This window comes from Felis catus, chromosome B2, assembly GCF_018350175.1.
Source record: "Felis catus isolate Fca126 chromosome B2, F.catus_Fca126_mat1.0, whole genome shotgun sequence".
In the NCBI taxonomy this organism is placed as follows: domain Eukaryota; kingdom Metazoa; phylum Chordata; class Mammalia; order Carnivora; family Felidae; genus Felis; species Felis catus.
This window is the reverse complement of record NC_058372.1, coordinates 3,291,110-3,413,005: the sequence shown is the minus strand read 5'-3', so window position 1 is coordinate 3,413,005 and position 121,896 is coordinate 3,291,110. Positions and strand designations below refer to the sequence as shown.

At 47.3% G+C, this 121,896-nt stretch overlaps 4 protein-coding genes, 1 long non-coding RNA gene, 10 other non-coding genes and 1 pseudogene across 16 annotated transcripts; 8 read left to right on the top strand and 8 right to left on the bottom strand.

The window, feature by feature from the left end:
- Positions 1-8,165: 8,165 nt before the first annotated feature.
- LOC123385660 lies at positions 8,166-15,161 on the bottom strand. Of its 2 annotated transcripts, XR_006598603.1 has the most exons (3): positions 14,583-15,146; positions 11,611-11,677; positions 8,166-8,420 (listed from the first exon to the last, which is right to left on the bottom strand). It is a non-coding gene; the product is annotated as an uncharacterized LOC123385660 (long non-coding RNA). The 2 variants fall into 2 exon arrangements; XR_006598602.1 differs by lacking the exon at positions 11,611-11,677 and having other exon boundaries at positions 14,583-15,161.
- Positions 15,162-17,704: 2,543 nt separating this feature from the next.
- TRNAI-AAU lies at positions 17,705-17,778 on the top strand. The gene has a single exon. It is a non-coding gene; the product is annotated as a tRNA-Ile (tRNA).
- Positions 17,779-22,706: 4,928 nt separating this feature from the next.
- On the bottom strand, positions 22,707-22,779 carry TRNAV-AAC. Its single transcript has one exon. It is a non-coding gene; the product is annotated as a tRNA-Val (tRNA).
- A 3,519-nt stretch (positions 22,780-26,298) lies between these two features.
- On the bottom strand, positions 26,299-26,371 carry TRNAM-CAU. Its single transcript has one exon. It is a non-coding gene; the product is annotated as a tRNA-Met (tRNA).
- Positions 26,372-29,260: 2,889 nt separating this feature from the next.
- Positions 29,261-29,333, bottom strand: TRNAA-AGC. The gene has a single exon. It is a non-coding gene; the product is annotated as a tRNA-Ala (tRNA).
- A 386-nt stretch (positions 29,334-29,719) lies between these two features.
- TRNAV-CAC lies at positions 29,720-29,792 on the bottom strand. Its single transcript has one exon. It is a non-coding gene; the product is annotated as a tRNA-Val (tRNA).
- A 4,348-nt stretch (positions 29,793-34,140) lies between these two features.
- TRNAR-ACG lies at positions 34,141-34,213 on the bottom strand. Its single transcript has one exon. It is a non-coding gene; the product is annotated as a tRNA-Arg (tRNA).
- Positions 34,214-43,406: 9,193 nt separating this feature from the next.
- Positions 43,407-43,500, top strand: TRNAI-UAU. Its single transcript has 2 exons — positions 43,407-43,444; positions 43,465-43,500. It is a non-coding gene; the product is annotated as a tRNA-Ile (tRNA).
- Positions 43,501-51,487: 7,987 nt separating this feature from the next.
- Positions 51,488-52,459, bottom strand: FELCATV1R16 (vomeronasal 1 receptor felCatV1R16). The gene is given in 1 exon segment (NM_001167488.1): positions 51,488-52,459. A coding segment is annotated over 1 exon segment (972 nt).
- A 10,902-nt stretch (positions 52,460-63,361) lies between these two features.
- TRNAS-GCU lies at positions 63,362-63,443 on the top strand. The gene has a single exon. It is a non-coding gene; the product is annotated as a tRNA-Ser (tRNA).
- Positions 63,444-66,328: 2,885 nt separating this feature from the next.
- Positions 66,329-109,446, bottom strand: LOC105260539 (putative vomeronasal receptor-like protein 4). Its single transcript, XM_045058490.1, is given in 3 exon segments — positions 66,329-67,634; positions 67,636-72,060; positions 108,655-109,446. Coding segments are annotated over 2 exon segments (936 nt in total). The 5' UTR covers positions 68,521-72,060; positions 108,655-109,446; the 3' UTR covers positions 66,329-67,583.
- Positions 82,969-83,941, top strand: FELCATV1R14 (vomeronasal 1 receptor felCatV1R14). The gene is given in 2 exon segments (NM_001167486.1): positions 82,969-83,885; positions 83,887-83,941. Coding segments are annotated over 2 exon segments (972 nt in total).
- Positions 92,388-93,230, top strand: FELCATV1R-PS70 (vomeronasal 1 receptor felCatV1R-ps70 pseudogene; annotated as a pseudogene).
- Positions 92,388-93,302, top strand: FELCATV1R15 (vomeronasal 1 receptor felCatV1R15). Its single transcript, NM_001167487.1, is given in 1 exon segment — positions 92,388-93,302. A coding segment is annotated over 1 exon segment (915 nt).
- On the top strand, positions 108,497-108,568 carry TRNAP-CGG. Its single transcript has one exon. It is a non-coding gene; the product is annotated as a tRNA-Pro (tRNA).
- Positions 109,447-113,673: 4,227 nt separating the features above from the next.
- On the top strand, positions 113,674-113,755 carry TRNAS-GCU. Its single transcript has one exon. It is a non-coding gene; the product is annotated as a tRNA-Ser (tRNA).
- Positions 113,756-121,896: the final 8,141 nt, after the last annotated feature.

Below are 121,896 nucleotides of genomic sequence, written 5' to 3'. Positions count from 1 at the left end.
TTTAAATTTATTTATTTGAGAGAGAGCAAGCAAGCAGGGGAGGGGCAAAGAGAGAGGGAGAGAGAGAATCTCGGTGCTAGCACCGAGCCCGATGTGGAGCCCAGTCCCACGAACCGCGAGATCATGCCCTGGGCCGAGATCAAGAGTCCAACACTTAGGATTCTGTGTCTCCCTCTCTCTCTGCTCCTCCCCCGCTCGCACTCTGTCTCTCTCTCAAAAATAAATAAATATTAAAAAAAAAAAAAAGAGTCTGACACTTAACCGACTGAGCCCCCCAGGCGCCCCTTACTCTTAAATTTTATATAGTTTTTGAATCGGTAACAAAGGAACACAGTTCAATATTCGAGAGGTTTTCCAAAGGGCGCTCGCGTTCCCAGTGTTCAAGTCCCTGCCCCAAATGCAATTAAAGTTAGCAAATGCTCATGTGTATTTCCTAAGATACCTAAGGAATGTACAAGAAAGTATCTGTGAACCTAGGTGTATTTTTACGTATCTGGTTCTTGCTGTTCATGCTGTGAAAAGCTGCTTTTATCAGTGGACCTTGGATCTCTTTAGTTTTCCTCTTGTGCTCTTTCCCCCCCTTTTCAAGTCCACCAGAGATTCGGTTGTAAGCAGTTACTGTATTTTATTTAACTGTTCTCCTGTTGATGAGTCTTTAGGGTGTTTCCAGTCCCTTGACGTTACAAAGTTGCAGTTACTTTCTTATGCGCATGTCCTGGCACAGGTAAGAGTGTCTGTAGCATGAAATCCTAGACGTGCAGCCGCTGAGTTAATTTTGATAGATTTGGCCACATTGCCTTCCATGAGTGCGGTACGAGATCGGGAGGGAATCAAGAGGGAAGCGAACTGACCCTTCGCGGCCAGTGAGGAAAAATATACCAGGTTTCCTAGACACTGACGTTCACTTACAGGAAAGACCATTCTCCGGGAAGGTGTCACCTGTTCAAATGGCCCGCCGTGTTTACAGGCACATTTTGGAGCAGGGAAAAGGTAGAGCTCCTTGCTGGTGGGTAGAAGAAAGCCAAGTTTCAGAAACATGTAGGTGTCTGGGTTACGGCAAGAAAGGTAAAAGATATTCTGCCCCCACCCCTGCTCCCCCTGCCCCTGGAGACCCTCCACTCCCACTGCTCCTGTGCCTGGAAGAGCCCTGGCCTCTCTGTCTTCTTTCCAGGAAACATCCCCCTTTTCCCTTTCACAGCCTTCCCTGAGCCTTCCCACGCACAGAAGCCCGGTAAGGCCAGGAACTCAGCACGCCTCCTCCAACCCGTGGGCCATCCAGTCCCAGACAGCATCTCAGGCCCGACCCACGGTCTAGTCCTGGGGGAAGAGTGGCCCCGGGGGCCCTGCACAGCTCTGTCTGAGGTGAACCCAGATCTGCCTGCAGAGGGTGGGGGCTATGGAGCCGGGGCTGCATGGGGGAGAGGTTCTCTTGGTTCTCAGCCAAGAGTAGACAGAGCCCTGGCTACTGACAGAGCGAAATAGTTCCAAACACTTGCACCTCAAAATGAAAGGGAAGGATAAATAGAATTGAATACACATGAATAAAGAATAAAGTAAAACTGACTTGCTGTGTTCTTCATGGCCACAAACACACTCTGCCCCGTGGCCTTGACATCAAGTCCTCTGAGCCGGCGCCGTGTGATCAGAGGCCTCTGGCTTCCTTTTCTGTCCCTTTCCCCTTAGAAGCTGAACTTTGGGCAGTCATAACTTGAACTTGCACTTTGTCCTAATCAGAAAATGTAAAAAAGAAACCATCTGTTTCCTGTTCTTCCCCTTCCTTTCCTCTTCTTCTCAAGAGCGCTCCTGTAATTACATTGTATTGGATAAGGAGCCAAATGGCTAACTTAGAAATGGGCGTTTTAGGCACAGGCAAGGTCCTGGGGGAACGAAATCACCTGGAATGAAGGGGGACTAACAAGCAGTTAACTTGCATAGAGGGGAGAGTGGGCCCACCATTCAGAGGATGAGGGGCTCTGGATACCTTCTTATAGGCGGAAGTAACTGTGACATGACCAAATCTGCGTTTTTCAAAAGACAGCTGTGGTGCTTCTGCAAAAGATGGCTTGGAAAGAAGTGAAAGTTAAGCTCGAAGGTCAGAAGGCGCATTAAGGCATCACCTTGGTGGACCCGGCAGGGCACTGGCAGCCAATGAGACTCATTTCTCCCTTGAGCAGACATTTCATGAGGGCTTACCTCAGCTGTTAGCCTCTGGGGCTCCACATTAGCTATGTGTCTTGGGGATTCAGTCACAGCCAAGACAGACCTAAGTCATACATTCTTGTATGGGGAGACAAAGACACAAAATCATAAACTAGGTAGTTTCAGAGACGATGGAAGTAAGCACTGATGGTTCAGGGGAAAGTGCTCTGAGGGATGATCTTGAGGTGAGCCTAAATAATGTGAAGAGTCAAGAAGGCCAAGACTCCCAAGTCTTCAAGCAGAAGGAAGAGTAATGCCAATGACCCCGAGGCAACATTCCCTGGGTTACTCAAAGGGAAGATTAAGAGGAGCTAATGTTTCTAATTTAGACGGAGAGGTAGAATTGACAGAATTTGGTGGAAAACTGAACGCAGATGATGATAAGGAAGGAGAGGTCCTTAGCTCTCTGGCTTGGGCAATTGTGTGGATGGTCGTGCTTTCTCCCAAGACTGGATATTCTTCACTAAAGCAGACTTGGGGAGAGAAATGATTAGGTTCTTGCCAGGTCCTGTGAGTTCTGAAATACTCATGGGATGTGCGAGTAGAGATACCAGTAAGGGATTATGGATGAAAATTGGAACTCAGGAGAGATGGCCCTCCAGAATAGAGAAAGTGCTTGTAATTGAAGCAAAGAGAAATAAACCACATGGGGCTGTACAACTCAATACTGGAGCCACCAGTGACGTGTGGTTATCAAGTATTTGAAATGTGCTATGAAATGAGATGCACCAGAAGCGTAACATCTACATCAGGTTTCAAAAACTTAGTATGAGGCAAAGAGTGCAAAATATCTCATTAATAATTTTTATACTGGGGTGCCTGGGTGGCTCAGTCGGTTGATCGCGGACTTCCGCTCAGGTCATGATCTTGGGGTTGACAGGTTCGAGCCCCGCGTCGGGCTCTGGGCTGACAGCTCAGAGCCTGGAACCTGTTTCCGATTCTGTGTCTCCCTCTCTCTCTGCCCCTCCCCTGCTCATGCTCTGTCTCTGTCTCACAAATAAATATAAAACATTGAAGAAAATTTTAAAAAATAATTTTTATATTGATTAGTTGTTGAACTGATAATATTTGGGATTTTCACTTGTTTCTGTTTGTGTGTGTTTTCTTAAGTTTATTTTTTGAGAGAGAGCGAGTGAGCAGGGGAGGAGCAGAGAGAGAGAGAGAGAGAGAGAGAGAGAGAGATTCTCAAGCAGGCTCTGCACCGGGCTCGAACTCACTATGAGATCACGACCTGAGCCAAATTAAGAGTTGGACGTTTAACCCACTGAGCTACCCAGGCGCCCCTGTTTCTGTTTGCTTTTGAATGTGACTACTAGAACATTTAAAATTATATGTACGATGCCTATTTCTGTCGGATAGCACAGGTATAAGGTAATAATAGTTCTGAACCTCCTGGTGAGAAGGGGATCACGTTTGTAGAAATTTTTACATATAAGGTAAGAACGGTCACAGATCCAACCGTCCCCCACCCAGGCAAATTAGCTCGAGATAAGAAGCGGCCCAAGGACAGAACCTCAAAGAATATTCACAGAGAAAGAGAGAGAAAAGGTGAGGACACGAAGACCACTGGAGAGTTCCAGGAGAGCTAGCTGGCGCGATCCAAATCCCAGGAAGAGATGGGGCGGGGTGGAGAGAATTTCAAAAACTGTAGCCCTCGGGAAGAAAAAATGTAGAAATTCCTATTGGATTTTACAACTTTAAGGAGATCGCAGCGGCCTGAATAAAAGCAGTGTACATGAGATGCCACACGCGAGTAGCCTGTCGTCGGCTGTGGGCTGAAGGAAGGTTGGGATCCACGCACATTTCTCCTTCCGGAACTTGGCAGTAGAGACCAGGACGAAAATGTGCCAATTTCTTGAGAGTGGAATCGGGGAACTTTACGCCAAGGAGAACTTTACGCCTGCGCGTACATTTTTTTCAGACTTCCGTCGCAAATACCATCTCCCTTCACAGGTCACTAAGAAACCAAGTAAAATCCACACTTTCTTTAAGGTTTTAAGTCTCTTTTCAGCTATAGAAGGTCCCTTGCTTTTCTTTTTAAATGATTATTAATTAGCTAATATACTTTATTTTTTAGAGCACTTTTAGATTAAAAAACAATTTTTGAGTGGAAAGTATATTGTTTCCGATAGACAACGTTATCCTTGCTCCTCCATAGTTTCCCCTATATATATATATATATATTTTTTAATTTTTTACAATGTTTATTCAGTGTTTGAGAGAGAGACACACACTGAATCCAAAGCAGGCTCCAGGCTCCGAGCTGTCAGCATAGAGCCCCATGCGAGGCTTGAACCCAAGAACTGTGGGATCATGACCTGAGCCAAAGTCTGACGCTTACCTGACCCAGCCACCCAGGCACCCCATCCCCTGTTAGCAACATTTGCCATTAGTCTGGGACGTGTGTTACAATGGGTGAATCAATATTACGATTAGTGACTGAAGTCCATAGTTAACATTCGGGTTATACGTTCTATGGGTCTTGACAAACGTATAACAACATGTATCCACTACGCCAGAGTCATACAGAGTAGTGGTTCGTGCCAATGGACTTGGTAAAGGAGCTGGGTCTTTCATCCGACGTCATTTCCCACCTTGTGGGTTTATGCAATTGCCTCTTTGTGGTGTCCCTTGACATGCTTCTTGACTTGCTCTATTTCCTGCCAACTGGTAGTTAGAGGCAGAGGTTCCCTTAGCTTCAGGTTCAAATACCTTAACAGTAAAATTTGGTAGGTATTGTGTGCCTCACCTTGAGGTACCTAATGTCCAAATTTCCCATTTTTAGCCATCAATATTAACGCTGATATAGGAGCTCAAATGTCCTATACTGTCATATACACACCTGATATATATAATCATATGTTGACACATAAAACTGATACACAAAATAATTTTAGACAATATCATTAAACGAGTAAACATAAGCACAAACACAGTATTAATTCTCAAGTGTGCATCTTAGAGAAAAATAGAAAGCATACTTTCAGACTCCTTAGAAGCTAACAAAAATGAGAATTTTGAATGACTTATTCCTTGGGTTCTGCAGAAACTGCTCTGGGGGGGGGGGGGGTGGGGACGTCCCGAGAGCAAAAGTGGAGAATGCAGGCGTCGATCCCGCTACCTCTCGCATGCTAAGCGAGCGCTCTACCACTTGAGCTAATTCCCCCTGGCGCCTGCAACGTTCAGCCTGTTTTATGACCTTGAGGCGAATTCCATTCCAGTCCCACTTTCTAGTTTCCAGGCGGTTCGGACTCTCGGGAAGCTGCACCGCCGGGGCGGAGCCGGAAGGGGGCTTCTAGAACACAGCCTGGGGCCCGGGCAGGGGGGGGGGGGGAGGGGGGGAGGTGGCGGGGGGGGGGGGGAGGGGGGGAGGTGGCGGGGGGGGAGGGGGGAGGTGGCGGGGGGGGGGGAGGGGGGGAGGTGGCGGGAGGGACGGGAGCAAAGGCCCGCGGGAAGCAACCCCCCCAACCCCCACCCCCCTTCCCCTGCGCCCTGCGGTCGGAGCGGGGAGCACGGGGGTCCCTCTCTAGCACGCCTGCTCCGAGCGCTTGGAAGCGCTCCTGCACCCCACCCCACACCCGGGCGACAAACCCTAGCATCTTTCCACTTATTGTTCCTTCAAATAATTCATCTTTCATCTGTTACCTGAGCTATTCGTGGCTTCTCCATTAGGGGGTGAGACCTGCTGTTACCTGTTTCTCCTGGAGTCTGGAGCGCTTGCTTTTCTACTGACTTTTAGACCATTGAGTCTAGAACTCTTTTTTTCAAAGAAGTGGCTGGCCTGGGGGACTCATTTATGGTGATTTATTTTACGGTGGTCCATGTCGTGGTGCCGGTTTACAAACTATCAACACGATTGAAGCGTAATTTATACGCAGTAAAATGCAGACATCTTAAGTGTGTAGTTCAATGAATTTTGACAAGGTATGCGAGCATGTAACCATCACCGCAATTAAAATATAGAACAGTTTCGCAATCCCTATCAAAATAACACCAGGATTCTTCACAGAGCTAGAACAAACAATCCTAAAATTTGTATGAAACCACAAAAGACCCCAAATAGCCAAAGCAATCCTGAAAAAGAAAACCAAACCTGGAGGCATCACAATCACGGATTTCAAGCTATACTACAAAGCTGTAATCATCAAGACAGTATGACACTGGCACAAAAACAGACACAGATCAACGGAACAGAACAGAGAACCCAGAAATGGACCCACAAACATATGGCCAACTAATCTCTGACAAAGCAGGAAAGAATATCCAATGGAATAAAGACAGTCTCTTCTGCAAGTGGTGCTGGGAAAACTGGACAGCGACATGCAGAAGAATGAACCTGGACCACTTTCTTACACCAGACACAAAAATAACCTCAAAATGGATGAAAGACCTCAATGTAAGACAGGAAGCCATCAAAATCCTCAGGGAGGAAGCAGGCAAAAACCTCTTTGACCTTGGCCGCAGCAACTTCTTTCTCAACACGTCTCCGGAGGCAAGGGAAACAAAAGCAAAAATGAACTACTGGCACCTCATCAAAATAAAAAGCTTCTGCACAGCGAAGGAAACAATCAGCAAAACTAAAAGGCAACCAATGGAATAGAAGAAGATATTTGCATATGACATATCTGGTAAAGGGTTAGCATCCAAAATCTATAAAGAACTTACCAACTCAATACCCCAAACCTAAATAACCCAGTGAAGAAATGAGATGACATGAATAGACACTTTTCCAAAGAAGACATCCGGGTGGCCAACCAACACATGGAAAAATGCTCCACATCACTTATCATCAGGGAAATACAAATCAAAATCACAATAAAATGCCACCTCACACCTGTCAGAATGGCTAACGTTAACAACTCAGGCATCAACAGATGTTGGCGAGGATGCAGAGGAAGGGGAACCCTTTTGCATTGTTGGTGGGAATGCAAGCTGGTGCGGCCACTCTGGAAAACAGTATGGAGGTTCCTCAAAAAAAAAAAAAAAAAAAATAGAACTACCCTACGGCCCCGGAATTGCATTACTAGGTATTTACCCAAGGGATACAGGTGTGCTGTTTCAAAGGGGCACATGCACCCCAATGTTTGTAGCAGTGCTACTGACAATAACCAAAGTATGGAAAGAGCCCAAATGTCCATCGATGGATGAATGGATAAAGATGTAGTATATATATACAATGGAGTATTACTTGGAAATAAAAAGAATAAAACCTTGCCATTTGCAACTACGTGGATGGAGCTGGAGGGTATTATGCTAAGTGAAATTAGTCAGAGAAAGACAAATATCATATTATTTCACTCATATGTGGAATTTCAGAAACAAAACAGATGAACCTAAGGGAAGGAAAGCAAAAATGATATAAAAACAGAGAGGGTGGGGCGCCTGGGTGGCGCAGTCGGTTGAGCGTCCGACTTCAGCCAGGTCACGATCTCGCGGTCCGTGAGTTCGAGCCCCGCGTCAGGCTCTGGGCTGATGGCTCAGAGCCTGGAGCCTGTTTCCGATTCTGTGTCTCCCTCTCTCTCTGCCCCTCCCCCGTTCATGCTCTGTCTCTCTCTGTCCCAAAAATAAATAAAAACGTTGAAAAAAAAAAAAAACAGAGAGGGAGACAAACCGTAAGAGACTTAAATACAGAGAACAAACTGAGGGTTGCTGGTGGGCTGTTGGGTGGAGGGATGGGCTAAATGGGTGAGGGGCATTAAGGAAGGCACCTGTGGGATGAGCACTGGGTGTTATATGTAAGTGATGAATCACTAAATTCTATTCCTGAAATTATGATGACACTGTATGTTAACTAACTTGGAAAGAACAAAAGAATGATAGAGAAAGAAGGAAGGAAGGAAGGAAGGAAGGAAGGAAGAAAAAATTAAAAATTAAAAATAAAAAGAAAGGAGGAAAACAAAAAGCTATAGAGCAGTTTCATTCTATGGGTTTTCTAGGGCCACCATAACAAAATGCCAAAAACTGGATTGCTTAAAACAAACATTTATGGTCTTAGCTCTAGAGTCTAGAAGTCTGAAGTCAAGGTCTCCGTCAGGCGGTGCTCTCTCTCATGGCTCTCGGCAGAATCCTTCCTTGCCTCTCCAAGCTTCTGGTATTTGCCAGCAATCCTAGGAGTTGTCTCCCCAGTAGACGCCCCACTCCAGCCACTGGACCGTCTTCCGCTGATGTGCCTTCACATGGCCTCCCTCCTGGCATGTGTCTCTCCATGTCCAAATCTCCCCCTTTGGTAGGGACACGAGTCAGATCAGATTAGGGCTCACCTCAAGACCTCATTTTAACTCGATTACTTCTGGAACAACCCTATTTCCGAGTCAGGTCACATTTCCACACACTGAGGGGTAGGACTTCAACCCATGTCTTTTGGGGGAACTACAATTCAGCTCCAAATATCCATCATCTCAGAGTTCCCTCAGGACCCTTTGCCATGAACTTCCCACACACGCCTCCACTATAGCTGCGTGAGACCACTGGACTGATTTCTGTCAATGTGGATGAATTTTGTTCTGGAATTTCATACATTTTTTTCACCCCGCGTGTTTTGGAGGGTTCACCCGTATTATTGCACGTATCGGATGTACATTCTTTACCGCCGACTACTCTTCCGTTGTGTGAATATGCCTGAAACATTATTCTTCACTTACCCGTGACAGACACTTGATGGACTAGTATGAATGAAAATTCATATAAAATGTTTTGGCAGGCATATGGTTTTATTTCACTTAAATATTTAGGAGGAGAATTGCCTGGTTATATCTTAAGCGTATGTTTCACTTCATTGTCAACTGTCAAATATTTTTCCAAATTGGGAGCTCAAATTTTCACTGCAACCACCAGTGTGTGAGAGTTTCAATTTCCCCACATCCGGGCAATGTTTGATGTTGTCAGTCGTCTTTATATGTACAGGTTTTAATTTTCCTTTGGATTTACTTTTCATTTCCCCGAAGATCAATGTTGCTGAACACCGTTCAATGTGACTGTTGCTCATGTATGCGTCTCATTTTATGAAATTCGTGCTTGAATTTTTGTGCCCTTATGCTTACTGGGTGTCTGTCCTTATATCACTGAGTGGGAAGTGTATGTTTTATATTTTCAATACAAGTCCGATGTTATAGTTTGTGTATATAAGTTCACATATAAAAGTAACTTAAATATTTTTCTCAAGTCTTTGTCTTGACTTTGCATTTTCTGAATATTGTGTTTTAGAAAGCAAACATCTAAGAGGTGCCTGGCTGGCTCAGTCAGGGAAGTATGTGACTCTTGTTCTCAGGGTTGTGAGTTTGAGCCCCATGTTGGGCATAGAGATTTCTTTTTAAAAAAAAATCTTAAAAAAAAGAAAGCAAACATTTAACAATTTTATGAAATCCAATTTATTTTTTTTAATGGCTCATGCTCTTTGGGTCCCTGATTAGAATGCTTTTTCTACATTAATTACATGCAGAGTTTTTTTCTTGTTTACTTCTACACATTTGATAGTTTGTGTTAAATTTTGTGTACTGTATATGAATGATTTTGATTTTGTTTTTTGTATTAAGTGCAAGATAAGAATGGAGATTCATATTTTCCATACGTTTATCCAGTTGCTAAGGACCATGTTTGAAAAACCTTTCCTTTCTCCCATTAAATGACATTTTACGTCTGTCATAAATCAAGATGCGTAGGTCTGTTTCTGGACATTCTCTCCTTTCCCATTAATCTATGTAAGTATGGCAGTACTCCAGTATTTTGATTACTATAGCTTTATAATATAAAATCTTGAAATCATGTGGTATAATTCCTGTACATTTGTTTTTCTTTTCCTAATTATTTTGGCTATTCTATGTTCTTCAGAATCAGCTTGTCAGTTTCTACAAAAACTCCTGCTATTGAGTTACTGATTAGTATTTAATTTTTTTTAATGTTTACTCATTTTTGAAAGACAGAGAGAGACAGAGCACAAGCAGGGGTGGGGTTGGAGAGAAAGGGGGACACAGAATCTGAAGCAGGCTTCAAGCTCTGAGCGGTCAGCACCAGAGCCCAACGCAGGGCTCCATCTCACGAACTGAGAGATCATGACCTGAGCTGAAGTCAGACGCTCAGCCAACTGAGCCACCCAGGCGCCCCTACTGGTTGGTATTTTATTGAATTTCTAGATCAACTCAGAAAAAACTGACATCTTAGTAATACTGAATTTTCCAATTTTTGTAAATTTCTATGGTCAGGTCTTGTGCATCTTGTTAAATGTATCCCTAAGTATTTTACTGATTGTAATTGAAAATGCTCACTTAATGTTGCAATTCTTTGTTGCCAGTATATATATAAATACAATTAATGTTTCTATATTATTGTTGTAATCTGTGACCTAAATTTACTTATAGATATAATGCTAACTTTTGTAGATTTATGAGGATTTTCTGTGTAGCTGATTATGTTGTGTGCAAATCAATATGGTTTTATGTCTTCTTTTAAAATATGTGTTATTCACTCATTCATTCATTCATTCATTCACTCATTCATTCCAGTTTTGTTTTGTTTGGTTTTGTTTGGTTTGCAGTGGTTGGGGCTTCCAGTAAAATGTAGAATGGACGTGGTGTGAACAGACATTTTTGCACCTATTTCTTGTTTACTGAGTTAAAAAGTCATATGGATGGTATATTTGGTCAAATATTTTTTCTGTATCAAATGAGATTATTATCTATATATTTTTGCCCTGTTAATATGTTACATTTGATTGACTTTTCAATACTGAAGAAAACTTTCATTCGTGAGACAATGTCTCCTGATTCATGGTGTATTATCCTTTTTATAGATTGCTGGATTTAATTCATTAATATTTTAAAAACAATTTTTGCCTCTATGTTAATGAGGGATATTGGCCTATAGGTTTCTCGTAAGGATTTTCTCTGCTTTTGGTGCCCAGGTTATGCTGTGCTTATAAAACAAAACAGAAAGCATTCCCTGATTTTCTCTCTGGAATATGTTCAGATTGGATTGACTGATATTCTTTTTTTTTCTAAAAGTACTTAATTAAATATACCAGTGAATGAAAACATACCAAAAATATTAAATAGCTTAATATTTTTAAAAATACTCAGTGGCTTTGTGGAAAGTTTTAAATGTATGAGTTGAATATCTTTAATAGTTACAGGGCTTTTCAATATTTCTATTTCCTCTTGTGTATGTTTAAGTGAACTGTGTTTTAAGTAAACTGTATTTTTATTTATTTTTTTTGTTTGCTTGTTCTTGTTGAGGTTTAGCTGACATATTGTATTAGTTTCAGGCGTTCAACATAGTGGTTTGACATTTGTATATGTTGTGAAATGATCAGCACAATAAGTCTAGTTAGCATGCATAAATTGTGTTTTAAAGGGATTTTCCCATTTTGCCTAACCCTATAGTTTCTGGCAAAAAGTTTTTCATAATATTCCCAGTTACCTTAATATTACGCATAGATCCTTTCATCATTCTTTCTAATCTCAGTAGTGTCTCCAGTGATGTCCTCCTTTTAAAATATATATATATATATATATATATATATATATATATATATATATTTTAATTTTTTTAAATATTTATTTATTTTTGAGAGAGAGAGTGTGTGTCTGAGTCGGGGAGGGGCAGAGAGAGACAGGGAGACACAGAATCTGAAGCAGGCTCCAGGCTCTGAGCTGTCAGCACAGAGTTCAATGTGGGGCTCGAACTCACAAACTGTGAGATCATGACCTGAGCCAAAGTGGGATGCTTAACCAACTGAGCCACCCAGTCGCTCCAAGTGATGTCCTCTTCTGTTAACGAAAAATTTCATCCTCTCTTTTTTTATTGGCCTATGTATTTATTGACATTTTCAAAGAACCAGGTTTTGTTTCATTAATTTTCTTTATCATTATTTTCAATGATAGCCAAACTATGGAGAGAGCCCAAATATCCATCGACTGACAAACAGATAAAGAAAATGTGATATATATATATATGTATGTATATATATATATATATATGTATATATATGCATATGCATTTATATGTACACACACACACACACACACACAATGGAATATATCTCAGCCATCAAAAAGAATGAAATCTTGCCATTTGCAATGACGTGGTTGGAGCTAGAATGTATTATGCTAAGTGAAATAAGTCAATCAGAGAAAAACATCATATGATCGCACTCGTATGTGGAATTTAAGAAACAAAACAGACGAACACACTGGGGGCGGGGGAGAAGAGAGGGAAACAAACCACAAGAGATTCTTAGGAATAGAGAGAACCATCTGAGGGTTCATGGAGGGAGATGGGGTGGGGGATGGGCTGGATGGGTGATGGGTACTAAGGAGGGCACCTGTTGGGATGAGCACTGGGTGTTGTATGTAAGTGATGAATCACTGAATCCTGCTCCTGAAACCAATATTGCACTGTATGTTAATTAACTGAAATTTAAATTAAAACAAAGAGATAAATAGAATTTAAAAAGTTTTCTTTATTGCTTATTTTATATTTTATCAATTTCTGCTTTTTGTGCTTTCCTTCTTTGGATTTAATGTACTCTTCTTTGTCTAGCTTCTCAAGGTGAAATCTTTTATTATTGGTTTCAAACCTTTTTTCTTTTTTAATATAAGAACTTCCAACTCTAAATTTTCTTTTGTCATTACTTTTACTGCACTCCAAATTTTTTCCTAAAGTTGCATTTTTACTAACATTCAATTTCAAATGTTTTTTTTTTTTAACTTGCCTTGACATTGCTTCTTTGACCAATATTATTTAGATGTATGTTGTTTAATTTCAGACATATGGGGACTTTCCAGATACCTGTTTGTTATTCTAATTTACTTTTGTTGAGACTGTGCTCTCTAGAATATCATTCATTTTACACCATAAAGACAGCATGTTATCTATTTATCTATCTATCTATCTAATTTTCTTGTTTCCCTTCCCCATCTTAGTTGAGATCACCTGACTACATTATTAAGAAGTAACAGCTTCTTAACCCACCTAAGTCTCTGCAAGATTTCCCCCTTCAATGTTTTCTTCATAGGACCCAACTCCAAGGTGCTCTTTCAACTGCAAAGCTAGTTTTAAAACTCACTCCTTAGAAGTGTTGAATGACTGACTGCCTACGGTTACCACCATAAAGTTAGTATTCTTTTGCCTTTATTATCTCAGCATTGAATATATCTCCAGCATCATTTTCCTACTAGAATTCACACGTAACTACTTCTAGCTCTTCAAAACAAGGGAAAACCAGTTGCTGACTCGACTCCAGGACTTGGCATTATTTCTACGTGCCTGAACCAGTCCCACCATCCCCACCAGTCCCTACACACTCTCCTTCATCCCTCGATGCATTCAGTGCCGGGGGAGGGGGGGGGGAGGTTTTTCTCAGGAGTCCCCGCACTCAGTCAGTAGCTCCACTGTCTCATAATTGTGGTTTGCCTCAGTTTCTTCCTTATTAGGTTGCCACGTTCGTAGAGGGCAGGAATTCATACCCTCGTTCTGATCTGCATGCGTGGCATCATTTGCTGTTGATTTTGATCTACGCTGGCTACGAGACCCTTATTAGACGTGTGATTTGCAAGTGCTGCCTCCCATTCTGTGCCCTTTTGACTCTCTTGTGCCCTGTGAGGTACAGAGGTTTTGACTTTGATGGAGTCCAGCTTTTCCTCATTTTTGTTTCTTTTCTCTCTGGGGCTTGTGAGGTACACTCTGAGGACATCAGACCGAGACCAAGCGGAGAGGGGCTTGAATGTAGGAGCTGTTTTAGAGATATCTAGACAGTTGAATGTCATAATCGTTTGGAGGTAATCAGACAGGGGTGTTCATTTATGTTAATTAATCACATAATGGTGGAGCGAGAATGCCTGTTCATTTATAAATGTGCGAGGCAGCGATCAGAATCAACATTGTCTAGAAACCCCCCCCCCCCCCCCCCCCCCCCCCCCCAGGAAACCCAGCTTGTGGGATCAGCTCAACAACAAAGAGCCCCAGGCAGTCGCAGGAGTGTCAACTCAGGGTCAGAAGAGAAGATGTGAAGGGTTTGGAGGATGGAGTTATTAATCCTAAGGCAGTTTTAGGGCGAAAGTTGATAAGATCCTTCTAGGCCGGGATGGGGTGGATTTTTAAAAAAATATAATTTATTGCCAAATTGGCTAACATACAGTGTGTAAAGTGCGCTCTCGGTTTTGGGGGTAGATTCCCGTGGTTCATCGCTTCCATACAACACCAAGTGCTCATCCCAACAAGTGCCCTCCTCAATGCCCATCCCCCCACTTCCCCCTCTCCCCTCCCCCGCCCCCCATCAACCCTCAGATTGTTCTCTGTATTTAAGAGTGCGACTTTGTAAAGCAGGTGAATCACTGGTTCAATCAGCAGGACTGGGTCGTGGGAGGACCCCGAGGCGCTCGCGTACTTACCCAGGTTCACCTTTGGTCTGGTCCTTGAGTGGTGGGCCTGAACAAGTCAGAGTGAAGACCGTTGGAGCCTAGTCTGTGTCGCTGGGCTTGGGGTGGAGACTTTTCCTGTGCAGTGAGTCCTTGGCTTGTGCGGGTTCTGAGTGTTTGTCCTCCCCCCTCAGGAGAAGGGCCGCGCGGTCACGGTGAAAATCCGCATTGAATCTCCCAAAGAGTCTCCGGTACAAACAGGGAGGCGGGGAGAGCGGGGCGTCGGGGCGCGGAGCCGCGGGCCCCGCTCTGGTGGAGCCCAAAACTGCTGTCGCTGCCCCCTGGCCGTGCCCGGCGCCCCAGACTCTCTCCCGTCTCCCTCCGCGGGCCTAGGGCTGCGGGGCTGGGGGGGGGTGGGGGGTACAGAGTCTCTCTCACCGCCTCCCTACCGACCTGAGAGTGGGGCGTCCTCTGTCCAGGAGTTTCCGCGGGCGCCCCAGGCTGGAGGTGTCTTTTTCTCTTTCCTTCTTTCCTTCCCTCCTCCTTCCCTCCCTCCTTTCTTCCCTCTTTAACTCTCTCCTACCCTCCTTCCCTCCCTCCCTTCATTCCTTCCTGTCCTTCCCTTCCCTCCTTCCCCTCCTTCTTTCCCTCCTTACCCTTCCTTTTCCTTCCTTCCTTCCTTCCTTCCTTCCTTCCTTCCTTCCTTCCTTCCTTCCTCCTACCTTCCCTCCTTCCTTCTCCCTCCCTCCCTCCTTTCTCAGAACTCTCATTACTGTTACTACAGAAGCGTGGCTGACTCACAAGTTCCTATTAGTTTCAGGTGCACAACACGGTGATTCAACAACTCTGCATCACTCAGTGCTCCGCCCGATGGGTGTGGTCACCATACGACGTCGTCACAAGATCAATCACTATATTCCCCATGCTGTACTTTTCATCTCCCTGACCTATTTATTTTATAACTGGAAGTTCGTACCTCGTCATCCCCCTTTATGAATTTCGTCACCACCCACCCCATCCCTCTGCCAACCGCTTGTTTATTCTCTGGCTTTATGAGTCTGCTTCTATTGTTTGTTTGTTCTTTTGGTTTTTTTAGATTCCAGGTAGAAGTGAAGTCATATGGTATGACTCCCTCTCTTGAGTAATGCCCTCAAAGTCCGTACACGTGGACACAAATGGCAAGGTCTCATTCTTTTATTTTATGGCTGAGGAGTATTCCCTTGGGTACATATACACCACGCCTTCTCTATCCACTCAGCTATGGATAGACAAGGGGGGGGGGGGGCTTCCACAGCCGGGCTATTGTAGATAATGCTGCAGAAAACATAGGGGTGCGCATAACTTTTCAAATTGGTGTCCTCGTTTTCTGTGGGTAATAACCCAGTAGTGGAATTCCTGGAGCATATGGTATTTCTACTCTTTTTTTAAAAGAAGCTCCATACCGCTTTCCGCAGTGGCTGCACCAGTCGGCACTCTCGTCCACAGCGCACCGAGGTTCCCTTTCCTCACATCCCCGCCAGGCCAGCGTGTCTTGGGTTTGCTTTTCTGACAACTCAAAAATATTTGTTTCAATTTTTTTTTTTTTCAGGGTCCAAGGGGTCTGACCCGCGCGGGAGGGGGAGATGGGGGAGGGGCGGGGTGACTCCTGGGACAGGTGACCAAGTTCAAAGCTTGGAGGCCAGGAGAAGGAAGGGCTCTTCTCTGCGTCCTGTTCTTTCACGGGCCAAATTCTCAGGGAAACGTGGTGATAAGGACATGCAGCAAAATGCTGGGTTCTCTGGAGATTCTCGAACAGTCGTGGGATTCCGTCGCATGGGAGAACACACTTACCCGGCATCGCCCTCGCCCGTTTCCGCAGTGTTTACCTTTGCCCTCTTTCCCTTCCCCGGTTTGGGATTTGGCCTTTGGACCGGACAAAAGCAACAAAGAGGGTATGCGTGTCCTCAACCCATTTCCTCCCTGTTTTCTTTCCTCCTCTACCCGAGGCTAGGCCCACAGTCTATCCAGGAAGTGGAGGAAGAGGGGGGCAGAGGAGGGAGAGGGAGGGGTACGAGGAGGGAGAGGAGGAAGGGGGGAGGAGGGGGGGAGGGCAGGGAGAGGGTGAGGAAGGGCGGGCCCCACTGTCCAAGGGGGAACATTCGGCCGTGCAGAGCGCGGACGCGGGCAGCAACAGGTGCGCAGGGCGCGAACGCGGGGCTGGTGGAAGGGCTTCAGGAAGCGGCGCGGAAAGACAGGCCAGCCTGTGGGAAGTGAACTGGCGAGGCGTGAGGGCCAAGTCCAACAGCCTGACGAAGACTCGGGCCCCTGGCACAAAGGTCCAGGCCCGAAGCCCCGCACCTGCCGTGAAAGCGAGGCGGCCGGTGGAGACGCCGTTATTTATTCGGTGATTCGCGGCAGGGCCACCGTGCCCGTCCGCGCCGTCCTGCGCCGCGGTCCGGGCCCTGGGCTGCTCGGCCCACCCCGTTACCCGGCCTCCCAGAAGCTTCCGGAACGGAATCCCAGTGAATTCCTGCGCCAGGAGCGGCCAGCCGGGCGGGGGGGACGTCAGGATCGTCTTCGGGTCAACCGCGTCCCACGCAGAGGTCCGCGGAGCTCCCTCGGTCGGAAGGAACCTCAAAGCTGAGTCTTTCTGGGCACAGGTGTCAATGAGCGTTACGTGTTTCAAGAAATGCGGTCACGAAGCACTGCCATGGGACGTGTTTATCCAAAGTGACCTTTGCAAAGAGAAACGTGGGAGTGCTTTCCCGAATTAGGTAAAAAGGGGGGACGAGCTCAAGTTCTGCCTTTAGAAGAAAATGGGTGGAGAGCACAGTGGGCACTGCGTTCGAAGCCGCGAGGCGCAGGCGGAGAGCGGGGGGTGATTGCCACCTCGCGGGAGCTCCGCGAGCAAACACGAGACCCTTCACCCCCGAGGACGCAGGAAGGGGGCTGAGGTTGCCTTTCACATAAGGTGGTGGCGAGACACCCGAGCAGGTGACTTTTGAACTTGCCTCGTGCAGCCCCGTATTGTAATTGAAATTTCGGGCCTTGAATAAACCGAGGATCGCGACGTCTTCCAAGCTCCAAGGTGAATCTGAAAAGGAAACTTCCTTTGAAAGCGATTGGATCTTCATCTTTACTGTCTAGTTGAGTGTAGGAAACCCATCCCCGCAGCTGGCCGGTTAGCTCAGTTGGTTAGAGCGTGGTGCTAATAACGCCAAGGTCGCGGGTTCGATCCCCGTACGGGCCACGTGTGGTTTTTGTCCCCACTCCCCTAAAAATCCGTGAACGGATAAGAAGGTGAAGTTCAGCCTCCTCCGCTCATCAATGTTGAACAGGGGGTAGGGCAGACGGATGTCCAAAGATTCCCCAACGGTGACCTTCTCTCCTCATGCTCTGCTTACTTGGGCCGGGCTGTCCTTGGCCTGAGCAGGTAAGTAAAGTCTTTCAGAGCAACCCAGGCCCTGCCCTCTGCCCCCTTCTTTATTCGTATTTCCTCTTTTTCTGTCACTTGACTCCAGGGGTACTGGACTTGACATGCCTCCAACAGACCGCCCAAACGTTCAGTGCTCTTTGCTCGTCCAGCTACTTGTCAGACCCAAAGCCATCTTCTGGGGGGCACCTGGCCCCCGTTGCCTCTCGCAGAGATCCAGGAAAACATCTGTTTTGTGACGTTTACCAAGTTGGGAATCTCTGTTGTTCAGCCGTCCTCCCCATTAGACTGTAAGGGGAAGGATGCATCGGGGGCAGGGTGCTTATTGCCTTGTGCTAAGTACTTTTAAAAGTCTGCATTAATGATTGAAGAACGAAAGAAATGTGTGCAGGCCGCAGGAAAGAGTGTGACCGGGGCTTCAAATGCACCTTACAGGCCTGTGAGATCCGTGCTGTCTCAACACAGTGCCTGGGGGGCGAGTGAGGGGGTGGCCTACAGCACATGGCAACTGGTCCCATTTCTCTGAGTGTATCCCTGAGGCTCATTCAGAATGGTTCTATGTGTCCCCGGATCAAGGTGGAGGTACCAGGATCAGGATAGAGCGTGTCCAGTAGATCCAAAGTCAGGGAAAGTCTAGAAGGTTGGACCGGGCTGAGGCCGGGAGATGGGGGAGAGGACTCTGACCACCTCAGACCCCAAGAGAGGGAAGGAGAAATATGGACAAGAAGTGACCCCTTCCAGTCTCACCAGAGCAGTCTTCCTGACATTTACGATAACTGACTCTAAAATATCAGTCTCGTTAATATCACGCTTCCACTCTTGATTTCTTAGTTTTGATAGGATCTTGCTTTCCTCTCAACTCTTTGCCCTTCTGTCTGTCAGAGCAGGCAGTTAGTTAGCTGTAAGAGGAAGCCTGGAGGCCAGCACGGAGGAGGCGGTGCCCAGCTGTGGGGAGGGTCAGAGGCCTGATTGGAGCCACTGCTCCCCGAGAAGCCCTAGCACACCAGATGGGCCCAAGAGGACCGGGCCGTGACAGCAAGCCCCTGAGCAAGAGAGGAGGAAAAGTGGGAACCCAGCCCCAAGTGATGAACATTCCGTCCCCTGGTTCACGACCGTCAGTAAAAGATGGAAGCCCGACCCCAGGGCGCGCAGCTCTCTCTCTGTCCCTCACCCCCTCTCCTATCTCCAGATTGTGCTTTCCACTTTAAGAAACTTTCTTGCATGTGTGGCTTGACCCACGTGCTGCGTGTCTGTCCTCGAATTCCTTCTCAAGACGAGACCAGAAACCTTCGGCCACTCCTATGGGTCTGACTCCTCTGGGTCAAGGCCCCAGGGCCCAGGGTCTCCCAGTTCGCCGGGGAACATGTCTGTGTCGTGAGTTTGCTCTATAAGGCCAGTTAGATCGTGGATGGCGTTCATCCCTTCGCTAGGTCTGTCGATTTGTTACCTTCTCGGCCCATCAATGCATGAGAGAGGAGTGTTGACGTCTGCCACTATAATCGTGGGGTTTTCTATTTTTCTTTTCAGATTTATTGGCTTTTGTTTATGAGTTTTGAAGCTCCGTGGCCAGGGGCATACACATTTAGGGGATACACGGTTATTCCTTTGGTGAGTTGACACCTTATAACTCTGTAACACTTCTCTTTATACCTGGAAGCGTGGCTTTGCTTTGAAATCTATCAATACTGATATATCCGCTTCAGCTTTTTTTGGACTGATGCTTGTACTGTGTACCTTTCCCCTTTCTTTACTTTCAGTCTTGTGTATGACTCTTAATCTTGCACGTAACTTCTTTTTTTTCTTTTTCAAAATTTTATTTAAATCCTAGTTGCTGCATACACCTTTTAATCTCAGATATAAGGATATTGGAAGTGAGTTTCCTACCGCGAGAAATCTATTTTAATACATCCTGACCGTCTCTGACTCTGAATTGATATGTTTAGATTACTTGCGTTTAGTTTTCTGGTATTTCGATGGGTTTGCCTATCAGTTTACTACTTAATTGATTAATGGCTTATTCCCTTTGTTTTTCATTCTTCTTTTTGTTTCTCTTGCTAGATACTTTTGGCTTATTTAAATGTTGTCAGTAAGCGGTCCAGCAATTACCAGACGCATGCAGAACTTTTCACGGGATACTTCGAATCATGAACTTACCATTCGAGTTAAATAAAGAAACCTCATGACACTGTAATTTCTTTACCGTAACCTCCTTATGTTATCTGTATGGTACACAGAGATACAGTGAAAACTCCATCAGACAATGTTGTCATTTTCACTTTCGATCATCAACCCTACTTGAAAGAACTCAAGAGGGAATAACAGTGTGTCACATTCACCTGGATATTGCCTCTCTCTGCTATGGTTCATTCATTCTTTGTATCTAAGTTTCCTTCCGGTATCCCTTTTCTTGTCTCCCAATTTTACGAGTTCTTCTCTGGCACTTCTGCTAGCAGTGGGTTCTCTTAGTTTCACCTTTAAGTGAGCATGTATTTCTTTCACCTTTATGTCCAGAGGATAATTTTTGCTCTCCTGAGCCTTCTGGGGTTAACAGGTCTTTCTTTCAGCATTTAATAGATGTTATGTCGTTTCCTTCCGGTCCTTGTGGTTTCTGATGAGAAATACATCTCATCATCCAGATTGTAGTTTCCTTTTGGTTTTTGTCTTGATGCTGTCAGGATTTTTTTTCCCTTTCGTTTCCAGCAGGCTAATTGTGACGTGTCTGTGTGTGGATTTACCCACGTTATCCTGCTTGAGGTTTGCTGAACTTCTTGAATCTGATTTATGTCTTTTGCCAAGTTTGGGGGAATCTTCAGCCATTAACAATTCAATTATTTCCTTTTTTCAATGACCTCCTTCTCCTCTTCTTCTGCAATGATGTAAATATAATTTCTTTGTGATTTTCCTATTTGCCCCTGAGGCTCTGTCCAGCTTTTAACGTTTATTTATTTTTGGGACAGAGAGAGACAGAGCATGAACGGGGGAGGGGCAGAGAGAGAGGGAGACACAGAATCGGAAACAGGCTCCAGGCTCCGAGCCATCAGCCCAGAGCCTGACGCGGGGCTCGAACCCACGGACCGCGAGATCGTGACTGTCCAGCTTTTAAAATGCACTTTTCTCTCTGCCATTTAGATTGGGTACTTAATATTGTTCTGCCTTCATACTGACCGAAAGTTTCTCCGCCATCTCCTTCTGCTATTGAGACAATCCAGTGTTTTCATTCATAATTTTGGTTCATACCCTTTTCAGTTCTGAAGTTTCAACTTGGATTTACATCTTCAGATTATTTGCTAAGATTTTCCAACATTCCGTTCATTTCAAAGAACTCTTTGCCCTGGTTCTTGGAGCATTTAATCATTACTGCTGTAAAGGACTTGTCAGATGATTCCAAAACGTGTGTCACCTCAATATTGGTATCTGTTGATTCTCTCCTCCAAGTGATTGAAGATTTTCTTGGTTCTTTATATGCTGAATCATTTTGGATGAGAACCTGGCCACTTAAATATTATGTTATAAGGCTTTGTGTCTCACTCAAATCTTACAGAGAAGCTTTGTTTTTGTGGGTATTTTGCCTTGTGTTCAAGTTCCAAGTACCAACCAGCCCTCGACATGCTATGGTTTCAAGGTCCCTTCCGTTTTCACAGCCTTTATAATACTCTTTGGAGATCTCTGGAGTGTGTGTACCCCAGTGGCCAGTGTGGACCGGGGCAGCGGGCTACCGCTCAGTGCGGTTCTCAAAGTCTATGCCGTGTCGTTTAGGGTCAGAGCCACTTGTCCACAGCTCGCCTGGTGCATTCAAGAGTTCATAAACAACTTGATGTGTTTGCTTTCCACGTGTCTTCCCCAGTATTTTCTGGTCACTTGGGGTTCACCATCTCAATCCACTGAGAAGGAAGTTGGATCCTTCCTCACTCTGCTCTGCCCTGCGCTTGTCAGGAGGGCCAGGCTGCAGGAGAAATGGAGAAAAAGAGCAACTGGATGTGTCCCTTGGGATCACAGCTCCTCTGTAGAAACAAAACAAGTCATAAATTGATTGGAGATCTCCTTACCCCGCACAGGTAGAGCCAAAGAAGGCTGGTCTTGAACTTGCTCAGAGGCAAGGTACGAAAAAGCATCCAAATTAGTGGGTTCAAAGTGGCTAATATTTTCTCAGTGAATTCAATGGGTTGGAAGGTGTGGAGTTGTGAGCTCAAGCATTGGGTCAAAACAGCAGAGTCTGGAGAATGTGGGCGTCGATCCCACTACCTCTCACATGCTAAGCGAGCGCTCTACCGCCTGAGCTAATTCCCCACCTCACCCACTCTCTCCTCCAGTCTTTGACCTTACCGGTCCTCCCCTCAGTCAGTGCTCACTGTCCTGGGCGGCCCCCAGCACAGAAAATGTCAGAGCCTTTAGTATGAAATCAGGAGCCACTAAGGGCGTGTCTTCTCCGAGATGACCCAGGGCCAGAGAGCGACGGGTACCTTTTCCTCTGCCAGGGGAAGGAGGAGAAAGCAGCCACGGGAAAACTCCAGAGTCCCCAAACTTGCACGTTTCAGATTCTCCGGGACTAGAAGACACATCTCAGGGAAAGGGCTCATCCAGAATACATCGGCTAAAATGGCCCAGCTATCTCAGGATGGTTCTCTGTGTCCTAAAGACAAAAACAAAAACCCAACAAGAAAAGGGAGATGATCACTCGTTCCTCTCAGGTGGGGCTGCCTAGAATAGAAGCCGGTGATTTCTCCGGGAAGGCAAAAGAAACCAGCTGTTTCCGCCCGGTTTCGAACCGGGGACCTCTCGCGTGTTAGGCGAGCGTGATAACCACTACACTACGGAAACCCACGCCCTGAGGGCGTTCGGAGATTGATGTTCGAGTCTTACTACGTAAAGCAAGTCGTGTGGCAGTTACAGATCCACGACCAGGAGAAGAGCCGGAAAAAAAAAAAAACAAAAAAAACAAAGTAATACAAAACAGAAAATCCCAAACAGGCAGAGCTATAGGAACTAAGAGGAGAGATCGTATCAGCATGAAGAGATAAAAAATGGACGTTGAGGAGTCCCGAGGAGGCGTCAACAGGGAGAAAGAACAGGCACGTATGTAGGAATTCCTGTGTTAAGAAATATACCTGTTCAGTTAGGGTGGGGTGCGTGTGCGTGTGTGTGTGCGTGTGTGTGTGTGTGTGTGAAATAGACACGGAGGGAGGCAGTGGTTAGGAAACCTGCATAGGGAGGCTCTATGTTGGGGAGATAGTGTGGAGCTCCAGAACCTTTCAGAAAACTCCAGGCAGATGGTTTACGTAACCAAAGTAACATTGTAGGAACGGTTTTTAATGTGGAATGCCAGCGAGGTTGGCAATGGGGACACCGAAACTGACGAGAACGGAAAGACACTGGGGAGATGTCGAAGGGTCGGGGTTTGTCCTGTTAACTCTCGCGCCTCCGAGTACCTTGAGTCTGTATCCTCAGGGCCCAGGGCGCTGCCCGCATAGAATAAACACATCCTCCGTAAACATCATAGAATGGGTGAAGGGATACACGAGTGGGAAGAGAGAGAAGGATTCTGCAGAGGTTGGGGAGGACGGATGTACAGCAGTCGTCGAGACACCGGGTGTAGACATCGGAGGGAGAAGAAGGAATCACGGGCACGGAGAAGGCTTGAGCCCAAGCGGCGGATACGGAAGGGATTTTTAATTAATGTCTCGTGAATGGAAGCCCAGATCCACTCATGTCCATAGTGGACAGATCCACTCATCTGTCATCTGAATAAGAGCATGAAGGGGTCCTGGCGGACGGGTCATGAATCTCCCTAAGGAAGATCGTACTTCTACTCTCTTTTCATGGCCTTTCTCTGAGAATCCCCCTAGTTTCCCCATCTTCTTGCCCCTGACAGCCTGGACCTTTGTGTTCCCCTCCAGACACATGGGGCACAGACACCGCAGACCCACGGGTTCCCTTTGCACCCTGTGTCTCTAGGTGCCCCTCGCCGGCCTTCTTTGCTTCCCGAGGCGAAGCGGGGAGGCCTTCTTCTCACCAGGACCTCTCTGTCCAGAAAATAGGGCAGGAGGCCCACCTTCTCGCTAGCCTGAAGCTGGGAATCTTGAGTCGGAAACGCCCAGCACAGCCCGGTGCGGATGACGGTCGCCCTCTCCCCAGCTCTTTCTCAGGTTTTTCTTCTTTGTCTACAGCCCGGTGACAGAGAGTGTGGGTCAAAGGCTAAGCCTGAGCTGCCTTGGGCGTGAAATCAGAAAAGCACCAGAAATGCATACATTGCCATTTTTTTTTTTTTTTTACAAAAGGCCCGACGTTTCCTGGGATTGAGTTCAGGAGAGAAGCCCTAGGGACCGCAGGAGCCTATTAAGAAAGAAGGAAGAATGGTTGCTGGAGACAGGGGTCCTTCCCGTGACTCTCACTGCAAAGAAGGGCATTCTGACACCTGACCCAATTCTCATGCTCGAAGCCTCTTTTTGACCTGTGGTCCTTCTGGGCACGTGCCCCAGCCCATTGTGTGGATCTCACCGGGTGCGTGGGGTTACGTCACTACCCATTGAAGACGACCCGACCGAGGGCAGAGCGTCTCAAATATGACTTCAGCAAAAGCACCGAAACTGCTGTTTCTGTCGGGGAGTGTGGGGGAAAGGGAGACCTACCGCTGGTCGCCATGACAGTGATCTAGCTCCGAAACGCTTCCACTGTCTTGAACGGCAGCCAGAAGGCAAATGAAAGGTCCCAGCGGGTGGGGTGCCCCGTTGAAATGACAGGGCTGTCCCAGAAGTTGTGTACCTCCCTGTAAAAGCAGGGCTGCGATTGTCACCCGATTTGGAGATATGGCCACCCAGGAGGAGAACGTGGGGGACCCCTGGGCCTCACATCTGCACCTCCAGCCCCTCCCAGCGTGGCCCCGGTCACTGGGTCAGCCTTGATCCCTCTCCCTAACTCCCAGAGAAAGATAGGATTGGCATAAGGAGACGCTAGGATCCCGGGACAAGGATAAGGGAGGGCGAGGGGGAGGAGGAAGAATTTGTAAGAGGACATGGAAACTGGCTTTTACTCAGCATTTAATTTCAGAGAAGTCAAGAAATGGTCAGGAAAGATCAACACTGATGCTCCAGGCTTCAGAATCTCTTTTCATCCTAATTATCTGTCAGGGATGTTCGAGACGTGGAGTCAGAAATCACGGGAAAAGGCTTTTCTCCATCGTGAAAGAAACCACGTGTTTCTTCTCTCCCTTCCTCGCCTGAACTCAGTAGGTAACAACTCCGACGCACGTGCCCGGCAAAGCGCGGAATGAAATCGAGAATGTTTCTCTCCACCACGGACATTTGAGTCAGGTCCGCTGCTTCACCATCCCGACGTCCCGAGCTCATCTGGGCACCGGGACCCTGCTACCTGCGCACCTTACGTCCCGCAGCCCGGCTTCCTGCTTTGCCCAGAGAACAATCCATTTCTCAAGCCCTCACGGGCTCTTCCCTTCCCCAGGAGCTACGTTTGCCACGTAGAAGAAAGGCTGTTCTGTCCAAGACGAGAACCCTGGTGGTGAATTCTAACCTCAACCTGCAAATAGCTCTCCTACCACCCCCCCCCCCAGTCGCCTTGATGGCTAAAAATTACACTAGTGACAGTGTTAGAAGAACTAAGGCACAAGGATCTCAACAAGCAAGAAGGAAGGAGAGACTGAAAAGTACCTTCAAGGTGCTAACTCTTCTGACTCTTTCCTGGAAAGCTGAACGAACCACCTCCACGCTCCCGCCCCCCTTTACTGTCGACCGATCCCCCCACAGTAAACGTTGTCACTGGGTCATCCTTCATTTTTCCTATTTGCTTCTTGTCTGCTCCTCTCACCCCCCCCCCCCCCCCCTGCACAGGGATGCAGCTCCGGGAGGGAGGGAGTTTCTGCATTGTTACACTCTTTAATTACTGCCCCCAGAACTGCCCATTGATCAGCTAGATGTGCTCTAGAAATATTTATTGAAGGATTAAAAGAGTCAAAAAGGATTTTACACTTCTCTCACCCCTTAATTGCGCTTGGGGGACCTTCAGAGCGGGGAGTTGGAAGAGAAATTTCCCCTGCTTCTTGCATAGGACAGAGAAGAAGACCAACAACACAGTATAGCTTGTAGTTTCTGGCACAATCTGAGTTTCTCCAGCGTTCATTTTCCTGAAACCACTGGGAAGCCCAACGAACTACAAAACTGATTTCACTGTCCTCAGCAAGTACTGAGTCAGTCTTGAAAAAAACAATCCTTATCAGGAGCCACTTGATAATTTTACTTTGTGTTCTTTCTTTCTTTTTTAAAAAAATCAAAGTAATCTTAGGTTCTGGCCAACCGTGAAGAAAAAAAGAAAAGAAAAAACTCAGCTTGCCCTCTCTGAGGCTCGAACTCAGGACCTTCAGATTATGAGACTGACGCGCTGCCGGCTGCGCTAAGAGGGCAGCTTGCAGGGGCTGCTCACATTTAAAGTAAAATATCACATATTTTCCAAGCACCGCTGCTTTATTGGTTTTCAGCTTTCAAGAAATACAATCGATGCTACTTGAATATCACTCCATATAAGCCAATGCCGCACCCGAAGGAATTTACGCCCAAGATCCGTGAAGTCCAGGCTTTTCTGGGAATCTGCCCAAGGCTAGGTCCATCGGGGCTGCAGGACTGGGGACAGTAATGCCTGGCTTTTGCTGCTCCGGGGTTCCAGTGATGTGGTTGTTCCTGCCCTCGGAGATCTCAGGCGATCTTACGCCTTCCAAGGTCTCCTTTGTTGGAAACCAACATACGAGGTGCTTATTTAAGAGGGGTTCACAGCCTGGAGGACTAAATGAATGAATATAAGTGAGTAAATAATCCTCACATTTGTCTACAGCCCGTACTTCTCTGTCTTCCTCTGTTTTACCTCCCCTGACATCTACCTGACTGGAGGCATCCTCCCTGGAAAAGCACAAACCAAATGTAGTAAAAGCCTTGCCCTTTGCTTTGCTTTGTGACGCACCAGTAATTATAGAGAGATTTGCGGAGCTTATCTCACAGAGTCCAGTAGGATTCGGGCAACACAACTATTTATCAAAATCTGCACTTCCCAGATACAATGGAGGTTCAGATAAATTCAGTATTGCTCCTAATTTCCCAGAGCTGCTCAGTGGCAAAACCCGAATTGAGAAGCAGATTTGTTAGACTCCACCTTGGAAGCTCTTTCTCTGCCCCAACTCAAGACGCCTCTGTTGTCCGCAGTAGCCCGTCTAGCCCTCTGCGTGCCGTCCTTTGGGCTTAGACTTCCAAGTCAGTTTTCACTCATTCTCCTCCTTCAACTCCCACATCCGGGGACTTGATAATTACCGAACTTTGTTCTTGTGCAATTCTTTTGCATCTATCACTTCTCTTCCATTAATTCAGGACTTATTTGCTGGGGAGATGCTCTTGGCTGGGCATGGTACTCCGCTCAGGAGCTCCAGAAGGAATCTGGCGACCCCAGCCCACAAGAGATGGGAAGGAAATTATCCAATTCCCAGTTTCACCACTTTCTCCCCGCCCCCGGGCATTTACAGATAGATAATCTGTAAACTCCTAAAGTATCAATTTTAGTAACATCACTCTTCTGCACACTGACCGTTCTTGGTTTTCTAGTTTTGGTACGATCTTCGTCTTCTCCCAATCTTTGCTTCTTCTTCTTCCTTACCTACGTTGTAACTTTGCTCTATAAGGTCAATCGGTGGATGCTGGTGTTCAGTTCTTCAACGTATTTGCTGATTTGTTACCTGCTAGATGTATCAACTGATAGAGACAAGTGTTAACACCTGCAGCCAGAAGTGTGGAGTTTTTGGTTTAATTTTCTTTTTAGGTTTATTAACTTTTGTTTGAGTTTGGGAGATCTGTGGCCAGATGCATACACCTTTAGAAGTTCCATCTCTTGGGTGAACAGACACCAAATAATTACACCACCTCTCTCTTTATATGTGGAAAGTTTCTTTGCTTTGAAATCTACTTTGTCGGATATAAACATCTCCAATTCACTTTTTTTTTTCCTTAGTGGCTTAATTTTCCCCATTCTTTTACTCTACCGAAGCCATTATATTTGAGGTGAGTTTCTTATAATCAGCACATGTTTGGGCCATGGTTTATTTTTCATACATTCTGACCATCTCTAGTATGTAACTGCTGTGTTTAGACCAGTTACGTTTAATGTTATTAAGGATATGTTTGTGTATAGGTCTATGATTTTTACTTTGTTCATTCTGTGCTTCATTCTCCTTTTTTTTTCTGTCTTCTTACTTCCTTTTGACTTTTAGAAACACACTATTAATTTGTCTTTTGTGTTTGTGTGTGTGTGTGTTTTACTATACCTATTTGTATAGGTATGTAGCCATTATCTAGGTTATTAATAATAGCAATTCGCACATGTATTACCCTATACATACTTAACATTTTGCAGTCTATTTTAGAATCAATGTCATACCATTCAAGTCAAACCTAGAAACCTTATCATCTTTTAGATCCCTTAACTCTAACCCATTTGTGTCGTGAATATAGTATATTTAGATGAAATGAAAATTAATCAGTGTTATAATTTTTGCTTTCGGTTATCAGGAGCTTGCTTTAAAAATTATAAAAAGGACTTTGAAGAGCTCCAGAGAATATCAGTCTCTCATACTTGCTTTTCTGCTGAGAAATTATTCCTTCACCTATTTTTTAGTAGGTCCTGTGTCTAATATGGAGCTTGAACTCACGATCCTGAGATCAAGGGCCAGATGCTCTACCGACTGGGCCACTCCGGCACCCCTTCCTTCCCCGCCGATGCTCCAAATTCCCTGTCAATTCTCTTCAGTCCAGTTTTTTTTTTTTAAGCTATTCTGATACCAGTGGATTTTCTCGGTCCTCTTTCAAGTGAGAAATGTATTTATCTCACCTTCATGTCTGAAGGATATTTTTGTTATAGATAAAATTTCAGCTTAACAATTATTTTCTTTTAGCATTTAGAAAAACATCCTTCCCTGCCTTCCTAGCTTCTATGGTTTCGGATAAGAATTCCACAAACATGCAGATTGTGGTTTCGTTTTCCCCTGGCAGCTTTCACGTGCTTTTCTTTCACCTTCAGCGGTTTGACTGTGATGAGCTCGGGTGTGATTTTCTTTGGATTTATCCCTCTTGGGTTTACTGGACTCTCTGAATCTGGTTTACGCGCGTTGCACGTCCCTGAGCCGTGTTGCACTTAGGGCCGGGCTGCAAGGGACAACGGAGAAAAGCAGCAACTGGATGCGCCTCGTCCTTCGGGGTCACAGATTTTACAACCTAACAGTCTACGTGCTGGGGGTTTGTGGGGCCGAGGCCAAAAGTGGAGAATGTGGGTATCGATCCCACCACCTCTCGCATGCTAAGCGAGCGCTCTACCACCTGAGCTAATTCCCCAGACACGTGCTGCGGGTCCCTCCAGATTTTCTTTAATAAGGAGATGCGTGGTCTCCATTATTCCCCGTCCTTGGGGACCCAGAGTACCGGGCGGGTCAAGTTCATGGACGCGGAACGTGGATTCAGCTGAGCGCGCATCTTCTCGAGACCCGCCAGGCCCGGGGCGCGGCGGTCACCGGTCCCTCCGCGGGGGGCGGAGGGGGACAGAGTCGCCAAAAGATCTGGTGCCGCCAGAGCCTCCCGTCGCGCGCTCTCCGGGACAGAGGCGCGCCCTTTCGGGTCGGGAGGGAGTCCCCCGGGACGGGAACCCCACACCCCCGCGCCGAGGCGGCCTCCGGAGGGGGCGGCGGGATGGCCCCGGGTCGCGGAGGCAAAAAGGCGCACGCTGTTCCCGCCCGGTCTCGAACCGGGGACCTCTCGCGTGTGAGGCGAGCGTGATGACCGCTACACCACGGAAACCTCGCGTGGGGGCGCCTCTCCTCTGTTCTGGGATGCGCCTTCGCCCGGGTAAACGTGCGCCGCCTGGCGGTCCCGGTCGGTACTGCAGACGAACAGCCAGAGCCCGAATGTGCCCCACGGAAGGGCGGAGAAGCACGACCGCCGCGGAGCGTAGGCACCAAACTGCTCCTGGGGGGATGCGGGCGCGGAGGGTACCGGGGGGAGGTGGGGGAGGGGGAGGGAATGGGGGAGGGGAGCGCGGGCGCGACCGTAGGAACGCCCTGGGGGGAGGGCGAGGCCTGTTTAATTACTGGAGTGAACGACGAAGTGCCTCGGGGCGGCCGGGCGGGGACAGCGGGGTCCCCGCAGCCGCACTGCGCCCGAGACGGGGCTGGGGGGACGCGAGCCCGCCCTCTCCCCCCTCCCGCGCCGTCCTCCCCCTGCCGGCGGCGGCGACCTCCACGCCCCGGGGCAACCGCGGGGCTTCTGACCTGCGCGGCAAGTTCAAACGGAGGTAATAACGGACTTTGGATTTTTTGTTTCTTCTTTCTCGGCGCAGACGGGACGGGGAGGGGAAGAAGCCCGACAGGCCGCGATCCGCGGGACGGAAGGCGGTCGCAGGCAGGCCGCGAGGGGCGTCCGAGCCCGGGGATGCGCCGACGGCCACTCCCGGTTCTCCGGGCCCGAAGAAGCGGATTTCGGGGGTGGCGGGAAGGGGCCCCTGCTCCCCGCGATTGAGATTTGTCTGAAGGCTTATTTAGCCCGGGAAGGAAAGGGAGAAGGATGACGCCCGATGTCAGATGGAGGCAAGTGTGGAGCGGAGGCCTCTGCACCGGGCGGCCCTGAGATCAGAGTGACGGAAACGAAGGCTGTGACCCAGAGTTGTCAGAGAAAACGCCCGCAGGCACGTCGGGAACAGGCGGTGCGTGGCGGCAGGCGGTTAAAGGTGCCTGGGCCTCACCTCTACCGTCGTGCTCCCACGTTTTCATGACACCCAGGGCGAATTCCTGGGGATCGCCTGCTAGGTCACAACCAGAACCAATGAGAACCTTTTCCAAGGCCACCTCTGTGCCCCAAGACAGCTATCTGTCAAGGGACCCAGTCAGCGGCAGGTTGACCCAGTCACACGGTAAATGCCCAGCAGAAAATGCTGTAGGGTAATTGCTTCCCCAGCAGGTGTCAGATCTAGTGAGAGTTCCAGCAAGGGTGAGTTCGGGAAGGTCATGACTCCTAGGGGGCTGGCCCGTGGGACGTCCCTGCATCTCATCCCACGCTGACGGCCTTTCCTCTTCCTCACCTTGAGCCGAAGCCTTAGACACACCAAGAGCCCAGCATGAGGTTCTGGCAACAAGGGCCAGAGAGGTCCCCACCCCAGCTGTCAGCCTCTCAATTCTTCTGTGTCCAGACTTGACTCTTTTGCATCACGGAGGCCATTACTCAAATGTCACGGCCTTAGAGAGCCCTTCCCCGACCTCTCTAACTGCATCAGTGCCCCACCTGTCTCTCTCTTCATCTTTTTTTTTTTTTTAAATTCTGTACCGGAAAGTATGTGAAATTGCTGTTACATTTCCCATACTTCCTCTAGGGTAAAGGCTTCTTGAAAAGTTGACGGTCTGGATCCTGGCGGTGTCTAGGACGATGCTGGTCCCAGCTATCACCTGTTCAGAGATTGGTGACATGGAGGGGACAGTTTCCCTCTGTCTTGTACTCTTTCACAGGGTCAATTCAAGGAGGAACCATTCTTAAACTGAGGCCACATGCTCGCTGGGGGGCCCTCTGGTTTCCTGGAACGGACAAGATAATTGCGCACAGCCGAAAGGAGGCAAGAACGCGTCACCCGTGGCGTTTTTGAATACTCGTTTCTGCTGGGCAATCACACAGCACCCCTTTTGGAGCTCTTAGTGGCTTAAGGACGAGGCAGTTGCCACGATTAATTTGTAAGAAATGGTCTGTGCACCTCCACTCAAGGCGGTGCTCACAAGTGTTTTGAGGATGAGAAGCCGTTCATCTGCTTTAACCCAAGAGAATCTGCCAAGTCCCTGAAGAATGAAACAACAGGGTTTGAAGGCAAATCAGGAAGGACTTACTTTTGCTCGAGCGTGCACGGGAAAAAATTCCAGGAGTGAAGGTGTTCGACGGGCCAGCCCTCCTCACGAATGGCTTTGGATGTCAGGATAAAGCATTTGGACACTGTCTGTAGCTAAGTTTGCTGGTAAATGAATTTAGTCTGGGCTGTATCTGAATTTGCATTTCAGTAACATTCCAACAGGGGGCAGCACTAAGCTGAGCGCGAAGGCCGGGAGGCCGGGAGGTCAGGGCATTATCCTGAGGGTCTAGCCAGAAGTACTCTCCAGTAACTCTGTTGGAGTTGGACACCTTTACTCATCCGGCAAATCTTCATTTGAGGGCCTACTGCATGCTGTTGGCCGGGGGGGGGGGGTGGTCAGAGTGCGTCCCTAGATGCTAGATGGCATTGACCCCAAGGCCCTTGGGTGTGAAACTCTTTCGAATCTGATCTCATATGGAATTCTATGGAGAGGTCCCAAGGAACCACTGCCCTGTGCGTGGAGAAAAGGCATTCCGTAATGCAGACATGGGAGGAGGAATTGGGCCTCGGTTTTGAGGTCCGAGGCAAGGAATTGGTCCAGCAGGGTGATCGGTGGGACTTTCCTCTCCCCGTCGGAAGACCCCAACGTGGGGGTTCAACGTGACTTTATTTTCCCGTGTGCAAGATGTCAATCGACATCGCTGTTTTAAGAACAAAATGAATCCAGTCAACAGAGACGTTAGGAAGACGTGTTACCCCCACGGTCCCCTTCACAAAGAGCAGGTTTGGGACTGCAATCAGAGGCTGAAGCCAATTTCAGGAGAATGAAAATGCTTCCATTTGGGACACAAAGGTGGGGTGCACCCCGGGAACGGGGCAGGAATCCAGCAGCAAAGGGGCCGGAGGTACCTGTTTGCCATTGGCCAACCTGACGGTCTGGGAGAGGAAGAAGTTTTGTTTTCGGCGGGTCTGGGAGGGTCACCCGGGTACCGCGTCACAGCAGGAAGTGGGTCTAGACACAGGCCAGGCTGGGGGGGGGGGGACAGGGTGGGTTGAGTTGTAAGTGGGGTCATGGCGGGAGGCAGAGGACATGGGAACTTTCCCACTGCAGGGTCCCCTACCTGGAGAGGTCTGATTCAGGTTCGTTTTCTTCAAGTCCTTCAAGTCCTATTTTCTTCGATTCACACGAGCCGCTCACGTCGGTTCCTCGATGGTGATCTGGGTCATCTGGAGAGCGATGACCTCGTGAGGGATTTCCAGCGCAGAGCGAAGCGGACGTACAGAGGGAGGTCTGGGACCGCGGGGTTTGCGGGTGCAAATCCCTACACACTTGCCCTTGGGAGACACATCAGTGCTGTTAATAGTGGTTGTCACTGGAGCGGCGACCAGTGCTGGTGGCACCTGAGTTTGGACTCCAGGAACGTTTCTCCGCTCCCAAAAGTTTAAAGACAAAGTTTGGGCCGCCAGGATGGAAGGAGCCGCTCAGCCCAGGCCCTTCTGTTCTCTTTTCTGTCGCCCGAATTCTCTCCGCTGCCCCCTGCGCTCCTCCAGCGTTGGTCTCGAAGTAGGATAGAACGTCCGTCCCTTTACTGGCCGGGATCCTCTCTCTGCCATTCTGTCGGCGTGTGAGTCGGTGACCACCCCCCCCCCCCCCCGCAGTGGGGACGAGCCCCGCAGCAGCAGCGGCCACAGGGACCTGTCACTTTGGAGGCCCGGGGCTGGAGGGGCGCGATGCGCAGGGCGCGCACTGCTCCACGTGGGGCGGCTGCTCTGCACCTGCGGGGGCGGGGGGAGCCCCGCTGCGTCTGGGCCCCCATGCCGCCCAGCTGAGCCCAGCCCCGTACCCTGCCACTGGGTAGCCCCAAGGTCTAGGTCTTCCCTGTCACCGTGAGAAGGGCTCATCGTCTCCCAGCTGCTTCTCTCTCGGGGTGGGGGGTGGGGGGTGGATGATTCCCGTGGGTTCTGTCCTCGCCCTCCAGCTTCTCTCCTCCGTCCGGGATGAAGTCGCTGTGGATTGTTGCGGTGTGGATTCCGACGGCCCCGCACGGGAGGAAGCGGAGCAGGATTGTCAGAGGATTCGGAGCGGTAACAAAGGGGCGAGCGTCCCCAAACCGGAGATGGTTTCATGCAAAATGGGCCGGTGTCGAAGATGTCATTAGTCCATTTGTGCCTGACTCTGGCCTGCTTCGGACGTCTTCCCTCCGTCCTCAGGGGTGTGGGGACGGAACCAGAGTTCTAATGCAACTCCTCATAATAAATAAAACAGCCCCTGCAGGTGGTAAGCCCCACCGCCCCCTCTGCCCCCAAAAGGACGGGGGCCGCCGAGCCAGCCAGGAGTCGAACCTGGAATCTTCTGATCCGTAGTCAGACGCGTTATCCATTGCGCCACTGGCCCCGCCGGCGGAGGTGGCCGTTCAAGCATCAGTAATTAGTCTTCCCCAGGTGCTCGCATTCCTCCGTCCCCCGGGTTTCTGGGTGTCGCTCGCGTGCACTCGGCCCCTTTCCGGATTCGCGGTCTACCTCGAGGACTCATTAGTTCGGTGTCCGGCCGGCTCAGGGCACTGACCTCGTGGCCGAGCCCCTGCCAACCCCAAATGATGGAGGTGTTGCGGCCTAGCTGTTGGAGAGCTGCCGGAAGCCGGGGGTCGGGGACCAGCGTGACCGCAGGCGGTGGGAAACACCGCCAACCGGGTCAGACTCCTTCTTAGCCAGTTTGGGCTTTGTGCCTTCCCGCTGTCGTCGGCGCAGAGCGCCCGGGGCTCCCCTAGATGGCGCTGTGTTGCCCACGGGCCGTTTGCCCGGGGGTGGGGGGGGGGGTGTCGCTCACTGAATTGCGTGTCCCTTGAGGGCAGCACCCTCAGGGTCAGCAATAACTGAGTTCCCGGTGAACGTCTGTGCCTGAAGAATTGAGGGAGAGCAAGGCCTGCGCGCAGGCGTGTGAATCCACGCTCTCCTAACCCGGAGGTTTGGGTGGAAGCCCCGAGGAGTTCTGGGCACAGCGCTGCGGGTCTGGTTTCCTGAGTTCGGCTGTGAGGCTGCCGGGGCTGGGCAGGCCCAGCAGGTCTAAAGCTAGTGACGCACAGCAGGGCTGGGCTGGAGCCAGTGGCCGAGAAGCTTCCTAAGCGAAGAGAGTGTCTAGCCTGATGGGACGGAAGAGAAAGCTGAGCGAACCAAAGGCACGTGGGCCTGGCAGTTTTCGTAGTACCTGTGTGGTTGCCTTGGCGTTTGTCCCGATGCCGGCGACCAGGAGGGTTTAGAACTGAATGCTGACACACAGCGTCCGTGACATCGACCTCTAAAGATGCCGCCCCAGTAAAAGGAAACCTTCGGCAATGGATCCACAGCCGGTGAAACCACAACATTCAACGGCCCAGACGAAGTGGATTCTTTGCCACACGCAACAAGCCCAGAGGGCGAGGAAGCCCAGCGCGTGGTTAATTCAGCGGCTCCACGATGTCCTCGGGACCCAGACTTTTAAAAACTCGTTGCACCCCGTCCCGTCTCAACAGATGGGTCTCACGCTCCAGCCGGTTTCCCTGCAGTTCCTCAAACTCTCACGAGCTTTAAAGTCCAGAAGGAAAACAAAACAAAACAAAACAAAACAAGACAAAAACCCAGACAGGCCTCTTTCCTCTGTCTCTTGTGGAGGACGACGTCTCCTGTCTGCTCCCGGTAGATTTCCGGCTAGATGTGCATAACTGGCGGGAATTATTCCCCGGAGCAGGCCCACTGTGATTGATTAGGTCAATCCTTATTCTTCCTCTGGAGCCGGGAGTGGGGGTCTATCTCCTCCAAAGCCGAGGAGGTGGAGGGGATTTTGTCATGTGAAGGAAAACATGTTTCTGTTGGAAAGGAGGCGTGGGGGCCGTGGGATTGGCGGTGGGGTACCCACGCGGGAGTCAGCTCCGTCCCTGGGTTTGACATAAAATGAAATCAATACCCTTTAAGGCATTTTTGAGAGCTGAGAGCTCTATTCCTTACGTTCACCTACATCAGATCACGGCCCCATTTCCGGATCTAACCCTCAGAGAAGTAACGTGACCTGCAGTTTGTATTCGATGCAGGTACAGTAGCCGGACATTCATTGCACCTGACGTGTTGACCTAGGTATCGGAAGCATGTACTTTGGGCTGTTAATGATGCCGCGCGTCACGGATCTTCACGACCCCGGAGTGAGACGATACCGCAGTGTCTAGGTCTAGAGTGTCCGCGGCCAACGTGTGCCACACAGAGCACGGCGCAGGGACTCAGCCGTCTGCTCCCCCGGGACGGAGCGGGGGCCTTCAACTCTTAACTCTCTCAGTAATTTATGCCACCAAGTTTGCAAAACACACAACCCTCACTGGTTCCCACACGTAGTTTTGCGGCATCTTCAACGGCTGTCGGCATTTTTAATTTATTTCGTCCTCGTGAGCGGCTCCTTTCGGGCATGGCCGCAGTTTAACATTTTCCGACGTGAGGCGGACCCTCTCTTCTCGTCGCCGTCCAGGAGAAGGCGCTGCTAGGGAAAGGGAGAGCGGGCGGGGACAGAGACCCAGCTTCACACCCGGACCCTGCCTTTTATCAGCTATGCGATGGCCAAGTCACGTAAGTTTTCAGCCTCCGCATGTCCTATCTGCGGTGTGAGGGCGACCGTCACTTTGCAGGTTTGTTGGGAGATTAAATAACGTGGGGCAGGGAAGGTCCTGGCGGATCTCGGCTGTAAGACGTGGTCTCCATTGACAGCCACGTCCAGTCCCCACCCCCTCCCCCCGCCGCCGGCCCCCAACTTCATGTCAAAAACTCAAACTCAAAATAACTCAATAACTCAGAACTCAATAACTGCATCGGTATTTACCAAGCAACGTATGAAACACTCAGGATTCGCAGATGAAGCTGAATCCCCATTTTCTCGAGGAGCGAACATCCAGCCAGAGAGAGACAAATATAAACTCATCAGCACAGTAAGACAGGAGACCGGTCATCCCAGAAGCAAAGAAGAAAATGTGTTGTCACCGGCATGGAGACGAGGCACCGAACTCCGGAGGGGAAGTCGGCGGGAGCTCTGCCTGACCGGGTCACAGCCGACTTCGTCTTGAAGGAGAGACACATCTGACCTTGTGAAGAAGGAAGGAAGGGGCCAGGGGGTTCCGGGCGCGCACGCCTGGACGTTCCAGAAGGTGCCTGGCACAGCTGAGGGAAGTTTCACCAGGTGGAACTGTGGTTTGAGTCGGCTGGAGAACGCGAGCCTAGCAGCAGGAAGAGAGCTAGAAAGGCCACTGGCAGGGCGCCGGAGGCTGCAGATACACTGGCAATGTTTTTTTCCAGATTTGCTGGTTCATTTCTTACACGTTTTAATATTCTTTTTGTTGTTTCCATGTATGACATGCACACGATAAAAAAAAAAAAAATTAAGGGGCGCCCGGGAGGCTCAGCCGGTTAAACGTCCAATGTCAGACTCTTGGTTTCCGGCTCAGGGGCTCAGGTCGTGGTCTCACGGTTTGCGGGATCGAGCCCCGCATCGGGCTCTGGGCTGAAAGTGCGGAGCCTGCTTGGGATTCTCTCTCTCTCCCTCTCTCTGCCCCTCCCCGGCACGAGTGCGTGCGTGCACTCTCTCTCTCAAAATAAATAAATAAACATCAAAAAATAAAAAAATAAAAAATTAAGGGCACCTGGGTGGCTCCGTTGGTTAAGTGTCTGACTTCAGCTCAGGTCATGACCCTGCTGTTCATGGGTTCAAGCCCCGCGTCGAGCTCTGTGCTGACAGCTGAAAGCCCGGAGCCTGCTTCGGATTCTAGCTGTCCTCCCCCCCCCCCCCCCCGCCCAAATCTCTTGCGTAGCCTGGATTCTACCAAAGCTTTCTTTGAGTCTAGGAGCTACTCATGCGTGTTTCCAATGATTTTCATCGTTTAAGGTAGTTTAGATCTGGCTTCGTTCCCGGCACCAGAAAGAGTCCTGAATAATACAACAGTGAAGAGGTTCCACTCGTGAAATTTCCAGAGGGCAGAGAAGTTTTTGCCAACACTTGGGCCTCACAGATGGGGAACAGCTTTGTGACCTTCAGGAGACGACTTCCGGGAGACGGGGAACGGCGTGTGCGGGTGGCTGGGCCTCAGGAATCTTCAGGGTGAGGAGAAGGTTTTCATTTCAAGAGCCAAAACACACTCATCCCTCCCGGGACCCCCACCTGGGTCTTCCCTCTGGGGAAAACTTAAACTCCTGGAATCCTAGCCCGTATCTGAACACGGGTTGGTCACAGGCCAACTCCTTCTGGTCTCACGCGGTGATGAAACACGAGTGTGTGTCGCCGGGAAGCCTTGAGTTACACGTTGGACGCGATGTGTCTCTTCCAGTTAGCCTTCTTGCCGCCACCGAGGTCAGGCCAGCCCAGTTTCCCCAGTTTCCTCTACGACCGTTGCCGGGCCTCATCGGCCACTGGTGTTTGCTTGGGTTCCACTTGGATTGGCTTCCGCAAAACGCACCGGAGCCAACAAGTGGCGGAAGCTGCAGAAACAGGGAATCCCCGAGGAAACAACGACGGTTTTGAAGCTGGAACGCTACGCTACTTGATACCTGTCAGGGAGTTTAACGATGCGCCATTTTGCAAAGCGGGTTTGACCAATGGGAGCGTGGTGCAGGGAGCGGACTTCTCTGTCCATCCCGTCTCCCCCCCCACCTGCCCCTCGTCCTGCTAGAATCCATCTTCCAAATCCTCTCTCATCTCCAAGACATGGTTCTTACCGAAGATTCAGGAGAGTAGATTCTGTGGCTTCTATGAAGGCAAAACTCTGACTTTATAGAGTAGGAGCAGCCGCGGTGGGCGGGGACATGCCACTGCGCCCAATCCAGGCCCACAACCACTCGCGGCACCCAATCCAGGCCCAGAACCACTGCGCCCAATCCCAGCCCACAACCACTGCGCCCAATCCCAGCCCACAACTACTGCGCCCAATCCAGGCCCACAACCACTCGCGGCACCCAATCCCGGTCCACAACCACTGTGCCCAATCCAGGCTCACAACCACTCACGGCACCCAATCCAGGCCCAGAACCACTGCTCCAATCCCCGCCCAGAACCAGCCGCATTGAGGGGAAGGGCTGAGCCCCACAGGTGATTGCTCTGCATTCAGGATCTACCCCCAGGACTTGCAGAGCCCCGAGAATGTTCACCAGATAAGAAAAACAGGGTGGCCCTGAGCGAAAGGATCGAGGAGAGGGAGAGAAAGGTGATGTTCGCTTCCTCGTGTGAGCTCCTTGGTTTCCGGATGTATAGACTGGGCAGCAATAACCCAAGGAACACACGGGTCCCTGTGCGGAAAGAAAGGCAACGACGACCTGTGCGGCCAGCTTAGTTTATGGCCTGAGGGCTCAGTCCCTTAGGGGCTCCGTCACCCTGCCTCCCCGACCCTGTTTCCTCCGGCTCATTTGCATTGGATTCGCTTTCTCCTCAGTCGTCCCCGACCCGCTTCCGAGGGGCTCTGCCCAGAGGACCACCACCCCGGCCCGGTACCAGGTGCATCAGGGGGTCCTCGCCCTCCTATCCCCTACCTCGGAGGAAGAAGGTGACTGTGAAGAGAAAGCAGTGTTTCTGGTGCCAGGAAGGGGCTGAGGGATAAAGCTCAGGAAGGACAGAAGAAGGGCGACGATCACGAAAAAACGACCAAATGTGAAGTGGTCTGAATTGGGAAGGGAGAGGGGAGAAAGGCCAGCAGCTCCCTCTAGGGTCCCCTTCCTTCCTGGGTCTGAGTCCCTAGAATGCTAAAGAGGCAGGGCACAGACTTCAAGGTGGGAGCCAAGGGCAACTGGTGGGAAGCGGAGGGAGCCGCAAAAAGATCTAGAATAGCGATTCTAGAATGGTGATCCCAGAATGGTGATTCCAGCTGGGCTGGTGTCCCCCCCAGAGGCCTGACGCCCCACCGGGCCCCCATGGGGTGGAAAGAGGGGCCGACAATTCCTGGGAAGGAGGGGATCGGTGTGGGGCCCTCCCTTTCGAGCGCAGAACTTACTCGATCTTGATGAAGGAATCCGGCCCGTGACGTCACCGCGGCAGATGGCCAAGAGGGCGCTGAACGGGACGGGGGCAGTGCCCGGGACCTCTACCCTCACCCTGGTGGAGAGGTTGAAGGCCCACCACAGCAGGGCCGAGCCCGCGAAGGTGCCCACCAGGATGAGGACGCGGGTACGGCCTATCCCACCCTTCACACAAAAGGGTGCCGACTGGAAAAACGTGAGGGGAAGGCACACGAGTTCGATTTTCTCACTTCCTTTGGGGTTTCTCCCCATCCTTAAACCACCATCCAAGTCCCATCTCCTCTCGGCTTGCGGAGTTCTGCCTCCTCCCTCCCGGCCCTGTCCCCTCCTGTCTCTGTGCCCTGGCCGGCGGAGAGCCTTCCCCTCGCTGGAACCCTGCACGGGCCCTCGCAGCCTTGCGTTGTTACTACGCTTTTTCTGGGTGTCCCTGGGCTGGAAGTCCCTGGAGGACAAGAGCCCCGACTGAACCTCCCATCACACTCGGCCCCGTGCTTTACATGCGAGAAGATCTCAGCCAATACCTGTTGACAGAAAGAGGGGGGGGGGGGAAATAGCAGACGCCAAATCCGTTCCTCGGTGACGTCGAGAGAAGTCAAGTTGTTTTCTGATGCTCAGCTTTCCCTGGCAACGGTCGTCGCCTCTTGTCCCCTGTCTTCCTGCTGACGGTCCGGCTTACCTTTTCTCTTATTTCTTCTTTTCATCGTTCTGTTTCAGCTTTAATCCTATGACAGCCTAACCTCTTCAAGAGTAGAAGCTCGCGGTCCTCGCCTGTGTCCCCCTTGGTAGGGACACTCGGTGACATCCTAAGTATGTGAACTCTACCTTCCTCCCTGCTGTCTCTGTTTAAAAAAACAAAAAACAAAAAACGTAGCAGGGGCCCCCCGGTTGGCTCAGTCGGTTAAGCATCCGACTCTGACTCCGGTCACGATCTCACAGTTTGTGAATTTGAGCCCCGCATCCACAGAGCCCGCTTCAGATCCTCTGTCCCCCTCTCTCTGCCCCTCCCCTGCCCATGCTTTCTCTCCCCCAAATAATTAAAACATTAAAAAAACCACAAACCTATATCATTTCCCAGGGCGCCTCGTTGGCTCCGTTGTGGAGCATGTGGCTCTTGATCTTGCGGTTGTGAGTTCGAGCCCCATCTTGAGTATAGAGGTTATTTAAAAAAAAAAAATCATTTCCCACACCTCTCCACCCAGCCATGTCTTTGTTTTCCTTGGCACTCGTGTACCTCAAAAGTTATGGCTTGTGTCCTTCGTTCTAACTTCTAATACTGACTAGGCAGGAACACTGCATTCCTGTACAAGACTGAAGGTTCCTGTACAAGACTGAAGGGGACTCGAGAGAGATTACAGGATAATCAGGGAGATACCTGGGGAGATAAAAGTGGAAAACAGTTTTGTGTTAAGGGTGCACTGGTCAGACTGCCCACTTCCATCCTTCATCAGAATACTTTTAGCCCACGTGACACCTTTGGCCCCTGCCCCTACTGACTAGCACGCTGCTTGGCCAACGGTGGACACTCGGCAAGTTTGTTGATGAAGGAATTAATGAGTAAGTGAATATAAAGAATAAGGAGAGGACGACGCAGAGGGCTGCTAAGAACCTTTCTGGAAGCTTTCAAAATGCAGATTCTGGGAAGGCCAGGACTATCTTGTCCATTCTATTCATTTCAGTGTTCTGAGCCCTAACATACTGTCTGTCATGAGGCAGGTGCCACATAAATATTTTTGGAACGAATGAATGATCCAGGAACACAAGACTCCTCCTCGGGGTGGAGGGATTTGTCACGTTCACTCAGCTGACCTTTCCTGTTAGGTATACACTATACCAAAATGTTTAAAAATTCAGTTGGAATTTTGTCGAGTGTGCAATACATTTCTAGCTCAGAACTATAGGTTTTTGTATGAGTCCGTTGTGCAATTAAGAGGATAGTCTGCTTGTGCCAGTGGCCGGGGAAAGAAGGGATATTTGTGGCGGGAAATCAGATGTAATTCGACAAGGTAAAGATCGCTTTTGACAACCACGTGCACTTGGAGACCCAACCCTGAGACTTAGGGACAGTAGACATGGCAAAGGAGTGTCTTTAAGTTTCAAGGTTGGCAGGAGCTCCATTGGAAAGGGCAACATATTTTCTTGGCTCAGTGGCCCCAGGGAGTGTGATTCTTGAGTGCAGTTCAGTACGATGAGGTGGGGTCCACACACAGGTTCCAAACCTTTCCCAACCAGAGATCTATACCTGAGCTGATCTAATCTGTAGAAAACAGAATGACCATTTTCTCCAAGGGTGGCACCCAAATAGTTCCATTCTAGATGCCTTAGGAGAGGTTAATTCATGACCTCCAGTGGACACCTTAGTGCACGAGGCTGACTTAGGTTAGTCTGAGAAAAGATGGACCAAGGCTCAGTCTCCTACACATTTCCCACGTGAGAAAAGTTTAGGATTTTCTCAGGGTCTATGTAGCTCTAAAAAATAATCCTTTGAGTTAGTAGCTTCAGTACACTAGACTTTTCCTCGGGTGCCCAGATGCCCTTTATCCGTCTTGTGGAAGACAGTGGGACATTACTTAGTGCTCTTAAGTTCCGTGGTAATCTTTTATCTGAGTTGGAAGACACCTTTAGGGGCAAGTGGTATTTATAAGCTTCCAGAAGACTTCAGGGGCTCTTTTGCCTCTTTAAACACATAGTACCTTTCACATAGGACTCAACATTTTTCTATCTTACAGTACAGTTTTTGTTTGTTTTGACATATCATATACGCATGTACATGACAAGTGGTAATTTAAAAAAAAAGAAGAAGAAAGTGTCAGGGATAGAAACGGCCAGCTAACTCTACATAATCTGTCTCCCACGTCACCCACCCCCAAGAAAGACCCCGCACTCCGGGTAAACGTAAAGACACACACACACACACACACACACACACACACACACAACCTGGAGCTAGCCCCTCCCTCCAACCACTCATCTCACAACTCTCCTAGCTCTGAGGTCTTTAACGCAGTTAGATATTTTGAAAACCTAGTTGAACGTGGCATTGGGACACCGGGAACTTGGGGGAGCCGATCTCGGACCTGTTCCGGCTGTTTGTCCCGGGCAGTTCCCATGTCCTGTCCCGGGGAGGGATGCCGGGGGTGGGAGGAGCCGCGGGCTCCGGCGACAGGTCGCGGGTCACTCGGCTGCAGCGGGCAGCCCCGCACGCGCCCTCTGGCGGCCGCGAGCATCCTCGGGTGTTGGGACACCGCGGGGGGGGGGGGAAGGTGGGGAGGAGAGGCGGGGAGCGGCCTCCGTGCGCCTCCCCCCCCCCCGCCACCGGCCAGCCCTGCGCGTGGAGCGCGGTCCTGGGGGGCCCGTCGGGGTCTCCCGAGCGCGTGCACCTGTGTGTCCCTGGAAGCAGCCGCCGCCGTTTCCGCGAGCAGAGCGCCCTCCGCGCCTTCGGGCCCCGGGCGGGGTGGCAGAGGAACCGGCTTCGCCTGGGCGCGCGGGGACAGCGGGGGACGCGCGGGCTGCGCTCGCTTCCCGCCGGCGGACGCCCCTGCGTAGGCCGTGTAGCTAGCGACCGGAAGTGGGGAGCAGGTGCTCCAGTGGCGCAATCGGTTAGCGCGCGGTACTTATACAGCAGTATGTGTGCGGGTGATGCCGAGGTTGTGAGTTCGATCCTCACCTGGAGCATCGTTTTCCGCCCAGAGGCGGCCTCCCTCCGGAGAGACCCTTTCCTGCCTCCCTAGGCCCTTGGGGACCGCATCCCACCATCTTCGATGTGTTTGAATTTGTTCGATAGCAAGTATCCTCCCGGTTCTCCTTCGCGCTTTTGAAACAGAATAATGTGAGAAAGCGTTTGCAGACCGAGTCTGTTGTGCTGCGGTGACTTAGCTTCTCTCTTTAGCCCCACCCTGCCCTTCCTGCACCCCCCCTTCCCACTTTGCTCTAAAGACGATGGCTCATGGGGAGCCCCGGGCACATACTTAGAAAGTGCTGAGCAACTTGCCTGCTGTGACGAGCCCTGAACTCCATTAGAGGGAACTCAGAAGTGACATTTCCTGTCCGATGAAAATTCCAGCTTCGGGGAACAATGAGATGCTGATTTCTGATTTCTGAAGACAGCATCACCTCTAGTATCCCCCCGCCCCCACTTTACCCTGATGAACCGACAACCATGGCAGGTTGAGCAGCTCTGGTCACCTGAGAAGCAGAACCTGGCATCCCCATATTATCCAGCTGTCTGGGCCTGGAACGGGACGAGCGACGATGACATCCAGAAACCAGAAATCTGCAGACCAACAGTGCAGGAATAAGCAGAGTGCTGTGCATGAGGTTGGTAGGAAGTAGGTAGTGATTTTGACTTAGAAATATGCGGCTTCCCCCCCGCCCCACCCCCATGAAACAAGAAGCCCACCTGGTCATGGATCTCATCACACCTCCTCACTCTGCCCCAAAGGGTAAATTGAACTAGGTAATTTGGAGTACTTTTCCCAGCTGTAAAGATTATCCCCAACCTGAGCGCATGTATGTCCCACCCACAACAGGATGCAGAAAGTAGTACATGGAATGAAGCGGAGCCCAGAGAACTCTCCCTTGAGGTCTGGATTCCTAAACGTGTCCTGCATGCGTCTGGACATTGTACAGTCACAGAGTGGTCTTCCTGGGGAAGCGTAGGGAAGTCCCATCCAGGACAGCACCAGATAATAATAAAAATGGACACTTTCACACTTCATAGCTTTTGCTCAGCCACCGGAGTACCTTGGAGACTGTCAAAGTCTAATCTTCAAGTATCAATGGAGATTAAATGGCAGAGATTTATTTAGGTTGTTCATGAGGAAATGGACAGTATAGTAAACTAGTTCAAGTGACAGGAGAAGAGACTGGTAAATGCATTATCAGTGGGGAAAAAAAAAAAGAATGCTCAAATAATATTGCAAACTTGAGTGAAAAACTAGCGAATGTCCCACAGAACAGCAAAAAGTATAATCTTTGGGGTTATTTTCCAAAAGACAGAAACTAGTTGCATTTCTGCTGGACAAGAATCATTTGAAATTAATCAGTCTTCTGCAGGATAACTTTTAACTTTACGGAGTCTAAGCCCTGGAGTAGCAATATCCGAGAAAATCGGTTGCCCCTTAGGTGGGCATGTTGAACATGCTCTAATATAATTTTGAAAGGATATTCTGTAATCTTTTCGCCTTATTTTCAAGATGTGGATCATTTTTCTTCCCAGGTCTAGCATCCTAATTCAATTCTTTGGTCTCTGCCTCCATCCAGTCGGCCGCCTGATGGTCAAGACGTCTCATGGTGCAAAAAGTTGCTTTTTATTAAAGCACAGGGACAGGACCCGTGGGCAGAAAGAGCTGTGCAGGGGTTGTGAGGAGTGACTGATTGTATACTTTTTAGTTAGTGGGGGTGAGGGATAAGTAAGTCTCCAAGGACTTGGTGTGTGTTGAAAGTGAGATTTACAGGATCTTGGAGGGGTGGCAGTTGTCAAGATAGGGTTACCCTTTATTGTCTAGTAAAGCATGAGTCATGAGAAGCTGTAGGCATGTCATGCTCTGCGTGTCTCCAATGCGCATCAGTGGGCCACGTGTTGTCAGATAATTCATTTTTGGTTACTTTCTGCCGGCCTTTGCTTTCCTCATCAGATCTTATTGAACATCTGCCCAATAAGTATGTTTTGAAAAGTGAGTTGTGTCCTCAGTGGTAAGCGGTTATTTCCATAAAGAACTGTTGTGATGCTATCGAAACCACTCTGGTGATACTCAACCTGGAATGTTTTGCTAGATGTTGGTAGGCAGCTACAGAAGAAAGGAGAGAGTGGTTAGCTACTCTCCCCAACGCGCTAAGCTGTCATGATAGCAGATCTGCGACGAAATTCTGCACGTATATGATCATTTATTGGAAAGCAAGCAGGAAAGAGTCATCAGATCTGTTCTGTAAGTTCAGCGAAGTTCCTGTGTTTTTGTTGTTGTTTTCTTGCTAACTCAGGTATAATTGACATATAACAGTGAGTTCATTTCAGATGTGCAACATAATGATTCAATAGTTGTGTATATTGCAAAATGACCACCCCAATAAGTCTAGTGAACATCCATTACCATACATAGGTGTAGTGTTTTTCCTTTGATAAGTACTTTGATGATTCCCTCTCTCAGCAACTTCCATATATGCAATGAAGAATTAACTATAGTCGCTATTCTGTACATTACATCCCCATGACTCATTTATTTTATAGCTGGAAATTTGTACCTTTGAACTTCCTTAACCCATTTTGCCCACCCCCACCTGCCACCTCTGTCAACCACCAACCTGATCCCCAGCCCCCCCGCCAAAACTACTTTTCATGAAAAGTTAGCCTGAGGCATATGCAATAATTTTTCAGACGCAGAATTCAGCCAAACTTCTATCAGACTCAGGAAAACCAGAACAGACTACAGGGCTCCTTTAACTCTTATTATCTTTGGACGCTATCTCTTAAATATCTAATTCGCAGTTCTTGGGCACAACTAATTTACCTACTAAGACCACATTTGATATCCTAATTAATTAACAAGGGCAAATTTCACTAAGGAAAACCAATTTTTAATATGTTAATCAGCAGAGCCTCTGGCGTTTGTCACAGATAAGACAAGTATTTTTAGTGGCCACTTCTGTACCGTAGGTTTCTGTTTATGATGCCAGCTCGCCATCCTCCGGAGTGTGATATCTGGGCAGTGGCCTGACTCTAGAATCATTTAAAATCATTAAAAACATTTTTTTCTTTAGCTTATTTATTTATTTTGAGAGAGAGAGAGAGAGAGAGAGAGAGAGCAGGATCGTAGGAAGGGGAGGGGCAGTGAGAGAGAGGGGGAGAGGGAATCCCAAGCAGGCTTCGAGCTCTCGGTGTAGAGCCCGTCCAGGAGCTCGATCCCACAAACCGTGAGATCGTGACCTGAGCTGAAATCAAGAGTCAGAATATCAAAACTCTGGAAATAATCTCAGAGTTTCTTCCAGGTCAAAAGATTCATTTAGAATTTGATTTGGGGAAGTTTGAGAAAAGTATCAAAAAAGATTTTAAAGCACTTGATCAAATAGGATCATAGGTCACTGTGAAGCAATACTTTGTTATCTATTGAATCCAAGTGTCAGCAAAAGATTTTAAAGGGAAATACAGGGGCTTACACAGTTGTTAGCAAAAATCAGCTCTTCTAATATTGAGAAGGCTCTATTTTCCTAAGTAATCAAAGACCTGATAAACACAGGAAAATATTTTGGCAAAACATAGAATTTTCTAGGCAGATAACTTTAAATCATAAAAAAAAAAACCTTTTATGATCTCTTACCAAGAGCAGACCAATAGTTCAATAAACTTTGTCTTTTTAACAGACGAAAGAAATTTAAGTTCTAGTTTTACATCAGTGCACGGTTACTATGAAAGCTTAAGAAAAAAAAAAAAACAACCCTTTAACAAATTCATTCAATCTTATCCAGCTTGATCACATGCAAAATTCCTTTCCCAAGATTCCTTTTTCATAAACCTTCTACAACATTCTATGTCCGTTTTAGTTCATTTAGTTCATTTAGTTCATTCTTTCCCATTCAGAAATAACCGGCTTTACTTTAGGACAAAAGTACACTCATTTCTCTCAACAAAAATGCACCTTCATTCCTCCTTCCTATTCTTACCCAAAACAAAAAACTCGAAAGCAAACCAAAAAACCCCAAACAAACAAACCCCACAAAACGCAAACACCCACATCATATTTTCCTTGCATGTACAATGTTGAACTATTTCTAGTAGCTTTCATTACATATATTGTTAGAATGCTTAACTTTTAGAAACCTTCATTTCTAGTGAAAACCAAACAGTAAGGAATTGTGAACCATTACACCAGCATTCTTTAGATTGGGAAATTTATGAATACATTTCATAATTTCTAAAAGCCTATGCCTTTTAAATTTTTCCAACGTAGCACCAACATATCCAAATATCTTTTAGTTTCTCTGTAATAAGAAGCCATAGGTAGATGAATCTATGTTCAATAAGTAATGCTTCAGTATTTTATCTTATTTGGAAATGATCTAGATGTTTAATGACTATCATCTCATTTAACTTAGTGAAAATCTAAGGTTTTAAGTTACCAAAAAGATTTTTTTAATAGACATAAATAGTGCTGAAAAACTTACTTATGTACTTTCCCCTTACATCTACTTAATTCATTTGCTCTTAATTATGTTTAGGTTTAGTTATGAACATTTCACAAGACATTAAACAGCTAACCATCATGTTTAAGTTCTTTTTCTTGCCGACAGATTCTGTAACGGAGAAAACATGAGCTTATTTGATTTGTAGTAAACCCAGATAGAATAAAAGTATTCTATTTAATGCTGGCAACTCTAAAAAGTCTCTTCTAGTTAAATCCACAAACTTCAGACAGCTTTTATTTATTATAGATTGATCCTAGATCATGTGAACTGAAAAAACATCTAGGTTAAGTTTCTATTATATTTCTGATGATTTCGATAAGTGCTTTTCTTAATCCTCTCTTACAAATTAATTTTGCTAGTACTATCTGGAGGTAGAAAACACCACATACGTACAGATGAAGGATGTACAGATAGATGCGGAGACCTTATTGTTCTAAAGTTTTAAGCCATGAGGCGTGTATAACGATGCAAAACTCACTAGTTCATAAGCGAATGGCTGGATCCAAACTCTTTCGGCAGATGGAATAAATTGAGGTTAACCGCTCAGATGGCGATGACACTTTTTCGACTAATACTTGTGGAGAGGACACCAAGGATTTGTATTCGTCCTTGACAAGTCACCTCATGGTGGCTGTGGGTAGATTTTTGACAAGGGGGCTCCCACAGCCATTTGTATTTTTAAAAGGCCTGCCGCCTGGCCCTGTTTTCCTTCAGTCTTGGGAATTGGGGATGATGTAGATAAGATTTCTTGAAGAGGTTATAAGCCTTTTGAGATAAATAAGGAAGGTTTGGGCCGGTAGGCACGAACGGGTAGAGAACTTGAACTGCCTCTAGAACGGTTTCTCATTTTACAAGAGTTGTAAGGTAAGGGCGATTGCTCTCAATTTGTCAAAGAACCGGGTCGTAACTTAAATGACATCACAGATCCGTGTCTCCAGCCTCATGACCCACCATTTGCTTCTTTCTGGGTACATAGTTCTAATTTTAATGTGGGGTGAGGGAGGCTTTCAAGAATTCCTGTCGGGCTCTGAACATCAGCTTCCAATCTGGCCAACGTTTCGGCCACAGATCTACTTAAAAGAAAATCCTTTTAAATATGCTGTCAGTCTTCAGCTTGAACAAACAGTAAATATTTCTGGCAGTATTGAATAACCCCCTCTGAATGTAAGTGGGGGCCCCAAAGAGGTTGCACGGGATGCTACCTTCCCGAGATCCAGACCCACTCCCAAAGGCAGCCAAAGAAAGAGCCAACAAGTCTCAAGCAGAGAGGCGGGAAGCCACAACTCCTCAGAACATAAAATAAGAATGAGGAAGGCAATAACCAATGGGTTTGGATTTGGAAGGAGGGACAATGTGAAATTTTATTTTCCTTTTTCAACTGGGCACTATAGACAGAGATTCAGAAAAGCTGTTTCTGGTAAGAACTTTTTTTTTAACCATTTTTTTTTTACCTTCATTTACCATTTTTTAACCATTTTTTAACCTTCATTTACTTTTTTTTTTTTTTTTTTTTTACCATTTACCAGTCAAACACTGGCTTCCAGGATCCCCTCTGCAGACGCTGTTATCTACCGGAGATTCAGCTTGATTGTTGAAGCGAATAACGTCTTTACCAGAAAATCCCTCAGTTTTGTGAGTTCTGGGAGGGGCCCAAGTGGGACCGTGGAAAGCAGATGGGGGGGTGTCTATAAGGTGATTAATTTGGCCGACTTTGGTTCATGGTCCTGTCAGTGCAGTTCAGACAGCAGATTAGTAGAGTGAGAACTCAAGGAGGGTGAAGGGAGCAGGAAGAGTTATGTCAATCTTTTGAATCAGGTATCTCTTGTATCTTTTTCATTTTTTTAAAAAAATTTTTACTGAGAATACACTGAGGGTTGATGGGGGTGGGAGGGAGGGGAGGGTAGGTGAGGGGCATGAAGGAGGGCACCTGTTAGGATGAGCACTGGGTGTTGTGTGGAAACCAATTTGACAATAAATTTAATATTAAAAAAACAATAAATTTTTTTAACATTTATTTATTTTTGAGGGAGAGAGACAGAGCACAAGCAGGGGAGGGGCAGAGAGAGAGGGAGACACAGAATCCGAAGGAGGCTCCAGGCCTGACACAGAGCTTGAACCCATGAACAAGATCATGACCTGAGCCGAAGTCGGCTGCTTAACCCACTGAGCCACCCAGGGACCCCATGTCTCTTTGGTTTTTTATCAGCTTTTTGGCAATGAAGCTGTTTCCTGGATTTTGAAGGCTTTGCTTGTAAGTACCCTTCTTAAGTGATCTTATCCAGTTGGAACATTCCTCAGAGTGGTTTCTGCGATTCCACATTATTCAAAAGTTCACCCATTTCCCCAGAAAGGCACTAGAGTCGGGCCCCGGGACCAGGTAGACGGAACCGATCTGACCTCTGGATTCGCTAAGATGTCGTGGTGATGAGGACCCTGCCTTGTGATAGCCGTTGCAAAACAACAGCAGTCAATGTGTTTTCTCCCCTTTTGAACAGGGCGGGGGGCTGAAGGAAGCTCCAGAAAACAGAAACAAAAGAGTACTCATCGGGAAAAGTGCCGCCTTTATGAAAACCAAGAGGACGAGGCTCTTAAGTGGATTCCACCTGAAGCCCGGAGAGCTCGAAATGCCAGGAGAGCAGAGCTGGAGCGCAGGAGAAAACTGACCTCACACTCCAGGCTTGGGAGAAAGCAGTGGGCTCGGCGGGTGTTGGCACCTGTTTGCTCGCCAGCCCTGGAGCTGTGAGGGGTCTTCGCTGGCTCCCACTTCTCCGACACCAAGGGATGGCGACCTCAAAAATCAGAACGGCCGGTTATTTTATTGGCAAAATGGGCTGATGTGGGGAAAGCCAGGAATCACAACGCGGGACCAGCAAACTGTGGGAACACCGGCGGCACGTCCGGAGAGACAAGGGCCAGGCTGGCTTCATCAGGTTTTAGGAGCAAACCGGGGAGGATTGATGTGCACAGAAGTTCACTGGAGAAGAACGAGCGTTTGAGGCCGCGGAGGTCTCCCCTTGGCTGCAAGCCTGGTTAGTGCGTCGTTTCCGGGCGCGGCGGGGTCCTCCTTGGCGAGGAGGAGGGGCGTGCTGCATTCTAAACTGGGGTTTCCTTTATTCACTTTCACACACACACACACACACACACACACGCCGTGCACGTAGTGCAGCACTGGGGGCCAGGGCTTTGGGGAACACAGCCCCTGAGGGTGTGTGTGTGTGTGTGCGCGCGTGTGTGTGTGCACCGTGCTTTGCGTGCTGACTACATATTGAAGGAACGGCAATAATTGCTCAGGCAAGAACGTCAGAGCCACGTGACAGGGCTGGCAGAATCGAAGGCTGGAAAGAAATCTCTTTCCCACTTCCTGCAACACCCGAACAAGCCCCCGATTGCCCAGTACGGGGCCTCTCTTTAAAGCAAAAAGTAAATCTGCTCGTAGAAGCCTCGAGTGATCTGACGCTCTGATGCACGAACGCAGAAGCGATCCCTAACGCGAATCTAACGCTCCGCTCCTGGAGGAGGTGGTGCAGGGTGTACTTTCCCCACATCTCGGCCGGGCACTCCGGCGGGGAGGCTGGTGGGAGGCCCTGCTGATCAGCACAAAGGGGCTGAGACTGGCGTAACCGAGCGTTAGAAACAGTTTCATATTTAACACCGTGTGGTCATGGGTCAAGAAGGAGCCGATGCAGAAGGAGAAAATGAAGTCTGCCCAATAAAAGAGAAGGAAGCAGGCCATGAGGAGGAGGGCACTCCGCGTGGCTCTCGTCTCTGGGCTGGAATTTCGCTGGAATCTGGAGCTCCGCAGGTGGAGCACACTCTGGCGATGCTCGCACAGACGGAAAGCCATGTACCCGCTGCTCCAGCCCATGAGGCTCTGGGAGGTGATGTCCCGCAGCGCCATGAGAGTCAGGAAGAGCCACCTGACGATCAGCCCAGAGGGCAGCATGTGGCAATAGGAGTGGGAGCCAGACGGTGTGATCCCGGACCCGTTCGTGCTCTGGGCGGCTGTGATGTAGGAGAGCAAGTTGGAGCTTATCAGGGAATTCAAGATCCAGAAGAGGAGGAGAGAGGGGAGCACTTGCCACGCGGTGCGGGGCTTGAGCTTTCTCCACGAGGAGGTCCTGGGGCTGATGGTGATGGCCTGGACCACGCTGAGGAGACAGGTGGTGCACATTGACAGGCCACGGGCCACTCTCCCCAGATAAAACACAGTTTTGCAAGTAGCAGTGCCTAGGCCATTTCTGAGATGAAAAGAGACGGTGATATCTTTGCTCCCTTTGGTACAAATAATGATCGTGTTTGCAAAAGCCAGTTGGGCGAGGATAAGGTGTATGGGTTTTTTCTCGGGTCTCGTGAGAAAAGCAGACGCGTGTCCCGCAAATAGAAAGAGGTTCCCCACAATTCCGGGTCCAGTAAGAGAAAGCAAGGTTATTCCCCGGATGACCTTACTCCAAATCATCTTCTGACTTCACGCACAAAACTAGGAAGGACTTGGGAGAGACACGAAGAAGTAAAGATGACATAGTTTAGGTCCGGGGCTTTTCTGGGTCTACTCCAGCGAAAAGGACACTTTCAGTTCCGAAGGGTGTAGATGTATATGGTTCTGTCACTCGCATGTCTCCGGTCTCATTCTCCGCTCGAACATCTCTCGTATAACCCACGCTAGAGCGTCCCCCTGCCATTCCCAGAGGTCCTTCTATCCCTGTACACGTACCCCTCGTGTATCAAATGGCCGTGGCAACATGCTTCCCGGGCAACAGCTCAGCGAAGGGCCACAGCACTCAGTCAATTTCCAAGCCGTAATGCTGAGTATCATTTGGATGCCTCCTCCTCACTACTCCTTCCCAATAAATGATCTCACTGTTTAGGAGTGTGCTGGTGCTCCCTCCCGACCCCCCGCCCCGCCTCGCCCCCCCTCCCCCAGGTGCTCTTCCCGAGCACACTTACCGCTCTGATACTGTGAATTCCAAAGAATTGTACTTGGCTAAATGAGAGTGTTTACACAGGGGAGTCTAGTGGCTTGTTCACCGCCTCCAAGGGCGGTAGGAAAGCCCGGTCCCCTTTCCTCAAGCGGGGCTAACTCTGGTGACCTTGGTGTTCCGGATTTTCCAGATGGGTGGGATACTCCCCTGCCCCCCTCCCTACCTGTGCTGGTCCCACTCTCCACTTCTCCGGAGGGCAAAATCAAAAAGCAAATCAAAATCAAAACTCAGGAAAATTCTCCCAGCAATTCATCAGAGGAAGAGATTTGGCCCCATGGGATCCAGCCAAAGGCTCACGTCGTGCGGACTCAGCCCCTTCCCCTTTGTCAAACGTGGTGATTTTCTCAATCAGAAATGCCCCCACCCTGCGGGCCTAGGCTCCACCACTGTCTCACGTTGTGATTTACAGAACCCGCTCATCACTCTCTCTGTTTATTCTCTTTCTACATCGTAGTCGAAATGAGATCTTGAAACATCAATCTTCCTTCTGCTTCACTTCTTGCCAACCGTACGTGGCTTCACCTGTCAACCTCCTTCTAAACGTGTCTGCCCTCCACCATCTGGCCTCCTGTCCTTCTCACCAAATTCACTTCTGAACTGCCTTCGCCCCTCCCCCACAACTGTGCGTAAACTCCGATGCCCGAGGCCCTCCTGCCCTCGGCCACCCCCTTCACCCAGCTCACTGCCGCCCGTCTGTCACACAGCAGCTTGGAATTTTATCGTCTGGTGCCTTTGCCTGAATTCGCTGGGGCCCGCTGCCCTGGCCTGTTTACCTGTTTCTTTCCTTCACTGGGGAGCGGAGCACTTGAGAGGGTGCTGTCTGCGCACTGAGTACCTACGGGACCCAGCACGGTATCGGCTATCAACCGCTCAAAAAGTCGTTTATGAAAATAGGATGAAATGAGGCGTATGGTTATGCTTGTAAAACTGCCTGGTAATCGCACAGACGGGTTCATGAGCCACTTTGGAGAGATGGTTGAGATGGACAAGTCAATCCACGTCGGATAGCACGTTCAGAAGGGACTTCAGTGTGTCCTCAGATGGGTAAGCGAGTTGAATGTCAGAGCCTCCCTGATTTAGTGAATGACATCGGTCATCCTTTGGGAGACCTGTACATTATGATACATTTCTCCTTCCCGCATCTCTGTGTCTACCTACTTCTGCCTGGATTCCAACCCCCCCCCCCCAACCCGCCCCGCCTCGATACACCTCTCTACTCTCTGAAACACCGATAACAGATTTTGAAAGAATTTGTCTTGGCTTTGCTGAAGGGCATCCCAAGTAGACTGGGAAAGCTGAACACATATATGATCTGGAGGGTACTGGAGACAGAGGTTACATATATATATTTTAATAAGCTCTCACAAGCTTCTTTTTTCCTTAAAGATTAATTTATTTGTTCCCCTGCCTCAGTTAAGTCAACACGGCTTGCAGCTTCATAAATGAAAGGTACATTACATAATAGAGCTTTGGATGACAAGAACATTTGTTTACTAATTCAAAAACACATTGTTAATGAATAGAATGAATGACTTAGGGGCGCCTGGGAGGCTCAGTCGGTTGAGCATCCGACTTCAGCTCCGGTCACCATCTCACGGTTCATGGGGTCAAGCCCCGCGTCGGGCTCTGGGCTGACGGCTCAGAGCCCGGAGCCCGCTTCAGATTCTGTGTCTCCCTCGCTCTCTGCCCCTCCCCCGCTCACACGCTGTCTCTCTCTGTCTCTCAAAAAAAAAAAAATGTAAAAAAAATTTTTTTTTAAATTTTTTTAACGTTTTTATTTATTTTTGAGAGACAGAGAGAGACAGAACATGAACGGGGGAGGGGCAGAGAGCGAGGGAGACACAGAATCGGAAACAGGCTCCAGGCTCTGAGCCATCGGCCCAGAACCCGACGCGGGGCTTGAACTCACGGACCGCAAGATCGTGACCTGGCTGAAGTCAGACGCTTAACTGACTGCGCCACCCAGGCGCCCCTAAAGAATCATTTTCTAAAAATGACTATTAGTGTTCCTATGTGTCCTCGCACTTCAGAAAAAAAAAATTATTTATAATAATGTACTGTATCATTGGGGGGGGGGGCTGGAAAAGGAAAACATCAGAATAAATAAAATCTTAGTAGAGCAGGCAAGCGTGCCCAGTGCCGAAAAGGCAGAACTAACGGGCACAGAGCCCCTCTGCCGGGAGGGGACGTGCACACGAGCTGAGAGAAAACTCCAGAGAGTCAGTGCGTGCGCGCACACCCGGGTGAGCCGCCCTGGGCGTCCATCTGACGTGCCCCCCCCCCCCCCCCCGTGAGGAAGGGGCAGCTTCGGGCACAGCGTGGACCCCCGGGCTCACCTCCTGTGCAGCACAGAGAAGCCGCGTCTCCCGATGGGCTGGGAGGCGGCCAGCTGTCCTCCCCCTGGGTCCCGGCCGCTCCTGCCGCACAACCGACCCAGCAGAGTGGCTCCGACTCTCCTCTCCTCTCCTCTCCTCTCACACCTGCCCGGCCCCGCCCTGCCCCCCAAAGGCCTGTGTCCAAAGCCAAGGCCGGCGCCCACCCGTGGCCGCCAGGGGTACCCACCTCGTCAGCTGCACGCGGCCCTGCTCGGGGAGAGGGTGTTCTGGCCGCAGCGCCAGCCGGGCCCTGTTATACCTCCCCGAGTCCCCGTGCCCCTGGCTCAGGCGCTGAGGTCACGATGTCAGTGTCAAGGGCTCCTTGTGCACCAGGTGGGTCCCCGGGGCCCACTTCTCCCCTCTCCCTGATGCTCTGTAATTTGCGGAGCCGGGAACCGTCCTCATGCAATTAGAGTAAACGCACTGCAGGCTGAGCGCTGGTGCAGCTGGGGCCCTGGTGGGGGGGCCTGGGGTCCCCGGACCTCATTAGGGCCTCCTGCCACCCCCACCCCCGCCCCACTGGCCGCCACAGCTCAGGAACAGACACCTGAGAATCACAAGTGCTCACTTCGTGAATAGTTTAAACTGCACCCACACTGATAACAGAAGATCACTGAGGGGCAGGGTCAGAATCCCCACTCCCCCCCCCAACTCGTGATAGACGGGGTCCAGAAGGGAGCAGGAGGGGGACTCCTGGGGTGCTGGCTTCCTGATCTGGGGGCTGGTCGTGGGCTCTGGGTCAGTCCATACAGCTCACTGAGGTGCTCCCTTCTGAGTGTGTTCATTTCTTTTGCAAGTTTGCCTCCAAATGGTTGGTGGCCCAGAAGGTCAGGTGCTGCGGTCATGGTCCAGACCCGGGTCTGAGTGTAACACTTATTATTTTGCTTTAATTTTTCTTTCTCTAGTAATGCTCATCCTCATGGGTGTGAAATGGTATGCTAGGATGCTTTTTATTCACTTTTCCCTGATGTTGAGCCTCTTTTCGTGCTTATTGGCCATTTGTGTGTCTTCTTTGGAGAAATGTCCATCTTTTCCATGTCTTCTTCGTTGTCTATGTTTTTGGAGTCACATCCAAGAAATCATTGCAAAATCCAGTGTCATGGAGTTTTGTCTTATTTTATTTTTTTGGTAAGTTTTATAGTGTTAGCCCTTAAAGTTAGGTCTTAGGTCCATTTTGAGTTAATTTTTGTTTGTGGTGTGAGATAAGAGTCTCATTTCCTTCTTCTGCATGTGGATATCCAGTGTTCCCAACACCATTTGCCGAAAAAACTATCCTTTCCCCATTGAATGATCTTGGCACTCTTGTTGGAAATCTTTTGATCAAATATGTGAAAGTGCATTTCTGCATTCTCTATTCTATTCTATTCCATTGGTTTATATGTCTGTCTTTAGTCCAGTACCATATTGTTTGATTGCCATAGCTTTGTAATCAGTTTTGAAATCAGGAAGTCTGACATCTCTAACTTTGTCTTTTTCCTTTTTCCAAAATGGCTTTTCGCTATTCGGAGTACTTAGAAATTCCATATGAAATTTAGGTTGTACTTTGCTGTTTCTGTGAAAAACATCATTGGAAGTTTGATGTGGTTTGCATTAAATCTGTTGGTTTCAGGGTAGTATTGACATCTTAACAATATTAAGTTTTCCCATCCATGAACATGGGATGTCTTTCCACTTATTTATGTCTCCTTAATTTCTTTCAGCATTGTTTGTATGTTCAGTGTATGAACTTTTTGCCTCTTTGGTTAAGAGTATTCTTAAGTATTTTTGTTCTTTTTGATGGTCTTTGAAATGCAATTGTGTTTTTAAATTCCTTTTTTTGTATTGTCCATTGTTGGTATATAGAAATAACTGATTTTGGTGTGTTGATTTTGTGTCTTGCAACTTTGCTATACCCATTAGTTCTAACAGGATTATTTGTGGGGTCTTTTGAGTTTTTCACAAATAAAACTTTATAGTCTGTTCCCAGGGATACTTTTATTTCTTCCTTTGCAATTTAGATGCTTTTTATTTCTTTTTGTTGCCTAACTAGTACTTCCAGTACTGTGTTGAATAAAAGTGATGAAAGCAGACATATTTATCTGGTTCCTAAGCTCATAGGTTAAGCTTTCAGTCTTTCCCCATTGAGTATGATGTTTGTTGTGAGTTTTTCATATATGACCTTTATTATGCTAAAGTAGTTTCCTCCTATTTCTAGTTTGTTAAGGTGCTTTTTTTTTTTTTTTTTTTTTATCATTCTAGGGTATTGAATTTTGTCAAATGTCTTTTCTGTGTGAATTGAGAGGGACATGTGGTCTTTTCATCCTTCATTTTGTGCTAAATTTATGTTAAAGGAATTTTTTTTCTTGTGCCAGCATAAAAAAAGATAATAAAATTTTTTTTCAACATTTATTATTTATTTTTGGGACAGAGAGAGACAGAGCGTGAACAGGGGAGGGGCTGAGAGAGAGGGAGACACAGAATCGGAAACAGGCTCCAGGCTCTGAGCCATCAGCCCAGAGCCCGACGCGGGGCTCGAACTCACGGACCGCGAGATCGTGACCTGGCTGAAGTCGGACGCTTAACCGACTGTGCCACCCAGGCGCCCCTAAAAAAAGATAATAAAAGAAAAATGTTAGGATATACCGTATGTAAGGAAATTTTGATTGACGTGAACCTTATTTGTCTGCGTCTATAATGCATACAAATAACACTAATTTTTATTTTTTATTATTTTTTAAAATTTTATTCATTTGGACAGAGAGTGTGTGTGCGTGTGAGGGAGGGGAAGAGAGAGAAGGAGAGAGAGAATCCCAAGCAGGCTTCACACTGTCACACTGCTGGGATTGATGCAGGGCTCATCTCTGGGCTAGATCTCAGGAACTGTGAGATCATGACCTGAGCGGAAATCAAGATTTAACTGAGCCACCCAGGCACCCCAAATAATACTGATTTTTAAAAGCAATAGAGCATGTTAAGATATCAGACAAAGTTGACTCAATGTTGAGAAGTTTAATTTTTAAAAAAGCTTATAAATCTTTCACTGCAAATTGTACAAGGACAATATAAAAAAAAGAGAGTGAGAGGAAGAGTAAAGTTACTTTATTAGGTTGTATTCCTGTTAAAATAGATAAATTATTTTCTGCCCAGAAATGAAAAGCTCTTTTTTATCACTGAAGATTCTTATTAACTCTCTGGGTCTTGACATACTCTCAAATGATTTTTATCAAAAGCTTCTTATTAAAAAAAAAACTGATAGGGGCGCCTGGGTGGCGCAGTCGGTTAAGCGTCCGACTTCAGCCAGGTCACGATCTCGCGGTCCGTGAGTTTGAGCCCTGCGTCAGGCTCTGGGCTGATGGCTCAGAGCCTGGAGCCTGTTTCCGATTCTGTGTCTCCCTCTCTCTCTGCCCCTCCCCCGTTCATGCTCTGTCTCTCTCTGTCCCAAAAATAAATAAATGTTGAAAAAAAAATTAAAAAAAAAAAAACTGATAAAGCTCATTCCTGCTTCTTTGTACTATATTTGAAACATATTGCCTGAAGCATACCTTGCCTACAGATTCTGAAGCTTTATGGTTATATCTCGTTCCTCTCATCCTTTTTGCTGGCCAGGCTGAGAGTAAACATGAGCTGAAGATATCTTACACATCTAAATGATTTTCAGATTTTGGGGTGCCTGGGTGGCTCAGTCAGTTAAGTGTCTGACTTCTCAGGTCAGGATCTCACAGCTTGTGAGTTCGAGCCCCGCATCGGGCCCTGCGCCAACAGCTCGGAGCCTGGAGCCTGCTTCAGATTCTGTATCTCCCTCTCTCTCTCTCTCTCTGCCCCTCCCCCACTCACACTCAGTCTCTGTCTCTCTCAAAAAATAAAGAAACATTAAGAAAATGTTCATGATTTTCAGATTTCAAGATTCTCACTAGTCAAGCAAAATATCGTATATTTATGATATAAAAAATGGGGGTGACTAAAAAGTACTTGCGGTGGACATTCAGCAGCAGTTAGATCACAATATGGTGGAGCTGTCCTATTTGCAGGCCCATCTCGTTGATTGACCTTCACTTTGTTACATTTCTTACACATTGCAGGTTTGTGTCAACCCGCTGTGGAGCAAGTCTGTGGGTGCCATTTTTCCAACAGCGTTTGCCCACTTTGCGTTTCTGTGTCTCATCCTCGTAATTCCCACAATATTTTAAACGTTTTCATTATTATTATATTTATTGTGGTGATCTGTGATCAATGATGTCACCACTGTAATTGTTTCGGGGTTCCGAGAACCGTGCCCCGAGACCATGTTGAACGTAATCAGTTAATGTTGTGTGTTGAATCACTATGCTGTACACCTGAGGCTGAGAGAAGATTGCGTGTTAAGTACATCATGCAGGGCCCCCGGGTGGTTTCCCAAAGCTGGGCTAAGCTGGGGGTACCACTGGGAGTTCACAGGGGTGTATACAGAGCTGCGATCCGCGAGGACCTGACTTTGACCTTATCTCAGCAAGGGCTCAAGAGGTCACATGGCTCAGCGAGTTGCCCTGTTTGCAGTTACTGAGGGTCTAACACCTTTATCCCTGGACTTGCAAGTCTCTGGAAGGGGACTAGGGGCTCCTCGACCAGGAAATTATTTTGCCTGGAACCTGACACAGGCTAAGTCGCAGGCTGAGAGGGTAGTAGTGTGGGGAGAGTTTAAGCTCCAGCGGGACAGGTGGAAAAGCCTGGATAAGGTCTTCGCATCCTAAGAGTGAAGACCAGGGAGGCTGGTGCGAGGGTGGAGAGGAGCCCTGCCCGCGGCCACAACACCCACCTTCCTTCGGCCTTGAGGAGAAGGCACCTGAACACACGTGACGAGGAGGCTGGGGATGCGCACTGACAGCTCCCGGGGCTGCGACCCTCTGGCCTCCCCCTGGGGCAGCAACTGAATCTGGCATCCCCTGCCCCCAATCCCCCTTCCACTCCCCACTGACTGTGCTGGGGCCGCGTCTCTCCCGCCCTCGCGGAATCTGGGGGTGGGGGGTGGAGAGGAGACCCCAGGGCGCAGGGCTCCAGGACCCTCACAGGCTCTCCACGCAGCTCTGTGAAGCATCAGTGATCTCAAGTTCGCCAGTGTAACTACCCATCACAGTTAGAAACTGGACAATGACTTTGGGGCAGGGCCTAATAAGGACCTGGTGTCTGCCTCTCCTTTCGAGATTGTCTTGTGAGCATTTGCCAGGACATTCCGGGGCACCATGACGGCAGTACAGAAAGTTCGAGGAAGGCTATCTGTCACTTTATTGTGACCCCACTTAAAAGGTCCAATGAACTTACCAATGCAGCTAAAAAAGTTTATCATAAAGTTAATGAGGAAAAATAAAGACACAGGAATATCTAGGAAAATACCCAAAAGAAAACCTTTAAAGGAAACTGGCTCTCTTCATTAAGGTATACAATGAAACATCTATATTCAACAGTGTGGTACTGGGGCCTGGATAGGCAGACAATGGGCTGAATAGAAATTTCACAAATAGATACAATTACATACACAAATTCACTATAAAATAAAACTGGTATTTCAAATCGCAGAGAAAAAAGGTTTTAATAGAGGCCTTTGAATCAATGCTATAATTATTTGGAAAAAAGATAAAATTAGATCTATTCCTCCAACCATATCCTCATAACTTTCTTCTGTTTGAAATAATCTCTAAATAAAAAACAATTCAATACGAATGAATAGTCCCCAAGGCAAATACTGGACTGGAGGAGGTGTGACCCAAGAGCATGAGCTCCCTGGGGTTCCTCACCAGTCCCCTACGTACTGCAAATCTCCCTGCCTTTGCTCAGGCCCCTTCCTCAGTCTGGGACACCCTCTCTCTTGGCCACCTCTAGAAAAGTTGCTCAAGACTAACCTTCATAGGGTAGTTCTATTTTTTTCTTAATTTTATTTTTTTTAATTTACATCAAAATTAGTTAGCCTATAGTGCAACAAGGATTTCAGGAGTAGATTCCTTAGTGCCCCTTCCCCATTTAGCCCATCCCCCCTCCCACAACCCCTCCAGTAATCATCAGTTTGTTTCCCATACTTATGAGTCTCTTCTGTTTTGTCCCCCTCCCTGTTTTTATATTATTTTTATTTTATTATTTTTATTTTATTTTATTATATTATTTTTATTTTATTATTATTATTTTATTTTATTATATTATTTTTATATTATTATTTCCCTGTCTCTTTATTTCATCTGTCTCTTAAAGTCCTCATATGAGTGAAGTCATATGATATTTGTCTTTCTCTGACTAATTTCGCTTAGCATAATACCCTCCAGTTCCATCCACGTAGTTGCAAAGGGAAAGATTTCATTCATTTTGGTTGCCGAGTAATACTCCATTATATATATATATGTATATATATAATATATATATATATATATACACACACACCACATTTTCTTTATCAATTCATCCATCGATGGACATTTGGGCTCTTTCCATCCTTTGGCTATTGTCGATAGCGCTGCTATAAACATGGGGGTGCATGTATCCCTTTGAAACAGCACGCCTGTATCCTGTGAATAAATGCCTAGTGGTGCAATTGCTGGGTCATAGGGTAGTTCTATTTTTAGTTTTTTTGAGGAACCTCCCTACTGTTTTCCAGAGAGGCTGCAAGGTAATTCTAGTTTCTGAAGGTTAGTCTTGAGCAATCCAGCAACTGCACTAATAGGTGTTTACCCAAAGGATACAAAAATTCAAGGGTACACATGCACCCCAATGTTTACGGCATTGTCTACAACAGCCATATTATGGAAATGGCCCAAGTGTCCATTGACTGATGAATGGATAAAGAAGTGGTGTATAAAGAAGAAATAAAATGTTGCCATTGCCATGGCGTAGATGGAGCTAGACAGAGTATTATGCTAAGTAAAATAAGTCAGTCGGAGAAAGACAAATACCATAGGATATCACTCATATGTGGAATTTAAGAAATAAAACCAATGGCCATGGGGTGCAGGGAAGAGAGGAAAAAATGAAAGACTCTTCACTAAAGGGAACAAACCAATAGTTACCAGAAGGGAGGTTGGGGGGCGGGGATGGGTTAAATAGGTGATTCGGATTTAGGAGGGCACTGGTGATGAACACTGGGTACTGTATGTGCCTGTTGAATCACTAAATTCTACACCTGAAACTATTTCACACTGTTAACCAACTGGAATTTAAGTAAAAACTTGGAAAGAAAAATAAATACTGACCTTCGATATTGTCTTCCTTTTCCAGGCATTTATGATTCATTCTGATTAGTCAGATTCATTCCTATTTTGTTCGTTCACCCGCGCTTAGGAAACAAGCAGCTGATAAATCTCGCCCACCCCTACCCTTTGCTTGAACTCGCTAGGGACGAGTCTCAACATTTTCTGCACCGCAGCCTTTGGAAATCAGGCGCAAGTCGGGCCACCTGTCCCCCCTAAGATCACCCAAGAAGCACACGGGGATTTGGGGGGAATCGGAAGTCGCGGCTCCTCTGCTGGGATGAGCGGGGAGAGAGCCCCGCGAGTGAAGGGCTCTGCCCTGCGCAGTTCCACCCTGCAGGGGCGAGGCGGTGACGACACGGGGTAGAGTTGCAGCGCGGCCCCGCCGGGGCCCGTCGTCTAAGCTTCCGGACTGTCTTCTTAGCCGCGAATTCGGAGTCCGGACTCGCCAGGCTCCCTGAGGTCCACACCAGGGGGACCGGCTCTGGGAGTCCCCGCCCGCGGCTGGCTCGGGCGGGTGGCGCCCTCGGACCGCAGGGGGTGTGGGGCGCAGACAGGTGCCAGGCAGCCGCGCGGGGGGAGCCCAGGCCCAGGCCGAGGTGCTTGCGTCCCGGCTCCGCCCCCGTCGCGACTCCTGGGGGAGCTGAGCCTGCTTCTCGCGTCGCGACTCTTCCAGTCCGGTCGTGGTCCATTCGCGTGGGAGCCGGAGCTGGTCTCCCGGGCGTCCCCGAGCCGCCTCCTGGATCCCCGGCGCCCAGGACAGCCGGGAGCTCCCGAGTGTCAACTCTGCGGTAAAGCACCCCAGACGGCAGCGCGTGGGGACGAAGTGGCCGAGTGGTTAAGGCGATGGACTGCTAATCCATTGTGCTCTGCACGCGTGGGTTCAAGTCCCACCTTCGTCGGTTGCGTGCTTTTGATTTACGATTATTTTTGAGTCTCCTTCTGGCGTTTCCAGCTTGGGGCCAGCTCCCTTCGAGTGCCCGTCTGAGGAGCGCCTGGTTGGCTCAGTGGCAGAGCAGGGGGCTGCAGGCCTTGGGGGCGTGGGTTCAAGCCCCACGTTGGTGTAGACATTACTTAAATAAATAGGCTTGAAAAGAAAGCAATCTGCCCGCTGTTCTTGGGCTTCCCCTGGAGAAGGTTGTCTTTACCCTTACGGTATAAATTCTGCCACTTACCCCTTTCTTCTTTAAGGGAGTATTCCTGCATTTGTGACCTTAATTCTTTAGAGCGGATATTATTCTTCATTTTCACCCTAATATATTCTCTTGATATTTAGCCATATTCCTTGAAGAGCTCTTGTTTTTAGCCCATTCATAATTAGGAGAACTGATTGGTCAAAGGCTTGAACCTTATGAATCTTTTTTGGCAATTGACCAATTTCCAAATGGACCAATTTGTTTCATTTTACAGTGTTACCGCTCATACTTGAGTAAGCCAGATTCTCAATACAATGGAAATCTAGTATTATTTTAGTATTTTATGTTTAGAGAACGATAGAATATAGGTTCTAGATAGACATTTGAGGTGTATCCATTTAGGAAAATGTTTCCTCCTCAAATTTCAACTCGTTTTTACAATTGCATTGCCTTCTGTTTAAAAACTATTATCTTCAAGGATTTTCCAAAATCTTTTTATGTTTAACTTTTTTTTTTGAGAGAGAGAGAGAGAGAACATGGGAGGGGGAGAGAGAGGGAGAGAACCCCTAACAGACTCTCTGCTGTCAGTGCAGAGCCTGACTCGGGGCTTGAACTCTCCAACCGTGAGATCACGCCCTCAGCCGAAATCAAGAGTCTGATGCTTAACCTACTGAGCCACCCAAGCCCCCTGAAGTAATAATTCTTCTTCTTCTTCTTCTTCTTCTTCTTCTTCTTCTTCTTCTTCTTCTTCTTCTTCTTCTTCTTCTTCCTCCTCCTCCTCCTCCTCCTCCTCCTCTTCCTCCTCCTCCTCCTCCTCCTTCTTCTCCTTCTCCTTCTTCTTCTTTTTTAAAAGACATTTGATTATAGCAATTTAAAAACACATCGATGATTGGAAATAATAATATAAAAATATTTGCAAGCTTATCTCAGATCTTCAAAAGTCCCCTCTATTGTCTAGCCTTGCCTGTAGCCTCCTCTCTGTCTGCTCCTTCCAATTTGTCTTATGGGCAACTATTCTATCATCAGGAAACAAACTCGCCAATATCTCCTCCACATTCCCTGGTAAGTTACCACCTAAAACTTCACTGGCCTGTCTGTGACTACATTGAGAGCCTTTGGTTCTTTACAGCAAAGAGAAGAAGAAAATGCATCAATGGGAAAGGAAATCTGACCTTAGGACTCTCTGATGAAACACTAGGCTTCAGAGAATCCAGTCGTCTGTGGAAAACCGATCCGAAGAAAAGTCTTTCCTCTCAAGTTAAGGTCCTCCACTGCACGGTAGCACCGTGAGTGACATAGCATCCGGGTGTGCTGTGACCGTGTCGCCATGGGTTTTTCCACCCAGAGGTGGCGGTGCCTGCCGACTACAACCTTCCTTTCCAGTTTCCCCTTGGTTTTCGTCCTTCGTCCCTCAACCTCATACAAGTGATTCTTATCCTCTGCGTTCTCTTAGTGCTTGTCCCAGAGAGCAAGTGGAAGAGAACTTTATCTTACGCACTTGCCCGTCCTGTGGGACGTACCATTTGGCTCACCCACTCATTCTCTGGTGTGCATATTTCTGGAAGGCCGAGGGTTGGCTGGCTCTGGCTAGTTGGGCAAAGCGCTCCTGTCCGGCCAGTCTCAGAGGCTGGCCTGGGGCTTACGTCCACAAAACCAGCCACTGGAAGTGCTAGGGGGATCGCCGAGGGAGCGGGGAGTGGTGGCCAAGTCACCATGGACGGGATCCAAGGAAAGACAGGGAGGGAACGGACGAAAGAGGTTCTGGGGCTCAGGCCGAATGCGCCAGAGGAGACCGTGCATCACAGACGCCTCTCTGAGCGGGGACCCCGGCTCGTCTCTCACTGCCACCCCCGTGTCATCCGCCGTGGCCCACACGCTTGTCCTTGGAGAGCTGGTCAAGGCTCTAAGCTTCCTCTGTTCTACGCAGATATGAGAAGCATGGAAGTTTAGCAAGTGCTCCGCGCAGAAGCCTTTCAGCACTCACAATACTGTCAGGAACGTAAGCTCAAAAAAAAAAAAAAAAAATTGCAGTGTAACGTAATAACAGAAGTAAGTTATTGAAGCTGTGTGGACGTGGTGTAATGAAGCCCCAAAGAAGTAGGCATAGGCAACCGCCATTATTTAGTACGGGAATAAAATAACCACATGCATACGTAAACAATATTGAAACATGGTAAACAGAAGTCTTTAACATGGAGTGAGAGCCTGTTTATATCAATTCGAAGATTTTGCACTCTACACATATATGAGAAAGAAAAAATACCAGATATTTTTCAAAGTGGCTTCATCGGAAATCTTATTGCCAGACCTACGCATTGTACCCAAATACGTATATTTAATTCCAGTTTGAGAAATCAAGAACTAAGTTCTTCATTGGAGTTCGTGGAATGCCAGGGGCGCCTGGGGGGCTCGGTCGGTCGAGCGTCCGACTTCGGCTCAGGTCACGATCTCACGGCTCGTGGGTTCGAGCCCCGCGTCGGGCTCTGTGCTGACAGCTCGGAGCCTGGAGCCTGCTTCAGATTTTGTGTGTGTGTGTGTGTGTGTGTGTGTGTGTCTCCCTCTTTCTGCCTCTCCCCCCCTTCATGCTCTGTCCCTCTCTCCTTCAGAAATAAATAAACATTAAAAATTTTTTTTAAAATAAATTAATGGAAAGCCAGATTACTTTGTGCCCTTTGGTAATAAAGAGACGGATTGCGTCGTGAGGGCACCAGGACTCTAACAAATGATGTCTAGGAATAAAACCGCAAATTGTTTTCAAACTTAGTTTCTTTATTCCTGTACAAAGATACATTCCCACGAGTAGCAAATCAGAGAGCACAGAAACATATAAAATGAAACTCTTCATACTATGCCTCCACTTACCTGCTTTCTCTCAAAACAGGTAACCACTCTTCTAGGTTACTTTTCATTCTTGCAGAGATACTTCGTGTGTGTAACACCAAATTAAATACATTTTACTCCCATGTGAATGCTATTGCCCTGAAATTGCTTTTCTTTTATTGATTAAAATCTACCATAGATGTCAAACTCTATCAGCACATTTAGCACTTGCTCATTTTTCATGAATTTCATTTCAAAAATTCATTTTTCATGAATTTCATAAAATTCCATCCCTTTGGAAGGATGGATATTTATGGATGTATGAATGCTTTCAACTGACTAGAAACATAGAATCTTTGGTTGCATATTTAAGTTGTTTTTTTAAAAACAGCTCTGGGATGTCTATTTTTCTTAGTGTAATCCTCACGCAGACAATTATATTTACAGGATCAGATTCTAAAGAGAAATTATTGGGACAAAGGGTACATTACCTGGTAATTATGATTAAATTTGCCAAATTGCTTTCTTTGCTCATTTCTTACTCCTGGAGTGTTCGTGGTGAAAGAGCCATCTAACAAACATGAGAATTTTTTGGTAATGTTTATTTATCCATTTTGAGACAGAAAGAGAGCAGGGGAGGGAGAGAGAGAGAGAGAGAGAGAGAGAGAGAACCCGAAACAGGCTCCGTGCTGACAGCACAGAGCCCAACGTGGGGCTCGAACCCATGACCCGCTAGATCATGACCCGAGCCGAATAGTCAGACGCTTAACTTACTGAGCCACGCAGGTGCCCTACCAACATAAGACTTTAAGTGACTTCTTGAGGGTGACAAGATGGAAAATGAGAAAAAGATTCAGTCCCTGTTGTACGGGCTCCTGTGTCAGCTCAGGACCAAAGGTTCCGGTTTCTTGTATGAGAACAACTTCCCTTATGTCTTTAATATATTTGTTATATGTTCAAGTTCCCCACGTCCGTTGTATTTTTACGCTTGATCTTAGCCAAAAGGCCCAGAAGCGATGTTCCGTTTTATTTTTAAACACAGCACAGGAAGACTAATGGTTATTTCAAATGACCCTACTGAAGGCATCAGTGAAAAAACAGAGTTGTTCCAGCTTTATTTAGAGTGCCAACGTCCACCCAGACGTCCGTCTCTGTGAATCAGCACAAACGGGCTGAGAATTGCATACCCAAGAGTTAGAAATTCTTGAATATTTAATACGAAAGAAGCATTCTCTAAGGAGAAATTTAAGCCCAGGGAAAGAATACAATCTGTCCAATAAAATAAAAGAAAACAAAGCATCAGAAGGAGAACACTGTGAGCGGCTCTTCTCTCGGGGGGGAGGGGGTGGGTCTGGCGGAGGATCTTGGATTTCTGAAGGTAGAGGACGCGCCTGTGGTGCTTGTGGAGAAGAAGCACCAGATAGGCGCTGGCCCAGCCCATGAGACTCAGAAACAAGAAATCCCGCAGGGCCATGAGGATGGGAAACGTCCACTTCATGATCTGGCTTCTTGGGAGCACGTAAGAGCAGCTATTTCCGTGGCTAGCTTGTGACCTGTTTAGGCTGCTCGTGTTTCTGACGTAGTAGAGTAAGTTCATGCTGACCAAGGAGTTGAGGACCCAGAAGAAGAGGCAGAAGGGAAGGATGTGCCTTGCGGATGCTGGCTTGAAGCCGGCGGGCACGGGGGCTCTGGGGCTGATGGTGGTGGCCTGGACCACGGCGAGGAAGCTGCTGGTGGAGATCGAAAGGCCCCGGGCCACCCTCTCCAGAAACACAAACGCTTTACAGCCCGTGTCGCCCAGGACGTTTCTCACACCAAACATCGCTATTGTTTTCAGCGTTACCTTGGACAAAAGTATCACGGTATTTGTAAAAACCAAGTGGGTGCTAAGAAGGTGTACAGATTTCGTCGCAGTGCCCGAAAAGAAAGCGCACGTATACTTGACAAACACAGAGATGTTCCCCACGATGCCGGGTCCGGTGAGAAAGAGAAAAATGGTTGCCCGGATAGTGTTCAAAACCATGTTTTTGCTTCAAGGGCAGAGAAATTTGAATCCAGCAAGAGCCTTTCGAAGAAGGCTGTGGGCCCAGGTGGATCTGCGAAGAAAAATGCACATCAAAGGGCTCCTCCGGCGCACAGAGGACAGTCACGGTGTATGTGACAGAGCAGATTTCTGTCCAAAGAACTCTCTTCCTTTCCCCATGAGCGCTCTCGGCGGGTCATTCTATGTGGCTTCGGATGCGATCCTGAGAATCAGAATACAGAATCTGAAGTGGCAATCCGGATTTTGTTGTCTGGCTCCACACCGGCGAAGACAAACTACGTGCTCCAGAGTTTATGTGTCCCCGATACGTTCGATCCCAGCGTGTGCTGAACGGAACTAAAATTTCCCCCAACCGGACGTCCCCCTGTGCTTTCCAGTTCTTCGCGTGACATCACCATCAGCCACCCCCAGGAAATGTGGGTCTGGCTCACCGCCCCACGTCCCCACACGAGAGCCTGAAAACCTCCCGTTGCATCAGTGTCTTTTCTAGCTCCCACATTCAGCCTGTCTCATCTGAACCCCTGAGGTTCAGCAGGCATGACGAATCTCATTCTGACGAGGATAACAATTTCCTGGTGTGCCTCCCGATTCCAATCTTTATACCTCTGATACACAGCCCTGAATACTTCCAGAGTTGTCTTTGAAAGCCCAGACTGAGTCTGTGACTTCACTGCTTGCAAGTTTTCACCGGGTTTTCCTAGTTGCAACACCAAATCAGACGGCGTAGCCTTTGGAGATGGGACCCCAACTTTTAAAGCCGGATCAGCCAGAGACGTGCAGACACGGTCCGTGGGCTGGACAAGCTCTGATGGGACCTGATGCAGTCTGGGCAGGGCCCGGGGGTGGGGGGGTGGGGGGACCTTGGAATGCTGCCCGGCAGGGGGGCAGGGGTCTGCACAGGAGGTCTGAGTCCCGCTGAGGACACGAGGAGACCCCAGGGGAGGCCTGGGTCCCTTCAGGGCGTGTTACCGGCGCCCCGGAGGGGGCGGATAGGAGAAGCCAGCTAACGAGGAACTGGGTGCTGTCCTGAGACAGGGGCGGTTAGGAAGTAGGGACCCCCCGGGGGGGGCAGGGTAGCCAAGTGGGCTGGGGCCGCTTGGGTAGGAAAAGAGGAAGCACAGCCACGAAGGGTGATGGCGCCGGTCACACTCGCTCAAGAGCCCTGGGGGAATCCGTGTTTGCAGGGAATCGGGCGGTCAGCTGTCCCACGGCTGTCCTCCCGCCCTGGTTGACAAGGGAACTGAGGCGCCGGCTGTCAGTCCCAGCCCGCCGGCCCCCTTGGCGCCTGGGTGAAAATGCACGCTCTCGCCCCCAACCTCTCCCACCTCCCTTTTCGCCCAGAAGTGGCTAGAACACTGCTGACCGCTTCCCCAGACAACATAAACCAGGAGGTCTGGCTGAACCGCGGGGCTTGCACGGGCCCTGTGTGCTTGGAAAGGCGGCCCATAGGCCTTCACCCCGCTCCCTACGCTCCCAGTCCTTAAGGGCTCGGACGACCGTGGCCCGGAAGGCGTCTGGCAGCACGAGCTGCGTGAACTTAGGCTTGTGTCCGGGTTTGGCACCAGGAGGCCTCACGACCCGGGGACCTTGGTCGTGGCCTTTGGGCCCCCGCGTCCTCCCCCCCACGGACACGTGGGGAGACCGAGGCCTGCGCCACGTTGTCGGAGAAAGCGTGACAGGATCCCAACCGCCTCGCACCTCGTGAAATGAACGGCCCGCCTGATGGCAGGAACAGCACCTGAGCCAACCTTCTGGAGTCAGAACAGATTCACTGTTTAGTCAAAGCCCTGGAATCTGTTACAGTGACTGCACTCAGCACAGCTCAGCGCCCCGCCGTGTCCTCATCAAATAGGTTCCCGTTTGGTTTTGCTTCTCTCGACCCAGAGTCTCCCAAGTTTGCAGCCTTCTTTTCATCTTCCCCAAATTTCAAACTCTGAGTCAGAGTTGGGACCGGTGTCTGTGTCACCCAGTCAGCCGCTCCTCTTCGTTTCCGACCGAACCCTGGCAGAGGAGGGAGGGACGGTGTCCTCCCAGATTCGTTTTGGGAAATGTCGAAGGAAACGATTTTCCCAGACACCTTTTCCCTTCAGACGGGTGCGTAGAGCCCCTTCCGGACCTAACACCTACCCGCTGAGCCAAGGAGGCGCATCCCTGTCGGCTCGTGTTCTCAACTAACAGATGAGATCAGCGCTTTCGGCTACAGACCCCCAGGGTCCAATTGCAGGGGATTGCCCCGGGCCCCCACCTCCCGACCCGGCAACCCTGCAATGAAGAAGTGGGATTTCGGCAACAGCCACTGCAACGGCCACCCTGGTGGCTGTTAAGAGGTGCCCCCCGCAAGCCCAGGGGCGAAGCTGACATACACCTGCAGTAGAACGTATGATAGACGGGGAGGCCGCAGGGTGCAGGTGGGAACACAAGCTCGCAGTGAAACGCATGCACTTGGGGATTAGCAGCACGCTGGCTGAGACAAGGCCAGCTCAGCCGCCGAACACAGATGCACCAGACGCGGGTACAGATGTTGTAAACGCTGATGGGGCCGACAGAGTCGTAACACGGGTGAGCGTGGAGGCCGAAGAAAGAGTTGTTCCTGGAAACCCGAACTACCCTCACACCTGCTTGCTTTCTGGCTAAAAGAGAGCGGGAGCCCGATGTGGGGGCCCACCGCGGAGTGTCTTGTGGTACCAGAGCCCGAACCCAAACGCGTCTGGAGGCACTTTTGCGGAAAGCGGCCCCACCCGCTTTCTGGCCCTGGCACGTACCTGGGAAAGGTCCGACGGGTCAGGGCGGTCAGGCTCCCGGAGCCCTCTCGGGAGCTCCCTCACTTGGTCGCAGAGAGAAGCGACGTCCCTGCCTCCGAGGCGGACTCTGTAGGGCGCAGGGCGAACTGGAGGAACCGGTCAGCTGTGCTCACCCGGCACCTGCTGTGCGGTCAAGTTCTAGGTCGGTCCTTCTGGCAGGTGAACCCGCGAAGCCATATTTGTACCCTCTGGGTTTGAGGAGCTCTTGGCAAACATACACCCTGACAGAGACCTCAATTTCCAAAGTTGTCAGCCCGCTCGGGCGGAGAAAACCCTCGGCGGAATCTCGGTCCCTGAAGTATAGCTGTGCGTCTCCCTCCACAATTACAAGTGTGTGGCTCAGAAATGTTCTCAGTCTTAATGAGGCTTAATTGTATTAACAGGAAGGTTGTGCCGCGGGAATATGAACAACAGCCAGGCTTCTGTATCCAGCCTTTCCCATTTTTCTGGCCCCCTCCTCGCCTCCCCTAAGTTCCAAGGCTGTGAATCAGAATGGGGACCGGCTCCTGGACACATAGAAGTCTCTTTCCTTTCTTTCTCGCGGTGTCCTTTATGCACAGGCATCTAACAAAGGGTGGCTGGGATGGAGATTCTGTTTTCTGCGCGCGTCACAAGCATGATCCGGAGAGGACAGGAGTCACCACGCTCCTCCTATGCACACTGTGTTTTAGTGGGGAGGTGAGTTTCCTTCCACCTCTCTGAGATCCAAGCTGAGACTCTGTCGTGAAAGACGTCCAGACAAACAAGAGGGAACGAGACGAACAAGAGGAAACAAGCAGGCATTTATTAGCACATCTACCTCCTGTGCACTTGAAGATAACCAGAAAAAATTGAGTACCTCTCCGTGGGGGCGGAGAATTCTGGCTAAACACCACTGATTTAAGGGAGGGGGAAGGGAGATGACCGATCATTTTTCAGAAGTTAGAGAAGTTAGGAGCCCACAAATACAGATTCTTAGCGAGTTAAACAGAAAGTGATCGCACCAGACACATTGTAGGGCAATTCATAGCACAGAAGTGAAAAGATTTTTAAAGCAGCCAGAAAAAAGATTTCTGAGGAAAGGATGTGCAGATTGGCATAGATTTCTCAAAAGTCTGAAGTGAGAAGATATATTTTGACACTGTCGGGGGGAAAAAAATGCTGTCAACTGGCAGGGTTATACAAAGTAAATGTGTCTCTCACATATAAGGATAAAATAAATATAATGTGAGATGAAGTAAAATAGGGCGATACTGCCACTAAGAAAGATTTATTAAGGAATCTTCAAGCCCATACTTGAGGAATTATTAAAAAAAAAAAAAACCTAGGAGAGCTAAAGTGTAAGTAAAAAAAAAAAAAAAAGGAAAAGAAACCGTTAAATAGAAAAACATAAGCCAATATTGCCAGGATAAGATGATGGTGAATCAGATAAATAATGTCTCCTTTTTGACTGAAAAGATGGGAATTAAAGTACTGGATAGGAATAGTTTCGCAGAAAGAAGCAATTAGATTTCCAGTGTTTCAAAGTGTTGTAATGCTTAGAGAACCTTATGGAGTACCGTGACTTCAGGCTCTGTAAAGTCAACCATGCGGCATGACATTTCAGTAATAAGCACGCCAAAAAAACTGAACAAAATGTATACCACGTGGATGGGTGGAGGAAAAGACGAGTAGAATAACAGGGGAAATGAAAGAAGAAAAGACAGAGCAGAAGGAATGATAAACACAAATACGGGAAGAGTACAAATCAAAGAAATCCAAGTAGATCAGTACATATCATAACAACATGTTAATGCCCAACCATGGAATGGTCTCTCATACGGGAAGGATCTCTGGGCAGGTTTGGGTTTCGGCTAAAGGAGTCCGAGCAGGGGCTTGGGGAAGCAGGATCAGTTCCTGTTTCTGAGATGGGATTAGTAATTCGGAGAAGCCAGCAGTAAGTAAGAATTGGGTGCAGTCGTGAATCTAAGGTGGGTTAGCAATGGGGGATCCCCAGTAACAAACAGATATATCAGAAGTGCTTTGGGGTGGGGCGCCTGGGTGGCTCCCTCGGTTAGGCGGCTGACTTCCGCTCAGGCCGTGATCTCACTGTTCATGAGTTCGAGCCCCACGTGGGGCTCTGTGCTGACCGCTCAGAGCCTGGAGCCTGCTTCGGATGCCGCGTCTCCCTCTCTCTCTGCTCCTCCCCCGCTAAAGCTCTGCCTCTCTCTCTCTCTCTCTCTCTCTCTCTCTCTCTCTCTCTCTAAGATAAATAAACATTAAAAAAAATTTTTTAAACTGGTTTGGGGCATCATTGGTATGAAAGCAGCAGGGATTTCAAGAGGGGGCGTTTACAGTGTTGTTCAGCTGCTCTGTGACCTTGGAAGAAATGGTCCTGCCTGTACACTTTGCAGCCTGATTTGCCTACATGCGTCCTCAAAGCCTGATGAGCGCTCTTCTCTTGTTCAGCATGAGCTGACTTTGATTCTCTCAGTCTGGGAGAGATTTTACTCTTCGAAACATCAAACGTTTATATGTTTCACAAACATTAAAGAATTTAATTTGCTCTCATTGATTTATTCTTGAGAAAGCAACGAGTCAGTAAATCACTTTCCCAGGGTCTCAGAGCTGGCCGTTGGCGGAAGCCGACATCAAACTCAGGCAAAGTAATTCCAGAGGCCGTAGATCAAGACGTTATTCTTTGCTGCCTATGACTATTGCATTAGGGGAAATTAGATATCAAATACTGCTCTTTTCCCTCTTTAAGAGGCCTATCCAACACATAATGACAGATCAGGTTAAGAGTAAAATTGTGGAAGAAGATACCTTGACTAATGAAAATAGTAAGAATGTAAGAGAACCTATATTAATACGACACAAAACAATGAAGGCAGAGCGTTCCTGCTGACCATAGAGGTTTCCATATAGTGATAAAAGTTCCAAATCATAGAATAAAAGAATTCCCAACTGTATATAGTTATTAAAATAATCTTAAAATGTAGAAAACAGAAGTGATAGAACCACAGGGAGAAATTTACATATTCACCACTATAAAATTTCAACATACCTTTTTCACTTATTGATAGGTAAATAAGACCAGAAATTAGTAAACATTTAGAACAACATAATTAATAATTTAAAACATATTTAGACTCTTACATCCTAAGATTAAAGAGAATATGTATTATTAAGATGGTGTAGGGGCGCCTGGATGGCTCAGTCAGTTGGGCATCCGACTTTCGCTCAGGCCATGATCTCGAGGTCCGTGAGTTCAAGCCCCACGTTGGGCTCTGTGCTGACAGCTCAGAGCCTGGAGCCTGCTTTGGATTCTGTGTCTCCCTGTCTCTCTGCCCTTCCCCACTCACTCCCTGTCTCTCTCTCTCTCTCTCTCTCTCTCTCTCTCTCTCTCTCTCTCAAAACTAAATAAACATAAAAAAAGAAGGTGTGCAAAACATTACGGGGCCCTAAGGTCTCAAAAAATATTTTAACAGTATAGTTAAAACTATATTTTCTGAAAAATATAGTTAGGTTAGAAATAAATATCAAAAGGTAAGACATAATATTTCCCTGCTTATTTTCATTTATTACATATGCACGGATCCCAAAACAATACACATGGAGTTTCCCTTGTTTGAAACTCTATTAAAATTGTACCTTAACTTACCTAACTTTCTCCCTCTTGTCCGTCTTGTGGTTGTAGGCGCAATTCATTATACCCAGTGCTGTCAAATATTCAGTTGTACGAATGTATCACGACGTCTTTATTCATTCTCTTACCGACTTAGATTTATTTCTAGTTCTTGTTGGTTGTTATTCATTTGTGCTAAAAGCAACTCTACTAACTGCCTTGTGTCCTGCACAAAAGTGCCAGACGCACCCTACAGAAGTGGCTCTCAAAGTACCGAGTGCCTCAGCGTTCCCTGGACGGCCTGTCAAAACACAAATCATTGGGAAACACTCCCAAGTTTCGGACTCAGTAGGTCTGGGACGGGCCGTAGAATTTTCATCTCTAACCAGTTCCCAAGTGACCCTCAGATCTCTGAACCCCACGTCAGGACCACACTTCAAAAACTAGTATTCTAAGGTATACGTCGTAGAGTAGTAAGGTATCTGGTAACAGTGAGATATGGCAGTGGTCGTTTAACAGCTGAGTCATAGGCCATGAGTTATTCAAACTTCCTGGTTAATAATTCCAGGGGCGCCTGGGTGGCTCAGTCGGTTAAGCGTCTGACTTTGGCTCAGGCCATGATCTCATGGTCCGTGAGTTCGAGCCCTACGTCGGGCTCTGTGCTGACAGCTCAGAGCCTGGAGCCTGCTTCGGGTTCTGTGTCTCCCCGTCTCTCTGCCCCTCTCCCGCTCATGCTCTGTCCCTCTCTCTGTCAAAAATAAATAAACATTAAAAAAGGAACAATTCCGAACTATTTCCACAGATGTTCCAATCAACAAGCCACCAGTCCTAAATCCCCAGTGTCCCACTTGGTCTTCGGTCCCTTTAAATTTGAGAAAAATATTATTTTTTGTGTGGTTTTAATTTACATTGCCATAAAACTACTGAGCCTGAGTGTGTCCTCATCTTTATATATTCCATTCAGGTTTTTACTCTTCTGCAGAATGGCTCTTCCTCCCCGCCCCCCATTTTATTCTTTTGTCTTTTTCCTATTTATTTTAGCAAGGCTTCATATATATTCTGAATACTGATTCAGCATAGTTGGTTGTAGATATGGTTTACCAGTCTGTAGCTTGCTGTTTTCCTTACTTAGGGGGCTTTAAAAAAATTTTTTTTTAATATTTATTTTTTGAGAGACAGAGAGAAAGAGACAGAGCATGGGCAGGGGAGGGGCCGAGAGAGAGGGAGACACAGAATCGGAAGCAGGCTCCAGGCTCAAGCTGTCAGCACAGAGCCCCACGAGGGGCTCCAACTCACAAACTGCGAGATCACGACCTGAGCCGAAGTCGGACGCTCAACCGACTGAGCCACCCAGGCGCCCCACTTAGGGGGCTTTTGGACGAGCATGAATTATGAGAGATCTGGGTAGGAGTCCTACTAGCTGCCCTCTGGGGGTTATTTAAGCCCTCCGGCCTCAGCATCCAACTTATTTCTCCCATTTTCATGAAGGTCAAATAACTTATATAAAGTACTCTGATGTATAATTCATTGCCATGTGCCTCTCTTCACAGGAGCTGAGCGGAAATTGCAGCAATCTGGTGTTTTCTCCAAAGAGTGCCTCCTGTCTGCATCCTTGTGCCGACGGGAGCTCTGCGAACAGCAGACACGGTCTGTGAGAAGATACTCAGACACTCACGCGCACCCCACTTTGGAGGGAGCACAAAGGTTACACTAAGGGACCCTAAGGACTGAATAAAAGCCGTGCAAGTGAGATGAAAAGCGACATAAGCGAGCGAAGCGTGCGTCGTCAGCGGCGCCCGGCAGGACAGCAGGTGCTCCTGGGGTTGTCCTCCCCAAAGGGATGGAAAACCCCCAGTGTCCTCTGCGCCCTCACCTCTCCCCTCCTTCCACTAACCCCCACCTCACCCAGCTGACAGGAACCCAGCTCACCCCGGGGCCCAGCCAGCACCTGTCAGTCCCGGGCCTTCCTTCACAGCCAGGTCCTGCGGAGGACTATGTAAGCCCGTCTGTGCCACGAGGCGGGGGTGAATGTCACATCAGCTTCCCTCCCCTGCTTGAATGGACCAGCCAGAAAGGAGCCATCTCTGTAAGTGGCACTAGGGACCTGGAACAACTCTGGGTGGGGGGTACGCTCATCCCACTCAGACCCGGGTCTGGACCATGACCGCAGGACCTGACCTTCTGGGCCATCAACCATTTGCAGGCAAACTTGCAAAAGAAATGAACACACTCAGAAGGGAGCACCTCAGTGAGCTGTATGGACTGACTCAGAGCCCACGACCAGCCCCCAGATCAGGAAGCCAGCACCCCAGGAGTCCCCCTCCTGCTCCCTTCTGGACCCCGTCTATCACGAGTTGGGGGGGGCAGTGGGGATTCTGACCCTGCCCCTCAGTGATCTTCTGTTATCAGTGTGGGTGCAGTTTAAACTATTCACGAAGTGAGCACTTGTGATTCTCAGGTGTCTGTTCCTGAGCTGTGGCGGCCAGTGGGGCGGGGGTGGGGGTGGCAGGAGGCCCTAATGAGGTCCGGGGACCCCGAGCCCCCCCACCAGGGCCCCAGCTGCACCAGCGCTCAGCCTGCAGTGCGTTTACTCTAATTGCATGAGGACGGTTCCCGGCTCCGCAAATTACAGAGCATCAGGGAGAGGGGAGAAGTGGGCCCCGGGGACCCACCTGGTGCACAAGGAGCCTTTGACACTGACATCGTGACCTCAGCGCCTGAGCCAGGGGCACGGGGACTCGGGGAGGTATAACAGGGCCCGGCTGGCGCTGCGGCCAGAACACCCTCTCCCCGAGTAGGGCCGCGTGCAGCTGACGAGGTGGGTACCCCTGGCGGCCACGGGTGGGCGCCGGCCTTGGCTTTGGACACAGGCCTTTGGGGGGCAGGGCGGGGCCGGGCAGGCGCGAGAGGAGAGGAGAGTCGGAGCCGCTCTGCTGGGTCGGTTATGCGGTTATGCGGCAGGAGCGGCCGGGACCCAGGGGGAGGACAGCTGGCCGCCTCCCAGCCCATCGGGAGACGCGGCTTCTCTGTGCTGCACAGGAGGTGAGCCCGGGGGTCCACGCTGTGCCCGAAGCTGCCCCTTCCTCACGGGGGGGGGGGGGGGGGCACGTCAGATGGACGCCCAGGGCGGCTCACCCGGGTGTGCGCGCACGCACTGACTCTCTGGAGTTTTCTCTCAGCTCGTGTGCACGTCCCCTCCCGGCAGAGGGGCTCTGTGCCCGTTAGTTCTGCCTTTTCGGCACTGGGCACGCTTGCCTGCTCTACTAAGATTTAGAATTCCAAGGGTTGTCACATGTATTCTGCATTTTTCTTTTAAACAGCACAGTAGCTTCAAAACCTAACACAGTAGACTCTTAGAATTGCTGAGACACTGACACAAAGGGTGGAGGGAAAGCGCGCATGACACTAATGGTTGTCTTTTAGGGAATTGCTCTTTAGTAGTTTCCAGGCAGTGACGCTCACTCAGTCCTCCCAACAGACCAGTCCGATACAAAGCATCGGTCCCATTTTACAGATGGGGGTCGTGGGGCCCTAGGGAGGTCACGTAACATGTAGAGGGAGAGCGGAGGAACCAGGGTTTGAAGGTCGGAGCGGCGGACCGCAAAGCTAGCGGGTGTGAGTCCGGGCACGAGTGTGCGTCCCGGATCAACGAGGCCGGGTAAGCCGCCGGGGGATTCAGGCCCCAGTCTCTGGGAGACTGGGCAGGTCCATCAGGTGGGAGGTAGAAATGGACAGGCCGGCCTGGGAAGGAGAGATCAGGGGAGCAGAGTGGGGATGGTCACAAAGAGTGAGGGAAAGGGGAGCAGTGCCTGGAAGCAAAACCCAGCCACTAACGTGAACCGAGATGCGCCTTACGAACGTGTTCCAGGTCCTGACCAAACGCTTCAACATATCCACGGTTTCATCCTATTTATTTGCTACAGTGTTATTTTTGTTATAGCCGTGAGTCGCCAATTACTGAACCATTTAGCAAGTACTATATAAGAGAGAGAAAACCCGGGCTCCCCAAATCATAGAGCTAGACACAGCCAGATTGGGGTGCACACCCAGGGTTTAAATGCAGTCTCCAGGATGCTTCTTTTATCATTTCCCACCGCTGAGCCGGGCACAGTCCTTGGGTCTCAGGCTTATAAAGGAAATAAATCTTGAAAACACTGATACCTTAACATTGTAAATCTTATGGTTGGAATAATGAAGGCAACTCTAGTTTTGTTTCCTATTGTTCTTTATTCTTTGATCTCAACTCGGGCAGATGCCTCTTTTTCCTTTCAATATTAAGCAATCCAATGATGGTAGGACCGTTGTGGTCTATGTGAGGTATTTTTCTATCCCCGAATGGTATTGCTAAAATTGATTTGTAAAAGAGCTCTATTTAGTTGATTTAAAGTCAGGTGCTCATAAAAATTGGGCATTCTAAAACTCAGAAAGGTAGAAACTAACCCAAATGCTATGCAAGTTCATGTGATCTAATAAAATACTTGATATAAAAGCTAGTTTAGGGGCACCTGGGTGGCCTAGTCCGTTAAGCGTCCGACTCTGGATTTCGGCTCAGGCCACGATCTCACGGTCTCAAGATCGAGCTCCGAGTCAGGCTCCATGCAATGTGGAGCCTGCTCCGGATTCTCTCTTTCCCTCTGCCCCACTCTCCTGCTTGTTCTCTCTCTCTACCTCAAGAAATGAAAATAAAAAATAAACTACCATTTAAAAAAGCTAGTTTAAGGCTGATGGTTTCTTTAAAACAGACGTGTCTTTAGAATTGTTGACATTAAATGTAAAAATTTTATTCTGAGTTTACTAGCCAAGTAAGCTCATGTCTCCCAGGAGACCTGTGAACAACAAACAGAATGCGATAGCTTAAGATAATGGCTGATTTTGCCTAATGTTTAGTGAGGTTTTTGCACGTAATCTACACATAACTTTTAAAAGCAAGTAAATGGAAGATAAATTTTTATAAACAAGCCATCCAGTAACATTTATGTCCACTTGATTTTTCTAAGTCTTTTTGGTAACCTAAAACTTTAAAATTTTGCTGGATTAGGTTAAATGGTAAATTAAGTGAAATCCATTAGAAAGCTAGATCGTTTCCAAACAAGACAAAATATTCCAACAGTAACTACTAAATACAGTTTTATCTACTTTGGGCTTCTTTTACAGAGAAACGAAAAGATATTTAGATATGTTGACTTAAATTTTTTTAATATTTAATTTAATTTAAAAAAGATATTCTTCTAGAAATTTTGAAATGTATTCATAATTTAACAAATCTAAAGAATGCTGGTACAAGGGCATTAATCCTGTCCATTGTTACGACCTCATCTAAACCTAATCAACTCCCAAGTCCCCCCACCCTTCCTGATAACACATCACATCACATCACATCACATTCTTATGTTGAATTGTGGGGGGCACAAACATTCAGTCCATAGCAGCTGGTTTCTGATGAATAGACAGGAGTGAGAGATAAGAAGGGTGGTAGCAGGTGAGGCACAGGGACTCTGTGCATATTCCTGTGGGTCAGATAAGTGCCAAGATTCAGTTTGTTTGCAGGAGTTAAATGTACGCTAGCACTTTCCTACAAGATGGATCCGAAAGCAAGGATGTCAAGCAGGTAGCTTTGCACAGATCGAGAGAAGGCAATTGAGCTTGGACTAAATGTAAAGCCATCAAGGGACTGTAAGATAGAGATTCAAAGAAACAGACTTCTGATTTGAAATCTCAACTGGCACAAAATGAATAGGGAAAATCCTATTTTTAGGGAAGAGTCAGGAGCTAGGAAAATATACTAACCACAGTATGAGATATCAGGGTAGCACTTCTGATGGAGAAAATGGTCAGGTTAGACAAATGTTACGTTACACAAAAATAAATTCAAAATGGATAAAAGACCTAAATGTGATACAGGAAACCATCAAAATCCTGCAGGAGAAAACAGGCAGCAATGTCTTTGGCCCGGCCAAGCAACTTCTTACTGGACGTGTCGCTGGAGGCAAGGGAAATAAAAGCAAAAATGAACAATTAGGACTTCGTCAAGATAAAAAGCTTCTGCACAAGGAAGGAAGCAATCAACAAAAACTAAAAGGCAACCAACGGAATGGGAGAAGATATTTGCAAACGACATATCAGATAAAGCGTTAGTATCCAAAATCTGTAAAGAACTTACCCAGCTCAACACCTAAAAACCAAATAATCCAGTGAAGAAGTGTACAAAAACATGAATAGACACTTTTCCAAAAAAGACATCCAGAGGGCCAGCAGACACATGAAAAGATGCTCAACATCACTCATCATCAGGGAAATACAAATCAAAACCACAATGAGATATTACCTCAAGCCAGTCAGAATCACTAAAATTAACAACTGAGGAAACAACAGATGTTGGCAAGGATGTGGAGAAACGGGAGAACACTCTTGCACTTTGGTGGGAATGCAAGCTGATGCAGCCACTCTGGAAAACAGTATGGAGGTTCCCCAAAAAGTTAAAAATAAAATTACCCTACAACTCAGTAATTGCACTATTAGGTATTTATCCAAAGGATACACAAACGCTGGTTCAAAGGGGCACATGCACCCCAATGTTTACAACAGCACTATCAACAATAGCTAAATTATGGAAAGAGCCCAAATGTCCATCTATTGATGAATGGATAAAGATGTGGTGTGTATATATACACATACATACACACACACACACACACACACACACACACACACACACAATGGAACACTCCTCAGCAATGAAAAGGATTTAAATCTTGCTTTTTGCAACAACGTGGATGTACCTGGAGGGTATTATGCTAAGCAAAATAAGTCAGTCAGAGAAAGACAGATTCCATGTGATTTCACTCATATGTGGAATTTGAGAAACTCAACAGATGAACATAGGGGAAGGGAAGGAAAAATAAGATTAAAACAGAGGGGGAGGCAAACCATAAGAGACTCTTAAATACAGAGAACAAACTGAGGGTTGCTGGAGCAGGGTGAGTGGGGGGATGGGCTAACTGGGGGATGGGCATTGAGGAGGGCCCTTGTTGGGATGAGCCCTGGGTGTCATATGTAAGAGATGAATCACCGGGTTCTATTCCTGAAGCCAAGACTACACTTAGGTTAACTAATTGGAATTTAAATTTAAAAAATTAAAAAAAAAGAAAAAAGAAACATAATCAGTACGACATTAGCCGTAACTGGATTTCCTCAAAGCAGATTCTGAAAGTTTAATTCTGTTCACAGGGTTTATTGCGGGGGTGGGGGTGGGGGTTGGAGGAAGTGAAGATAAAGGAGGGGTGAACCGGTGAAAACAAGTTCCAGATGTGGTCTTAGTTATCAGAACGTATCAGCCACGTCCGGCCTACGAGACCACGGAATGAATCTGCCTAACGGAGCACCCCACATGTGGAGGTGGCCGAGCTCCTTCCCGCAGGCGGTAACCGGCCTAGGTTCTCTGAATAAGGCCCGGACAGGGGTGGGGGGAGTGTGTATCCTCCTGGTAGAGGTTGCTTTCTCTTGCCAGAGGCAATTCTCCAGACAAGGTCAACTGTTTCCAGCCAGGGCTCATAGCAGTAGAGTCACGAAGGCACAGGCTACCAGAGGGGGTGGGGAGGCCCCACAATGCGCCCTACAACGTGCAGCTGGCTGGATATCGGACGTGAGGGACGGTGAAAGGCAGCGTCACAAAGCAGGAATTGACCGCGGGTTGGGGAACACGTGACCTAGAGCGGGACGTCCGGGGGAACCCTGTCGCAGGCGCACGGACAGGTGGAGCGTTCAGAAGGTAAAGTTAGGGAAGCGGGTGGACCGTGTGTGATGTGGGACATGCAGACTTTACAGTCATCCCTTCTACAAGCCAAATGCTGCTGCAGAAGCATAAAGGGCAGAGAAAGCGTGGATTGAGCAGAACACATAGGCAGGACCACGCACGCACTAAGGTATTTCCGCTTCTCTGTCCCCTTCAGTCAACCGGAGAGAGGCCACAGCCGTAAAACATGTTTGTCTTTGCCGTCCTCACTTGTTTGTTTTCCTCAAAAGGTTTTTCCTTTACTGCCCATGAGGTGGAAGATAAACTGGATTGACTGCATCCGGGGAGCAATCTTGCTTTCTCTTACTGGACCTGGCTGTGCGGGAAACTTCTTTTTGTTTGCGAGCCATGTGTACGTTTTTGTCATGGGTCCTAAGAAAAAGCCCACAGACCTTCTCCTCATCCACTTGGCTTTTAGCAATACCATGATACTTTGTGCCAGAGGCATTTTCGATGTAACAGCAGCTTTTCATGTCAGGAACTTTCTAGATAGTGCCAGTTGCAAAACTGTGTTTTATCTGGGGAGAGTGGCCCGTGGCCTGTCAATGTGCACCACGTGTCTCCTCAGCGTGGTCCAGGCCATCACCATCAGCCCCAGGACCTCCTCGTGGAGAAAGCTCAAGCCCCACACCGCGTGGCAAGTGCTCCCCTCTCTCCTCCTCTTCTGGATCTTGAATTCCCTGATAAGCTCCAACTTGCTCTCCTACATCACAGCCGCCCAGAGCACGAACGGGTCCGGGATCACACCGTCTGGCTCCCACTCCTATTGCCACATGCTGCCCTCTGGGCTGATCGTCAGGTGGCTCTTCCTGACTCTCATGGCGCTGCGGGACATCACCTCCCAGGGCCTCATGGGCTGGAGCAGCGGGTACATGGCTTTCCGTCTGTGCGAGCATCGCCAGAGTGTGCTCCACCTGCGGAGCTCCAGATTCCAGCGAAATTCCAGCCCAGAGACGAGAGCCACGCGGAGTGCCCTCCTCCTCATGGCCTGCTTCCTTCTCTTTTATTGGGCAGACTTCATTTTCTCCTTCTGCATCGGCTCCTTCTTGACCCATGACCACACGGTGTTAAATATGAAACTGTTTCTAACGCTCGGTTACGCCAGTCTCAGCCCCTTTGTGCTGATCAGCAGGGCCTCCCACCAGCCTCCCCGCCGGAGTGCCCGGCCGAGATGTGGGGAAACCTGCTTTCTATACTGATTCTGTTAGTAGCTACAGGTAGATGATGTAGTGAAATTTTTTGCACGGCAAAAATTCTGTGCAGCCTGAACTAGAAGCGTATTATAAAAATAGTGTGCTGGCCTGGGTTTTCCGAGAAGCAAACACCAAGACCAAATTAAATATGCAGGGAAGTTGCCAGGGCAAACAGACTGGGAGAGAAAATGTGGAGGGAGCCCGGGAGGTCCAAGAGCCATCCAATCAAGATGCAAGTATGATTCTGAGTGAAGGACAGAGGAGAAAAGATTGGATGGAAACATCCTAGGCCAACTTCCAGCCTACATAGAGTTAAACGAGGGAGTTATTTGGCCATCAGCAAAATCCCAGGAATACCTCCAAACTCATTTGAAGGGACCAGTACGACTTTGATACAAAAATCTGAAAAAGGACATTGCAAGGTAACAAAATCATAGGTTAACACTGCTTATGAATATAAATGCAGCAATTGTAAACAAAATATTGGCAAACAGAACCCAACAATACATAAAAAGGGTAATATATTATGCTCCAGTGTAATTTATTCCCGAGATACAAGAAGGGATTAATATTCAGTAAACCGAGGAAAATAATGAATCTCATAAAGACATCAAAGGACAAAGAAAACATGTATTCGTTTTAGTAGAGCCATAAACACACTTGACAAAAATCAACACCCAGTTATGAAAAATACAAATAAAACTTCTCAGGGAAATTATAAAGGAAAGTAAGTTTCTTAAATTGATAGAGATTAGCTACAGGAAAACCACAGTTAACGTCATATTCAATATGGAAATTTTAAATGCTTATCTCCGAGGTTGGGAATGAGGCAGATGTTTACTATCATCATTTCTCCTCAGCATTGTTCTGGAGACTCTAGGCCCTGTGAGAAGGTAAAAACAACAACAACAACAAAAACAACAACAACAACAACAACAACAAAAAAAAAAGGAGAAGAGAAAAGAAAAGAAAATGGAATGAAATAAGTAAAAATTTTTTTTACTCACCATTAATAACATTGTGCGTGTAGGAAACAGGAAAGAATGAAAAAGAAGTGAAACGAGGAAGTTCAATAGATTGAAGGTCAATAGAAAAATAATTGCTTTCTACCTATTAGCAATACATAATTGAAAATTTTACTAAAAATTTAAACATCAAATATATAAGGGAAAACAAGCAAATCACTTATGCTATTTCTCCACTGAAAACTATGAAACATTGATACATTAAAGCTACATAAATAAATAAGAATCCTACGTTCGTGGAAAGTAAAACTCAATATGTTTAAGGTGTCAATTCTCCCAAATTTTTTTTAATTTTTTAAGTTTATTTATTTATTTTGAGAAGGGGGGGTGGGGCAGAGAGAGAGAGGGAGAGAGAGAATCCCAAGCAGGCAGGGTACAGTCTGGCGCAGGGCTCAGTCTTACGAACCATGAGATCATGCCCTGAGCCAAAATCAAGAGTTGGACGCTTAAGCAACTGAGCCACCCAGGCACCCTCCCCCCATAATCACTCTTTAAGTTGCAGTGCAATTTGGATTAATATTCCAAAATGTGTGTATGTGTGTGTGTGTGTGTGTGTGTGTATAAACTCATATGCTTATCTTAAGTTTATGTGAAAATATAAAGGACCTACTAGAATGAGAAAACTGATCAATAGAACAAGAGACTAAGCCCAGACTACATATTTATAATAATCTGATTTATTATAAGGGCAACACACTTCAGTGCAGTGGGTAAAAAATGGACTTTAAGTGAATTATGTTGGGTTTCTGAAATATCCACATGGAAAAATGCACCTGACCTCCTAACCTACATAACCCAAACAAACAGAGATGGAATAAAGATTTTAAAATGTAGAATAATAAAGCTTTTAGAAGAAAGTGTAAGAGAATATCTTTATGACGACAGAGTAGACACATATTTTTTTAAAGAACAGGATGTCAAACAGGCTAACCCTAAAAAGAATTATAATTTGGACAATATTAAAATTAGGATTTTCTATCCATCAATCGTCATCATTAAGAAGCTGAGTAGAGATACCACAGATTGGGACAAGGTATGCACAACACACATAACTGACAAAAGATTCAAATATATGCAGACTCTTAGACGTCAATAAAGAAAAATAAACAACCCAATAAAAATGGGCAAAGGCTTGGGGCGCCTGGGTGGCGCAGTCGGTTAAGCATCCGACTTCAGCCAGGTCACGATCTCGCGGTCCGTGAGTTCGAGCCCCGCGTCAGGCTCTGGGCTGATGGCTCAGAGCCTGGAGCCTGTTTCCGATTCTGTGTCTCCCTCTCTCGCTCAGAGCCTGGAGCCTGTTTCCGATTCTGTGTCTCCCTCTCTCGCTGCCCCTCTCCCATTCGTGCTCTGTCTCTCTCTGTCCCCCCCACCAAAAAAAAAAAAAACGGGCAAAGGCTTGAACAGCCACCTCCACTAAATGGTATTCAATGTCCAGTAAACGTATGAAAAGGTGCACCACATCATTAATCCTGAAGGAACCGCAGATCAAAACTACAATGAATTATATCACTGCACACACACCCGAAGGCATGAAACTAAAACATCAACAAGACAAAGCGTTGGCATACATATTTTGTTCATTAGATTTATGAACTTTTAAAAACATTCTAATAGTATTGAATCGAAGAGGGAAACACAAACAGAACTTGAAAACCGCTGCCCTAACCTACCACTCATTCTTATTCATCTTATGAGAGACCCCTGGAGACACTACTGAGCTTGTTGATTATCTGAATGCTGGCAAGTCCCTTGTGGAACCACCTAATGAAGGCAGTGAAGACTCGTCAAGAAAGAAGGAAAGCAAGCAAGCGAGCGAGAACCCGAGCCAGAGTGGAAAGGAGGCAGGAGCAAAGAAAATCCCATTAAATACAACTTGAATCCCATAAGGTCTTGAACCCAAGACCTCTCACTTTAACAGATAAATCTAACAACAAAGCTACACTATCTTCAATGTTATTTGAAATACATAATATAGGAAACATTTAATGATGTTAATTATATACATCTTTATGAGAAACTACATCGATTTGAGAAAGGAAAGATCTTTTCTGGCCCAAACCAGGGAGAACTCCTTGATACAAGGCGTAGGCAGAGGAGACCGCCCCTTATGGAAATCGCCAGTATCAGACACATTATCCCTGTTCTAATTCCTTTTTTTTTTTTTCTTTCCCCCAGTGTTTCTTGGCTCCGTAACTACAAAAAAAGCTGTTCTAAGCTCTGCTATTCGAGATAACCCAGACCTTCCCACTCTACCTGGCTCAATCCAAGGAACACGGTGGGGTCTGCATCCCACGTGCCGGGTTAGAAGGGGGGTGTGGAGAAGGGAGGCCACGTGGGCACAACAGACAAGAAACACCTTCAGCTCACCTGGGGCTCCCGGTGCAGGAGTGGGCGTGGCCGGGGGGCCGCAGCCTGGGGGCCAAGCCAACTGCGCCCCCGGGACTCACCAGCGGGGGGCGGGCGATGGACGTAAACATGCGCAGAAGGGGCGATCACAGGCCTTTTGAGTTACACGTTTGTACTTGTATGTTCCATTTGTATGAAGAAATTCCAGGTGGGCCTACGGGATAAAGGTGAAAGGTTGATGTTAGTGGGGGAAGGGGTAGCTTGGGACTGGGGTGGGGGAGGATTGTTTATTTTATTTCTTTATAGATGCAGCTTTAAACCCTAGCAAATGCATTGCTTATTCAAACGTACAAAACAAAGTTGTGGAAGGGTAGATAGATAGATGACAGATTATTGACCTTTAGAGTTTTTTTTTTCCCACTCAGTATAGTACCCTTGAGATCTATATGCATCAATAGTTAATTAATTTTTTTAAAGAGTTTTAAAAAAGGAATCTCTACACCCAGCACGGGGGTCTCGAAGCTACAACCCCAAGATCAAGAGTCCCACGCTCCACCGAGTGAGCCAGCCACGGGCTGCAGGTAATTAATTTTATTGCTGAATACTATCGTATAGTACGGATGTACCTCATTTTGTGTAACCATTCACCCATTGAGGCACATTCCGGTTGTTTCCAGCTTTTCGCCATTCGAAGGCAAACTGGCTGTGAACATTTGTGTACGAGTGTCTGTGCACGTACATTTTCATTTCTCTGACATATCTCATCTTAATGTGTATTTCTCTGGAAACTGGTGACGTTGCACATCTTGTCACATGTTAGCTTTCCATCTGTCTGTCCTCTTCATTGAAATATTTCATACCTTTTGCACATTTTATAATTGGATTGCTCATCTTTCCCCTTTTGAGTTTTGAGTGCTATTTGTACATTCTAGAACAATCCTTTGATACACACTTCGTAAATATTTCTCCCAGTCTAAGGCATGTCTTTCCATCTTCTCAGCAGAGTCTTTCACAGAGCAAAAGTCTTTATTTTTTAAAATATTTATTTATTTACTTAAAAAGGTAGGGGGAGAGAGAGAGAGAGAGAGAGAGAGAGAGAGAGAGAGTATCCGAAGCAGGCTCCACACTGTCCGTGTGCATGGAGCCTGATGCAAGGCTCAAACTTACAAACCATGAGTTTATGACCTGAGCTGAATCTAGAGTCCAACACTTAGCTGACTGAGCCACCCAGGCACCCCTCTTTATTTTTGTTATAGTCTCTATTAAGCCCTGGGTCCTGAAGATGTTCCCTTCTTAAGCCTTTATTTTCCAGGGCGCCTGGGTGGCTCAGTCAGTTAAGCATCTGACTCCAGTGGAACTATGGCAGGAGTTAAGAGCTTGTGCTCCTGTGTTAGAATCCTGGGTTCAATCCTTGGTTCAGCTACTTACTATCTATGGGTGTTGGAGAAAGAGAATTAGCCACAAAATCTCCAGCCAACCACAAGACTTCTCTATAAAAAGTAAAAGGGAAGGAAAACAATTTTATTATTGAGAAAGCAGGAAACCATAATGTGCTGTGCACCACAGACAATCCACTAAAGAGACTGCAGGAACAGAAAACAAAAGCTACTCGGAAACTAAGCAGGGTCGGGTCTGGTTGGTACTTGGATGGGAGAAAACAAAAGCTCACTTTTTATAGAGCCAAGCAGGTGCAACCCATCACATACATCTTATCTCAAGATAAGTGATAGCTTGCCCTTCAGTGAGAAGTCTGGCCAGCACCATTTGTCACACATAGTGCGTCCTAAAGTCACCTGGTGATTTGGATGATGCTGTGTAAATTAATTGGCTTCATCTGAGGAGAAAATAAATAAATTTCTCAATTCTGATGACAGGGTGTAGTTTTGCAATTTGGGATAAGGTCCTCCCAGAAGTTGGGCTCCTAGTGTCCCGTAGCAACTGGGTGACAAGGGCACTGTCTTCTTTCAGGCTTATGTTTCAAAAGGTGGCTCACAGGTCCTTGACAAAAACATTCTTGGGTTGCAAAACTGGTAAGCTTTTTATTTAGCTTTTTAAAAAATTTACATACATCTCAAAGGGGCTGAGGAAAAATTTATAAGTTTTTTTTTTTTAAGAAAACACTCTTAAGAGAAGGGAAGGTGGGGTCTCTCTTTTGCACCAGCGAAAATTATTATTTTTTCTTTTGCCCTTAGAAGTCTCAGTGGGCAACGTATGCAGTCTTTTTTGTGTGCGACATTTTTAAAGTTTATTTATGTATTTTGAGAGAGAGAGAGAGATCAGGGGAGGAGCAGAGAGAGAGGGAGAGAGAGAGTTCCAAGAAGGCTCCTTTGCTACCAGCAAGGAGCCAGATGCGGGGCTCAATCCGACAAACTGGGAGATCATGACCTGAGCGGAAATCAAGAGTCAGACGCTTAACTGACTGAGCCGTCCAGGTGCCCCGCAACTTATGCAATCTATGTGTGCCTGCGTGTCCTCATTCAAAATTGGGGACGAAAATAGTGCTTATCTCAAAAGGCTTTTTATCACATGTACATCACATGTTACATAAGTATTTTTAGCAGGTTCCTGGTACACCTATAGGTAATGTGAAAGAAGAGAATATTCAATGACGCTTGTTCAAGGCGCTAAGGCAGACTATTCAGGACCACGGTGGGAGGTACAGGGAAACACTGCTGTGGGATCTTAACAATGATGGGGAAACACCGGGCTTAATTCGGAATACTGCTTCGCCCCTGGGCGCTGGCTTGCGGGGGACACCTCTTAACAGCCACCAGGTGGCCGTTGCAGTGGCTGTTGCCGAAATCCCACTTCTTCATTGCAGGGTTGCCGGGTCGGGAGGTGGGGGCCCGAGGCAATCCCCTGCAATTGGACCCTAGGGGTCTGTAGCCGAAAGCGCTGATCTCATCTGTTAGTTGAGAACACGAGCCGACAGGGATGCGCCTCCTTGGCTCAGCGGGTAGGTGTTAGATCCGGAAGGGGCTCTACGCACCCGTCTGAAGGGAAAAGGTGTCTGGGAAAATCGTTTCCTTCGACATTTCCCAAAACGAATCTGGGAGGACACCGTCCCTCCCTCCTCTGCCAGGGTTCGGCCGGAAACGAAGAGGAGCGGCTGACTGGGTGACACAGACACCGGTCCCAACTCTGACTCAGAGTTTGAAATTTGGGGAAGATGAAAAGAAGGCTGCAAACTTGGGAGACTCTGGGTCGAGAGAAGCAAAACCAAACGGGAACCTATTTGATGAGGACACGGCGGGGCGCTGAGCTGTGCTGAGTGCAGTCACTGTAACAGATTCCAGGGCTTTGACTAAACAGTGAATCTGTTCTGACTCCAGAAGGTTGGCTCAGGTGCTGTTCCTGCCATCAGGCGGGCCGTTCATTTCACGAGGTGCGAGGCGGTTGGGATCCTGTCACGCTTTCTCCGACAACGTGGCGCAGGCCTCGGTCTCCCCACGTGTCCGTGGGGGGGAGGACGCGGGGGCCCAAAGGCCACGACCGAGGTCCCCGGGTCGTGAGGCCTCCTGGTGCCAAACCCGGACACAAGCCTAAGTTCACGCAGCTCGTGCTGCCAGACGCCTTCCGGGCCACGGTCGTCCGAGCCCTTAAGGACTGGGAGCGTAGGGAGCGGGGTGAAGGCCTGTGGGCCGCCTTTCCAAGCACACAGGGCCCGTGCAAGCCCCGCGGTTCAGCCAGACCTCCTGGTTTATGTTGTCTGGGGAAGCGGTCAGCAGTGTTCTAGCCACTTCTGGGCGAAAAGGGAGGTGGGAGAGGTTGGGGGCGAGAGCGTGCATTTTCACCCAGGCGCCAAGGGGGCCGGCGGGCTGGGACTGACAGCAGGCGCCTCAGTTCCCTTGTCAACCAGGGTGGGAGGACAGCCGCGGGACAGCTGACCGCCCGATTCCCTGCAAACACGGATTCCCCCAGGGCTCTTGAGCGAGTGTGACCGGCGCCATCACCCTTCGTGGCTGTGCTTCCTCTTTTTCTACCCAAGCGGCCCCAGCCCACTTGGCTACCCTGCCCCCCCTGGGAGTCCCTACTTCCTAATCGCCCCTGTCTCAGGACAGCACCCAGTTCCTCGTTAGCTGGCTTCTCCTATCCGCCCCCTCCGGGGCGCCGGTAACACGCCCTGAAGGGACCCAGGCCTCCCCTGGGGTCTCCTCCGTGTCCTCAGCGGGACTCAGACCTCCTGTGCAGACCCCTGCCCCCCTGCCGGGCAGCATTCCAAGGTCCCCCCACCCCCCACCCCCGGGCCCTGCCCAGACTGCATCAGGTCCCATCACAGCTCCTCCAGCCCACGGACCGTGTCTGCACGTCTCTGGCTGATCCGGCTTTAAAAGTTGGGGTCCCATCTCCAAAGGCTACGCCGTCTGATTTGGTGTTGCAACTAGGAAAACCCGGTGAAAACTTGCAAGCAGTGAAGTCACAGACTCAGTCTGGGCTTTCAAAGACAACTCTGGAAGTATTCAGGGCTGTGTATCAGAGGTATAAAGATTGGAATCGGGAGGCACACCAGGAAATTGTTATCCTCGTCAGAATGAGATTCGTCATGCCTGCTGAACCTCAGGGGTTCAGATGAGACAGGCTGGATGTGGGAGCTAGAAAAGACACTGATGCAACGGGAGGTTTTCAGGCTCTCGTGTGGGGACGTGGGGCGGTGAGCCAGACCCACATTTCCTGGGGGTGGCTGATGGTGATGTCACGCGAAGAACTGGAAAGCACAGGGGGACGTCCGGTTGGGGGAAATTTTAGTTCCGCTCAGCACACGCTGGGTTCGAACGTATCGGGGACACATAAACTCTGGAGCACGTAGTTTGTCTTCGCCGGTGTGGAGCCAGACAACAAAATCCGGATTGCCACTTCAGATTCTGTATTCTGATTCTCAGGATCGCATCCGAAGCCACATAGAATGACCCGCCGAGAGCGCTCATGGGGAAAGGAAGAGAGTTCTTTGGACAGAAATCTGCTCTGTCACATACACCGTGACTGTCCTCTGTGCGCCGGAGGAGCCCTTTGATGTGCATTTTTCTTCGCAGATCCACCTGGGCCCACAGCCTTCTTCGAAAGGCTCTTGCTGGATTCAAATTTCTCTGCCCTTGAAGCAAAAACATGGTTTTGAACACTATCCGGGCAACCATTTTTCTCTTTCTCACCGGACCCGGCATCGTGGGGAACATCTCTGTGTTTGTCAAGTATACGTGCGCTTTCTTTTCGGGCACTGCGACGAAATCTGTACACCTTCTTAGCACCCACTTGGTTTTTACAAATACCGTGATACTTTTGTCCAAGGTAACGCTGAAAACAATAGCGATGTTTGGTGTGAGAAACGTCCTGGGCGACACGGGCTGTAAAGCGTTTGTGTTTCTGGAGAGGGTGGCCCGGGGCCTTTCGATCTCCACCAGCAGCTTCCTCGCCGTGGTCCAGGCCACCACCATCAGCCCCAGAGCCCCCGTGCCCGCCGGCTTCAAGCCAGCATCCGCAAGGCACATCCTTCCCTTCTGCCTCTTCTTCTGGGTCCTCAACTCCTTGGTCAGCATGAACTTACTCTACTACGTCAGAAACACGAGCAGCCTAAACAGGTCACAAGCTAGCCACGGAAATAGCTGCTCTTACGTGCTCCCAAGAAGCCAGATCATGAAGTGGACGTTTCCCATCCTCATGGCCCTGCGGGATTTCTTGTTTCTGAGTCTCATGGGCTGGGCCAGCGCCTATCTGGTGCTTCTTCTCCACAAGCACCACAGGCGCGTCCTCTACCTTCAGAAATCCAAGATCCTCCACCAGACCCCCCCCCCCCTGCCCGAGAGAAGAGCCGCTCACAGTGTTCTCCTTCTGATGCTTTGTTGTCTTTTATTTTATTGGACAGATTGTATTCTTTCTCTGGGCTTAAATTTCTCCTTAGAGAATGCTTCTTTCGTATTAAATATTCAAGAATTTCTAACTCTTGGTTATGCAATTCTCAGCCCATTTGTGCTGATTCACAGAGACAGACATTGTGTGGATGTTGGCATACTCAATAAATCCTGAAAAATGCCTGGTTTTTCACAGATCCCTTGGGTAGCAAGTTTGAAAGAAGACATGTTATGGCTGAGCATTAAAAAAAAAAAAAATGAAGCCTGGCTTAAACAAATTAAAGTATCGTATTATACAACAAAGCTGGTGACTAGTAGCCATGAGCTGACAAAGAAGGAGATTATAATAACCTCTGGGGACTCAGCCTTCTTCTCATGTCCATCCTGCCACCCTCGAGAAGAGTTAGCCAATTCCACTTTCTTTCTTATAAGATGTCTCTTTAACTATCACGCTTCCTGTAGGAAGGAGAAGAATCTGCCAAATTCCATCAAAAAGCTGGTGTACTTACTCTTTGACTTATAAGCTTAACTTCTAGGAGGATCAAGCAGATAAATATTGCTCGTAGGAGATCTGTAGCCTAAAAACTATTACAAACTGCAGCAATTTTTTAAACACATCAACTAAAATATCTAGCCTAAAAGGGCTGTTTTGCTGGCTATGTGAAAATATCCTAGAGGATCCAGCCATACAAAGGATTTTTTGTTGAGCTTGTGAAAGAACAGGTGAGTTCAAAATGTATTGTTATGGAATAATATTCAAAGTGTATTTGTAATTAATAAGAGATAGTAATTCAAGAGCAATAGTATTAAAAAATGGACTGTAATATTTTTACTCGCCCTTATCTCCATCTTTTACAAGAGTTCAAAAGACACTTAAAAGAGTGTTACCTGGCTTCAGAGAAACTGGGTAAGTGAAGCAAAAACTGGAACTTCCTTTTACATCTTTCTATATTTTCCGAGTTGTTAAATCTTTGAGTACGTATTTTTAAAAAATGAATTAAAATTTGTTTTGAAAATAATTTGTGACTTGTTGCAAGACACATTTGTTCGTGCCCTCACACTGCCACAATAAAACCAGCCTCATCCTAGTATGCTATGAAAGAGTCACAAAATAATGTGGTTCTACATTAATTTACATAGGAAATCAATAAGATACCACATATCTATTTGTAGATTTTTTTTTGTAAAAATTAAAACAAAGGAAGTGTCTTGAAAGTAACCAGAGTTACATGATGGATTACCCACTGGAAAGCAAGGATTCTTAAATGACAGTGGATTTCTTAGAAGAAACCGTGCACCTGAGACAAAACTTCATTGATCATGTCACCCTACTAAACTCCTTCTCTAACTGGCGATCCCCAGTGAGACTTTGGAGCCCCGGGAGTTATCGTCAGTTGAGAGCCAATGATCATGAATCTCTGAAAAGATGATTATATCCCTCATCTACTACACAGTTACCATAGTATATGACTGAATGTTCCTTTCGGGATGGCTGGCGGGAAGATTATCAGTGTATTTCTTTGGCAATGTAGTAGGGTTTCTTCCTGGGGATCTGTCTCTCCCATCATTTAGGTGCCATGGGTGACGGAACTGGTTCCAGTCTGGGAATGGTTAAGGATCCATGACCATTCATGATGTGCAAGGGCTGATTCAAGTCAGATTTGTACTCACAAGGCCTGGAGTTTTTCTCCTTTTTCAGATCAAGAAAGACTTGAGTCGACCTCTTATATACATTGGTTCTAGAGAACCATAATCAACTAGTCAATGGCAAAGATCTCTGTGAGTCAGACTATTTGATTAATGTCCATACCTGTCATTCTGCATTCAAATTATTCACACTATATTTAGGCATTTCAGTTCAATGACAAAAACTTCTGATGTAATTTCTTATTTGTAGGGAAGAACTTCAACACAGCTCTTCTTGGATGCTGGGGCTATACTCATGAATTTATTTGTCACAGCTCTAGCGAAAGGCATATTTTCTGGAACCCTCCTGGTTTGGATGAGCAGATATTACATAATAAATACTTTAGAATTCCAATAATCCCAAATCTTGGGTTAACTTCCTCTACAGCATACTAAGAAGTTCTTGGCATTTCAGCCTCATTTAGTGTGGGCCATGTTTGGGTTCATCTTTCAGTCATCCAAGCTTTCAAACTGTTTGAGCCATTCCTAGCCACTTAGGCTAAAATATTGCATTCATAATCTCTGCTGAGTGAGTCTATCTCAATACATTTGGCTTTCTCCATCTTTACATTCTTTTCACCTTGATCCTACACCCTTCAGATCCATTTCCATATACCTATCTCCAGCTTGGGCCACAAATTATCTTGGGACTGTTTCCAAAATACAGATTAAATGTTTTCTGAAATACATGTGGCTTTGCCCTAAAACCTATCTTGCTCTAAAATCTATTCCAAGATTTTCATTGCTCCGTATAGGATTTTGGACTGCCATAGTCATGTCCACCATATTTGGATCATCTCTACCATCAGCCCCTAATGGAAAATCTGACCCTTCGTGTCATACCAAATTTAATGAAGGCTATATAGGTAGTTATGAATTTACAATAAATATGGGGGATAACAGCATATTCAAGGACACTGTGGAAATGGGTAAAATTGAGATGTGAAAACTATTACACAAATGTGCTTCTTTCTTGAGAAAATAAATTGAAAGAAATAAAAAGAGAGGAGTGAAAACTTGATAGTTAACAAGAGACTTAGATATTTTAAAAGAACACAGTATAAGATCTTATTTCTTGTCTACTTCTTTTTTTTTTTTTTAAATGTTTATTTGGAGAAAGAGTGTGATCAGGGGAGGAGCAGAGAGAGAGGGAAGGCGAGAGAGAGAGAATCCCAAGTAGGCTCCACACTGTCAGTGTGGAGCCCAACGCAGGGCTTGATCTCACAATTGAGTGAGATCGTGACCTGAGTCAAAAGAGTCAGACACTTAACCAACTGAGCCACCCAAGCACCCCTTTTATTTATGTATTTTCATCCCGTCTTATTTCCTTAAAGGAATAAAGTAAAAGTTCATAATTATTGAACACATGCATAAATGAATGAATGTCCAATTATCAAATAAGTAGTGTAGCAAGTAAGTGAGAAGAATGATTCTTATCCATGATGCTCAATAGAGCAAACGTAAGGAAACGCAACTAATGTGCAAGCATGAACAGAGGAGAAGAAAATAGAGTCAGATACCAAACTGAAAGAAGGATTTTGGAAAGTGAGAGAAGTTTTAAATGAGAGCTATGGGCCATTTTGGCTAGATTGCCAAGAACAAATATTTAAGTATCTGTGACAGCTTAAAAACTAATATTTCACAACTGGCTCAACTGATTGACCCACCATAACAAACCACTGTTCATTTCCCCACTTTTTGTCCATACTGGACATATCAAGAGTGTCACATATGGTGATGATTCTTTCTCCAGAAGGGGAAATGAAATACCTACTTGAATGACTTGCAGTCAAGAAACACCACATCCATGTAGTCTGGTATATTAGTATTCTATTGCTGCATAACAAATGAACACACATTTAACGACTTAAAGTAACACAAATGTATTACCTCATAGTTTCAGAGGGTCAGGAATGTGGCCTAGCTGCCTCTTCTGATTAGTGTCTCACCAGACACAATTCACAATGTCAGCTAAAGTTGCGGTCTCATCTGAGGTCTTCCTAGCTCGCTTGATGGCTGGCAAACCTCAGTTCCCTGTTGTTTTAGAATGCAGACCCTCAGTTCCTAGAGGACACCCCCTGCCACGTGACCCTCTTCATAAGCCGTTCGCATCATATCTGTTTACTTCTTCAAAGCTAGCAGGAGAGCCTCTCCTACTCTGAATATGTCTCTTTTGGACCCTCTTCCGAAAGGCTCACCTGATTAGGTCAGACTCACCCAGGATAATCTGTCACTCTCTCTTTTGTTGTTGTTGTTTAGTTTTTATTTTGTAATCATAAACGTAGCTCTGCAATCCAGCTAGACTTGGAGGGGAATCAGGAAACTAGGGGACCCATAGAACTGCAGCCAGAGCACAAAGATTGTAGGATGTTTCGAGCAGATGGGGGTGAAGGACTGTTCCCCTGAGCGACAGAAGGAACAGTCTGGCAGTTTAGATGTAATGCGAGTCAAATGCACAAGATTTGTCCGCAGTCGGCAACGGTGATCTTGCTGCTCTTGCCATTCCTGGACCCAAAGTGTTCCCTGGCTTCCACAACATTCGTGCCCTCTTTCGTCTTGCCAAAGACCACCTGCTCACCATCACACTCAGTGCTGGCAGTGCAGACAAAACCTGGGAACCATTCGTGTTGGGTCCAGCGGACCATGGATGAGATGCCAGGATCCCTATGCTTCAGGATGACATTCTCATCAAGTTTCTCCCCATAAGTGGGCTTGCTGCCAGTGCTATTATAGCGTGTGAAGTCACCACCTTGGCACGTTAATCCCCAATTAATCCTATGAAAGCAGGAAACTTTATGACCAAGTCCATTCTCCCCAGTGCACAGAATACAACAATTTTCCATTGTCTTTGGAACTTTGTCTGCAAACAGCTCGAAGGAGATATGGCCAAATGGCTTGCCATCCAGGGTGATGTTGAAGAACACAGTGGAGTTGACCATGGGCTGGGCCACACAGATGGCTCCAAGGTGGTAGCATCTACAAGGCTTGCTCTCTTGTTTTTTATTATTAACTCAAAGCCAATTGATTAGGGACCTTAACTACATCTGGAAAAATCACTTCCATTTTGTCATATAATATAATTCAATCATGGTAGTGTAGGGGCCAAGGCCAGGTTGTCCCAAAATGTACCACAATGGCAGACTGATTATTCTGAATTAAAGCTATTAGAGAAACAGACAGTGCATAGGCCTCAGACCTTCTGCTCTCTCCCTGAAAGCAGGAAATAAATCTTTCATATGAAAGATACCCACCATATAATAAGAAGTAAAAAGAAATTCTTGTCACCAGAGATGGAAAATTTAAGAGTGGAGAAAGCTGTAGAAACGGCAGAGAAAGCTGTTATGTTTTTACTAATCTACTATCTCAGCCCAAATTCCACTTAGAATTCCTTACTAAGTAAAGTTCCCAAACATCTGTTTTCTTTATCCTGTCAATTACTCAAAAATGTATTATTTCTTTGTCTAAAAAGTATAAACACTGCCTGCCTTGGTCATTTCTTTAGGTCTTAATTTTATTATTGGTAGTCCAGGCACATGTAATAACTGTGGTTGGTTTCTCCTATTAATCTGTCTCACGTCAACTTAACTCTTAAGCCAGCCAGAAGACCTTGAAGGGTAGAGGAAGAATTTTTCCTTCCCCACAGTAGTGAAATCCCACCATATCCAGAGGTCTTGCCCACATTCTAGGAAAGAGGATTACACCAGGTCTGCACACCAGAGAGAAAAGAATCATGGGACTCATCACAGAATCCTGCCCATCTCCCCATCCACTAGTTTACTGTTTTCAAATCAAATAATCTAAATCTCAAAATTTATTTTGGTAGCAGTGCTGGAAACATGAGAGATACAGAAGAGGGGCTGGTTGTACATTTTCCCACTGAAAGAAGTTAGATGAGAGCATGGCTGGAAGGGAAGAAGAATGAGGGCAATCAGGCAGTGGACGGAAAAACTAATCTGTGCTGTTCAGTCAGGACAGTCAGTTCTCTGGGAGCGAGTAGAATGGAGAAATGGGAGACACTCCTGGCTTATGTCTGGTAATGTTTTACACTTTCATCTGGGGGGTGGTTTTATAGACATGTACAGTTTGTAAAGATTCATTGGGCTATATAAGTAAGCTATATGTGGTTTTCTTTATGTATATTTTACCTCAGTGAAAATAAAACTTAAAATGCCTGGACTATGGAACTTCTTTCTGAGCATATTCATATGCCTGGAGACTATTGCTGCTGACTGAAGATGCTATGTATCACGTAAGTGTTTTTATCAAAATAACAAAATTCTGGGCGTGCCTGGGTGGCTCATTCCATTGAGCATCTAACTCTTGGTTTTGGCTCAGGTTGTGATCTCATGGTTTCATGACTTTGAGCCCCGGGTCTGGCTCTGTGCTGGCAGCACAAGAACCTGCTTGGGATTCTTTCTCCCTCTCTCTTTGCCTCTCCTCTGCTCACACTTTTCTCTCTCTCCCTCTCTCTTTTCCCCTCCCCTGCTCACACGCGCGCACACACACACACACACACACTCTCTCTCTCTCTCTCTCAAAATAAATACACTTAAAAATAACAAAATTCTGCCTCTCTTTAATGTTACTTTTTCTTGGGGCACCTGGGTGGCTCAGTCAGTTAAGCGTCCGACTTTGGCTCAGGTCAGATCTCATGGCTTGTTGAGTTCAAGCCCCGTGTAGGGCTCTGTGTTGACAGCTCAGAGCCTGGAGCCTGCTTCAGATTCTGTGTCTCCCTCTCTCTCTGTCCTTCCCCCACTTGCCCTCTGTCTCTTTCTCTTTCTCAAATATAAACATTTAAAGATTTTTTTTTAAATGTTACTTTTTCTTCAGTGCATATCAGGCTGTTATAAAAACCTGAGTGGTAAAATTTAGCCAAGTTGCCAGTAAAATACACTAGATCTCAGAAAAATGGGGATGATACTAATGACATCATGACCTTTACAAAGGAAAACAGGAGCACATAGTTCACAGAGCACATAGTTCACAGTCTGGTACCCCATAATCACTCATTAATTTTATGGAAATGAATAAAGACCACTCCATGATTTACTAATTAGAACTCTGGACCCCTATTCTGACAATGAGCTGAAAGTTGAACCACTGCCGTCTCTAATTAAATGGATTCTTCCCAAATGTTGGGCAGGTCATTGAGAGGATGTGACCACTGGTTGATTTGTGAGCTGGGACCCTGGCGATGGGAGCTCCTTACTCCTTCCCCTGTCCTTGGAATATGTGTTCTGTTTGCCTTCCCTGTTTCCAGAAGCTGCCTCAAGGACACAGCTTTGAGACAGTGATGTGGTGTTGAGGCCACCTAGACACTATATGTGACTGAACCCAGTTAGGACCTCTATATAAACTTTTAAGATTTGGCAGGCAGGTGCAGGGATCTTCTTGTCGTAGACCACTGAAGACAAGCCTAGTATGTAAATTCTCTTGCTAACTAGAACTGCTACCTACCAACCTGGAGTGGACTGCCTCTCTCTTCAGTCTCTCCCTGCCCTCCTCAGAGGGCCCTGTTTCAGATTATCCCCAGGAAGTTCTTGAGGTTGCCAACTAACACCAACACACGTGTTTGATTCCAGATGAACTGCTGTTTCCCTGAAACATGCATGAATTCTGCATACCTGACTTCATGGGCAAACTAAGCACAGGGTTAGCAGTGACTACCCTTGTCCCTTGTTCCCTGCCAGCCCAGGGACAATTAAGGTAAAACTATGTGCCAGAGTGCAAAATGCACATGAATCTTGGAGCAGATGAAATCAGTGTGAATACAGAGCAGAAGCTGGGACTTGTAATTAAGAGAAAGGACAGTTTTGTGACACCAAGTTCATTAATGGGAACACTCAATTCATTACTGCAAAGTATTTATTCTTTTTATACACTTTATTTTGAGGGGAGAGAGAAAGAGAGTGAGAACGTGAGCAAGGGAGGGGCAGAGAGAGAGGGACAGAGAGAGAAAATCCCAAGTGGGCTCCATGCTGTCAGCCTAGAGCCCAATGTGGCACTCCAACTCACTAACTTCAAGATCATGACCTGAGCAGAAATCAAGAGGTGGATGCTTAACTGATTGAGCCACCCAGGTGCCTCCATTATTGCAAAGTATTAAAATTCTAAAGATATTCCTTAATATATACATTTGGGAGATTTGAATTTTTCCATTGTTGCCTCTCACCTTTATCACCCACTTTCGGAAGCTATGTGGTAACACAGTAGGCTGGAGACAAGAGGAGACTGGGTACATTTCTTGAAGAATACCCAAAATGAAAATCAAGAAATACAAAGTGAGAGTAGGGATAGAAAGAAAACCACTTCCTTGGAGTTTTATGATGTTGTAGTCACTATGTGTCTCAAAAAACTCTTCGAATGTTCAGTGGTGGAAAACAATTCAAAGTTGTAATTGAGGTACCTGCTATCACTCCGTCTAGGACTTGAACTCTGTGATTAATTAATTAAAATTCAAGTTAGTTGACATACAGTGTAGTCTTGGCTTCAGGAATAGAACCCAGTGATTCATCACTTACATATAACACTCAGGGCGCATCCCAAAAAGTCCCCTCCTTAATGCCCATCACCCATTTAATCTATCTCCACCCGTCCCCCCCACCCCCAGCAACCCTTAGTTTGTTCTCTGTATTTAAGAGTCTCTCATGGTTTGCCTCCCTCTCTGTTTGTAACTTATTTTTCCTTCCCTTTCCCTCTGGTCTTATGCTAAGTTTCTCAAATTCCACATATGAGTGAAATCATATGCTATCTTTCTCTGACTGACTTATTTCACTTAGCATAACACCCTCCAGTTCCATCCATGCTGTTGCAAATGGCAACATTTCATTCTTTTTGATTGTTGAGTAAAGTCCATTGTATATATACACCACATCTTCTTTATCCACTCATCAGTCAATGGATATTTAGGCTTTTTCCATAATTTAGCTATTGTTGATAGCACTGTTGTAAACATTGGGGTGCATGTGCCCTTTTGAACTAGCATTTTTGTATCCTTTGGATAAATACCTAGTAGTGCAATTGCTGGGTCATAGGATAGTTCTACTTTAAAATTTTTTGAGGAACCTCCATACTGTTTTCCAGAGTGGCTGCACCAGTTTGCATTCCCACCAACAGTGCAAGAGTGTTCTTCCCTTTCTCCGCATCCTTGCCAAAATCTGTTGTTTCCTGAGTTGTTAGTTTTAGCCACTCTGACCAGTGTGAGGTGATATCTCATTGTGGTTTTGATTTGTATTTCCCTGATGATGAGTGATGTTGAGTATCTTTTCCTGTGTCTGCTAGCCATCTGGATGTCTTCTTTGGAAAAGTGTCTATTTATGACTTCTGCCCATTTCTTCACTGGATTATTTGTTTTTGGGTGTTAAGTTTGGTAAGTTCTTTATAGATTTTGGATACTAACCATTTATCCAATATGTCATTTGTAAATATCTTCTTCCATTCCGTCAGATGCCTTTTAGTTTTGTTGTTTCCTTTGCTGTGCAGAAGTTTTTATCTTGATGAGGTCCCAACAGTTCATTTTTGCTTTTATTTCCCTTGCCTCTGGAGACATGTGAAGTAAGAAGTTGCTGCAGCCTAGGTCAAAGAGGTTGCTGCCTATTTTCTCCTGCAGGATTTTGCTGGTTTCCTGTCACATTTAGGTCTTTCATCCATTTTGAATTTATTTTTGTGTATGGTGTAAGAAAGTGGTCCAGGTTCATTCTTCTGCATGTTGCTGTCCAGTTTTCCCAACACTATTCGCTGAAGAGACTGTCTTTGGGTCACAAATCAGCCCTCAACAGGTACAAAAAGATTGTGATCACACTATGCACATTTCTAGATCACAACGCTCTGAAACTTCAAATCAACCACAAGAAAAAAATTTAGAAAGCCTCCAAATATATGGAGGTTAAAGAACATCTTACTAAAGAATGACTGGGTTAACCAGGAAATTAAAGAAGAAATTTAAAAATACATGGAAGCAAATGAAAATGAAAACACGACCGTCCAAACCCTTTGGGATGCAGCCAAGTCAGTCCTAAGAGGAAAATACATTGCAATCCAGGCCTATCTCAAGAAGCAAAAAAGGTCCCAAATACAGAACCTAACCTCACACCTAAAGGAACTAGAAATACGGCAGCAGAGAAAGCCCAAAGCCAGTAAAAGAAGAGAAATAAAGATTAGAGCAGAGATAAACAATATAGAAGCCACAAAAATAGTAGAACATATCAATGAATCTAAGAGCTGGTTTTTTGAAAGAATAAACAAAATTGATAAACCACTAGCCAGAGTTCTCAAACAGAAAAGAGAGAGGACCCAAAGAGATAAAATCATGATGGAAACAGGAGAGATCACAACTAACACCACAGAAATACAATTATTAGAGAATCCTATGAAAAATTATATGCCAACAAATTGGACAACCTGGAAGAAACGGACAAATTCCTAGACACCCACACACTTCCAAAACTCAAACAGGAAGAAACAGAAAATTTGAACAGGCCCATAATCAGCAAAGAAATTGAATCTGTTATCAAAAATCTCCCAACAAATAAGTGTCCTGGGCCACATGGCTTCCCAGGGGAATACTACCAGACATTGAAAGCAGAGATAATACCTATTCTTCTCAAGCTGTTCCAAAAAAATGGAAATGGAAGGAAAGCTTCCAGACTCATTCTATGAAGCCAGCATCACCTTGATTCCAAAACCAAACACACCACTAAAAAGGAGAAGTAAAGGCCAATATCTCTAATGAACCTGGATGAGAAAATTCTCAACAAGATACTAGCAAATCGAATTCAACAGTATATTAAAAGAATTATTCACCATGATCAAGTGGGATTCATTCCTGGGCTGCAGGGCTGGTTCAATATTCGCAAATCAATCAACGTGATACACCATGTTAACAGAAGAAAGGATAAGACCATATGATCCTGTCAATAGATATAGAAAAAGCACTTGACAAAATACAGTGTCCCTTCCTGATAAAAACCCTCAAGGAAGTTGGGATAGAAGAAACATATCTTAACATAATAAAAACCATATACGATAGGCCCACAGCTAATATCATCCTCAATGGGCAAAAATTGAGGGCTTTCCTCCTAAGGTCATGAACATGACAGGGATGTCCACACTCGCCACTGTTGTTCAACATAGTGCTGGAAGTTCTAGCCTCAGTAATCAGACAACAAAATGAAATAAAAGGCATAGAAATTGGCAAGGAAGAAGTCAAACTTTCACTCTTCGCAGACGACATGATTCTCTACGTGGAAAACCCGAAAGACTCTACCAAAAAACTGCTAGACCTGATACAGGAATTCAGCAAAGTCACAGGATATAAAATCAATGTACAGAAACCAGTTGCTTTTTTATACACCAATAATGAAGCACCAGAAAGAGATCTCAAGGAATCGATCCCATTAACAATTGCACCAAATACCATAAAATACCTAGGAATAAATAAACCTAATGAAAGAGGTAAAAGATTTATGCACTGAAAACTATAGAAAGCTTACGAAAGAAATTGAAGAAGACATAAAGAAATGGAAAAACATTAAATGCTCATGGATTGGAAGAATGAATATTGTTAAAATGTCGATACTACCCAAAGCAATCTACATATTCAATGCAATCCCTATCAAAATAGCACCAGCATTCTTCACAGAGCTAAAACAAACAATCCTAACATTTGTATGGGACCACAAAAGACCCCAAATAGCTAAATGTTGAAAAAGAAAACCAAAGCTGGAGGCATCATAATTCCGGACTTTAAGGTACATTACAAAGCTGTAATTTTTCAGACAGTATGGTACTGGCACAAAAATAGACACATAGATCCATGGAATAGAATAGAGAACCCAGAAACGGACCCACAAATACATGGCCAACTAATCTTCAACAGCGCAGGAAAAAGTATCCAGTGGAAAAAAGAACCCCATGTTTAAAAGGCAGACAAAGTAACCTCTGAGGTGATTAACTCCGTGCTCTCAACCCAAACAATATCTCCTCACATACATCCCAGGAAAGACTGGGACACAGTTTAGAAAAACCAGTGTCATAGCAGATGGTACAGGAAACTTTCTAGGCAGAGGTGGATGGCTTCCTTGTGCGGAGGGGGCAAATGGGAGGTAGTGTGGTCTACATGGTAAACCGTGCAGGGTGGGCATTCTCACCTTGTACCGTTGGGATCGGCACAATCAGGGAGGGAGTTTTGCCCCTATTACCAGATACAAACATTATCAATGAAGGGTGACCATGGGTCCAGAAGCTGGGCAGGAGATATGTACAGGGTGCAAGACCTATTTTACAATGACAATAATGAGGAAATCTATGGTAGAGGTGACAGAATGTGTGCGCGACATCAGCATAAGGATTTGAAATAAACACAATACAAATTCTGTAAGTCACAAAGGAAGAAAATGGAAACCTGACGCTGGAATAAACAGTTACGAAGAAGAAACAGCCAGAGACACTGGCTATGGATGGGAAATGAATGAGTTTTACGACAACTCAGTAGACTATCAGATAAGACAGTGGGCAGTATACCCAAAGATCAAATGAGTGAGCTAGAACATTAAGTCAAAGAACAATCTTAGCAAGCATTACAGAGGCATCAAAAGGTAGAAACTAAGATAACTTTACGAAACACAACAAACGAGGCCCAGAAGGATAGAACAAAATAAATGGAGAGACAGCATTTACAGAAACAGTGCTCCGGTCCTTGGGTCTATGGTAGCTGGTGGCCCTGGACCTGGAGGTAGCCTCGCTCCTTGCCTGGGGTAATCTTGGAATCTGGGCGGTATGTAGTGCCTGATTTCAGGGCTGTCCGGGACAGCCATGAATGCCACATCCTATGCCCTCCCCTTGCAAGGCGTTGAGTAATTCCAGAGGGCCAAGAGTCACAGGTATGTTCCAGTTCACTCCAGAAAGAAATGCAACCCCAAGGACAATTATGACACGTGTCCACAGGAGAAAATGAGGTCAGCGCAGTGTTCTAGCTCTGAGGAGTCCGTGTGCGCAACAGGCCAGGGGGTGAATTGGTGCCCTGTCGTTCTCTCCAGATCTTGCCTGTTAGTGGGTCTTTAGGAAGAACTGGAGTAGACAAACAGAAATAAAGGGTGAGATTACCAAATCAGATGGAACCCTCGGGAGACAGAAGACAGGAAAATTGATGAAGATAAAGAGTGAGAGTTGACAAGAATATCAGCCATGTCCTGGGTCTTGTCTTTGATTAGAGAAAAATGTTCAGAAAAACACTGATAAGAAACTTAACTGGGTTGACGCACCATCTTTCTGAGGAGCTGACATTTCAAATGTCTCTCTCTCAATCCTCCTGAAAAGCCGAAACCTTCTAAAGCTAAGGACAGACACAAGAGGGAGACAAACTAAGCATTCATCCGCCTGCATTGCCTTTTTCAGAGGAGGAAATTTTGTGAGACACTCAGCAAGCAGGGATGCCAGTCTATAAAGAATTTGGAGACAGCTACTTGCACTGAAGGGTTAAATCTTTGAAGGGCTCTGTTCTTAGTTCTAGCAGAATACAGAGGTTTCAAAGTCATAAACCAGATGAAGTCATAATGACCTGTGCTTGGGGTACAATCTGGTTTTAGGGCACCGAATATTACAATCAATACCTTACCAACATGCCTACTCATGGTACCTAACTGGGCCCTCGCGCCCCCCAGACAATAGAAATTGACAAGAGGCGGAAGGGACCATCCAGGCAGGGTTTGGTTGGGGCTTGTGCTGGAGCACAAGGGAGGCTGGGTCTCTGAGGAGAGGTCAGAGAGAGCTTTATAAAGAGGCGTAGGTGGGAAAAGAATGACTTCTAATCACATAGAGGAGGGGATTTCTTGGCTCCTGCACACGTCAAGGTCATGCTTCTTCATGCGTCTTCTAGCATGTTCAATCTCCACCCTCGGGCAGTACTTTTTTTTAGTATTATAATGAGGGGGAAACGGGGGTGAAACGTTAGCGCCGTGGTCCATCTTGGGGCGCACTGGTTTGGCCCCACCTTTACCAGTCTTCACAGTCAAGACATCCCTTTCAATGAGCATGCTGCCTCTGCGTTCCTGCAAGATACGCTACTCAAGGGCATATCTTTTTCTCTCTGTGAAGGCAGCCAAGAAATGCTGGATTTTGTGGTTGGGGTGAGGGGACCCAAGTCCAGTCCTCACTCCGTCTTACTTATGAGAAAGCAAGTTTTTAGGGGACTTTTTCTCTCTGTGAAGGCAGCCAAGAAATGCTGGACTTTGTGGTTGGGGTGAGGGGACCCAAGTCCAGTCCTCACTCCATCTTACTTATGAGAAAGCAAGTTTTTAGGGGACTTGTTAAAGAACATGTCAAACAACTACCTCTGTAAAAGTAAACCATAGAAAATTAAGATGGATGTCCCCTCAAATCATTTGTCATACCCTACAGCATATCATGAAATTTAGAAGAGTCCAAATGTATTGTTTAGATAAGAATACCGATCAAAACTAGATCTTTCCTAATGTAAACTTAATTGGGTTCAGTGAGTCACAGATTAATCTACAGACAATTTACGTCGGAGTGGTTCTCATATAACAGATGGGAAAAAGGATGAAAAATTTAGTAACATGAGCCTAAGTTAAGAAGTGATGGGGCGCCTGGGTGGCGCAGTCGGTTAAGAGTCCGACTTCAGCCAGGTCACGATCTTGCGGTCCGGGAGTTCGAGCCCTGTGTCAGGCTCTGGGCTGATGGCTCAGAGCCTGGAGCCTGTTTCCGATTCTGTGTCTCCCTCCCTCTCTGCCCCTCCCCCATTCATGCTCTGTCTCCCTCTGTCCCCCAATAAATAAATAAATGTTGAAAAAAAAAAAGAAGTGATCATAAGGCCCCAAAATGTGTATTAGTTGTCATTGAAAGATAGTTGCATTGATTAAATAGCCAAGAAGACTGTGGCTCATCTTTTTGACTCTGAAAGTGTGAAGACAGAAAAATTCTCTCTGACGCTTACTTGCTTGGTACCATGATCGCTTCTTTTTCCAATCTAATAATTATAGAATAACGGGAAGGATGAACCTAATGAGGGAACTGTTTTTAATTCTGAAGGTATCACACTCAGTGCAGCAAAATAAAATTGACAATGTGTATTAGTTCCAGGCATGCGTGTTGGTTCACATGGATTTAAGATGTGGCTTAGATACACCAGCTAGTGTAAACTTTGACTTTAACCAGAAGTTTTTGGTAAGTTAATAAACGCATCTAACACTAACGTCTTGGTGCCCGTGAAACACTAATGTTAAGAAATCTACCTCGGATCAGTGGAACTTCTGGGAGCTTTTGAAAACACGCTTTGGTCTAGGAGCCCCTCGGTAATGATAATATCCAACTTTCAAAAAGGAAAGAAGTGAGAAGAGGAAAACTCCAGAACAAGAATTTTTCAAACCTAACTTAATTCAAAGTTAGATGGAAATGAGTTAAACGACTTAGAATAGTTTAGCGAAGTAGAGCAAAGGAAAAAGAAACTGTCCAAATTTCCTACAGACCAGCCTTACCACCAAGTGACGTCATGGTGATTGCAACTGTCAACAGACCTTTCACACAAACAGCCTTTCCAACTGTTCATTCCTGTAGGTGATTGGCGGGGAATTAAGTTTCGGGGAACAAATTCTTTGTAAACAGAATGAGGGTAATTGGAATCTATTTCTTCTTATCTGAAAATATGGAGAGGCCCTACACGTAGGCGGCTCGTTGGTCTAGGGGTATGATTCTCGCTTCGGGTGCGAGAGGTCCCGGGTTCAAATCCCGGACGAGCCCGCTTCCTTTTCAACCAATTGGATTCAGAGAATCAAGGAAAAGAAGTATTTTCCCGAATATTCTTGCCAAAAAGACCGGGCTCTCACCTTGCTAACAGTGGCACTGTTCTCGGAGGAGCTGGGCTCTGAATCCCGGATCTCCCGGACGCGAGGCACCCGAATCGTTGACGCGGTACCCGGCCGCCAGCGCCTGTGGGTCCCTCCGCCGCCACCGGAGGCCGGGGCCGCGGCGGGCGCGCACGCGCGTGCGCACACCTGGCGCGGCTCGGGAGGCGCGAGTAGCGTCTCCTCGGAGCTCCCGTGCGCGCGCGCAGTCGCGAATTCCTGACTTACGTTGTCGCCTGGCAACGGGATGAGCGTCCACGACGCGCTGCATCCGCCGCTCCCAGGGCGCGGAGCAAAGAGGCGCCCCGGTCCGCTGCTGGCGTGAGACGCCTGCCGCTCTTTCCCTGCGTTGTCGCGGTTGTTCATTCGTTTATTCGTTCCGCGAGTGAATTTTCAGCGAATAGTGCAGGTCAACCTGTGCTGGGTGCTGGGGGCGCAGTGGTGGACAAGGAATAAACTAGTTTTTGTTTCTACGGAATTTCACATCACAAGTAGCTAAATATTTACCATGTTCACGCTTCCTGGGACGAAGCACAGCATTCCCATAGAAGCGTGGAGAACCAGGGCCGACCTGTACGCTCCAGGGAATATTGTCCGCCAGGAAAGAGAAACCAGAAGGAGCAACCCCTGCCCCATGCCGGAAACTTACCAGTACTTTCTCCTCTGCCCCAGGAAATGCGCTCACTTCTGAACTGTTGAAACGCTCGGGTACATTAATGAACATAAATTTAAAAGACGAGACAAAAAAGAAAAAGAAAAAGAAAAGAAAAGAAAAGAAAAGAGAGAGGAAGGTATTAATGCACTTACTTTACTCGTGCTAGCTGAATTAAGTTATTTCTTTCTAATAACCGTGTTGTGACCCAAACTGAAAGTGAACACACACACACACACACACACACACACCCCACTCCAATTTCTTTCAAGGCTCAACCGGCCCAGCTCATCTCAGTATTCTGAAAGACTGGGTCTTTTGTTACCTTTCTGATCAGTTGAAGGCCCAATAGGCTTGAAGACGCAGGTCATCGTTCAGAAGTGGTGCGTAACATATTCTCTTTTTACACACGAAACATGAATTTAAAATTTATTTGTAATTTAAAATAATTTTATAATTTGAAGTAGATGGTGTCATTCATTAAGTTTGCAATTCAAAGGGAACTTCCTCCAACCTTTGCCCTTCAAGAATGTTCTCAGGATTCAGGAAGGCAATTTTATGCCATCTAAACCAGAGATTGAATAATCTTCTTTCGAGGGATTTTATTATCCCAAGAAGGGTGAGTTAAAGATACTGTCTGGTACTAAAAGGCACAGGCAGGTCATTTTACAGTGAAGTCTATCGTCAATAAGCTGGACTCATAATCTGTTTCCATTTATTTTTAGGGCCTCATTATAACAATACCCAGCAACCAAAGATCACCTGACGTCTAAACTTAAGTGTCTGAGAGGGATAAAAGTGAACTTAGAAAAAATAGAGGCTAATGTAATGCAGAGAGAAGAAACCTTCTCAGGAAAGTTATTACAGGGAGAAAGAATGCTGTACAAAACAGTAGCTTGGCTACAGAAGCCTCTTAAAATTGAAATTGTGAGCGTAGAAATGAAAAACTTAATGGAGTAGCTGGAATAATTCTCTTCCAGAAGACGGAGTAAAATATGTAAAGGGAAACTCCAGCAGTCATGTTCCCTAGGAGACCCCCAAATTAGTTGAAACTGCCGCCTATACAAAACCCTGCACGCAATGCTTATAGCAGCTTTATTCACAATTGTGGAAACTTGGAAGCAACCAAAATGTCCTTCAATAAGTGAATTAACAAGCCGCGGTACATCCATACAATGGAATATTATTTAGTGATAAAAAGTAGTAAGCCTTGGGGGCGCCTGGGTGGCTCAGTTGGTTAAGCGTCTGACTTCGGTTCAGGTCATGACCTCACGGTGTCATGGCGGGGGGGGGGGGGGGGGGGGGGGGGGGGGGGGGGAGGGGAGTTGAGCCCCGCATCGGGCTCTGTGCTGACGGCTCAGAGCCTGGAGCCTGCTTCACATTCTGTGTCTCCCTTTCTCTCTGACCCTCCCCCGTTCATGCTCTGTCTCTCTCTGTCTCAAAAATAAATAAACATTAAAAAAAAATTTTTTTAATAAAAATAAGCAGAGTGTAAATAATAATTTTTAAAAAGTGGGGGAAAAGGAAAAAGGGAGACGAAACACCCTGGAAGTTTAAAATCCAAGGTAAAAGAAGTCCCAGAAAAAAAAAAAAAAAGAAAAAGAAAGAAACTAGAGAACACATAAGTGAGAAAATCAAAACAGAAAAAGTCAAGCTAATTTCCCAAACTGAAATACATGATTTTGCAAATTTAATGCTGTAATAGAGCTCTGAGAACAATGAATGAAAATAGAAACACACGAAGGGATATTTTTCAGACATTTAGGAACACCGGGGACAGAGAAATAATCCTGAAAGAGAAAAAAGCTAATTGCAAATGAAGTATCAGTAATTAAAATGACTTCTTCTCAAAAGCAATACAGGAAGCTAGAAGAAAATGGAGAACGCTTTCAAAATCCTGAAGAAAAACTTCCCCAACCTAGCATCCATACCCAACCAACACTCAATCGAACGTTAGAGAAACATAAAAGATATTCTCCAATACCCAAATATTTAAAAAATCTAAATATCATAAGAGAACAGTGGACAATATTTACCAGTCATCACAAACAAGCAGTGAAGACCAATTCAAAAAGACTATGATATAATTGGAAGAAAGATAGATCGGAAGCCTGTCCCTCTACGGTGGTGTTTAAGGGGAGGAAACAAGATGAGCCTTTTTGTAGGGTGAGTAGTCAATCGAAAATTCTAAACTCGAAAAATCAGTAAGTAGAGGAAGCATCCGTATCAGTCAGAATACAATTCTGGCTTTGTGACAAAGACCTCAACCTACTGTAGCTTAAAGGAGGCGGACGTTACTCATCTCTCACATGATCGTCGGAAGATACAATTCAGGCTGATGCTCTGGCCCCACAGTGTTGGTTTCAGTATTGTACCTCGTGGCTCCCTCCTTCCTGCGGGGTTGCTTCGTGTTTCGTGACTCCTTTCCCGCGGTGTTGCCACGTCCAGCAAGCACACACGGTAGGAGGAGAGAAGTGGAGGGTGTTCCTTTCCTCTTCTGGGCATAACCTGCACGTTTCACATACACCGACTCTCCAACGCACTGGTTTCGAAACTGGTCACATGACCCCGCTTAGCATCAAGGAAAGTTGTGCGTTCCGGACTTCTCGTGGGTGGCTCTGAGCCCTACTAAATGTCCAACCAGCCATCTCTGCCATAGCATCCGATTTGGAGATACGCCGGGAAAAGCAAACACCACCACAAACCGAAAGCCAAATGGCTGAAAATCTTTCCCTCTCCCAGGGGGGAAGATGAGGAAGAAGGCCACGTATTTTTGAAGTACTTAAGATTTTTAAACGTGTGGTTAACTTTGATGGGAAAAGATGTGAACTTAAAAAATAAGCCTGAAGCCGAGAACAAAGGTGTGGATTAAAAAAAAAAAAAAAATCCATCCGGGTTCAAATGGGGCAGGGGAGGAATACCCCATGAGGGAAAAAGGTCTTGTTGGAAAGAGGGGAAATAGATCCTTCTTGATACCGAATGGGGAATTGGACCGAGTGGAGAAAACAAGGCAGAGGGAAGTGGGTGAAGTTAAGCATGAAGATCCAAGCAGGTCAGCGCTGCAAACACTAAAATAGAAGGTTGTTTCCAAGTAAGAAGAGAGAAGGCTTCTCTGTCGCAAGCAGAGTGGTCTTGACTCAAGAAGAGGTTAGTGGGACCCAAGGTAGAGTGTCCTGACACTAAGAACGTGAGAATCGGCGGGGATCCATTCCCGCAGGATCCCCCCACGCTCCCTGTTGTGCTTCCTATGATTGATTTGCTTGGGCTCGGAAAACAAAAAAAAAAATATCTTCATGACCACCTTCCTGCTCAGATTTCAGGATTCTCCCTGCTGGGTCACACACAGGCTTCAGCGCTCCGGCCACAGTGATTTCTCAACACTCGTCCAGACACTGTCAGCCCCCCGGCCTTTGCTCAGGCCCTGTCCTCAGTGAAGGACACCCTGTCTCCTGGCCAGCTCTAGAAAACTTCCTCGGCCAGACTCACCTTTAATACAGCCTTCTTGCCCCAGGCATTTATGATTCATTCTGATTAGTCATAATCAAGCCCTACCCATGTTCCCTTATGTGCATTGTATTCATTCTGTGAAACAAATTTTTAAAAAGCAGTTGAAAAAGCTTTTTGCACGCTTCCCCAAATAATCTTCCTGCTGGGAGTGACTCTTGTAACTTTTTTTTTTTTTTTTTTTTTTTTTTGCACCGCAGCCTTTGGAAATCAGGCGCAAGTGGGGCCACCTGTCCCCCCTAAGATCACCCAAGAAGCACACGGGGATTTGGGGGGAATCGGAAGTCGCGGCTCCTCTGCTGGGATGAGCGGGGAGAGAGCCCCGCGAGTGAAGGGCTCTGCCCTGCGCAGTTCCACCCTGCAGGGGCGAGGCGGTGACGACACGGGGTAGAGTTGCAGCGCGGCCCCGCTGGGGCCCGTCGTCTAAGCTTCCGGACTGTCTTCTTAGCTGCGAATTCGGAGTCCGGACTCGCCAGGCTCCCTGAGGTCCACACCAGGGGGACCGGCTCTGGGAGCCCCCGCCCGCGGCTGGCTCGGGCGGGTGGCGCCCTCGGACCGCAGGGGGGGTGGGGCGCAGACAGGTGCCAGGCAGCCGCGCGGGGGGAGCCCAGGCCCAGGCCGAGGTGCTTGCGTCCCGGCTCCGCCCCCGTCGCGACTCCTGGGGGAGCTGAGCCTGCTTCTCGCGTCGCGACTTTTCCAGTCCGGTCGTGGTCCATTCGCGTGGGAGCCGGAGCTGGTCTCCCGGGCGTCCCCGAGCCGCCTCCTGGATCCCCGGCGTCCAGGACAGCCGGGAGCACCCGAGTGTCAACTCTGAAATAAAGTACTTGGAGACCGTGGTGTGTCGTGACGAGGTGGCCGAGTGGTTAAGGCGATGGACTGCTAATCCATTGTGCTCTGCACGCGTGGGTTCGAATCCCACCCTCGTCGGTGAAGGTATTTTAGCGAGGGGGAGCGGGAAGGAGTGCGTGCAATTTCACCTTGGCTTTGGTTGTCAATATTGTCTGTGTGGATACTTTATGTGAGTAATAAAGTGCCCGCGGAAGGCTTCCTTTCGGGTCCCTGGGGAAGGAGAGAAGGAAACACCCGTGAAAAATTCTCCCTAGAAATCACAAAGATATGGATGGCCCTTTATTAACACTTGAAGGCTGTACTGTTTTACCGCTTATATTTCGATCTGCAACTCTCCTGGAACTAATATTGATTTACAGTGGAAGGAAAAATCAATTGGAGTATTTATTCATTGATCTATCATCCACCTGTAGATAAATACAGTCATATTGCTATTCAAACAGATCACCTTTACCGTGGACATCGAATGGCCCTGTGTGTGTGGTTCTTTTCAGGTATCTACTCTTGACTTGTCTGTTTTACATACTCCGCTGTCTTATTTCTAGAGCTTTATAACAAGTCTCAACCCCTTGTTCCTATTCCAGATTTGCCTGTTCTAAATTGCCTTTTTGTAGTTCCCTACACATTTTAGAATCGTTATGTAAATGTCTGCCCCCAAAAAAGAGGGGGAGGGGAAGGCTGATATAATTTTGGCTAATAATGTTTGAATCTATGGAGCAATGTGAATACAATAGACATCTTTAAAATATTGAATCTTACAATACATATTAGACCCTTCAATTATGTATGTCTTGAATTTATCTCAATAGTGGCTTGTCTGATTTGTCTATGTAGAAATATAGCCCGTATTTCACTAGATACGTTTTAGGTATTTGTATTTAAGTATCTGAATTAGGCTGTAAAATATGGCGTATATGAATATGTTGTTGTATATGCTATTAGGTTTTTAAATTTTATTGTTTATTAAAGCATTGAAATCCAGTGGATTTTTATATACCAGTCACGGAAAGCCTGATAATAGCTCATCACGCAGGCGCTGAGTTGAAAAGACGACATCACAGGCGGATGGTCTTGCTATGGAAAATGCCATATTAGGGAAAGCCGAGGCCCCATCAGGAGATGCATACAGGCCATCGGACCCCAGGGAATGCGCAGTCCGCACTGGGTACGTCGCAGCACACAATTTTCGGGGAAGAAATAGCGGGGTGGGGGCAGTTGAAACTGAGATAGGCTTTTTGTATTGGAGAGAGAAAATGTTCTACTGAAAGGCACTCTTACTGTGCGGGTGAACCTTCTGGACAGGAGTCACCGCTTAGTTAATTTCTGGCTCCCTGAGGTCACGATCTCGCGGTCCGTGAGTTCGAGCCCCGCATCGGGCTCTGGGCTGATGGCTCGGAGCCTGGAGCCTGTTTCCGATTCTGTGTCTCCCTCTCTCTCTGCCCCTCCCCCGTTCATGCTCTGTCTCTCTCTGTCCCAAAAATAAATAAAAAAAAAAGTTGAAGAAAAAAAAAATTTTAATTTCTGGCTCCCTGAAGTGGGCCGAGGAGGGAGGACAGTGGCCAGGTACAACAGAGGACCCACCTTTGCTTTACGCATAGAAGCTGTCTTTTGAGTAAATCTGTTGACAGCATCCGAGAGCACCCTCTCCCCCTCCAGGACTTAATGATCCACTCACTAGGTAGGCTTCCTGTGATACATGCACTTTACTGCGGATATAAAATTGATTAGAAAGTATGGACGAGTTCACTGAACATTGATGATACAAAAGTATATGACATGAGCCTTATGTTTTAATTAGTGGACTTTCGTTGCTGCTTCGATATGAACATCTACGAGCATCTTGCTCACGGAGATTCTCATCCCCCAAAGCTCATTGCAAACTTCTTGGAACTTTAGCAGAACAAAACCCAAGGGGCTGCTGGCCTCTGGCCCATATGTCCGTTTTTTCCAATTGTGGCTGAGGCTTCCGCTCACCCGGCGTGGCCCTGGTGACTGGAGGGTGGGCGGAAGTAGTTCTCAGTGACAGGTGATTTCTCCCCGTCCGGGGACGTTCGGCCATGTCTGGAGACATGTTTGGTTGTCACAACTAGAGAGGGACCATCTGGCGGGGAAAGGCCAGAGGCGCTGCCGATACCCTCCAATGCTCGGTACTTTCTCCAACAGCAAATAATTTCCAGCACGAAATGTTACTAACATCAAGGTTGAGAAGTCCTGATATGTTGTGATAGAGATTAACATAATGCACACACATATGTATTATCATAAGAACCCTGAGTACAATATAGTAAGAACCCTGTCCTGGGTCTTAAGGAAGTCCATTCCGGTAGGTGATACAGACAGTGACCCCCACAGGCCACAACACAGGCACAAGCTCATGCTATTGAGACACAACATGAACCACGCATACAGCTACTCAAAGGCAAAAACTCTAGCATAGACCTGGAGCGGCACAGAGACAGATGAACGCCAGAGACACAGAGTCTGAGAAGCAGACGTGTATTCAAAATGACACAATCACCCCCACACGCACTAAATAAGGCAGCGAGGGTCAAAGTGTGCCAAACACTGGGCTAAGCCCTTCCTAATCAAATGGGGATAACATTCTCATTAAAAAGTATCTGATACAATCGTGGTCTCCGTGTAAAATTTCATAAATCCAAGGCACAAAGAACTTAAACTTTCCCAAGGTCACCAGCTGATAAACTGGGCTGGGGGGGTTAGGATTTTTAGCCGTCTGGTCTGAAATCTAGTGTCTGCCTTACCCACGCTTCTAAGCTATCCCTTTCCCTGAGGGTCTCAGGAGGCTGGTTCCTTCTTCTCCTTTGGGTATTGGATCTAAGAGGACTTCCAAGACCCCCCCCCCCACACATACACCCCTGTCTTTAAAACTCCCACATTGCCTTGTTTTGTTGCCTCCAAGAACCGTGAGCGTTTGAAATTACTCTGTATCCTTTTCACTTGTATATGTAGCTACTTCTCCCCACAAGACTTGAGGAAGCGAGAGCTGGTCCATCCAGGACTGCGACATACAGCGAATGAAAATACGAAATGCCTAATTAAATTGCAACTTCGGATCATTTTTTAGTATATCTCATGCGATATTTGGAACATGCTTATATTTTTAAAAATAATCATTCATCTGGGGGCGCCCGGGGGGCTCCCTCGGCTAAGCGAAGAGTCTTGCTTTTTCGGCTCAGGTCCTGAACTTGGCAGCTTGTGAGTCCGAGCCCCGCGTCGGGCTCTTGACTGACCGTGTGAAGCCTGTTTGGGATTCACTCTCTCCCTTTCTCTCTGCCCCTCCCCTGCGCACTCTCTCCGTCTCCCTCTCAAAACAAATAAATAAACCTAAAAAAATTAACCAAAGAAATAAAAAGATTCATCCATTCGAAATTCACCTGTAATGTTTTGTCTGGCAACCCTATCTCCTTCACGGTCAGCCTGACATCTGTGGGGTCTTGGCATACAGTGGCCGTTAAATGTCCATTCAATGTGGAAATATAGTGAATGTTTCTATGGTTGCAGCTCAGGAAATCGATGGAACTCTCTGACCTGGGTGCAGGGATTGGTCTACTTACGGATTTGCGGGGAGAATGTCCACAGAGAGTTGCAGATGAACAATCGAGTTGCAATGTCCACAGATAGTTGCAGAAATCGGTGATTTCTTACTGTTGCCCGTCCCCAGGTGGTCACTATCTTCACCCATCGCTTTGGGTGCTGCCGCACCTCGGTGCCATCGTGTGTCTCTGCTCGTCTGGAAGATCTTCCCTTAGAACCTTCTAAGACTTGTTGATCCCCCAGCAATTCCTCTCCACACACCTAACTGCCTTCTCAGTACGGGACGGCGTAGAGCGACAGTGTGTTTTCTGGAAAGGGTCCGAGGACATGACCGTTCTTTATGGACGCACCGCTCGTGCGTCTTTTCCCTTTTCATTCCAGGCTTCTGGCTCCTCGTTTTTCTCATCTTCAAACTATTATCCACCTGTCAGATTTGGGAGGCAATCAGTGAACTAATGAATATGAGATCATTTGTAGGCTTTCAAAGGCAAGACAAATGCCACTGATCGATACTGCTTAATGTGGGACTCTCACACTGCGAGTGGACACCTGAGAGTGAGAGTCTCACGCTCAAGAAGACACCGAGTGCAGAACAGAGTCTGGGGTACGGCAGGACCAGTGGGTTTTGGAGCCGAAATGCCAGGATACCGGCCCGTGAACATCTATAGCCACAAAATAAGCATATCCCTGTAGCCAGCAGTGAAGATGGTGAGAGGAACTGTGTTGGGAACAGGCCTCTGAGGCTCCCTGGATTTGGTTCCCGGCTGTGATGGGGTGTATGGAACGAACGAGAAGCCCAGGTGCCTGCTTCCCTGATGCTGGCGCCTGTTGCTGAGTCAGGAACCGTGTCCGTGCCTTTAGAGGAGTCACATGTTCTCCTGGAAGGGAAGCATTACGTGAGCAATCACGGAATCATCTGATGCATCGTTCGTGTGTGCTGAAAAGCACCCGATGAGACTATGAGGACAGAACCCGTCACCTAGGGGTTTGGGAGAAACATCCCAGAGACGGGGGCACGAAAGCCATGAATCGAAGCAGACCCACAGGGGCCTGAGTATTTAACATATTCTGACCATCATCTGACTGATAATGATGAGAATCATTCTCCTCTTGAGAGACCTTCATTGCCCAGTGGACTGGGGAGACCCCGGGCCCTGACCCAGAGGAGTCCCCAGAGGTGCTTAGTCTTGTCACGAGAAGGAATTCCAGGACAGACACGCAGCAGATGAGCGATGCAGTGGGAAAGGTTATTAAAGTGAAAAGTAACTTGAGACATGAGAGCAAGAGAGAGGCAGAGACAGAGACAGAGAGAGAATGAGAGCTGTGCCTTTGGGGTTGGGTTTCTTTTATTGCCGCATGTTAACTAGGGGACAGAACATTCATTGCTTGGGGCGCGAAGCGTGGCTGGTCTCCTACTTTTCCTCCTCTCTTGCTCAGGGCTTCCTGTCATGGCCCGGCCCTCTTGGGCCCATGTGGTATGATGGGGCTTCTCGGGGAGTGAGGCCCCGACAGGCCTCTGACCCTCCCCGTGGCTGGGCACGGCCTCTTCCGTGCTGGCCTCCGGGCATCCCCTCAGAGCCTAACTAACTGCCTGCTCTCCAGGGGTTACAAAATTGTCAATTAATTATTTTGACTTGGTGATACCTGGGCGAGGAGAAAGAGACCCAGAAGTTCTCATGGCTACAGAGTATCGGCACATTTTCTGAAGAGATTTGTTATAGATCATCAATACTGACTTTTTTCAGTCTCACGTAAGGCAAATATTTTCTAGTTTGTCCTTTGTGTTCTATCCTTGTTTGTTAGCATGTGTGAAAACATTTTAAATACGTGTGTTTTAATGTTTCTTCTTTGTGTTTCTTCATCAGATTTAGAATGAAATTAAGAAACACAAATGAAATAATTTTCTAAATTTTTCCTCCTGAAGAAATCATGCTAACTACGGTTACACACTTCCAATCTTCCCCACTCACCATTAAGTTTCTCCTTATGGGCCACCTGCCCGGCTCAGTCGGAAGAGGGGGCAACTCTTGATCTTGGGGCTGTAAGTTCGAACCCCACACTGGATGTAGAGATTACCCAAATAAATAACATCTTCAAAAAAAAAAAAGTTACTTCAGGACGCCTGGGTGGCTCAGTCGGTTGGGCATGCAACTTCGGCTCGGGTCATGGTCTCCTGGTGCGTGGGTTCAATCCCTCCATCCAGCTCTGTGCTGACAGCTCAGAGCCTCGAGCCTGCTTCGGATTCTGTGTTTCCCTGTCTCTGCCCGCCCCCCCTGCTTGCCCTCTGCCTCCCTCTCAAAAATAAACATTAAAAGGTAATTCATTCATTAATTAAAAAGTTACTTCTTGCACGAAATAGGTGCCAAGTAAAATTTTGAACTGTGGGCTGCACCTCCGAATCACCATCCACAAATTCTGGAGTCTCACATAGGCTGCTGAATGTCCTGCCTTATTTCGATTGGTTTGTTTAATGGAAATCCATGCAAATGAGATATCAGTTGAGATGAGTGTGGGAGGGCGTGGGTAAAAGGTGTGATCTTGCCCGTCCTGATAAAAAGGCAGCATTAAACCGCAGGCCTTCACGTGCACAGTCTTTAGGGTTGGAGGCCTGAAAAGAGCTCCCCGGTGTAAGGGGTGAGTTTTACTTCTCACACTCTTTCTATACTTGATTAGAAATCACTTTGATGAGGGATATGTGTTTGCTATTGGGGGTATTTGTTTAAAAAGTAAATACATAAACAGAGTAAGTAGACAGTGTGGAAGACAGAGGAATGGTCTCACACCATTCCTTCTCTAATAGAATGCTTCTACCCCTTCAGCCCCCAGCAAATTTTAGAGAAAACATTCATGAGGACTCTAAGGGGAGTCTCCTTAAACATTGAAAGGGCTCTGCTGTGTATTGGAAGCACTTAAAGTTATGCTGAGTGTTATTTGTTGGGCGTGGGCTAAAATGAAAGGTCACAAACATGGGCCATGTTTCACGGAACTCAAAATCTTAGGAGGCCGTGAGACGGTAAACAAAAAGGGGACTAAAGAATGCAAATTCCATGCAGAAATCAGTGTTACTTACGGGCTCTTTGCCAAAGCTTTTTTTTTTTTTTTTTTATGGATTATACATCCTGTCTTGGCTCACCGATCAATCATACTTCACTTGCAACCTCCAGTCAGCTTGTTTTCACTCCTAAATGTTGCTCAAAGGAGTGAAAGAATCCTGGATAGTGATGGAACACTCCGTCTTTTTTGATGGTGTAATCCTCGCTGCCGGGTGCGTTCCTCGGTACAACGATACGTTTGGTCTTCATCCACCGTTCCTGTAACTGCTTCAGAGCCGTAAAGGTGAACTGGGTGTCTTGTTAATGAAGGTGACTTTTGGATCCCAACTTAGGGCAGGGCTGGTAGCCAGGAGGACCGACCCTGTGATCAGAGGGGCTCAGTCCCAGACCCCTGGGGAGCGGGGAGGGGCTGTAAGTTGAACCAGCCAACGGCCAATGACTTAGTCAATCAGGACTGTGCGACGAGACCGCCATAAAAACCCAGCAGTGCTGGGTCTGAAACGCTTCCAGGTTGGTGAACACGTGGAGATGTGGGCCGTGCCGTGTGACTTGATTGCTTCTTGCCCTTTGTCCATACCTCGCACTTCTGGCTGGTGATTCATATCCTTTCTCACATCCTTTAGCGAACTGGTAAGCCTGTTTCCCTCAGTTGTGGGAGTCGTTCTAGCAAATTAAAGGAGGAGGAGGTCCTGGGAGCCTGATCTGTAGCCAGGCAAGCCCTGGGGCTTACTACTGGCAGCTGCAGTGAGGGCTGGGGGCAGTCTTATAGGACCAAGCCCTTGACCCGTGGGATCTGATGCTGTCTCCCCATAGATGCTGTCAGAATTGAGTGAGTTCTTGGACACCAGCTTGTGGTTGGGGGAATCGGGTCCAAGAACTTAAAAGATCTGGTGTCAGTAGAGTCTCCGTTCCCCAGCATCCATGGCTAAGCTCCAGAAAGCGCTGACCTGTCTCTGTTTTCAGGGACGTTGAGGAGCCCCACTGTGGCGTGTGAACACAACGTGTGCCCGGGAAACCCTGCCTCCTTGGTGATGGGGACCAGCAGGAGGCCTGCGCGTGAATTACGCCTCGTCAGCGTGTGCGTCTGAGTATCTTCCCTACACGCCCACCCACTAACAGGGTCCCACAAGGGCCCTGGCAAGTTTGGGGACGATTATGCCAACGCCGCTGCTGTAAACGTCCTCATCCTTCCGGACACCACGTGCTCACAGCTACTCGGGCCGCTGAGTCACGGATCCGAAACGTGTCCGAGTTTCAGTGTGGCTGTTGCCATCCTTCCCACGCCCTCAGTGCCCAGGGCCGCCTGTCGCTTTCCTACCTCCCGTCACGCAGTGCTGGTGTCTCTACGGTTAGGCACTCACCTTGGTTATCGTTGGTGTATATAGTGTTACCACGCTGTGACTCGTACTTGCACACCCGACACGCCATCCGAGTTTAAGTCCCCTTGTATCATATGCATGGTCCATGTGGAAACTCGCTTTTGTAAAGTGCCTTTTCGGGTCGTGACTAGTTTAAGTTTATTTATTTAAGTTTATTTATTATTTGTTTATTTTGAGACAGAGAGAGGGAGAGGCCGTGTGACCAGGGAGAGGGGCCAAGAGACCGGGGGAG